Source organism: Cyclopterus lumpus, chromosome 5 (assembly GCF_009769545.1).
Source record: "Cyclopterus lumpus isolate fCycLum1 chromosome 5, fCycLum1.pri, whole genome shotgun sequence".
NCBI classification, from domain to species: domain Eukaryota; kingdom Metazoa; phylum Chordata; class Actinopteri; order Perciformes; family Cyclopteridae; genus Cyclopterus; species Cyclopterus lumpus.
The window spans coordinates 15,937,780-16,055,590 of NC_046970.1; the positions used below are offsets into that span (position 1 = coordinate 15,937,780).

General features: G+C 39.5%; 8 protein-coding genes across 14 annotated transcripts; 3 read left to right on the top strand and 5 right to left on the bottom strand.

Moving 5' to 3' along the window:
- Positions 1–2,888: 2,888 nt before the first annotated feature.
- On the bottom strand, positions 2,889–9,682 carry ptgis (prostaglandin I2 (prostacyclin) synthase). The gene is made up of 9 exons (XM_034532269.1): positions 8,988–9,682; positions 8,238–8,361; positions 7,593–7,768; positions 7,337–7,483; positions 7,126–7,238; positions 6,832–7,013; positions 4,802–4,964; positions 4,346–4,527; positions 2,889–3,844 (listed from the first exon to the last, which is right to left on the bottom strand). The coding sequence occupies exons 1-9, from the start codon at positions 9,056–9,058 to the stop codon at positions 3,668–3,670; spliced, it is 1,335 nt and encodes a 444-aa protein (XP_034388160.1). The 5' UTR covers positions 9,059–9,682; the 3' UTR covers positions 2,889–3,667.
- Positions 9,683–13,690: 4,008 nt separating this feature from the next.
- LOC117730512 (SLIT-ROBO Rho GTPase-activating protein 3-like) lies at positions 13,691–44,414 on the top strand. 3 transcript variants are annotated; one of them, XM_034532250.1, is made up of 22 exons: positions 13,691–14,254; positions 21,178–21,373; positions 25,748–25,910; positions 27,801–27,863; positions 30,410–30,601; positions 30,902–31,030; positions 31,150–31,371; positions 31,499–31,600; positions 32,850–33,047; positions 33,153–33,237; positions 34,491–34,518; positions 36,487–36,517; positions 36,842–36,902; positions 38,001–38,078; positions 38,410–38,544; positions 38,645–38,750; positions 38,823–39,050; positions 39,945–40,018; positions 40,123–40,303; positions 40,469–40,609; positions 40,768–41,083; positions 41,685–44,414. In XM_034532250.1, the coding sequence occupies exons 1-22, from the start codon at positions 14,188–14,190 to the stop codon at positions 42,144–42,146; spliced, it is 3,258 nt and encodes a 1,085-aa protein (XP_034388141.1). In that variant the 5' UTR covers positions 13,691–14,187; the 3' UTR covers positions 42,147–44,414. The 3 variants fall into 3 exon arrangements, 2 of the variants coding, with proteins under 2 accessions (XP_034388141.1, XP_034388140.1); XM_034532249.1 differs by lacking the exon at positions 36,487–36,517 and adding an exon at positions 35,391–35,493 and having other exon boundaries at positions 13,747–14,254; XR_004609467.1 differs by lacking the exons at positions 36,487–36,517; positions 39,945–40,018; positions 40,123–40,303; ... (1 more) ...; positions 40,768–41,083; positions 41,685–44,414 and having other exon boundaries at positions 13,745–14,254; positions 38,823–38,940.
- A 21,527-nt stretch (positions 44,415–65,941) lies between these two features.
- On the top strand, positions 65,942–70,955 carry oxtrl (oxytocin receptor like). Its single transcript, XM_034532224.1, has 2 exons — positions 65,942–66,863; positions 70,663–70,955. The coding sequence occupies exons 1-2, from the start codon at positions 65,942–65,944 to the stop codon at positions 70,953–70,955; spliced, it is 1,215 nt and encodes a 404-aa protein (XP_034388115.1).
- Positions 70,956–73,455: 2,500 nt separating this feature from the next.
- On the bottom strand, positions 73,456–74,852 carry zgc:172270 (uncharacterized protein LOC100136849 homolog). The gene is made up of 3 exons (XM_034532291.1): positions 74,625–74,852; positions 74,207–74,394; positions 73,456–73,606 (listed from the first exon to the last, which is right to left on the bottom strand). Exons 1-3 carry the CDS (start codon positions 74,850–74,852, stop codon positions 73,456–73,458), a joined length of 567 nt encoding a protein of 188 aa, XP_034388182.1.
- Positions 74,853–80,337: 5,485 nt separating this feature from the next.
- si:ch211-213o11.11 (probable G-protein coupled receptor) lies at positions 80,338–81,621 on the bottom strand. Its single transcript, XM_034532271.1, has one exon. It carries the CDS (start codon positions 81,619–81,621, stop codon positions 80,338–80,340), a length of 1,284 nt encoding a protein of 427 aa, XP_034388162.1.
- Positions 81,622–84,731: 3,110 nt separating this feature from the next.
- On the bottom strand, positions 84,732–87,845 carry LOC117730530. Of its 4 annotated transcripts, none has more exons than XM_034532276.1 (6): positions 87,494–87,845; positions 87,030–87,200; positions 86,774–86,930; positions 86,037–86,212; positions 85,622–85,850; positions 84,732–85,517 (listed from the first exon to the last, which is right to left on the bottom strand). In XM_034532276.1, exons 2-6 carry the CDS (start codon positions 87,183–87,185, stop codon positions 85,315–85,317), a joined length of 921 nt encoding a protein of 306 aa, XP_034388167.1. In that variant the 5' UTR covers positions 87,186–87,200; positions 87,494–87,845; the 3' UTR covers positions 84,732–85,314. The 4 variants fall into 4 exon arrangements, with proteins under 4 accessions (XP_034388167.1, XP_034388171.1, XP_034388169.1 ...); XM_034532280.1 differs by having other exon boundaries at positions 85,622–85,697; positions 87,494–87,815; XM_034532278.1 differs by lacking the exon at positions 87,494–87,845 and adding an exon at positions 87,282–87,418.
- A 109-nt stretch (positions 87,846–87,954) lies between these two features.
- On the top strand, positions 87,955–93,483 carry rrp9 (ribosomal RNA processing 9, U3 small nucleolar RNA binding protein). 2 transcript variants are annotated; one of them, XM_034532265.1, is made up of 16 exons: positions 87,955–88,147; positions 88,305–88,399; positions 88,509–88,621; positions 88,818–88,885; positions 89,972–90,013; positions 90,106–90,232; positions 90,338–90,462; positions 90,559–90,651; positions 90,765–90,865; positions 90,960–91,094; positions 91,940–92,002; positions 92,114–92,259; positions 92,495–92,574; positions 92,728–92,801; positions 93,093–93,201; positions 93,309–93,483. In XM_034532265.1, the coding sequence occupies exons 1-15, from the start codon at positions 88,067–88,069 to the stop codon at positions 93,193–93,195; spliced, it is 1,446 nt and encodes a 481-aa protein (XP_034388156.1). In that variant the 5' UTR covers positions 87,955–88,066; the 3' UTR covers positions 93,196–93,201; positions 93,309–93,483. The 2 variants fall into 2 exon arrangements, with proteins under 2 accessions (XP_034388156.1, XP_034388155.1); XM_034532264.1 differs by lacking the exon at positions 93,309–93,483 and having other exon boundaries at positions 93,093–93,246.
- A 738-nt stretch (positions 93,484–94,221) lies between these two features.
- On the bottom strand, positions 94,222–114,633 carry grm2b (glutamate receptor, metabotropic 2b). Its single transcript, XM_034532253.1, has 6 exons — positions 114,585–114,633; positions 110,277–110,904; positions 100,479–101,316; positions 98,921–99,984; positions 96,160–96,352; positions 94,222–95,140 (listed from the first exon to the last, which is right to left on the bottom strand). Exons 2-6 carry the CDS (start codon positions 110,784–110,786, stop codon positions 95,067–95,069), a joined length of 2,679 nt encoding a protein of 892 aa, XP_034388144.1. The 5' UTR covers positions 110,787–110,904; positions 114,585–114,633; the 3' UTR covers positions 94,222–95,066.
- Positions 114,634–117,811: the final 3,178 nt, after the last annotated feature.

Genomic DNA, 117,811 nt, shown 5'->3' on the forward strand with positions numbered 1-117,811 from the left:
AGTTTATGATAGATAGAGTTCAAAGTGTGTTCTACTTCTATTCTATTTATATGATCGTATTCCATATAATTTTTATTCTTTCCAGAGTAAAGTTGAGTCTGGAAAAAAATTATTTCTATTGACTTAGTCAACAATAAATATACCCTCAAATTATGATTCTTCAGATGGCTCACATCTGTTAGGAGCTAAGAAATTTAAACATATTTAATTAATATTTTTTTGTCATTAGCAAAATAGTTATAGATACAAGGTTAATTGAATGTTAGAACCAGTAGGGAATTTAAGACAATAATTCATAATCGTTGTTTTAAAAGGGCCATGGGGAGAGAAACAGATCAATTATATTGGGCATTATTATCTGTCTAAGTTATAAAGTAATTGTTTAGTTAAAAATAAATATACCATCAGACTCAGATTCGTGTCCTGAATCAACAATAAACATACCCTAAGATGTGGGTTCTTGAGATGACTCACGCCAATAGTTTGCAGATTCACACATGTATATTTATGGCAAACAAGAACAATATTCACATGAATAACACCTTGTTGAATATACTTCCCACTAGAACTTTAGAACAAACTTGCACTGAACTATTTGTATGGTATAGGTCTCTATGGTGACCGATACGATATTATTATCATTAATAAAATATTAATAGTATTTGGTTGATCACTGCTCATGGGACGCCCATGCAGCCCTGTGGGTGGGGACGCAGAACACCACCGCGATGAGTCTGGTACAAAGTGAGCGCTGTCCACTCTAATGGTGCTAAAGCACCAGGAAGCGCTGTTCACTCCCTACATCACGGCGAGCTCCCTTAGGGAAGGCAGGCTGACACTGAGAAGAAACATATACAGACTACATCATCTCCTGACAAAAGATGTCCAACGTGTTATCTTTCATCTCTGACTGTAGACGTGGCATGAAGTGCGCAATTGTACAAGCTTTTAATTAATTGTGTATATGCCTGTGTGATGAGAGCGTGGAAACTCACACCACCTCGGGGCCTGCAGATGTGATCATTGATAGCTGTCACACAAAGTTTCTAACACTTCGCAAACACAATTAGCACCGAGCATTACGTCAACATACATTACAAAGCAAATAAATAAAAAAACATGAACACGGGAGGTATACTGGAGGATGGAGCCATTGTTATGTTGGTTTTTGCACAAGCACTAACAGGCTGCGGGGAAGCAGTACAAATAAATGTTAATTTGAAGAAGCCTCCACCCTGCGGGTTTCTCCTGAAGTCAATGCTTATATAAAATAATTTAGCATTAAGCCACTAGACATTATTCATCCCTGTCTTCACACTGTACTGTTGTGCGCAGCTACATTGAGACTGAGAATAAGCTCATTGTGATGTTTAATCATCTACAATGGCAATGTTGTGAATACAAATCCTCCGTCGTTAAGCATGTCCGTTTGTCAAAGGCTGCCTGCTCCATATTGGTACAGTTTCAATGCAGAGTATTCCTGTATGCCACTCATTACAATTTGACAGGTCGCATATGAGTCAAAATCAAATAAGAATTTAAATACCGTAGTGAGTTGTTGTCATCCTGCACGGAGTCAAACCAGCACGTACCGCTGTGTGAACAATCAATCCGCTGGCACAAACGAAGATGAAGCAGTAGCATTTAAAAAAAGGAGGCGACGTTATTGGTTTATTATTGCCATGGTCTAACCCAATCCATTTCCCCCTCCTTTGCCTCCGACATGGCCGAGAGATCCTCAGCACGATTTACTGCCTCCCCGCCGGTTTCCTGCTCAGCATATCACACCCGTTCGCCTCGGAGATCAACAAGTATGCTTAGAGTCCATTCGGACAGACTACCTGTGTTTCCCAGTCAGCTGTGTGAGGAGGCGCCGCATCTCTCTGAAAGTGGATCCATGGCAGCTCAGCGCACATCGGATTAACTCTTTCAGCACCGCGTCTGCGTGTATCAATAAAAACACTAATGGGCACAGGCCGGGGTGTCCTGTGAGATGCGAGCATCATGTGACGAGCGTGCACATAAAAGATGAATGAGTAAATGTATGATCGTACGGTCTGAAGGCACAGAGCCGACAACGAGAACCGATGGGATACGTTTAGAGAAAAAGATTTAATGCCTGCTTACTATGATGAGGATAGCTGGGTTTACCCTGCTCTTATTTCACATATATGCAGTGGGAGAAGTGAACATACTCCAGTACAAGTCCTGCATTCAAAGTAATACAAAGTGAAAGTATGTACCTAATGTACCAATAATACATTTACTCATGTTGCTGAAAATGGCCTTTTGAGTGATGTAAATATATATACACACACACATATATATATATATATATATATATATATATATATATATATATATATATATATATTATATTATATTACTAGACTATTGTAGCAAGAGCTTTAGTTGTTCCCATCCAAGGAGTCGAGCCCCATGCTACTCATTCTTCAAATCAATTTTCAGCAGATTTGTAATTATCAAATCCTCCTTCTATCACCTTTGCAATATTGCTACGATCTGGCCTTCTCTCGCACCTCCAGCCTCTGAAACATTGATCCAGGTTGTCATTTTCATCCGTCTTGATTATTGCGACATACTCCTCATATGGCATCAACGCTAGCTCCATCAACAGACTCCAACTGGTCCAGAAAGCATCCGCCAGACTTGTAACCCACACCAAATCCTGGCACCATATTACATATCACTCATCAAAAATCTCCCCTAGCTTCCTGTTTCCCAGCTGATCAACTACCAACATCCTGGTCTTCACTTCAAAGCCCTTCACCACATTTTAAAGTGAGTTTTCTAAGTGAAGGGGGTATTAAAAGCCTACGAATGTTCACATGTTCAATGATGTGAAAATCACAAGTAAATTGTCCAATCTGAAATAAATAGCAAAAAGACTAAAAAATGCCTGCTCTTTTGTGTGTGTTGTGCATTACAAGGATTGACCTTTAACCTTTGCTACTGGATCTGATATCTGAAAAACACATGCTATCCCAAATGACTGTCTATTATTCTTATCATTTTTACTACAGGTTAGCCCTATGTCAATGTACACTTGCCCCTATAGATACAAGTTGTTCTATTTTATTAGCAGTTATCAAATAACAAAGTCCAAAGATAATTACCATGTTCAATTTTTATTTAAGAATCTGGAGTTTTGTCCATATCTAACGCTACTCAACTCAGGTTTCCAGGATACTTGAAATGCTTGCTTACACTTCAGTTCATAAAATGTTTTAACTGGCCGCCATTTTTTCACCAGAGAGGAAAAGGGGGCGTGGTGGCTCTCTTCTTAGCTACATCCATCACCAGCTCTGTGTTTAATTATTTTTCACCACTTGCTCGATCAGGCAATTGACTTGCAAGATTTACTAGCCTGATGTGGCATTTTACTTGCCCATGGCAAGCGGGCCATCCTTATTGTTGAACCCTGCAGTTCATTACAGAGTATAACTGATTATTATATTACAGATTGTTGGTAATAATGAAGCAAGACTGATGAAAAAATGGAGGAAATGTTATTCGGAGATATACTTTGCTGCTCCCGTAATTGGGGTGAAATTGCAGGAAATGCTTTGATTATTATTGTATAATTTTAAAACCATCAATGCATCATTGAAAGATAAAGACATTGAAAAACACTGGATTGTTATACTCACTGTTTAATGGCTGTAACAGCAAAGTCTTTCCCGATACAGATGCTACTCCCCGCACCCCAGGGCATGGTGCAGTACTTCACTGCATTTCCATCTTTGTAGAATTTATCCTTTACTGTTCTATTTTCCCCGGGTGAAGACCCAACCTCATTTAAGAAGCGGTCATACTTGAAAATCTGTTAAGAGGAGACAAGAAAATGTGTACATTATAAGATATAGCAAATAGGTTTGATCCTATGTCTCTTGTTCTATTTCTTGCTAAAAATAATATGAAAGTATCACCTGTTAAGAATACAAAAAACTTGCAAACATACTTACCTAATATGTAATTATCACCTCTAACCACAAATAAACCAAATGAACATTGGGAATTGATCTCGCCCTCTTGCTCATCAACTCCTACGTGTTTCATTTGTAGGCATTTAGCAGCTCATCCAAAAGGATGTATTCCGTGAGTAATTTAAATCACACTGCTTAATCCTGGCTCCTTGAGATTGCTTTTTGCTCTACAATATGGTTTTGAAATTTCACAATGGAGGTACACAACTATGTGTACTATGACGGTGGAGGCTTCTAATACCACTACATGTCAAGTGATAACAGCATCCGATGCACATCACACACGGTTTTTCATGTTTATGACATTAATGCTCTTAGTACATATCAAAGTAAAGTACCTGTGGTTCTTGGTGTATCTGTGGGTCCATTTGAGGGCTGAGGAAGGGGAACAGACAAACTCTGTCCCCCTTTCTGAGGTAGTAGTTCTTTCCACTGGCCGTGAGCAGGATCTTGTCCTGCACCACCTCTCTGCTGATCATTACTGCAGCGGTGAGCCGAAGGGTCTCGCTCAGAACACCATCTGCCGAATGAAAAGGGCAGCAGAGTGGATGGTGTCAGTGTGAGATAAATCAACCCTCGGGCGTAATTAGGACAAACATTTGCACGGAAATTGAATATATGAAAGAGACAATCAAAATTTAATTGAATCAAAGGTCAAACAGTTATAGTCACTGTTTCAGTGCGCTGCACTAATCTTGTTAATATCAACAAGTCAAATGACCCTTTGATTTCATTTGACTGGATTGGCTAAACCTCTAGTTATAAGTGAAAAGGGGCTGCCAGCTGTTGCGTACCGAGCACCGGTGTGCTGTGTGCTTCCAGCAGGGTGATGGCAGAGGACTGCAGGGCGGCGTCGGGGCGAGCAAGGCCTCTGATCTCTGATTTAACAGCCTCCATGGCCTCAGGATGAGTGAGCAGGAAGCCAAGGAGCCAAAAGGCAGCAGGTCCAGCATTACACTAAAAGGAAAACAGTCAACTTAGCACAAACTGAGTTCTTAATATAAGCTTTTATGAAAAAATTACATTTTGTATCTGTGGACATGCAATGCATTTAATATGGAGATACTCGACATGGAAGCTCTCTGTAATGCTCCTGTCTGAACAAGACTGATGAGGAGGAGGAGATGTTGAATCAGTGCACACACTTTGTAGACGCAGCTGTCAGCCTCTCGAGAAGAGACACCTGAGCCTTTCAGACAGTAATTGTTATGGGTTAAGGGTGCTGTGTAACCTCTGCACATCTCAGGTCAGCTCTCCATTGACAGCCAGGGCAAAGGCCCAAAAGCGACTTACGGGGCAGCGCGGGGACTTTTTGCCCTCTTACATCTTCAGGTCAACTATTTAATACCTCAGATAATGATATGAGCCTGGTAACATTAACCCATGGTGGGGATTTTTAAAGGAATAGTTCATCATTTTGTAATATTTGCTTTGAGAGTTAGAGGAAATACTACTTGCATTTCTGTACATCTAATATGTAATTACTGTAGTTGCAGTTTTTACACATTTTGTACAGATTTTAGTGCTTAAAAGTGCTGGAAGGCAGTTTTTGTTATTTTGTACAGAACCAGGCTAGCTGTTTCCCCCTGTTTTTAGTGTAAATGCTAAACTCAGCGAACCAGCTGCTGGCTCCAGTTTCATATTTAGCACATAGACATGAGAGAGGGTTCAAATAAATAGCTACCGCCAGCCTGTGTGGGACTGTAGGTGACTGGTGAAATCCCAGCATTGCCTGTAGCACATGTATAAGCCACATTCACTCTGGCATGTCCCACTGGACTTGTATCTAATGCCTTTATTCTCTGCAGTGGTGCTCCAGTTTCCTTCCCAGACTTAGAGTGTGTGCTTGAATATCCCAGCAGACATGATGAAGTACAAATACACATGCTGGGGGAATAGTGGTCTTTCCCTCACCGGCAGAGCATCTTTAAGAGCCTGTAGTGGGTGGAGTGGCAACGGTTTTTCTTTGTTACTGGGTGAACAAGTATTGATCCAGTGAGACTGGCAGGTAAATAGAGGGATGTAGCTATTACAGCTCAAATGAAGCATAGATGAACAGCAGACACAAGGACAATCAAACAGCTTGCTATCTCCCCCATCTGGCAGCACAGAGCAATTACACCATGTTGCTGGACTGGTGAGGTTGAGGAAGCAACAATGCTGTATTCACACCTGTTGTTAATAGAGTTAAATCATATTTGACAAGATGAGTTATGACTGGATGAGGTGTGAAGATACATGAGTAAAGCTAAGTAGAAAACCCGGCTTGACGGCACAAATGCTGCCTATGGCCCGAAACTCTGTTTTCCAAAAAAGAGGAAGTAACTTCAGCTGACTAAAGCAGTTCTCTTACTCACTGTCCTCCTGTGTAATTACAAAACTTCAAACAAGAAAAGATGTCATGGAAACTGATTCACATAACCATATCTATCAAAACTCTGAGTTGCAGGTTGAGGCAGGTCGCTCTGAGTAACAGCTCGAGAGGATGTGTTGGCAGGCTGAGCACGCAGAGGAGATCCGAACCATGAAGTATGGGCGTGGAAAGTGTGTATGTTTTGGCTTCGTGTTTGAGATATGTGTGTGTGTGTGTGTGTGTGTGTGTGTGTGTGTGTGTGTGTGTGTGTGTGTGTGTGTGTGTGTGTGTGTGTGTGTGTGTGTGTGTGTGTGTGTGTGTGTGTCTGTGTGTGCGTGTGTGTGTGTGTGCGTGCGTGCGTGTCTGTGTCTGTGTGTGTGTGTGTGTGTGTGTGTGTGTGTGTGTGTGTGTGTGTGTGTGTGTGTGTGTGTGTGTGCGTGTTTGTGTGTGGACGAGAGAACCAGCTCTCACCTGTGTGGTCCACAACTGCAAAAGCAAAGCTCTTTGCTGCATTTCAGCATCTACTCCCTCCTCCTGCAGGAAGCCGTGGTAGCTCTGCTGCCAAGAGTTTGACCCTGACCCTCCGTTCAGACAGTTTGGGGACAGCAGCTCCCACAGTCGAACCCGGCATGAGTTGGCTGTTTTGGTTTCCCCTGGTGAAGACCAAACATCATGTCATACTTACTGTGCTGTACACACACATGAAGTCAGAAGGGAAAGCAAAAGTCAAACAACTTGGCTTCCATACGCTATTGTGCAGCTTACCTCGCTTGAGTGAGCCTCGAGCGAGTTTGGCGAGAAGATCGTCAAACTTGCGAAACTCTTTGTAGACTGCAGATGCATTGTCTCTCCTCTCAAACAAAGTCAGATATCCGGCCCTGAAGTACAATAATAACGTTGAAGATATTCCTTGTCTTTTCTCTCCTGATAATAAAAAACGATGATATCATTTCAGTCACAGAATGCTGTGTGGTACCTGAAGAGTAGGCTGTAACAAAGGCTAAAGAGTCCATCCTGTCTCCACCCTGAAGGGCTGCAGTCGTGCTGGTCACTCAGCAGCAGGCTCTGAATGTGAGTGTTCATGGAGCTGCTGAGCTTGGAGAGACTGACATCTTGAAAATGCCTGAGGAAATAATAAAAACATATTGAGATTTTAAATCTGGATTTAAAGCAGAGTTCCTCTTGTCATGTTGTGAACCATAACGTGTATGTTTGAAGGGTGCATTCATTACCGTTCCATCCAGTGCCTCTCTGCTCTGGGTGTGATACTCGGCAGCTGCAGACTGAAGATCTTTTTCATGAGCTGGTTTCTGTTGCGCGTGAAGTCAAAAAAGACCGTGTCGTTTATTACGGCGTCAAAAGAGTTTGGATCCAACAGCACCGTCACGTAACGACCAGCAACACAGACCTGGGAAGACATCATTTTAGTTGGTCCGATATCTATTATTTTAAATTACAATCTTTTTACACAATTCTTAATATGTTTTTTTTTTCTATGCAAACATGTTTTTTTTTGTCTTTAATTTGAGGTTATGTGGAATGGTCAGTGTTTTGCTCAAAGATATTCAGTGAAACATTATGTTCTACATTGGAATAACAACAAGTTGAACAGCCTCTCCAGAACTAATTTCCATTATATTCAGATTAAAAGTATAAATGGAGACTACTGAACTCTCTTTCACCACACATGCATAATGAAGTCTTGTTAAAATGAATAGTTTGTTGCTGTCATGTGAAAACCGGATTTGCATTTCAGATCATGAATCTGATTAGCTGCCAGACTTCCTGCTCCTGTATGAAAAAACAGCTTTGAACATTTTCTCTCAAACCATGACATGTTAATGTGTTGTTCCTACACAGTCTTTATCCAAACTTACTGTGAAAATATCCCCATGTCTCTCTTTCATCCGGGCCAAAAACTTTGCAGCATCTTTCCCAAACTCAAGAGCGTGCCCCAACCATGGAAAGAAGCCTTTGTCCAGAGGAGGCTCATTATCCTGTCTGTAAAATTATAAGGAAACTCGTTAAAATGACAACTGTATGAAGTTTCAAAAGTTTTTTCTTAGGAACGCCTTGATCCACTGGAGCGGTTATGGTTCGGGGGTCTTGCTTGAGGCAGAGCGAGCGATGCTTTTCACTTTCCTCTCGCAGGTCATTTCTGACCTTTAGGCCACCACTGTCAGTGTGAGTAGTTTATGTAGCTCTCAATCATTCATTCATGAATCTTAACTAACAGGTTTGGAGGCAACATGAAGTTATGTCATGAGAAAGTCCTATCATTAGGTTGAAACAAAGGCCACAGTGTAAACGATAAGAATATTTTTTGCGGGGGGGTTTCTAACTAATTGCAGAGAATCAGCATTTGATAGTCAGCAATGATCAAACATAGTCAGATAATATTATCAAATAAGAGGTATTCTAATACAATTACTATTTATTAATGTCTTTAATTAATAATAAATATACTTTACTTTAGAAATAGCTAAAGTAAAGTTTTTCTAAAGTACAGTAAACTGTCTGTTCTTGCAGTATTATGCAGACCTTTAGAATCTATCACAATCTCTGAAATGCACCTTTGTTAACAATCTAATATCTGCAAATATCAACGTATTAATACATGTCTTTACCTTGTGCGAGTGGAGTACCGGAGCACTAGTATAAGCAGTCCATTAAGTAGTAAGAATATTGTCCACAACATATTTCAATAGAGTCTTATACTTGTCCTGTCCCGTCCTGGTTTTATGCTGGAGCCCGGATCAACTGCACCTATGTATGAGGAGGTGTGGAAAGGTGTGGCTTGCAACCCAAAGTGTTACACAACACTCGACAGTCCCATGTCACACACAAAAAACACCACATTCTGAGTGACACAAAATGACACTTAACTATTTCTACTATCTAGAGTTTAACACTTTCCAGAAGATGGTTAAACACCCTGCCCAAAATCCACACAGAAAAGCCAACCTGGCAGAACATTTCCCAGCAGTGACATCAGCAAAGTAAAGAGACTCATGTTACACTTTGTAACGGATGATGTCAGGACACACATATTTCATGGAGGTTGTCATTAAGTCAAGTTCTTATGGTTTGTTGAAATACTCCTATGACCACACTCTATTCCCTTTAACATTGTGAAATGTATATTTGTACCTCCCTTAAGAAGACTTCCAGACAGTCACAGGGACAAGTATCTATTGATGACGCTGTCTGCGAATGAAACCAATGATTCATTTCCATAATTCTGAGTACAAGCATTCACCAGATTGGTTTATGTGATACTGTGAGGCTATTTATATTTGTACTGGTAAATTAAGCAACGACCAATGAGTCATACCTGACTAGATGTAATAAAAGCATTCTTGTTATATAGAGAGACAGCAAAAAGAGGAACGGTACAAGTACTCTATCTTGCCAGCAGAGGGCAGTCATGCACTTATAGTCGCAGCTTGAGAAAAGTCAAGTAGTGGACACTGAAGTGAGGTCAGGCCACCATTTGTTATTTCAGGTGAAAATCGTACCCGGAAGTTACAAGTAACGTTATCGTCAATGTGTTCGACTTTTAGTGCTAACCTTTTTTTTTTAATAATTAAATACGCATGATTTTAGAACTCAAATAATATAGTATCCCGTATAATATGTCAGGAAAGTCCATGCTATTGCAGCAAACCCGTAGTAACTGCAAACACCAAAGAACACGAACAAATTAAGAGAAAACGAAGACTTCAAGATATTATGTTGGAGGCATTCAATCTCTGATTTGACAGTTTTTCAACACTGTAATAACCACCTGCCGCTAGTTTGATAACATCGAGTGTGCTCTCCGCTAACCGACCGTACCAGCAACAACAATCTGACACTTCCGTTCCTTCAGCAAACATTACACGGACAATGTGCACAAATTGTCAACAAATGTATATAAATGAAAACATTCCTGTCTCTAACTATAGTCTGTATTACATATATTGCAAATTCTGACCCCAGCTGAATGCTATATTTTACAAAATATTTACATTATTATTATTATGAGCATTAATACTATATAGAAGACAACGAAATATGTTAAATGCAATAAAGAAAAATCCATGCAAATGAGAGGTGCCTTTAGCTTGTGAACACAACATATACACAAAAAACAACTGTAACCTAAAAATTAATCATTAAAGGTCAAATAAAACTCATGTAATCATGGTTGAGATATATATTCTATGTATAATATTAGTACAGCACATTTAAATCACACATAAGGAAGCCACATTGATCACATATGATCTCATAAAGCATTACTCAAACACCTTCCCGACACACACAGCCCCTCATGAAAAACTATTTTAAAATCAACATATAATAATCTCAGAATGTATTAATGAATTAATGTGTTTAAAGTGTGTTTAAAGTGTGTTTAAAGTGAAACAAATGCATACATATACACTGTCTAAAGCTTTATATTTAAGTCTAAATCAGACGTATATAGTCGTCAGACATCTCCTATGGGAAGGGAAGGGACCAGGAATACTGCCAGCCAATAAAGCCAGCGTCTCAGGAATAATGGTGTTATTATGTTAATGACCCTCAGCTGCCCGTTTCATAAAAGAGGGGTGTGGTGCACTAGAATCCAATCAACTTTAAACAGACAGCCTCTGGTCACACAATTTAACATACAACAAAATGTTCCACGTATAGCTTCCTCAAAACATGTACACCCATCTTTAAATGTCTGGTGATTTGAACCCAGACATACACTCATTCTCTTTTAAAACCAATAGTTAAAACGGTAGGGTTGCACTTTTAAGCCAGTTATTAATATTTCTATATGTCAGTTCTTTCAAAAAAAGAAGCGCCACTGAGCAACTTTTTTATGGCTGAATGGGCCGGCGCACTCGTGGCACCAGCGCATAGAAGGTTTTGTAGGGCATTTCTCACACTGTAATTGCACCCTATAGATGGTACTTTATCACGTTGTCTTGCACATTGCACCGATAATCACTGTAAAGAGAAAAGGAAAAGTATTAACTACAGCTGTCAGACAAATGCAGTGGAGTAAAAAAATAAATACAACTCTTCAGTCTCTTGAGTTTTAGAAGGATAAAGTTGCATAGAATGGAAATACTCAAGTATAGCACAAGTTCCTAGCATTGGTAGACCCAACTTGAGGATATTGACTTTAGTGTTCGATCGCTGATTAAAATTGTTTAGGTTTGTGATGAGTTAATCACATTTAAAAATGTACAGTATTCTATGATAATATTTTAATTACATAATATATATTTACAGTTAATTACCGGATACTACGTTTCAGTGGCATACATTATTTTAAACATATATAATATAATATTTTATAATTTACAATTTGTCAAAGTTTTTGAAATGTGCACTTGAAGTTATTTTAGGACAGCTGTATAAATTGCTATCCAGTACAAAAACCCTGAAGTGTCAATGAGGTTATACAAAACATGAGCCTTAACTCAATTAATAATAATTAATAAATCATCATTCCTTAAAATTATAGAATTGACATAGTGGACATTAGGTATATTCCTGAATACCTCCACAAAGACTGCTGTAATTTCTACATTTACACAGCGAGGAATCTTTATTAGCCTCCTGAAGGAAACTAAACTTTTCGAGGTGGATCACGTAATAATCATTCCTCCCGTAAAGGCCTAAAAGTGGATGGTGTTAAAGTTTCCACGACCTAGTTAGACACAGCTTTTTCACATTATTTTCAAACTGACTTTCATCAGGCTTACCCTGAGATTGAATTGTGACAACTGAAGGGTTTTCCTGCAGACTTCTCCTGGGCTCTCTCCCAGCTATAACAGTTGTCACAGGGTGACTGTAGCCCACACATTTACTGAGAAATTGGGTGTAAAAGCAGGTTTTCTTGACACAATTCAAATTGCAGTCTCAAAATGAGAGCACTCAATTCTTCCTGCCCTATAACCAGTTTACGTTGCTTTGAGACAGAAACACATTTGGTGTAGTGGTAAGAGGGAGGACTTAGCACACAGTTGCACTTGGGAAGCCACAGGAAGTTATTTGACACCATTTGTCCGAAAACTGTGCAACAGTGAAGTGTACTGAGAGGGAGAAAGAGTGACACATTGAGCCATCAGGACTTTCTCTGTGGAGACTATCTGTCATCTTTATCAAAGTGTTGGAGTTGAGAATGGCTTCTTAGTTTTCTCGTTCACATCCAAGAAGAATAAGCAATTCCAGTTTTGCTGATTTTAAAGACTGGGGTTTGGGATTATTATTTCCTCTGTCATTTTGTGATTCTGTGATGGTAATAGGACACTGATCTACACAGCAGGCTACACAGTAACATGAAAGATACTGTGATGAGTTTACAGCTCAACATTGATAGAAGCGCAGATCTTTAGTGGTCCTGAAAAAATGTTTTATCCAGAGATGCAATGAGGAGTCGACTAATCAATCTGTCAATCGGCAGCCCGCAACTATCTTAATAATCAATATAGTCATTCCTTAAGCGACAATGCCAGCGATTCCAGATTCTCAAATGTGAGGATTTGATGATTTTCTTTGACAGTAAAGTGAATATCTTTGGGATTAAACAAGACGTATGAAGATGTCTCCATTCTGCAGTCGGAAACCATAACATCAGTTTTTTTTTCACTATTTTTTGACATTTTATCTCCAAAACAAATTAATTATCTGAGAAAAATAATTCTCAGATTACCTGACAATTTCACAAATAATTAATAATAATAATCCTGCAGCAGTGTTATGATGGCTGATACTGTTTGGTCAGTTGTAACACATTTTGAAACAGAACTGCTCCTGCAGTCTTCAAGCCCTATATGGTACTCATCAATACTTATAATATATACATCATTATATAAATATATTCATAATTATACAGTATCATAATTTTGTAGACATGGTGGTTACTTCCAGTAACAAATGAGGACATCTGTCTTCAAAAATATTTTCCTGTATCTTTGCTTTGCAGTATGACAACGCCAGTATTTCATCCATTTTCTAAGTCATTATGTCTCAAAACTATGTTATGAATGACCTGACCTATTATAAATATATAACATATGCCAAATATTTGAATTTGAATAAAAAAAGTGGCTGAATTTATTGGAGTAACTATAACCTGAGTTCTGCAGTTAGCTTCATGTAGGCTATAACAACTGATGCGTTCCTTCAGCTGTGGAGTAACAGCCATTGGAAAGGTTTGCATATCAGTGCACTCAAACAAATCTGAAATCATCCATAAGGGGAAACGTGGTTAAGGAGTGAGGGGGTTGGGGGAGGAGTCTCAGATTGACTTGCACATCTATTCAGCCTTTTTTGCAGCAGCAGCATTGAACTTGCAGATAGATAGAGAGAGAGAAAGAGAGAGAGATATAGAGAGAGAGAAAGAGAGAGAGAGAGCGAGAGAGAGAGAGAGAGAGAGAGAGAGAGAAGAAAAAGGGCAGACTGAACAGTCTGCAGAAGGAGCTCGGTGCCCTTACCACCGAGGCTGCCACAGCTCTTTCTTTCAGAGCTTCCTGCAGGCTTTATGAAATGTACATCAAACGTGAACTGGTCTCCCGGTTTACTGAAGAGTCCTGGTGAAAAGGAGTGGTCAGAGACGCGGATCATTATGCACTTTTAGGTTCGACGTCGCCTTGTCCGCAGCGCAGCAACATCGCAGAGCCTCTCGTGCGATTGATTCCCGAAGTTTGTGTCCAGCGGGCGATGATTCGCATCTGATCGTTGCTCAACTACCCGGAGAGGACTGCAGACGGGCGGAGGCTGCATTGTGGCAACCGAGACCCCGATTCCTGCCCGAGGATTGCGCAATCCGCTCTGCCCAAAATGTCATCTCATGCGAAAGTCAAGAAGGACAAAGAGATTATTGCCGAGTATGAAACACAAGTGAAAGGTTGGTAACGTGCGGGCCCGGTGGTATTGTTATTCTGTGTGTCGAGGCGCTATTGCGTAACTTTACCACACGCTTTATATGGCTTTGAGTGTGCAGTGCTGTGGGGCGGGACAGATTGCATAGTTATAGATGACAGCCATTTTTTTTTTACATATCTCTTTCAAATGTCTCTAAATCTCTCTATCTGTCATTTTGGGATAAGGATATTACTTGAATCCAGAGAGATATTGATTTAGATGCAACTTGTGTGAACTGGTTTCTCTGTGCTGAAGATGTGTGCTGCTCATTAACATGCCAAGCCCTACATGTGTGTGGCCATGTAGCTTACATGGATGATTCGTTTCAAAGTGCAGCTGATATTTCAGTGAGACTGTTCTGATGCTGCACACCCGACAAGGGAATGTTCCAATTCACCTTGTCCAATCTTCCCAGTGCATTGGAGGTCATGCACCTCAGGTACTCAGACAGCATATTTTGAGACATCAGAGTACATTCTACAACTTCTTCCTAGAAATGAAGGTTGAACAATACAATAAATGGTATTATGGCAACCTTGCCTATGTCATTTAAAAAGACAATACGAGTATTTTACTGACATTCCAGGACAATGTTAATAGTATCAGAGGGGAAAGGGAATGCTTTAGAAGATCACACAGCAAACAGTTCAGAAAGTCTATAAATAATGTATGCTGTCTGTATGAATTATGAACCATAAAAGGATTTTACTGTCTGCTGCTAAATATGTGACTAGATGAACCACCCAGAGAGAGAAGAGAGTCCAGAACAGTGACACTGTATTGGAACAGACAGTGCAGGATGTGTAGAGGTGGGTTGTCCTCTCAGCCTCTTCGAGACAACTTCAGCCTGTGTGAACTTTAACACGTTTGTGCATCACCCTCTCACAGTTGTGGTTTTGCTCAGTGTTATGTATCAGGTTTTATTCACAAGACACAGACAGGCTTTCTTCTAACATTTCAAACCAGGATAACTGCTATACATTCTAGTGTTGATTGGGGTAATTATTGTTTAAAATTAAGCTAATTGTTTCAGTTTAAAACAGGCCATCATACAGTAGGCTGTATAGTCACAGGGTGAAATAACAGCCTCTGCTCACACTTTGGTTCAAAATCACCCAACAGCACTGCAGTACTCTAAAACACCCAAACACAAAGGTTAACTTTGGCGTCGAAAACACCAATTAAAACGTCCACTGGGAACTCATGGTGTGTGTTTGTTTGGGCCTAATAGTTCACTCTATACTTTGGTGCCTTCTCAAGGTGTCAATCACTGTGGTCCAAATTCCTGCTGCGGTCCAACGACTGTATCAGAGTTGACATATTTTGTATTGACTGCATGCCATGTGGACATGTAGCTCATGTGCTGCATCTGCATTTCAAATTGAAGTGTAATTAAAGGAATAGCTTAACTTTTTTTAGGCCTATTTGCTTTCTTGTAGACAGTTCAAGGCAGATCATATGTATCTATGTAACACATTTCATACAGTGAAACTAAATTAACTTTTTTTCTTTTCCATGTTTTTAAAAGTAAGTTGAATGCGAAGATCAACTCCACTCTCATATCTGTCAGCTAAATATAAAGCTACAGTTATTGCAGTTAGCTTTGCATAACAAAATACAGAAAGCAGGGCAACATGGCTCGTATTTTCTTTGGTAGGCCAAGACGCTATAGTTCAGTACACAGTAAACTTGTTGTTTTTACACTTCATTTTTTGTACAGACTAATATCTAATGTGTTGATTAGTGAGTTGTAGAGGTGCTTGTAGGCATATATTTTAGTTATCTTTGGACAGAGCCATGCTAGCTGTAGCCAGTCTTTATGCTAAGCTACGCTAACTGGCAGATGGCTGTCTCTTCCTATTGGACATCCAGACACGAGAGTGGTATCAATCATCTCATCTCAGTCAGGGGAGCTTATTTTACATGATAGCATATCATATTTTACTTAACCGACTCACAACAATTCCTTTTTTACCAAAGCACACTATGTGCACAATCAAGTCATATGAAGGCAAGTGGAAAAATACTGCATACAAAGACAGAAAAGGACAAAATATGTTCTGAATCTAACTTTGTAGCAAATTGTGCTGCTACAATTATTATTTTCTTAAAACTAAAATTAAATGTTCATAGAAATTGGATATTACATCAAAATACACAAAAAACACTACATGTTTGTACAGCTCTCATTTGACATAAAATGACAGTGTCTCAATCCAGCAAAAACAGTTTCAAGGTATTTCAAATCTATGAAAGCATGTAGAAATTGGGGAAACGGTCATACCACTGAATGAAATATTGTTATAATGAAGTCAATAGAGTATTGGTGCAAATATATGTAAAAGTTGTATCATAGTCCAACTCTCCTTTTACAGACTTGATTTAGACTTTATTGAGCAGAAATGACCAAACATTGTCAGCATTTGTCTGGAATGAAGAGTATGATTAGCATTTTGTAGACAGAGGTGTGGTCTATGTTCTCCCTGTCTTCTCTTTGTCTGTTTATTTGTTTGACTTCTTCACTCTCTGTCTCTGTCTCTCTGTCTCTCTGTCTCTCTCTCTCTCTCTCTCTCTCTCTCTCTCTCTCTCTCTCTCTCTCTCTCTCTCTCTCTCGTCTCCACACCAGCATTGTGGCTGTGAGAAAGCCATCATAGTCTCTCGTCTCAGTTTCAGGAAAAGCTTTTAAGCTGACATCTTAAGGTCATTTGCAAACTGGGCTTAGATCAGTTTGGAGCTGCGGGGGCTTTACTCTAACACTGACACGAGTCTCCAATAAGGTGCTGACTGCACAGCAGTTCAATCAGGCACACCAACCCAATGCACTTTGCAGTATTTTTCAACTTGCCACATTTTAGAAAACAGTGGGGTCGCAGTCGCATTGATGATTGAATAGTCAGTTTGCTCTGTATCACAACATTGATCATCAATGTCATTATTTAGTCATTACCTGAAGCTGAAATTGTTTTTCTTGTTTGTTACAAACACATGATTTTCACTACTGAATTGCACTAAATACAGGTTTGCTTTTACAGTGTTTGAGTTAATATTTCTCCTCTAAGGAGTTGACCAGCCTGAGACATCTCTTACTATCCTGCTGACCCTGAAAACCAAAACACAAGGAAATGAGAGATATCATTCCTCATACTGTACTTCTAGCTGTAGGCCACGTTATCTGTAATGCCATTTGATCTTTTTGGAGCCGAGCCGTTTAAGTATCATGCACAAATTGCTCTAATAGGCTCATATGGAAACCTTTTATTGTAAGATTTGCTGTTGCTATGGGAACATGTGGAAATGTGGAAGTTATGTAACATTGACTTTACATGGACATCTGTCTTTAAAACATTATTGAAAAAACAAAAAAAGGATTGAAATAAGGAAGCATGATATACTTGTTTCATTTGTAATGTTTTGTTTAGCTTGTCTGATTGTGAGATTTCGTACTGCCATGGTGACAGTCCGACATCTCACTCCTACTGCCACCATATTCACTATAGAGATGCATTCCACAAGCAGGATGTAGACACAGCCCTCTGTGTGTGTTCATCATAATGAAAGAAGGCCTGGACTGATACTGTCTTGAAATGTCAGGGTTGTGACCGCGAAACAATATCTTTTGTCTCCATGTCTTGGTATCACTCTTGTTGTAATGACAGGTACATACCAAGAGTTGAGCGACATGAGATTTAAAGAGGGAGCCGCTTTGAATTCTGCTCACTGCATCCTGGATATTCCTGTCCTGTGGTTGCACAAAGAGCGATGCCTTTTCTTGTTTGAGATATTTGTATGCAGAGCGAGAGACGGGAAGAAATGTGAACTCCAGCACCAAAGGCATACCATAGCCATTACTGCATTCAGAAGACAAGTGTTCACAGAACACAGACTTGATTTGTACCAAATTATGTCAACGTGTCAGTCTGGGTTAGGTCACATGTGACTAGCCACGCATGGCTAACTGCAGACACAGCCGCAGAGACTGCTGCTGGCCTTTGCAATGGCTGTGCTATAGGCTAATTTGAACTAGCGTGGTGACAAGGACTCCTCACTATGTGATATTTGGTGCACTCTGTTGCCTTGCAGGGGCCTTTCTGGCAACCCTGCAAGGCAACAGTGACCAATAGTTTCCCCCTATTTCATTATATCAGAGCTTCAGGCATGTAGCCTCCACAGACAGGCTGTGTTTGAACTTGGCGGGCGGATGTAGTTTGTCATTTTGAATGTGCAGGGTAAAAGAGGAGCAGTTGAGCTCAGGCAGGTACTTTCAACCTTCAGCTTTTTCAACCTTCAGACATGACTAAACAATGTGGGGGATGTGAACCATGTTTAGGTTGAGGGACATCCTGTACAGTATTTGGGTGGCTTGAGTTTAGTTTTATGTATTCAAAAAACTAAAATATCTCAATGCTCAATTACTACCAGATTAAGCATCTTGAGAAGTGTTTTTCATTTGCTTCAGGGTTACCCTCAGGTCTCAGGTAAATAAGTTATGCTTAAAAGGCTTGCTAAAGTCACCAGAACATAACAGGATGTTAACCATATGGGTTATGAGAATAATACACATTACAAATGGCTAAAGTCCTAGTTAGTGAAATTTCCAGAAGCCTTTGGGGGTTGAGCATTTGATTAATTTTGGCTGCACTGTTCCAAGGCAGAGAACCTGATGTAGCATACAACTGTATTTCATTTAGATTTTGAGGCTTACTTCTCTGCATACTATCACTTGAACTCCTCGCCAGCCTCCTCGTAATTATGCATTACTCTGCAAAGCCTTGAATCATTCATCGAATGAAGCACAGTGTTGCACAGTCCTTAGTAACAGTTTAAGTTCTAGAAATAACATGCTCACCGGAGAGCAAATGCAAAGATCATGAGTTTATTTGATGTCTCATTGATAAAATGATGCAGTTAAATCCATTTAGATTTGCTTGTTATATTCACTGTATGATTACGAAAGATTAAAGTCACACAGGCCAGCAAATTGTGTTGTCCAGTGGTCTATTTTAGCACAGGAGTACATTGCAGTGACATATCTTTCTATTTTAAACTTGATTGCTGCCTCGTTCATCAGCACAGGCAGTTTATTGAGTATTTCAAAGCAGAGAAAGTTGCCCTTGTCCTTGGCCATTATGCTAAACAGACTGACTGCTGTGACTGTCAGAACAGGGAACTGGCCAGCTCTCATTGAGATGCCTCCAGAGGCGTAACCAAGCAACTGGGCAACTATGGGGACCATGAGGGGTACATCTCCAAACAGCAAGGGACTACATATTTACTCTGCCTTTCTCGCTCTCGCTCTTTCATTCACATTTTCGCTCACACACTTGCAGACGATGGGGGAGACACACAGAAACTGCATTTAACAGTGAACAAGGGGACTTTTCTTCTGCTAGACCATCTTTTCCATTGATACATTTCAACAGAGTTTCTTTCAGTGTGCAGCAATCATGTGCTTGGTTGAAACAGTCTGTCATAATGGAATCTTTAGCCATCTCAATGTTGCTTAACTGCTTGTCATTGTCTTGAGGAGAGTAAAGCTGTGTTTCCGCCCCTGTGTGTGTGTTTGTGTGTATATTCCACAGATGTGAGCTCCAAATTATGTTGTGACAATTTGATCTAAATGTGTTATTGACCTACACATTTCTGTTCACCAAATTATTAATTTTGTATTTAGAAACAAACAAATTAAATTATTTAAGTTATATATAAAGAGTTTGTAATGCATTGACAATTGCATATGCTGGAGAAAAAAAGATGACCAATAAAAAGAATGAAGCCAAGATCCAGATGTGGACCTGAGCCTGCTTTGGCAATGTACAGGTATGACTGGAGTCAACTGCGTGACCATATCCTCATCAATATCCTGATAGTGAGGTCAACCATATAGCTCAGCTCCAAGCTCCGATCTGATTTATGGTTTGTCTGCAGCAACACATTCAGCAGCCACTTAGCCACTGGATTTATGACAGCCTTGCAATAAACAGTATATGGAGGAAATAAAAATGTTATTTGTATTCCTTCTCAGTGTTAATGTAAAACCGTAAAAGAGCTGTTATTACCTCAGTGGATGTTTTTATTACCTAATATCCCAGAGGGCAATGGGAACAGCCAGCTACCAGTACCAGCTGCCCAGTGGGGAGTCTGTGGATAATTATTCCCGTTATTTTGAAAAACCTAGATAAATTGAATATATTCTAAATACACAAACATAGTTTCAAGGTAATTCATTAAGCCTATATTTGAACTTGAATAATACAAATATGTGTGCTTACAGTACATAATATATATACAATATAATACAAATATAAAAGGGAACAACTCAAAGTGAAATATTCTTCAAGTAATACAAAACATTCTATTTGTAAATGCCATATCAACCAAAATGTAGACCAAAACATAATCTTTCCTCATTCTCAGACTATGAATAGGAGCAGTGAGTTTCCAAACCTCATAAGCAGAAAACCACAGCAATCTTATAATCGAAAGAATACCCGCAATTAGTTTTTTCAACACAAACTTCTCCAAAGGCTTATTTGGCACAATGCATTTTGAGAAGCTGACCTATTTTATATTTTCCGTGCTGTCTGCTGCAATCATCAGACATGCATCTCATATGCACGTGCTACCCCAGCATTTAGACATCCCCACACTTCCTCCCACCACACGCACATTCACTCACACATACACGCAGCAGACAAATGCCCTTTGACATCCAGTTGCATCCAATTATGATGACTTTGTTTTTTATTAGTGTTTATGCGTTGCATCTTTGTCTTTACTTCATCCACTTCTAAAGGACTGTGGGTTAAATGCTGAATGCAGAAGTGAGACCCAGCATGTACTGTAAGCACACTCCCATAGAGAGCTCTATTTATTCTGAAGGTGGTCTCTTCCTTTGTTGATATTCAGAGATCCGTAACCAGCTGGTGGAGCAGTTCCGTTGTCTGGAGCAGCAGTCTGAGTCCCGGCTGCAGCTGCTGCAGGACCTGCAGGAGTTCTTCCGTCGAAAGGCCGAGCTCCAGCTAGAGTACTCCAGAGGCCTGGACAAACTGGCCGAGCGCTACTCTGCTAAGATCCGTACCTCAAGAGAGCACCATCACTTCAAGTGAGTCCTAAGCACTAGAACTTCTGTATCGCATGGGTTCAACCGATAAACAGCTGTTACCTATTTCATACTGATCACTGGCACGCACAGAGAGATGGAAAAAGAGAATGAGGAAGGCAGAGGAGTGATACACAACAAAGAGGAAACGAGGGATAAAGCAGGAGAAATGACCTGAATTGAAGCCAGGGCCAAGGAAGCTCGTGGCCTCAGGCTGCTGTGTTCCTCCCAACTAGGTCAGACACCCCCCCTCGTCTTTTCTTCGTGGCTGTCATTTCATTTCCATTCTCACACTACACTTCACGCTGGACGGCTACCCAAATACTCATATTTTCTCAATGGACACAGAAAAAACAAATTAGAGCTTCAGTGAGGAGTCTGAAAGCAACAATATGGGTTCTTTTACATGTTGTTTTAAATGTTTGTGTTCATGAAACAAACGTACCCTACAGCATGTTGAGCAATTGCTGCTCTGACCAGCCTGAAGCTCACTGTGACTTTCAGATCATTTTCTAACTGTATACACTGCCCATGGCCATGTGGTTAATTTTAATCAGTGGTCATAAATAAGAGGAAATACATGATGAAAATTAAATTACATGACATTGTTTGCCTTGGAAATGGACCAATTAAGGCTGCTAAATGTGGTTGAAACATCCTGAAAAAGCTAATAGTTGGACATTGAGTTAAGATTAATAAGTCTAAATAATATCTATTTAAAGAATATGCAATTCTGTCATACCCAATGTAGTAGTATTGAATGAACAGTGCAGGAAATCAGTAGTAAAGATGGTATAATTGATACTTAAGCGTCTGCACAGCCTTTCATGTGACATGGCTGTGACACTCATGGCTGTCACACTCATGCTTAAAAAAACACGTTGGTTTATGTAGGTCTTTCCGTTCCTCTTTAAGTCATTCTGGCCAATTGGACGTAAAGAGTAATCATGGTGATAAATGACATTGACAAATGGAGAGTTCCCTCAAAGGGAGACCCCTGGAAGAGACTCGCATTGCATGACTTCTCTCTACACCCTGCTGTCCCAGATTCTCCCCCGTCACATTAAATGGTCATCATTATATCTGTCAAAGGCCAGACTACAATGGACAATTAATAATCCCACGTGGTTTTCTGGCTCTCTTAATTCCATTTATTTTGTTCATCTGCAAAGCCTCAGTGCCCTTCTTTCTCATCCAGGGTACGTTCAGATTTTCATTTCTGATGTCAGATCTAATAAAATGACTGGCAGGAGATTGTCAAGAAACATTTTAAAAACTGTCTGTAATAGAACATCTGCATCAAAAATGGATTATAAGAGAACACAACTGTTTTGAAAAGACAATTCATATCTAATATGTTATACAATAGTTAATTGATGCAGAATGTGTTTGTCTTGTCAGTTCACTGTAGTTCAGCTGGCTTGTGCTACTTTAAGATGCAGAGACCTTGTCGTGAAACTGTTATTGTTGTACTTTCTGTAGGATGTCATGTAGAAAAGCTTCTTCTGTCATTTTTCATGAGCAGTCCTGACTCCTTTGTGTCCTGAATAATACAGTCGACTCCTTATTCAAGAGCAGCCAACGAGTTACAGTCAGGTTCCTGGTACCACATGTCCAGGATGAAACATCTGTTCTACTTTTTTTATTAAAGGATGAAAGGATAAGATAATTAATTAATTAATTACAAATTATATAGATTACAAATGTTGCATTCAAGCCTGGAACAAATCACAGCAGTACATGTAAAAATGATTGTTCGTATCTGAGTGTGGTTTTAACTTCGAAAATAGAATATCAATGACAATATTTTACTGGTATTTAGGCCAATTTTAGATTATTTTTTTAGTGTTGTTTTGGATACATGAAGGGAGCTACAATGTGGACTTTTGTAATCATTTGGAAGCTTGCATAGCTGAAGATCAGAGTGAACTTCACCAAGAGAGGAAAGAGAAGGATAATTCACTTCAAAAAGAAAATGAAAGCATGAATAACCTCTCCAAGGATAGAATGATTGAAGTGTTGAAGCAGTTAACAGAAAACAGGACTACTTTTTCAATATGAGTCAAAAATAACTGCTGCGTTTCTGACTCAAGCTACAGTCATAGATGCTCGGGTTCTCAACAATGATTTGCAGAGAGTCTAACAAATTTATATGAATAATTTATGAGACATTGCTTTCGAGACAACATTTGATACTGTAGCATCTAGTTTTTAAGAGCATTCATATTCTCAATGGTATATGATTATTCTTCCACATAAAGTTGCTTGTTACTATATTGATAGAAACAAATGAAGTGATAATGTATTATTTGACCAGCAGATGCATATACATAATTAAATAAGGACCCAGAATATAACTGGTTCTCTGCGCCTGAAAATAGAAATGGAGAATGCACAATTATTTGATTAATGGAAATATAAATATGCAAAATAAGCCTTTTTGGAGCAACAAAAGGTTCCTCAAATTAAGTTGTGAAAGGTACCAGCCATGTGAAAAGCAGAATAAATATACTAAATGTTTACTGGGTAGGAACCAGAAAGAATCCATTGATTTCATTATTATTACTCATTCCAGAATTCCTCGGTCAGTCATTGGTTTTTTTGCCAAAATAAGAAGTCGGCAGCTTTAAGCAATTTATAATTACAAATCGCAAGCAATGTAATGGTATTCAGTATGACATGTCAGAGAATATTAGTTTTTTCCATCCATCCATTATCAGCCGCTTATCCAGGGTCGGGTCACGGGGAAGCAGGCCCAGCAGGCCGGCCCAGGCTTCCAGTGGGAGGCGCCCAGGAGGCATCCTGATTAGATGACCGAACCACCTCAGCTGACTCCTTTCGACATAAAGGAGTAGCGGCTCAACTCAAAGTTCCCCCCTCTCGCTCCAGGAGACATGTTGGTTTAGGAGTTCCTCAAAGTGCTCTTTCCACCGCCCAACGATGTCCTCCCTCCGGGTCAGCAGTCTTCAGCTTGACGACTTCCCTCACCCCCAGTGTCCACCACCGGGTCCTCGGGTTGCCGCAACGACAGGCACCGATGACCTTTCCGACCACAGCTCCTAGCGGCCAGGTCCACAATAGAGGCTTTGAACATGGTCCACTCAGATTCTATGTCCCCATCCTCGGGATGTGTAAGAAGTTCCTCCGGAGGTGGGAGTTGAAGACCTCCGGGAAAGGATCCTCCGCCAAACATTCTCAGTTCACCTTCACTACACGTTTGGGTTTGCCAGGTCTTTCCAGCCGGCTCCCCCGACATCTGATCCAACTCACCACCAGGTGGTGATCAGTTGACAGCTCTGCTCGTTTCTTCACCCGAGTGTCCAAAACATACGGCCGCAGATCAGATACGTTGATCTCCGGCCTAAGGTGTTCTGGTACCAGGCACACTTATGAGCCACCCTATGTTCGAACATGGTGTTCGTTATGGACAAACCGTGGCTAGCACAGAAGTCCAAGAGCGAGACACCACTCGGGTTCAGATCGGGCAAGCCGTTCCTCCCAATCACCCCCGCCAGGTTTCTCTGTCATTGCCCACGTGAGCATTGAAGTGAGTTGAACAAATATTTGTTATTTATTTTGTTAAATCAACTTCTCATAAAGAGATTACCTTGGCAGCTTTGTGATACAAACTTCAGCGGTTCATCCCTCTTTCCATAGCTACTGTGATCAAATCAAAGCTAATCAGGAGAGATGGCTATCAGTGTGTGAACTGCCCTTTGAATGTCCTCATACCTATGATAAAAAAAATCCTCATTTCAACTTTCCTCTTTTCCTCTCACCAGTCATTAAGGGAGAAATTAAGTTGGATTTGGATTGGATCCCAGCATAGGTCAACTATCGGCCAAGAGCAAAAGTTTTTTTTTACACACAGCTTTTAAGCAGGCAGTTTGCAAAAGGTATGATGCTGCATTTTTATATTGCCAACAAAAAACTGTTAAAAGCTCTCTAAAGACCAAAGAGGAAGAAAACCTCTTTGGTGTGAGGATAATTGAACTCACATGCTCCCTCGAGCAAGGAGCCGAGTGCAGTCAGCATGTGTGTGTGTGTATGTGTGTGTACAGCGTTCCCCTTTATTGCTGATTCCTGGTCACATGTGTTGTGACCCTTTGATCTCTAATACGTGGAGCCCCAGTACCAAAGGGTCAAATGTAAGAGCTGTGCGGTCTGTTAGACAGTCTTCATCATATGTTATGTTACACAGTTAAACTAATTGCCCAACAATTGGCATGTTTATTTGTGTTTGAGATGTCAACCAAATGTTCGTACTTCTGGGCGCCATAGGGTGTGGTTCTTAATATTCTAGTATTAGTCTACGTCAGGCAGCTTTATAGAAATTGGTTACTGAAATGGACCAATGTCTTTCCTTGTCTGTTTCAGAAAGGACCAGAATCTCCTATCCACTGTTAACTGCTGGTATTTGGTCTTGGACCAGACTAGGCGGGAGAGCAGAGACCATGCCACTCTCAGCGACATCTACAACAACAACGTCATTGTCCGTCTGGCACACGTGGGCGAGGATGTCATCAGACTCTTCAAAAAGGTCAGAATCTGAATGAAATGGATGAGGGCATGTAACCCTGAAAACTATGTACAAATATGTTGAAAATTATCAGTAAGTACAGTATATTTCATGCTGTATGGTTCTCATACAGCATATTCCCTCTGAGGGCAATTCTGACTAATGACGTGCTTTGCTGTGTCATTGTCTATTTTCGTGAATAATAATGTTTAATCAGTTTGCATTTAAGGTTCTCTCGGCTACTTTACAGCCTGGTTTCAAGTAATGGCCATTAGGTTGTCTATTCCCACCAAATACTCAAGTTTCATCACAATACAATAGTATATTGATTCTTTAGACAACGATACATATTTGCTAATATCACAAAGTCTGCCACAATACGATTTTGATTAAATTGAAGGAACTGCGATCATTATGAGACAATATTATACATTACACATTTACACTCACAAAAACAAGTAAAATATGATTTAAAAATGTTATTACTGGGCTCTAGAGGAGCACTTGGATGATAATTAGTGGCACAGACATACAATGTGAATTCCAAAATAAAAGCATATCTTAAAGACAATATGTATCAAAGTTTTCACTTTGTATCGATGATATTGGGTCAATGAATCTACCCATCACTGAGGTTTTTCTTATCTTAATTTGCACCATGCACTTCAGCCTTACAGTAGACTCTGGTTACTGTGAGAGTATCATGTGTCCACAGTACGCTTCACACGGTTGGCAAGATATTTTCTTTCTCTTTTTAACCTCCCCCATTCATCATGTGTATTGTCATTCTCCATAGCATGCTCTGTTTGCTCCCTATTTAGATCACTAACCTTTTGTTGATGCTCTTTGCTCATCCCTCTTGTCGCCCATACTCCCACTCATTCCATTTCACACCAAATACACATTAACTAGGACTCAGTCAGCAATCTGCAGAGAGAAAGAGAATTATGCAACGTTTGTCTTTTATTTCAAATGTCAGAATGCATTTGTCTGACTTCGCATCAGGCCGATGTAAAGTGTATAATGTATGGTGCGTGTGTGAGAGTAGCAGAGTATTTGGGATTCAGGTGCGGGGATGAACCAATCTGCCTCTGTGATTCTAGATCAGTATCATGTGACAGCGGCAGGAGTCTACAGTAATTTATGCCCTCTAGGGGGCTGTGCACTGTCACGATGGGAGCCTTTATGAGACTGGGATAGCTTGCGACCAGCATAAAGAGGAGGACCAATAGGTATCTGCAGAAAAACTGTTTCCTTCTGTAAGAACTTAACTCCCATTGTGACAAAGTTCTCCAAAACAATAGCATCACTGTAGCATTTGGTTCAGCTCCAATGCAGTCTCACTGCTGACGATTTACACATGTGGGAACGGGAATGAATGAACGTTGCCATTTTGCTAAGTCAAAGTTGGACTAAATGTGCTGGAATATAATTCTTGTCACATGTGAAAATGCAAGGTTGCTGTTTTGACAAGTGGTCCTTGAGAGGCGGCAAAAAACGGCATTGATTGGGCTCAGCGTCGCTCCATATCCCCTCAACAGGATTTCCAGAGTCACTCTCCGGTGGCCTCATTCCTCCTCTTGGGCTATAAGCCCTGTTTTGGGACATGGCCAATTCATCATAGGCTCTTAGCCTCTGTAACTGAGCTGAAACTGTGACACAACTCCTTGGGAAATGTTCTGCAGCTACTGCACTGTTCTATTTTTATCTGCATGTGCACTTTGGGCATTGTATTAGATCTTTTCTGGTGCAGAGTAATGACAGCATTTCAATGCCTGCTGACATCCCTCACACACAAAATATAACTGGCACACAGCGCTTTAGTTTTCCCAGTTCTCGGTCTTAGATGTTTGAATACCTGCCTTCATTTGTGCTTAAAATTAAACTATCAACTGTTTTTCTCTTTTCCAGAGCAAAGACATCGGGGTGCAGATGCACGAGGAGTTAGTGAAAGTCACCAATGAGCTCTACACTGTGAGTTGAACAGTTGTCATCGTCGCTTCGTGCCTAAACTTTCTTTGCCTACAGCAACCTGCCTGTTTTGCCTTTCCCCTCTGTTGGCCTGTGTATCGTCAATCCTAAGTCAGAGCTTTTTTCAAACCTGTAGCCTGTGAAACAGCTGGCCTGACACTGCACATGGCAGATATGCCTTATCAGCAATGCAGCCTCTAACAGGTTTCATCTCCTGAGGTCGTGAAAGGAGAACATTTGCATTCTTCCTCCCACTGTGAATTTCTACATCAGTTGAAGGGGAGATCGTTCTTGTTCCTGGAAGTGCTTTAAGCCGACTCAGCAGTCTGTGCTGCAGAAGTGCACTGTGCTCACAGCAAACACGAGCTGCTGGAGTAGTTTCAGCTCAAGTTACATGTGATCACACACAGCTGCTTGTGTCTATTGTTAATGTCTAACTGTACATACAGTATAGACACCCCATGTGGAGACAGTGTACACACATGAAATCTAACACACAATGGTGAAGATGGACAACCGCTGTGTTCAGTGCTGATGCCTCCACATTAAAGAAGAAAATCAACCGATGTAGTGATATCATCTGCTGTGTTTGGGACAAAGAGCAACATGGGTCTTATTTCTCAGTGATATCATCATTGTTAGTTACTGATATCATGATTGTTAGTTCCTGAGTCACATCTAGTAGTTCCAGGGTCTTGGTCTTGTCTTGTAGTTTTCATTTTCAGATGTATTGTAATCTGATTCTTTTGATATAATTAAATTATATACAAGTAGAAAAGACCATACCCTTATTTTAAGATGATGTTGATGTTGGCTCTTTCTGCCTAATTCATTATTTCCCTACACAGCTAATTATCTGCATTACATCTAGCATGTTATTGAGTAAATACTGAAAGTCATTATTCAAGAAAAGGTTAAGTCTTTTACTTAAAGTTGATTTTGACCGATACTATAACTGCACCAAAGTTAACCGTGCTTATATTATCTTTTGCAGAATGAAGCAAATTACTTTACAGTGGGTTTTGTAACATGGTTTGTGTTTATTTGCATTAACAGTTTTTAAAAGATATAATATACATAATATTACTGGAAACAGTTTAATTGCAGTGCAATTTCAGTGATTATTGACGAGTAGTTCCACTCATTTTAAAAGGATGTTTGGTACAAGTGAATATGCTCCAATATTCTAACATGTAACGTGATACAGCACTTCACTGCTTTGCTGATATTGATTTTTCCTCTCTCAGATTCATGCATTATTAAATGTCTTTCTGCAGCTACGGAGCATAGGAAATTGCAGTAGTCTGTTAAGATTTGGGCTAGATAAAGTTATACAGTTTAAATGAACTTGTATAATTAGTTTGTATTATCAGTTATGAGTTAAATGTCAAATTACCTATAAGGTGGATTCATTTTGTTCCGCCTGCTGCACTCCACTATTGACCTGCTGCTGGATTTTTGTAGAAATCAAGTAGTTTCTTGTTTCACGGGCAGCAGGGAAGGTTGCTCTCTGTCTCCTTGTAACCTCCTTCATCCCCTGCTGATAAATCTTGCTGTCCTTTGCACGTCCGCTTCAGTCAGGGTTGCTAGGAAACCAGAACTTGAGAGTGAGCAATGGAGGAGCAGATGTTGTTTAATTGTACTGTTTTTTCAGGGTATCTAGCCAAACATGTATATGGGATCTCTATAATAATGTGGTTAAACATGAATATGTTCATGACACTTTATGAGAAATTCCTCTAAAGCAATCTGACCAGTGGGAGTGTAGATTATATTTGGAACAGTGATGAACCTAGATGTAGTACAAATCACAGTGCTTTACAGTGCAATGACTTTTTTAAACCAACTACCATTCTTTGAGGAAGACAAACATGCACAATGATGTAGCACAACACCTCCAGCTCAGTAGGGAAATGTCAATCAAAATGTGACGCTTCCGTGGGCAGAATGTGTAAGAGACACTCCCTAATGTCTTAATGTTCAAAACATATATATTCTAGGGTTACATTAGGTCATTTGCAATATACACTTAGGCCTGGAAAACATTAGTTAACCATATCATGAATATGTGGCCAGAAACTATTTAATACCGCTGAATAATTTAAACTCCTTTGGAGGAGATGAGAGAATACATGGTAACGTTTTATATATTTATACTTTATATATCTATACATGTTCCTCTGTTTCACACCCCTTTGAGAAAAGACATTTGGTTTTATTACAGTTAGCTGTATGACTGAAGTAAAAGTGATGAATACACTTGCCTTTTTTGACACAATGTGCCTTCATGCTGTTGGACACATTTAGCCAGTTATGGTTTGGCCACTGCCAATAATACATGAATATTTTACATTTTTACCGGTCAGAGTTTCCCGTAATGTCACTTAAAAATCTGCCTCTTTATCGGCAGTTAAATGTGGCTGATATCTACATAACATTACATTTAAAATTCTGCATATTTTTTATATTGCTCCTCAAAGTCACATCCCTTTTAAGTTTGAATATGATGCCCTTGGTACTGAGTACAGTTTGACTGTTGTTGTTGACAGGTGATGAAGACGTACCACATGTACCATACTGAGAGTCTCAGTGCTGAGAGCAAGCTAAAGGAGGCAGAGAAACTGGAAGAGAAGCACATCGGCAAGGCCAATGACACTGGTTCCAGCCTGCTGCGGTACGGTCATGATGAACGGCCACAGCGACGGAGCTCCGTCAAGAAGATGGAGAAAATGAAGGAGAAGGTCTGTTTTAGTCGACTGGTGTAATGTGACATGATGTAATGTGTTGTGCATTATAGGCATAATAGCCACACTTGAGTACAAATGCATTTGTTATGAACCTTATGAACCATTTGTACAAATGACAGAAAAAGCAGTTGATGCTACAAGAAGCCCATCTCTACATTGTGCAAAGTATTACATATATTGACAGATTATATAAAAATAAAATCTGATTGATGTTTTATTGCATTCATGGAGTGCATTAGAAATCCATTTTACATCCTGGCATTGATGGGACTCTCTCTTCCTCTTTCTCCCTAGAGACAAGCCAAGTACTCTGAAAACAAGCTGAAATGCACAAAAGCCCGGAACGACTATCTTCTCAATCTGGCAGCGACCAATGCGCTGGTTGCCAAATACTACATCCATGATGTCTCAGACTTTATAGATGTAAGTAACTACTGCCTGAGCCAAAAATGTTGAAAGAACCACCTTTTAATCTCTTCTTGCATACGTTCTCTGCCTTTTATTGGTTTGTGGTTACTAAATGTGTTACTTCTTGTCCTCAGTGTTGCGACTTAGGTTTCCATGCTAGTCTGGCACGCACTTTGAGAACCTACCTGTCGGCAGAGTATAGTCTGGAGACTTCTCGCCACGAAGGTTTGGACTTGCTGGAGGGAGCGGTAGATGCCATGGACGTCAGAGGAGACAAGCTGAAGTTTATGGACGCACACAGCCAGATCTTCTGTCCTCCAGCACGCTTTGACTGTCAGCCACACATGGGGGATGAGGTGAGTCACTTTGGACAAAGAGCTGTAAGATGAGTTTGTTTATATAGGTCTTAGTTCTTCATACAAAATGCATCTCATCATGTTTGGCGTTCTCAATATTAACCCTCCCTTTCTTTCTTAATCCCAGGTGTGTCAGGTGAGTGCACAGCAGCCTGTCCAGACAGAGCTCCTGATGCGCTACCACCAGCTGCAGTCTCGTCTGGCCACGCTGAGGATAGAAAATGAAGAGGTGAGAGTGCACACAAGGCTCACAGGGCTGAAGGCAGCTTGTGTCAGTATTTCATTTCAAAATCTAGCAAGCTCACATTAAGTGTGCGGTACACAGTAACGTTCTTTTCTACTGACTCTGAAGAGGATATATGTCCAAATGTACTGAGTTGTATGTACTCATATACAGTAAATGCAGGATTTACTCAAAGAAACTGTACTGAGTTGGTCAGCAACCCAAATCTTCATACGTCATCTTGTGATTTATTTAGTTAGTAGATAATGACCTAAACAAAAACCACACTCTTTAGCTTTTGCTGTTTGAAATGACACCTTTTTTTATCTCAGTAAAATATATTAAGTGTGTGTGTGTTGTTGCAATATACTGTGGCAGGAAATTAATATCTTATCATTTAAACTATCAATAAAGTGAGATCCAAGGGAACAGAACAGGGTTTTTCTGAAAGAAATCTGCTGCTCTAACGTAGGACAGTCTATATACCGCAATGTTTACAGGCTTTGGTGCATTTGCCAAAACTTCAAACTACTGAAATTTGAAATTTGAAAAGCTTCAGTTAGAGGGTCTTAAAAGATCTGGCAGAAAATGTCTGCCATGTTAAGAATTACCACTGTGACAGCTTATCACTCATCGAAGAGCCGTTTGTCTTACTTGAAGCAACTGGAGCATTTCAATACCTTTTTGGATTTGCTACAGTCATTTTTAAACTTGGATTGGCAGCCAACACCCATACCTCTGTCACACCCTGCATTTATGTTCATCTTTGATCATTAATCATCTCTCATCCAGTCTCCTGCCTCTAACTGGGGGGTCACCCAGCATGCTGCTCCCTGGCCTGCTGGCCTGAAGCCACTGTTACTCGCATAGACATGTTTAAAGGTTACCTGGGCGTGTATGTGTGTCACACCGGTCTGTTATGAATATGGAAATGCACACTGCCATCCTGTCTGACTCACATGGAAGGAACATAGTTTATCTTTCATGTCATGATGATTCATGGTAGCTAATTACTCTGTTGTTTACGGCACATCAGTAACTAGCTGCTGTGAAAATGTCCGGCTGGCTTTGTTTACACCATACAGCTCGTTTGTGACACTGAGAAGTTGTATTGGAAGAAATGACATTGAGTGTAGTTTATATTATTTGTTGTTCTTGTGTGTGAGTAATTCCATACTGATTGAAGATAAAACAAAACAGATGAATTGTAGATACTGAATTAAAGTCACAGGCTTGTATGCTGTGTGTGTGTCAGGTGAGGAAGACCCTTGACGCCACCATGCAGACCCTTCAGGACATGCTCACTCTGGAGGACTTCGATGTTTCGGAGGCCTTCCAGCACAGCCAATCCACAGAGTCGGTCAAATCGGCTTCCTCTGACTCCTACATGAGCAAGGCAAACATTGTGAAGAGACGAGCCAATCAGCATGAGACTGAGGGCTTCTACTTTACTGTGAGTTCTCAGACAGCAGTACTGCGGTACAGCAGTATGGAGCACATACATTACAACTAGAAATAACCTTGTCGCTAATTGTCTCTTTATGTATTTCATCTGCAGAAATACAAGGAGTACTTGAATGGCAGCAATCTCATTATCAAACTGCAAGCCAAGCATGACCTTCTGAAGCAGACGCTCGGAGAAGGTGAGACTTATTGTGCTCTACATTAGTGGAGTGGGAAGTGATGGTAATAGTTGGGGGGGTGTCCTTTACATCAAGTTTTTTATTAAGTGGGTAAAGTACCATACATAACATAGATCCGAAATGATGTATTCTATTCAGTTCATCTCCCTCCTTTCTTTTTGAAAATGTATTCCAATTATGTTGAATTAGTTTGTCATCTACTTGAGATCTTGACAGTTGTTTAACCTAAATTGGTCACTGGCTTAAAAAAAGCCACCACATTTCATGATGAGATGCACTTTGACTGCACTTTGACTGAAGGCTATGGCATGGCATAGCTTGTTTATGTATTTAATGCACAATTACCTGAGACAAAAGTTTGAATAAGGATGTGTGCAGTTTAGTCTCATGTCAATGAGTTGCAACTTCAGAAATTTGCACACATCTGCTTTTGGCTATAATTTAGTCGGTGGGTCAGGGTATTGAAATTTAATCCAGAAATGTGTTATTACTAAACATATTCAATATATCAATTGACAGCTTGACAATTGTTGGACATAAAGGGTTGTAGGTAAAAAAGACTGAAGGGTATTCCTTTGTTTATATATTCCTCATATCAAATAAGTATTAACCTAAAAAGATATATATATATATATATATATATATATATATATATATATATATATATATATATATATATATATATATATATCAATATGTTCTGTGTTATTTAGTTTCTACTTCAGACTCAAACATCTGCTTTGGGATGGAATTATGTGTGTTTGCCATGAAGTAGGATTGTGCTGGAAGCTGCTTTACACATGACGTGATCCTTAAACAAACATTTCTGATTGACTGATCAAAGTGAGGCCTTAATTAGTTTGCGTACAGTGAGACGTGTGCGTGAATGTGGTGCTGATATCATAAAATCATCACACTGTACAAATCAGCTCCCACAAACCTCCCACTCGTGTTGCCCCTGGATACATTTTCACTTTGCAGAGCGAGTAGACAAGTTCTCCCCTTCTGGGGCTCTTGTGCCGTTTCTATGGCAACCACTGAATGACTGCTGCCTGGCGGTGAGTCAAATGCAGCCGTGGCGCTCACCCCATTGAGCCTGCCTGAATAGATGCCCGTTTTCTCATAACACCCCTTTCCATCTCCATCTGCCAGCCTTGTATAGTCGGCCAGCACTCAACCGTACAGCAAACTTCTGTGATTGTAAAACTAGTGTATACTAATTTTGGCTCTTTCTCTGTTGTTTTTCCTTCCAGGGGAGAGGGCTGGATATGGAACAACAAGGTAAGATGTCCAGTGACAAGAGGATGAATAACATAGGCAATGGCGTGTAAAAGCCTTCCTGTGTCTCTGGATGTGGCAGGAATGAATATGAGAGTTGTGTCAAGTTCTCTCTCTTGTTTGTTGAACAAAGAGTTTGATCCCAATCAGAGAAGGCTGTGAGTTGTTCTTCACAGTTTTAATCTATAAAATATAGAATTAATAAATTAATTGCTAGGGAGAAAATAAAGAAATATTGACAAGCCAAGCTCATGACTAATTGTCAAATAGTATTTGGCCTTTACCTATTTTGAACTTTACCACGTTTTATTAAATGCAATGAAAACTGTTATTGAATTTTATGTCTGATGTTTCCCTTTAGTCATTATCATTGACTTTGACTAAGTTTGCTACAGCAGCTTCATTAAAGGTCCCTTCAAAGAAATAGTTTGACATTTGGGGAAATGTGCTTTTTGCCAAGAAAACATTTGAAGATCTAGACCGTTGTCATGATGTTCGCCAAATATGAAGCTGCAGACTGTAAGCTTAACTGAGCCTAAAGATCAGAGGCAGGGGAAAACAGCTGGCCTGAAATACCTCGTAAAACATGTCATGTTCTCACCTTTTGTACGGATACAAAACGAGCCAAGCCAACCGGCTGGTGTCTTCACATTGACTGTGTAGATACTGCATGAGAGTGATATCTGCTCATTTCTTTTAAATATTGTGTTTTTGGAGGTGCAAATTATGTTGGCAAAGACATGACAACAAACACATTTTAGAGAAAAAAATTCTGTTTTTTAAATATATATATATATATTCTTATGTGTATACCAATTGTATTAGCATTCATATATTTACCCTGTACCAACCGTACACCCCCACCATCTCCCCAGGCCCCCCACTCTTCCCCCTAAACCCCAGAGAATGCGGAAGTCTAGACCTCGCTCGGTTTTTAACCGTAAGCTGTTTAACGGCAATATGGAGGCCTTCATTCAGGTATTAGCCCATCTGTGCTCTTTGTCTCTCCATGAGCTCAGCTGTCTCGCTAGCGGTCCTTGGGGGTTCTCTTGCCTTTGACCACTCTTTTACCCAAATGTTGGCTCACTCATGCACGGATTTTCCTCTTGCTCATTGCCTTGTGTTCGCAATCTTGTACTTTTAGTAAAGACAGGGTGAAGTACAAAAACAACTCTAATTTTGGAGATGGTTTGCTTTCTTAAAGCACTGCACTGGGGTCTGCTTTTAACATCCTCTCTCCTATGATCCCCAGCCTTCAGACACTGAAAATAGTTGGCCTCATGTCAGTTGGCCATGGACCAGCAATGTCAGGCTATGCAATAAACAAATGGCCACATCCACTTTAAGGCTTTAACAAACAGGGGCATGCAAGACAGAGTGCATCAACAGCAGTGGAGCACTACAGCTAAAACGATCAGTCGATTTGGCAGACGTAAAAAAGCAATTAATCATTGAAGTGATTTTTTTTCAAGCTCAAATTCCAAATGTTCTCTTGTTCCAGGTTATAGCTTTTAAAATATGTTGTACTTATATTTGTCTTGGATGATAATAAACTGAATATCTTTAGCTTATAGAGCATTGGCTGGACAAAACGTGATGACACGTTTGGCTTCAGGAGGTTGTTTGTCACTATATTCTGACATCTTACAAAACAAAGGATTCAACCACCCATTACAGAAATGAATAGTTATATTAATGGATAATGAACATAATTGGTTAGTTGCAGCCTGAGAAGTATGCCTTAGTTTATGTAGCCCTTACCCCCATCCTCTCAGGTAGCACCCTCTGTCCCACACACTCCTCCTGTTGAGCCACGTTTCAAACCCCACAAGGCACTGATGCTTTGGCTATTCTTTCAGGACAGGCCTCCTCTTTTTCTCTGCCTCTGTACGGTCTGTCTCTCTCACTAACCTGTTGTGGTTCTTGTTGCCTCTCTTCCTCTGTCTACGGGCCTTTCTGCTCTCTGCCCAGGGGAAGACGGAATGTCCGTGCCAGGAGTCAGGTACTCTGTCTAATAGCAGGGCGGGATAATCACACTGTGTTCAGGATGCTAACCAACATGTCTGTGCCTCTGTCCTGTTGGCATTCCTGTGAAAATACTGTAGCGATAGTAACATATGTTGTTGTGTGTATTTTCTTTCTATACACTTTAACATCAGTTATTTTCAAAAAAACATCACATGATTAACAATGTACTTTAAGTAAATTAATTTTAAGGGGCCGCCTCTATAAGTCTCTGATGATAACACCCTTCAGGCATGACAATTCTTTTCTATAATTTTCTGTTTATGTGCTTACAATAATATCATTTTAATCTGTCATGTAGGACTCAGGGCAGCCTATACCAGTGGTGGTTGAGAGCTGTGTTCGATACATCAACCTATATGGTAGGTTCCTATGTAATGTCCATGTTTCTTTCCACAAAAAAATGATAAAAACCTGTGCTTTCACATATTCTGTCTGTATCCCTCATTTTATAAAAAGAAAAATTGTCATGAAAATGATCAACATCAGTCACACAGTATATGTCTTAAATTTGTATTAAACAAAGCAATACAATGAAATATGTTTTCAATAGGAATGTCCGAGACTGAAAAATATTTTTACCACTAAACTTTTCTCACCCACGGGTCTAAATTATTACCTCCGTCATAGTTCCTGATGCCAAAAAAAGTCCAGACCCTGAGGGTCGTCATTTCTAATAGCCCAGGAACTATTGGGGCAGAGTTTGAAGTGCTGGGCACTCCTTCACTCAATCAGAAAGCACTGGAAGCCACTCGTATCAATATTAAGACGAAGAGTGGACACAATTAATCTGTATTGTTTTTTCTTTTAAAAGCTACCATCATTGTTTTAGCTGAATTATTTGCTTAATCTTCATGGTTCTTAAAATGCGGTAGAAACACACGAACAACAGGAAAAACGCCAATTGGACATTTAGTTCATGTTTTAGTTCCTGTGGCTACATAGTTCTGGGAACTATTGGGTTGAAATTAGCCTAAATAATAGATTTTGTGACTCTGTCAAATCAAATTCTGTGTTATTGTCCCTTGCTTAGGAATTTCATAAAATCAACCAATTTAGAAATGACGAAAGTGTGTTTGTTAATATTATAGTGATGATAGAGATGTGATTATTATTTTTATATTCACCAATGAAAAGGACAAAAACATAATAATAATTTGATAATACTGTTGACCAGAACTCAATGACCGATTGAAATTGAAATGAACTAGAAGTCTTCTGGTGGGGGTAAACCTTGCCTCCATGACATCTTATTTCATTTTCTTTCAAATCCAGTCTCACACCATTTTGCACCCTTTTTGTCACATACAGTACATACTAGTTTGTTTTTGTGCTTTAATCTTTAGGCTTTATGTGCTGTGCATATTCTGTGAGGATTGGTTCATATTCTTAAACGTTAAATGTGCAGAGAAATTCATAGACAGGAAACATTTTACAATAACTGGTCCATCTGCCCACAGGTCTTCAGCAGCAAGGTATATTTCGAGTTCCAGGCTCCCATGTCGAAGTCAACGATATTAAAAATGCATTTGAAAGAGGTTAGTCCCAGTGCGCTTGGCCATCTTCTCTTGATTGGTTTTAAATTGTGTTTTGTCCACCTCAAAAGCCACAGTCTGTTCCACAGGCCTCTAAAGTGCAAATAAAGAGCCCATGTGTCACTTGTAACTTCATAATGGACATGTAAAGCATTTAAGATGCATAATACATATGATCAGCATCTTGGAGTAATAATAACTGCACTCTCAATGTTTATATTAACCTCCCAACTTGAAATACGCATTTAAAAAAAACTGCATCAGTGCTGTGATATATTACCATTGATATAAATGAATGATTAATGAGGGGATTAAATGTATGCTACATCTATAGGAGAAGATCCACTGGTGGATGATCAGTCCGATCATGACATCAACTCTGTGGCAGGCGTTCTTAAGCTCTACTTCAGGGGGCTGGAAAACGCACTCTTCCCTAAAGAGCGTTACCTCGACCTCATATCCACAACCAGTGAGTCACATTCCAGGAAAGCATCTGATACATGTCAGCTTTTTATTTAGTGTAGCTTTCTGTAATTTTCCACTGTTTCTTTGTTTCCCTTATTTTTCAGAGCTTGATTCAGGCGCAGAAAGGGCTCATCACCTTCAGCAGATAATTGTGACTCTCCAGCGGTCCGTGATCATCGTCATGAGATACCTATTTGCATTTCTAAATCAGTAAGTCCTTCCACAACAAATACAACTTGTTTGACCCTCAGAGAGTGATGCTAATTGCTTCTGGCTTTCCAGTGTATCTCAGTACAGTGATGAGAACATGATGGACCCCTACAACCTGGCTATTTGCTTTGGACCCACGTTGATGCCAATACCAGATGACCAAGACCCCGTGGCTTGCCAGGCGCATGTGAACGAGATCATTAAGACCGTTATCATCCACCACGAGCTCATCTTCCCGGCCCAGCGTGAGTTGGACGGACCTGTGTATGAAAAGTGCATGGCGGGTGGGGAAGAGTACTGGTAAGTGTAAGAAAAGGTGTCCATTCTGTGTCACTACATAGATTATGGGTCGGCTGTTGCTTAGGAGTGTGTGTTTGAATGAGAAAATGAGGGGGTCCAAATTGTGGAACACTTTGGATAAAAGCTGCTATTCATATGCAGCCTCAATTCATAACAGTTTGACATAATTACTTTTTCTACTTTTTCCATTCCATTATCCGAACCGCTTATCCTTGTTCCCCTTAATTTATGTTTGTATTGGGTTTTTTTATTGCTCTTTTGTGATGATTTTAAACAATATTAAAGTGTCTTTGAGTAATATGAAAAGCGCTATATAAATAAAATGTATTATTATTTATTTATTTATTAGGCAGCATGTTTGATTCTATACAATTTGCACAGTCCTCAATGGTGAAATGTATATTGATTATGTGGAAAGTGCTTCTGGTCAGAGAGTAAAACTGAGCTGCTACTTTAATCACTGCTGACATAAACCCAAGACAGGATGTAGGTGTATTGTCTAATACATAGTCCTGTTTACTATAGTTTATTCTATTGCGTGTCTTGTTTGTTGGACACAATTAAGCAGCATGTTATTATATGTTTGTTAGCTATATGTTTGAGGAAACAATAACCATTTTATAACCATAACCATATTCATAACTTTTAGGTATTTAGTTTGGGTCTTACAAAGATGTATGCTACCGTGCATGTATTATTTGGATGCATAATATAGTTGTGAAGCTCACATTTCGTTTTTTTTGTTTTAACATTTGAGAAAATAAATGAATGGATCAACAACTGAAAAACACCCAACACCATAGTGCATCAGAATTGTTATTTGCCTTTCTCTTAAATAAACATAAATATAAAATATGGTTTTGGGAACGTCTCTCTCCCTATTTCTCCATTCAGTGAAAGCCCCCACAGTGAGCCAGGAACTCTTGATGAGGTAGACAATGGCACCGGACCCAACACTAGCGATGAAGGTGAGGCTCCAAACACAGTCCGTCCACTGCAAAGACTGCAGCCGCACCTGTCAGAGTTGTAAAAACGCCATCCCATTTATTTGTGTGTATTCTCTGTATTGCAGAGTTGGAGCAGATCGAGGCCATTGCAAAGTTTGACTATGTGGGCCGAAGTCCGAGAGAGCTTTCCTTCAAGAAGGGAGCATCTCTGCTTCTCTACCTGCGAGCTTCTGAGGACTGGTGGGAGGGCCGACATAACGGTGTGGATGGGCTGATTCCACATCAGTACATTGTGGTACAAGACATGTGAGTCTTGTTTTTGTGGCACAAATATAATTGTTATGGATTCTTATGTGCTGTTTGAGTGATTACACGTCCATGTGCAATCTCTCAAATTAAAAGCCAATATTAACATTTCCCGAGGGCAGAAGCCATTAATCAAGATCAATCTCTTCTGTCTACCCGTATCAGGGATGATGCATTCTCGGATAGCAGGACTGATAGTGTGGCCAGCAGTGGACCCCATCACGATGAAAGAGCGTCGTCCAGAAACGACCGCCGATCTCCATGTGAACACACACCTGAACGCCAATTTGGAGCAGCACTGGGAAGGTAGAGATACACGTCTGTGAATACATAATGTAGATAGAAGTAGTATTTGCTTTTTTTTTATGAACCAAAAGAAAAATTCAGCATTTTAATTTCCTGTGCAAAGTATTCTGAGTCAAGAGATTCACACTGATAAAGTATCAAATTGTGATTTTTCTTAGGGTGAGGGTGCGATCAGATGGAGCTGTAGGTCCGCGCCACAGGAACGGCGCCGACAGTCACAGCCCCACCAGAGCTGCAGACCAGCCCCCTCGGGTTATGCCTCGGCCCTGCAGCCCACACAAAGTAGCAGTTAGCAGGGGCCCAGCAGACAGTCCGGAGAAACGGCGTCTCGCTGCATTTGGCAGTGCTGGCTGCATCAACCACTCCGACAGAAGGGCCTTCGTGGAAAGCCACTCTCAGCGATCTTCACCCAGCACAACTCGGCACGCAAGTTTAGGAGATCACAAAACTCTTGAGGCTGAAGCACTTGCTGAGGTGAGTGTTTAAACTGGAATATACTCTCAATAGTATTTGTCATCATATTTATACACTAACCCTACCCTAATTGTGATTGATAGACACCTTATACTTTCCTAGATCAGTATTGTATGCAGATCTTCAATTGAAAAGAACACTGTCCTTTACTGCCTTATTTAGCCTATTTCATATTTGATTCATATCGAATTCTAGCAACTTTTTAAGAGGATATTGATTGTAAATATAATAGAGATTAGATGATTTCTGAAAACCTGCAGAGGAGGCGACGTGCAGTGTTTTTTGTTTTGTTTTGCCTCACACCCATCAGAGGGTTGGACAGTCAGACTGTATGTAGCTTAAGAGGCAAAGCCTTGGGCAGAGCCAGGATGCTCATCACTTTCCGCTGCTCCCTAACATTACTGCTCTTTGTCTATCTAAATCGGTCTAAAGCGCTTTACAGTTTGGATTCTGGGGGTGGGACAGTAATAGGAAACTATTTAGAAAAGTTACAGTGCGTACATCAAACTGGAACTTTAAAAATGCGGGGACATGTCTCCCTCATCATGGTTTTAGTTACTTGTTGCCTGATTGTTTAATTTATTATTTTCCTTCTTCTCAGGACATAGAGAAAACAATGAATACAGCTCTCCATGAGTTGCGTGAGCTGGAGCGACAGAATGTAGCGAAACATACCCCTGATGTTGTGTTGGACACATTGGAACCCCTCAAACACCCCAGTGGAGCCCAGGATCCACCTGGCAGCCCTCTCCACACCATGGTGATCAGGGATCCAGATGCAGCCCAGCGACGTAGCAGCAGCAGCTCCTCCGAGACTATGAGCACTTTTAAACCTGCTATATCAGCACGTAGACCGAATGCACCGCTAAGGCCCCCGCCTGTCAGACCTGTCCGGCCTGCTCCTGTGATTGGACAGGGCCAGGGACCACACCGCTCCAGCAGCTCTAGCTCCTCTGGTCTTGGCAGCCCAGGCATCACACCCACCGACAGGGTCTTTCCCAAACCACCTTCCCCATCACCATCCACCTCCTCCTCATCCTCAGACAAACAAGGTAACATGTAGCTCCAGTCAGTTACAAGTCAAGAGGTTGAAGAACACTGTGGATGTTGATTGTCTGATTGTGATTACCATCATGCCCCTGCACCTCTTTTTGACCACAAAACAAACATTGACACCTGGTCTGTATAATCTTCTGAGGTGTAGGATGGCTACTTCTGGTTTCTGACAACTTTGCTCCCGCACATTAACTTGTTGGTGAACAAGTATATGTACTGCATTACAATATTACACAGAAATAGCATATACATCTACTAGAATAATTTTATAGAATGTTAACGTGCTAAACAGCCATGCTGTATAAAAAAGGGATGCACTGGAAGATGCTTCTGTTTACTGAAATATGAAAATCTAATTTTATGAGGTAATAAAAATACTGTGAGCTTGGATTATGTCTGGTTTTATGTTCCATTATAAGGGGACACTTATGGTGATATTACACCACTAATTATCTAGACATTCAGTCTGTGCTGCTGGTTGATGTTGTCTATTAAAACTACTAAACTCCACTTTCCTTAGAGAGCCTGTCACAGTGCCAATATATACCAACCAGCAAGAATAAGGTTTTTAGTAACTGGCAGATACGGTGGCTGTGTCTAAGATCACTGTCCATTTACTATGATAAGCACTATATTAACTGACCCACATTATATTTCAGCATCTAAATTCTGCGTGGTAAATTTACATTAAAATATTGAATAATGGAATGAAAGAAATGTGTGTGCTGTGCATGGCATGTTAAGTCTTTTCTTCCAACAATCCCACAATGCAATGCATCACTTTTTATCAATGAAAGGATGAAAATTAGAGTTTTACACTACACCTGTTAGTGATAACGCAAACTGATGCTGATTCATAAATCTGGGACATATTTATTGTTAATTACAGAGTAAACTGTTCTGTTTCATGGGGAGATGTGAGCGAGCATGATTTTAGACACAGCCATGAATGATTAGTAAAACCGGGGTAGTTAAAGTTCTTCTAATGACCAGTAAATGCTGGCTGCGAGGAAATTCCGTCCTTATTAGAGCCATTATTTTTTATTAAATGGGAATCGAAGTATACAAAAACAAACTGTGTCAGGCGGCAGTGCTTGCTACACCCCAACACCAATCCAACCTCTGGATACTGGGTACAAAAGTCTAAATGCAACTATGACTGGGATTTAATTTTTCTCCAAAATAATTTTTATAGTTTCATAATTTAGTACTACATTATACAAAAGAATGACACATACAATAACGGCTTTAAACTAAATTAAAATATCTTCCAACTTTTCTCTTGAAATGCTTAATTATTCTTTTATTCCACAAGACCGTTCCGAAGAAACCGTTCCAGTAAAACTTACTAAGCAGCAACTTACTTTGTCATCAGAACAAGTGGTGCTGCAGCAGTCTGGTCACGTTGGGACCAGACTGCAGCATGGGCAGTGGTGTCATCACGAGCCAATAGCCTGGCGGACCAGGTTAACTGGTAGCAGTCCAGCAGCACAATCATAAACAACCTGAGACTCGGCAGTGGACCAGGACTGATACAAGCTCTTTCTGACTGATATTTGATAACAAATGATGCATGCAAAGTGTTCCAAAATGTACTTTTTAGAAGAAAAATATTTAACTTATTTCAGCCCAAACTATATTTTTGATTTATCTCAGAAGAGGTCAGTGGGCGACAGAAGTAGACCAGGCTGCAGGGCTCCACAGTTACACATAAAACATTGACAACTTTTGTGGACTTTATAGACATGCCGTCCTTATAACTAATACACAGAAATACAGAATACAATCAGAAACATGTTCTTATGAAAATAGTAATTTCTACATAAAAAGATTAGATGTGTTACCTCAATGAACAAGGGTCATGTTCCCCTACAAGTCAAGTGAATAATGCACTTAGAATCACTGCAGGGAACTGTGCTGCATTTGTAGGTTATGTGTGTTCATTTGGATGACGCTGTACTAGAAACATGATATAGCACATCAATATCATTGAAGCTTACATAATGTCTAAATTGCATTTGGTCAGTTCAGGCTGTGTGGGTGTTTAGATGAATTTGTTTACTGTTGATGTTTTTTGTCTGTCTTAAAAGGATAATCAATATATCTTAAACTGTAAAAGGTACATTGGATTGAATATATACATACTGTTAAAGGATACGTGTATAAATAACATTGTATGATAGGAACAGGATATATTATCATGTCTAGTCTGTAGATTTTTGTTACTCTTATCCTTGCACAAACATTAACAAAACAATAAATCAGTGAAACCTTACAGAAACTTCTTGTTTTATTGTCTTGTGACGGTCAATAAAAAGGGTTTAATGGAGATGGCTGAAGAAGAACATTGACCAGTGATAGTTATGGTGCATCATATCCATAGTCCTTGTTATACTGAACAGCACAACTCATTCATACATGCACTGACTAGAGTGGTTTTGCATTGCCATCTACTGGTCAGTGAAGCACAATTTTTAAAAAAGGGCACATTTTTGTCAAGAAACTACGCACAATTCACACAACCAAACATAACAGGAAAACACCTCAGATATTGTGCAAAATGAACTGATCTATTAACTAATTTATAAAACCCAATTACACATGGTTCATACAATCTGGATCTTTTGGAACCAATTACACTGCTGTGCTCAATCTAAAACACCTTTAACATTTCTACTTTTCTAATATCTTATTCTCGGTTATATATTTTGCAGATACATTGTTCGAGTAAAGTACTTGAATATATTGACAAGTATATTGACTGATAAAAATATGTATTTCTCTCCACAGCTTAAAATCTATCAATACAACCATGCATTTCCAATTGATGCATTTTGCACTGAAAATCCGAACAAAACATATTATATATAAAAGATAGTGCATAAACACAGCAACAGCATTTGTGTATCTAAAAAGAAGGATGAATTGCATTTTTAATTTCTTTACTAATGCTAATGCACTTTTCTGAACAGGCCTCTCGCTGCCATGTTGACTTAAATGTTGTTGTACTCACATTTTGTCTTTTTATAGTGTGCACATCCTGATTGATGAGTTGACAATTAAGCAATCAATTGTTTGGCCAGGTTTTGCTATTGCTGATTGATCCATGGATGTGACATTTTAAATGTTGCTTTCTGACAGAATACTCTGAATACACTCTTGTGTCAGTCTCAATTAATGAGCTTTATGTTAATTTTAGTTTGTTAGCAATTGAAAAAGAAACTATAAAAGTCAACGAAATACCAACATAAAATGCATCATGACCTGGCACAGCTGACTGAAAAAAGCATACATTTACATTAAGTAACATATTCAATTATGGGTTTAATGTACTTTGACTTTATTAGTAGTATTAAGCATCATATGTGTCAGTGGGAAATCTTGTAATTTGCTAGTTATTTTGCAAACACAAATTTTACATGCAAATAAATTTGAACACAAAAATGCAATGCATTTTGAAGTAGTTAAAAGGGACTAATGTTGCATCATGTTAGTGCTTAATAACAATATTTGTATGTGTTAAGTGGAACAATATTGCTCTGAAAGAGGCTGATCTGCATAAAAAGTACTTTCAGTATTGACACTTTAAATATATTTATCTCAGAATACAAATACTTTTACTTCAGTGAAACATTTGAACGCTTAATCGTTACTTGTGATGGAATATGTTTAGACTTTTACTAGAGTAAAATATTGTAGTACTTTTTATATCACCAATCGCAGTGTACCGTATCTTTTACATGTTACATGCAGTTACCACTTGTACCCTGTGGGTGGAGTCATTGTCACCCTCAAACAATGAGCATAAGACACATTTTTTACCATGAAATGAAAGTGCCGACTCAAAATTGCACTGGACTTTTGTCTAAGAAGTTAAGATAAAAAAAATCTTTGGTTAAAGGAACTCATTCACGACAGGGGTTCCCTCTGCTCTTTTGTAAGTAGTTTAAAACCACTTTGATCTTTAAATCGTTCAATGCAGTGTTGCTGTTTAAAAAAAAAAAAAAGCTTATCATATCTTTTAATGTAAAATCTTAATCTTAAAAGTAAGTAGTAAACGCAGAGGAGCAAGTCCCGCAGCGGGGAAATGTACAGGATTACAGCAGCATGAAAAGTACAAACAAGAGACATAGTAAGAGAAATCAAAACACTTATTATAAATAAGTAATAAACACTAAAGAATATTAAGTAAACAAGGTTTTAAAAAATCTACAATAACTAAAATATAACTACAAATATTATATATACAGACAAAATAAATTTTCTATTGCACCGATTATTCTTATTATTTGTTGGTGCTTTGTTGGGTGGTCTACTGGAGCAGAGCTGGTGGGTGAAGCAGCCGGTGTGTGAAGGAGCTGTACAGAGCTGCCAGAGTTAGACAAAACAAGGGGCGAGTCCACAGCAAGTCTGAGCCAGCTCTCACTTTGGGTGTTCTCGAAGACTAGAGTCGTAAACCACCTGGACTTGGTTCTGTGGAACCAACTGAAAGCTGGTTCCACTAAACAGGAGCTTGATAGTGGAAGGCTTTGGTTCCAATTCTACTTTTGGAGACTCTTAGAACCACAAGTCTTTGATATAGTGCCTGTCCATCAGGGCTTTTAGGAGAAGAGAAGGATTTTAAAATTCTATTCTATATTTTTACAGCGGGCCATGCAGAGAAGCTCATACAGGATTAATAGGATCTCTGCAGCATTCTGGAATAACTGTTTTAAGAGACTCATGAAAGCATCCTGAAAATAAAGTATTGAAAAATCCAGTCTAGAAATAAGAAATGCATGAACTAGTGTTCATTGCATTGTTTTTTAGACAGGGTGGGCTCAATCTTTTGCAATGTAACTTTGATGAAAAAAAGCAGTCCTTGAAGTTTGTTTTTTTAATAATAAATGCAAGATTATTTACTGTGGTGCTGAATGCCAGGGCAATGCCATCTAGGTTGTTCGGAACGTGGTCAGGGCGTTGTCATTCAGGGTGTGCTCGTTCGGAGCGTGGTCATTTAGGGCGTGGTCATTCAGGACGTGGTCATTTAAGACATGGTCATTCAGGACGTGGTCATTTAGGGCGTGGTCATTCAGGACGTGGTCATTTAAGACATGGTCATTCAGGACGTGGTCATTTAGGACGTGGTCATTCAGGACGTGGGCATTTAGGACATGGTCATTCAGGACGTGGGCATTTAGGACGTGGTCATTCAGGACGTGGGCATTTAGGACGTGGTCATTCAGGACGTGGGCATTTAGGACGTGGTCATCCACGGCGTGGTTATTCAGGGCGTGGTGGGTCAGCGAGTGATCATCCATAGAGTTGTTATTCAGGGTGTACTCGTTCGGAGCGTGGTCATTTAGGGCGTGGTTGTTCAAGTCGTTGTAGGTCGTTCAGAGCATGGTCGTGGAGGGTGTGGTTGTGGACGGTGTGGTCGTCCACTTTGTGGTCTCCCAGTGTGTAGTCATTCAGGGTGTGGTTGTCCAGTGTGTGGTCGTCCATAGTGTGGTCATCCAGGGAGCGGTCGTCTATTGTGTGGTTTTCCAGTGTGTGGTCATCCAGGGAGCGGTCATCCATTGTGTGGTTTTCCAGGGTGTGGTTTTCCAGGGTGTGGTCGTCCATTGTGTGGTCGTCCAGGGAGCGGTTGTCCAGTGTGTGGTTGTCCAGTGTGTGGTTGTCCAGCGTGTGGTCATCCATTGTGTGGTCGTCCAGGGAGCGGTCGTCCATTGTGTGGTTTTCCAGTGTGTAGTTGTCCAGTGTGTGGTTTTCCAGTGTATGGTCTTTCAGTGTGTGGTCTTCCAGTGTGTGGTCTTCCAGTGATTGATATGAACTAATTAGTGCAGTTTGACACACACACACCTACACACACACATAGACACTGACAGAGTGTTGCAAATGCCCTGTGTGTGTGTGTGTGTGTGTGTGTGTGTGTGTGTGTGTTTGTGTGTCACTGAAATAATTATCTGAAGACCTCCTAACTTGGGTTAAGCTCTAGTTCTTCAACACCGTTTACTGGCAGTTTTACAGCCCATAGTGCAGCCGAATGTATTGACTAAAGGAAATTTCCTTTTTGAAGTCATTACAGAAGTCTGACTTGATTTCATTCAAAGAGGTTATGTTTGTCAGCTTATAGCCCCTCCCAGGTATTTATACATACTATAAAAAAATGTATTATGAAAAGTTTTCAACAGGTGCAAACGTTAACAAACTTATTAACATTGTTTACTGAACACTCTATTCAAAAAGACCATTCAATAATGAACATGCTGTTCATTCAGTATTTTTCAGACACATCTTTTAATTATTACACTGCTATAATAATATTCTTATTTATTCAGAGTAACATTGCTTAAACATTTCAGTCGCACGGTAGGGGCTGTAATCACATTGTCAATTAAAAGGCCTTCGGGCTCTAGTTTTATATTGAAAACATATGTTGATATTCATGCCCCATTGGTTTTACTTTCCAATATATTGATCTATTCCATCACTTTTTGTTGTATTATGCATAATATATTTTCGTTACGACCATCATCATCACAATTATGAAAAATGCATGTTTATGTTTTGTTCAACCTCGGGACTCGGTATCTGAAAAACTAAAGCTCTTTTGAGCAATCGTGCCTGTACTAATATATTTGTCCTTTCCCACCTTCGAAAGTACTTTCAACAAGTCCATGCTTGTATGCATTTTTTAAATCTGTAAATCTTGTGAGAAATACCTACAGCCATCCTCACCCCGACCCCAAGCTCAGACACACATGTTTTGATCATTTCAACTGGATGACTTGGAGGCCAATGCCCTGAGAGAAAATCCTGAGCTGAAAGAAATGATTACTGGTTGATTATTACAGATAATCTACAGATAAAATACATGGTGCAGATAAAAGAAAAACAAATAAATAAATAATTGATAAATGTGAATATATAAAAGAGACACAAATGTTCTTCACTACTTTTGTTTTGTTTTCCCTTTCATGTCCAAAGGTAATTCTGGTTTTATTTCTTCCACGGTCAGCATTCAGAAAGCCAGATTTAATTCATTTAGGTGTGTTTATTGAGATTAAAGTGGGAGTATAATCAGATTATAAACTTTCCCAAGGCCTGAATGGCTGCCAAAAGGAAAGCTTTCCGGCTGTGGCTTACTAGTTCAAAAAGCCTTTTGGTTGATGCTGTGATATAATTAGTATGGCCACCAGAGTTGCAGCTAACACAAGATTTAATTGTTGAGTCGATGAAGAGGACTGGCTGGTTTATTGTGGCACCTCTTGATATGTTATGTTGCATGTTTTGTAAAGCAGTAAACAGTCCTTCAGAAGGCTTCCTGATACTGTAATGCAGAACTCAATAGAAAACACTGGAGACAAGGTTTGAATTTGTCTATGCTCACAGTTTCCAGTATACTGTATTTTAATGGTTCTCTATATGGATTTCAGAGAATATCTATCGCCTCCCCACAGCTCTCAACATGGCAACAGCTGAGTTGACTGCTTGCAGCTATCAGTATTAACAACACGGAGAGCGCTGACAGAGCTTCAAGTCGCTTTTCTGCTGAAACAAGAGATTTAGATTGCAAACCAAAAAGGTTAAAACAATGACCTCAAGGACGCTAAAAGAAGTGAAGGAGACCGCAGTTTCTGATTATTATCTGTGGGTTCTTCACAATGAGCAATTCAGTTCACATACAAGTATTTAACTGATACATTGTGAATATAAAATATAGATAATATTTGCTTTATTGAAAAGCATGGTTTACTTGGGGCCCCCTCATCACAATGTCCATGTACTCTCTTCTTCAAGTTCTGATATTTAATTTATCTTTAGCATGAGATCAAAATAAATAACCCTCATTATTTAGCCATGCCATTTGGTAACACTGCTAAGGCATTTCCTCCATTTACAACAAATCTGTCTGTGGTTGAATCAGGTCTGTTTGTGTGTTAGTCAAAGATTGATGTGTTTGTTGTCGCATTTGTCAGTAGCTGCTTGCTCGATCGATTGGACTGTGTTAAATCAAATTAATTGTTGATTAAACCCATGCAAATAACTGATAAGATGCACATTCATATTGACAGATTTACAATTACTTTTTGGTTGTAATATTCAATAATATGTTTTTCAGTAGAAAACATCTGAGGGTAAATGGGTTTATTCATCATGTATAGCATTATGAAGTGTACATAATGCTCTAAAATAAAAAAACGTCACTATGAAAATGCATAGGCGATACCTCATACAATAAGTTTTTCATTATTTAAAACATCTGACTGAAACATGATTTGTTGCATCTAATGTTTTGGAAGAAAATATAACTATTCATATTACATGGCTCCAGTTGTAATTCCTTCTTAGCGTCCAAGTTGGTTCACTCACTGGTGCAAATAACCCAAAGTCATCACAGTGTCATAAATGGGATTAACTCCATCTTTCTTTTTGATCAGTGCATTTTTAATAAGTTTGACCTGACAGGAAAAGCGATTCACACACAAGTTAACAGTAATCAAAATTATTAAGTTCCCTCCAAACTATACGCAATTAAACTATATTTTAAACAATGTGAACCAATGAAACAAACAACTATTCAGTCACTTGCTGCAATTTGTTTTTGTTTTTTTTATGAAATATGCATGACATTCTTTAATTATTGTACCAATCCTATTCTCAAACTCCTCCACATACCACCTTCCACACCATTAGGTTTCCATAGAGCGTGTAGTTTCAACTGAGCTGAACTAATTGCTGACCACAGACCAACCATGCAATGTGACTCATAACAAACTTTTATATTTCCTGTTTTCCCACTGTTACACTTCTTCTGCCTTACACTCAAACATCAAAACATCAGCAGTGTGTATCTTTGTGGCACTGTTTATATTAAGATATTAATAACATAATATTTAGCTACAAAACGGTCCCTTGTTTCTTGTTTATTCTTCACGCTGACTCTGGTCTGAGTTAGAAAGATTAGGTAACTTTACCTATACTTTAGAAAATAATTCATACTTCAGATGAAGTGTTGTGATAGCTTCTGGAATTCATTAGACTCCATGACCTGTTTAATTTACGGCTAGTAACATAACTATATGTTGTTCTGAGTTTGGACTCACGGTTTAATGCACTTATTGTAAGTCGCTTTGGATAAAAGCGTCAGCTAAATGACATGTAATGTAATGTAATATGTTATTTATTTTTTTGCTGTAAAAAAGCCCTGTGAGTATTACAATGTGTGTTTCTTTTTCCTGGAAAAGTTGCAAAAAGGAGAATGAGTAAGAATGACCTGAAAGTGGAATGCATACTTTAAAGAGAGAATACCTTCCTATCTCACTTTGACAGGAGCGATGGAGCAGAAAAACACAAGCAGAAGAAAGAATTCTTTTTTATTTACATTGATGATTGAAAAAAGTCAAAAGGACTCCGAGAGGTAGTGGTTTAATAAACAAATATCTGAGATATTTTCAGAAAGTGAGAAAACTGTCAGACATAAAAGTTAAATGTGAATTATTGGGATGCAGATGCGTCGTATTGAAAAATACATTCTAGGTTAATCTTATCACCTTTAGGTTTGGTGAGTATTACAAATAGGTCCTTCTTAGTTGTGGTAATATTTAGCTTTTTTCATTAAATTAACACAAGTATCTTTGGGCCAGTATAAATGTCTAAAACATTATTTTCATATTAAGCTACATATAAGGAATGTGGAAAAGTCCAGTACAGCAGCATTAATATCCCCTTGTTAGTGCCAACTTACCATCAATGGTGCTGTCATAGAGAGAGTGAGCAGCACCAAATTCCTGGGGGTGGACATCAGTGAAGACCTCTCCTGGACAGCCAACACAACATCCCTGGCAAAGAAAGCACAGAGGCGCCTCTACTTCCTCCGGAAGCTGAGGAAGGCAAGAACCCCCCCACCCATCATGTGCACCTTTTACCGTGGCACCATTGAGAGCATCCTGACCAACTGCATCACTGTGTGGGGCGGAAGCTGCACTGACTACAACAGGAAAGCCCTGCAGCGCATAGTGAACGCAGCTGGACGCATCATCGGTGCCTCACTCCCCCCCCTCCCCTCCCTGCAGGACATATATAACACCCGCCTCACCCGCAAAGTGACCATGATTGTGAGCGACTCCTGCCACCCCGGTCTCTTCAGCCTCCTGCCCTCTGGGAGGAGATACCGGAGCCTCCGGGCTCGCACCACCAGACTGTCAAACAGCTTCATCCACCAGGCTGTCAGGAAGCTGAACTCTCTCCCCACTCTCCCACTCCTAAAGTAGACTCATATGTCAAATGCTGCTTTATATATTGTTTACATGTTCTTTGTTGTTGTTGTTGTTAGCTGTTTGCACTTTATTACTTTTATTTATTATTATTATTATTACTACAATCACTTTATGTTGGACAAGAGAGAAACGTACTTTCAGATCTTCTGTATGTTTGCACAAATGGAAGAAGTGACAATAAAGCTAACTTTGAACTTTGAACTTTGAACTTGTAACGTGTCCAGTTTAAGGGAAAATTTAGTTTGTGAAATATACGTATTCACTTTCTTTCCGAGAGTTATATAATAAGATCAAAATAATATCATCTTGTATGGAGAGCCCGAGAGCCCAAAAACAGTTATCCTAGCATAGCATAATGACTAAAAGAAGAGTGAAACAGCCTGCCTCCACCTACCAACACTTCTAAAGCTCACTAATCAACGTGCTGTATATCATTTGTTTCTGTGGAGTTATGTACTTGAACTATTTCTTGACAAACAACATTGTATCCCACTATCCAGTAGGCTATGTCTTGACCAACAGCCTCACAGTGAAGGCAACACTCTGGGACTTCGCTATGCCCTGCTTTTCTGCATAAGGAAATAGTTCCAACACATACAGTAACTCCCCATAAATCCACAAATTGTGGTTTTTACATATGCATGAATTAATGAGCTTTAAAATGTGTTGATATTGTAGTTTTTTTAGATAGACAGGTGAGCTGTTTCCACCTGTTTCAAGGCTTCCCGCTAGCTAGGCTAACAGCTAAAATGTTCTCAAAAAGAAGAATGGTGTATTACACAAAATGTTTAAAAGAAAATGTAAATAAATATGTTTCTGTCATTAACTGTAAATCATTTGAGAATAAAATAAAAATATGTTTACCAATATCAGATGCAGGATGGTAAAATGGTAAAGAATAAGTGTTTTTTTCTGGTTTCATACTGGCCTTTAATTGGTGCTTTGACTGCAGCAGAGGCATACACTTTGTGAAAGTAAAATGTACCGTTCAGACTAATTATAGAGAACACACACTGTCTTCTGAACATTGAGACTTGTGCAAACAGTTTGGGAGATGAAAGCACTTGGCTTACTTGCCAAATGTTAATTTGATAGGGAAATACAGGGTCAGTGGTGGTAAAATCCTTCCTTTCTTATAATTCAATACAATAATAATCACTATGAGGACAGCTGGAAGCTCACGTAGCTAAGACAGAAAGATTGTTGTATTTGCTCTCATGAGTGCTACTTCAGAACCACCTGCAACCAAGAAGAGCATGTGATAACATATTTCCAGAGCATAGAACTACTAGAAGTTTTTGAGTTAAATATGTTGAGCTTGTTTGTGTGTGTGAATATTGTGCCAATAACAAAATGGAAATTAAATGTGAATGAAATGAGCCCTGCCATGCAATCTCTGGTCCTGCAGCCTCTGTGCTGCGAGTAGTGGAAACATCCAGGTGTCTGTTTCCAATCAGAGGGACATGGTGTGGTGATTCATCCCCTTCCCATTTGCTCTCTGCCTAATAATACCAGCAACAACTATAAGGTGCTGAGGTAACTGCCAGGAAATGTAAAACAAATGTAGAACAAAAGCTCTCAGAAAACAGAAATTTTGACCCAAGAGGAAGAAGGAGAGAAATAATAATGAATTCATAAATGGTGGAACTAATGTGCTTATGAAAAAAATGCAGGACATCTGTATCCTAGAGGTGAGAGGGATAGATATATAAAAACAAAATTCTTCGCTCTGTGTCAAATTTAAAAAATGTTCAAGCTGATTTTGAACTGAATATTATTGCCTCGTGCTTGAGAAAGAGATTATGTATGTATGCACTCTTGCAGAGGGCACAGCAAGCAGTTATATGGAGCAAAACATATAAGTACTGCACTAATCAATATTTACATATACTAAACCTGCAACAACAGATTTCTTGGCGGCAGTGGAAGTTGTAAACACAACATTTACATTATCAAAGTTGATACTGTGAACTTGTGAGCAAACAGTTGCTTATATACACATCCAGCAGTTACAGAGTAAGATTCATTCCTTTAGAGTTGTGTTTCTGGCCACCTGGCAAATGTAAGTGTGCTATTCACTCTCTGTTGTTTGTCTCTATACCAACAGCAGGCTGTTTTTACTAGAAAAGCCCTGATGAATCTATTGTGTGCAATCACATACTGTGAGGCAAATGTCATGTGTCTAAAAGGACTTAATGTGATACTTCCTTTCTGATTGTTCAGGGATGTGCTGTTATCTCAGAAGGCAACACGTTGCCAGGGGTAGGAATCAGTCTCCATTTTAACATGCATGCAAACATATTCACTGTGAGCATAGACAGCGTTTTTACACATTTTGAAACTTTGTATAAACTGTTATTATTTCAGTGCACTCCCTTGACTTTCATCTCATCTGTTGACCATCTAAGGGGAATGGCTGTCAAGTATAATGTCCAGTGGGTCTGTTATGTAAATGACCAGGAGCAGCACATTGAGATTTTGATATTGATAATTTATTAAATAAATAGCTTGAAGTCTTTTTCCCCTACATTACGCTGAGAGCTTCTCCAGTGTCAATTTCATGGATATCCTCTGTCACTGTTTAATATGAGATACAGATGTGGGATCTCTTTCCCACATTTGATATGTCTTATACATGAAATACTGCGGCAGGGGATTGTTTATTTGCTTAGCCGCTTCTCTTCCTGTGGGCAAGAAGTGGGCAGTCACAGTGGACAGTTAAAAACGTTGAAAGTAAAAAAGCACTAAGGGATGATGGAATGTTCTTAAACATCCACAAACGCTACCACTGTTTACTCTGTTTTCCTGACCTTGTTTGAGGATACTTAAGGAAGATAACATTCTCAGATGTTGATTCCATGTTGCTCTTTCATGTGTAAAGTTTGAATAATAGCTTCTTAAATCAACTTCAATTTGCTGTGCACACTATTTGCTGGGCATTGTCAGTCTGTCAGTTGATTACTCATTCCATCATTTGGTCTCGACTGAATTATCTCAACAACTATTAAAGTAATTGCCATGGCATTTGGTATACGTCTCTACAGGTGCTCTTGTGCGCTGACAAGTTGTGGGTGTTTTCACTGTTTATGTTCTGTTATTACAGTTCTTTTCACTAATTGCAGAATTGTAATTCTCCCCCAAGGCTACTATGACACTGTCCCTGCAGACGCCTCAGTGAAACAAATCAATCATCCTAATGTTGTATAATTGTGCTCCAGCTAGTGAGCCTTTCGGCATGTGCAGACCAGATTATATTGCGCAAGTGTTGTACCCCAAGGATACGACTTGTGACCACTCCTCTTTTAACTCTCCTTGGTGCTAATTAGTAAATGCTAGCATGCTAACAACTAAACTAAGATGATGAACATGTTAAACACTATACCTGCTAGGCATCAGCATTGTGAGCATGTTAGCAAGCTGTCGTTAGCGAGCATGACTGTAAACTCATGTATGTCCTTGAGTCTACAGTCCTTGTATTGGAAAAGTCGACCGTCCATACAGTAAATACGTGGATAATTCAAAAAGGTGCAGTGGTCAAGCAAAAAAGTAGGGTGTCTTTATCATGAAACTAGTCACAATAACCCATAGATAGTTTCCTTTAGGCTTCTGTGGCCATGATGACCATTACAGATCATGTCCAACCTCATTTAGTTGTTAAAAGGGAAGTGTAGAGCCATTCACTTGACGTGGGATCAGAAATAAACATCAAATTACAGCATAGAACACGTTGTCCTACCCAGCACTTAAATATTTAGAATCTGTTACCAGGAATTGAAGGTTAAGTTTTCCTTAATTATATCTACAGTATATTAAATGTACAGTATATTAGTCATGATTGGCTCACCTGAACAGTCACGTGACAACAACTTTGACTAAACTACAGCTAGGCTGCTGAACACAGTGCATTGAGGAGAGGACAGGAGAGGTTGTAGGTAGAGATTGTAAAAATGTAAATAGTTCAACTTTGAAACAATGTTGTATGGATTCCATTGTTTTCCCATTTTTGCTAAAAAAATGATTTACTTTTTTTTTTAATGTCTTTTTTTGTTGTATTTATAAAATTGTAACTGTGTGTTGTGGAGTACAACCCAACAATTAATGAGCAAACGGAGTCCGGTGAAGTAAAGTTAGTTCTCAATATTTATTCAATAATAAAAGCAGAGTTAATGCTCCCGTACAGTTAAACGTGCACGGTCCTAAGTTGAACATCCAACAGGGTTGAGTGTCCAAGGAAAAAGGCGCTTAAACAGAGCGTGCGGAAGCTTCATATAGGATTCCTCTTATGAGGTCCCATTGGGTTAAAAGTAAAAAATGATGCAGACGGGGCATGGTTTATTCCAAGTCGTCCGGCAGGAGCACTAGGTATTTTCCACCCACACTGGCTTCACGTCCCGGCTTCTTCTTATCAGTGTGTGTGCATGTTGTCGGGGTGCGAAGGTGGGGGCATGATCGGAGCTGGTATAATTCAGTTTCGCAGGATGGGGTGCCCTTGACTAAGGGCTGGGATGCTCCTGTGTATTTCTTTTCTCCTTTGCCCCAGTTTAGATAAGGGCAGTGTGTGCGCTGGGACCGGACGCTCCCTTCTGAGTTCGGCCTTGGGCTCTCGTAACTCGGCGCGAACTTACGTGACCTTAACGCTAGGGTCAATGCTGTGTGTGTTGTTTAGGCTGAAGCAAGCTAGTGTGCAGATTTACCTTAATGCTGTATTCAAATGCTCTATAAATGTGTTGTCTAGGCTGAAGCAAGCTGATGTGCAGATTTACCTTAATGCTGTATTAAAATGCTCTATATGTGTTATACTGCACAAAAGACATTTTTGAGTTCTCACTACTTCTCACCAGGATTGTGCTGTTTCCATACAAGTGTAGGGCTTAAAATGTTACAGGATGTCCCGAAACTGCTTTGGGGTTCCGAGGGTAATGCTTTTAATGGGGGAGTAATGGTCTTTTTCTCTTTCGGCTGTCTTCAATCAAGAGCAGATCAAATTTGGAATATTTATCTTAACTCTTGTGGTTGTGATACGCCTGAGAGCTTTGGGAGGCTGTTTTGTGTCTACATTTGTTTGCACAAATCTAAATAGGCAGAACTGGAGAAACTGATTATATTTGTTTATTTATCGAGATGACCACCAGTCGACAGCAATCTGCTGGGAAGAGACTAAGTGAAAAATACGACGCCAGGAACTAAAAATATCTAGCGATGTTCTTTTTGGTAAAAGGAGTGCATGCTAACTGAAGAATGTTGTGTAAATCACAAAACGATGTTGCTTTGATATGCTTAACTCTTCAATGCAGTATTGTTAACCTCAGGCAAATCTTGAGTTAATAACTGGGTGCCTTAAAAAAGACAACATCTTAAGTCATATGTTCACTTTAAATATTGATATCTAATATCTATTGTTTCTATTGAATGTCTGTGACGACCCTCCTCCTCCCATACCCTAGGTGTCCCTGTGGTTTTGATTGTCTGTTGCAGGTGCTGATTGGAGTGTCATCAGCTGGATGAGCCACACCTGAGCCGGTGTGGCCTGGCCTTAAAGACCTTCTTCATTTGGCAGCCTGGATCTCTGAAGGAGGAGATCCTTTGTGTCACTGGCATGACACAGTTGCTGTCGCTTATGTTTTAGTTATTTTTCTGTGTTCAATTCAGTTTATTTTTTATAGCCCAAAATCACAAATTACAAATTTGCCTCAGAGGGCTTTACAATCTGTACACATACGACATCCCTGTCCCAGGTGTTGCGTCTTTATAGCAGCCTCCAGGCTCAGTTGTGACTCATCAGCTGATGAACAGCCTGAAAGACAAAACACAAAGCAAACAGGACCCAGGCCCCTAGTGGAAGGGAGGGGTAATTACACTATACTTCTAAAAGTACATTTTGCAAATAAAGAGTTGTGACTCTCACTGAATTCAGCATAGTAACGGGTCTAATTCTCCAGCAGCTTTGACATTGTCGGTGATGTGCGTGGTCGCTTAACATCTTTTTAGTGTGGGCTACATGTATTCTAATGTATGAAATTGTAAAGACTGATTGGTAAATAGTTCCAGAATAATTCAGATTTAAGAAGTTATTTAGGAAAAGGCCGTGAATATAATTATTCGCTGCTCCTCTATGGTTTCCACAGTGAATCAGGTGCTACATGTTAAAAAAAAAAACTTTTATGGATGAAGATTATTTTGCAGACCATGGTCTCTCACTCAAATTTCTGGTCAGCTCAGTCAATAGCGCATAGATCTCCATTGCAAAAGGAAAATCCTCCTCTAACACGTATTGCCTGGGGATTTCTTTCAGAATTCAAATGTAGTCTCCATCTTGTTTCCATTTTACATGCTCCCAGTGTGATCTGTATACACAATATCCTCTTTCCTTAGTACAATACACAGATGTGACTGAAACAAGTGAGCAGCCAAGAAATGTCTCAATGATGTGCACTGCTGAATGTGACAGTAGTAAAGTATGCCCCCGCTAAACTGAATAAATCAGGTTTGAATTATTTTATAATGAAATGCACTAAATATGAAAACAGATTCCAGAAGTTTTGTTGTAATACAAAATCTGATAAATCAATCTTGCTCTTGTGTTATGAAGGACATCAAATGAAATCCTAATACATTTTTTGCTTATATTTTGCAACAAAATCCATTATTTCATTGGAGAATTTATTAACAATTAAAACTTGTTTTATCATTTATCACTACATAACCTTACTCTTGCAGTTCTTGCCATTGGCTGCCCAAGGCTATTCTTCATGCACTGTACTTAGCACATGTCATGGAAGAGGTACAGTACCCCATTCCTCTCTGCACCTCCAACACATCTTATCCTGGCTCAGCCCCATCTGGTATAATGTAATGGGTGTAAATTAGACTCTGTTTGACTTCATACTGGATATTGTTTCCCTCTGCCCTTCTCTTATGCTGATCTCATTGTTTTATACAATCTGCAATCATCAATATTTAACTCAAATAGAGTTTTATCAAGTACTGTAAGGGAAAGAAATAGTGAGAAGTTGCTGGGATATATTACTTTCCTAAGCAAGTAACAAGTTAACCCTGCCTTAGAACAACACAGGGGGCTATATTGCTTTAGCCCTCTGCACTGGCGTCATTCAAATAAATGAGAGGGCTGCATTCATTCAAGCAGGACTGAAGTTGGTATGAAGGGAGGGATCTGAGAACAGGTTGTAGAATTAAATTGACAGGTTTTATGTTTCAAATTTGTTTTTCATTTATTGAAATGGGATCATCAAAGTCTAAATTGAAAATAATAATGTATTTCACCATAGGTGACATGAGGTCGTCCAATCGAGCAGTGGCTAATTAATTCTTCTTCCAAACTCTTTGCATGCATGTCAATGCTTTTTCATTACTTGAGCTCAGCTGCAGAGAGTGCTATCCTCTAAGAATAAAGCCCAAGGCTAGTGGCTTACACTGCTGTATTATACATTATCTTTACATTATGTCCATATGATGGAGCAGTTGTTTAAACAAATGAAACAATTACAAAAATAACTATTTTTAGCCCTTAAATTAGTAATAGTAATAGTAATACAATGTTATTAGTGTAAAGAACTTTCAGTACTCTTGTCCTTACTTTGGTTCTCATAAGTCACAATGTCATAAATTTCATAGAAACATATGGTGTATACATGTTGAAAATTATCCCAAATGACTGTAACAGACAAAACACACCACAAACACAACCTCTGCTCCTTAACGGGATTGTGTACAAGATGAAAGTGGCCCTTTCTTATGAATAGTCATTTGATTACAGTGTATTAAAACAAACAACACTGGAATGTTTAATGGGCTTGAAAACATTGACATTTCATAGCATGAATAACATTAACATTTAGATGTCAGTTCCTTGGCCTTAGTAGCCTTCTGCACATGATGCCTCAGGGCTCACTGGGACACTCTGGAGCAGCGTCATTACTGATATTAACTATCAAGGATGATGTATTCCTTAATAGGTTATTGCTATTATTATTATTGTCTGTTGTAACAATAAAAAGGTCATCATGATTTATGTTGATGTTGATGACTTTGGCTACTTTATTGCTACTCAGCAAAAACAATTACATATTCTACTCAGTCATTGCCTTTCTATATAGTGATTATGATTGCTACTGACCATTTACAAGAAACAATGCCTATGAAGAATATCATGCAATATTTAAATAACATTTGATATGAGTGCCGTATTACTGTGTCGGATAAACTTCTTTTTGTGTGCTTCTTTACATTTTTTAAAGAAAGGGATGTAATTAATCCTCTTTGCGCACAGTTTGCTTTTACTCTTCTTCCGTTGGATATCTGACAGAGTAGCTGCTCAACGTTTGCGGCCTCTAGTGGGCAATGCAGGGGTCATTTCAAATAGAATTCAGCATCCCATGTTATCAATAAGTCTTACCAGGTGTAGCCAAATCACCAAGGACTTAAATCCCAAGAATTATAAGTTGAAAGAGTGTAAGTATACGACTTTTTAAGTGAACTAGAAACTCGTGTGAGTTGTCTATGACAACAAAAGTGGATTTTTTTCTTATTAGCATTTACAGGTATATTCTTTCAGAAAAAGAAAAAAAACATACACCAGAGAGAAATAAGTTACCAACTGTATAACCATCCTTGAATATGTCATAAACAACAGGCACATTTAAGTGAAAAAGGATTGTCTTTCAGAGACAACGTTTGTTTTGGTTTGCAGCGTTCAGACAAACCTTGTCTTAGTCATGCGAACATGATTTAGTTCTGCATGATTTCTGACCCTCACACATATGCTTTAGATTATTAATATGAGAGTGACTGCTGGTTTATACCTGTGTGTGAGTGCACAGAAACCACAGGGCAGCTGTACCAACACAGCGCTCTGTTATCCTTGTACTGCAGTGGCCCTCATGTGCTCAGGCATTCCCACAGCAGTAGGCATCTATGCTTACATCATCAAGTCAAACGACTGTCACAACACGCCAACTTGGTCTTAAAATGTACTGATGAACAGTTCAAGTGTATAGATGCCGAGTGCACTTGAATAGACGTCAGGCAGAGTGTATGCGTGGTCGGGGTCCTGTCTTTGTCTATTTACATGCCAGTCTCAATGCTGAAGAGACTTCATAGTGTCACTCATCTGATTCATGTCAAGGTATTTGTATGAAACCAGATATTATGGACCATATATTTTCCAGTTCTATGTCATAGAGTATATGTCTTCTGCTAGTGTAATGTAGCAGTGCTGAGTGTATGACCAAATAACAAAAAGATGCTACACACACTGTAGGATCTACACAGTATATAGTGAATGTGGTGTTCGCTGTCAATTATATTGAAACAACATAACTGGTTATGTATTGATATATATTCAGAGATTAGGTTATACACCATTTGTTTGCAATGCAGCTCTGCAAGGTTTCTTACAAAACAAGTAAAGAATGTGTATGTTTTATTGTGCTGAAGCAAACAAAGCATTTATTGTGTTCAGGTCTGGTTATTTTCAAATGTGTCAGTGTGTATCATGTGTTGCAAATAGGACAGACCCAGGAAAAAAACAAAAAAACAATTAAATAAATATTTGTAGGAATGTTAAGACGTTAAGAGTTTTCCTGCCACTTTCATTTGGTCAATATTTTTGGAAAAGTCAGCATGATATTGTCTAACAGATAAGGCAGATAGTTACTTACTATGATTACTATAAAAAGTGCCATATGCTGATAGCGGGCCGCAGTGTTATAGCCACGAGGGCTTCGAACTCTATTGTGAGAGGATCCAGGAACTGAAACAGAGACGGTATTAGAAGTATTCCCTGTTTTCAACTTCACTTAATGAAATGTCCCATTGAATTTAATCTCATGAGGGTATTCATTATTATCTAATAAAAATCTAAATGTTTCTCATAAGCTGACGTCATAGTTTCATAACCGATACCTTCTTTGCAAAGAGTTTACATAACATGCCATAGTTTGTTTGTTATGACCACATCTTACAAATTAGCTGTTGCCCTTCAGTACACAACAGCAGGGGCCAATGCCTGGGGGGGGAGGGGGGGGGATTTGCTGCCACACAGTATGCAACTTTATGTACAACGTGTGTGTTGTTCATTAAAGCAGACATTAGAGGGGCTGTGGTGTGAGGTACTAATCATTAATGCATTAGATAATGTCTGACACCTAATATTGTACATGTTTAAAGGTTAATACGAGATTGGTCCAACTGTCATAACAGTGCAAACAATGGCAACAATGCTGACTGAGCTAACAATGTTTGCCTGAGATGGAACCGGAAGGCAGGCGCTTTTTTCTGCTCATAGCTATTCAATCTGTGTTTTTGGTTTTGGGTTATTTCAAATGAGGGATTGTAGTTTTATCTAAGCTCAGTTGGGAAAAGTACACCAATCAGAATCAGAAGCAGAATCAGAACCTTTTATTGTATAGTATATTTTATAAGTATATTTTCACATAAATAATGTGTCATGGCGGGTGGTGCGACATTGAACAATAACATTAAACAATCAACAACAATCAACACAGTGTCAGAATAGAATTATATTAAATGTACAGAAGAATATAAAATATAAAATAAAGTGCACTGACTAACAGATAACAGTACTTTAAACAATGTATAGTAAGTGTAAGTTTAAAGTGATAAGTGTATTTAACGTGAATAATTAATTGATGTGCAGGTGAGTGACCGGTAGGATGTGTCCTGGGATGAAAGAGTCAGTCAGTGGGCTCGACTGCCGACGGGAAGAAACTGTTTGTGTGGCGTGAGGTCTTGGTCCTGATGGACCGCAGCCTCCTGCCAGATGGAAGGGACTCAAACTGGTTTTGTCCAGGGTGAGAGCGGTCGGCCACAATCTTTCTTGCTCGCTTCAGGGTCCTTGAAGCGAACAAGTCCTGAAGGGACTGTAGATTGCAGCCGATCACTCTCTCAGCAGAGTTGATGATGCGCTGCAGCCGGCCCTTGTCCTTGGCAGTGGCTGCAGAGTACCAGACGGTGATGGAGGAGCAGAGGATGGACTCGTTGATGAGGGCAGTGTAGAAGTGCACCATCATTGTCTTTGGCAGGTTGAATTTCTTCAAAATCGAAATTGAGATAGAGCAACAATGAATCAAAATGTGATGAGTTGCTTATTTGAGTTGCCAAGCCAAGGTCAATGACATCTAATCAAACCACACCTAGACGGTCTTGTGTGTAAAACAAACAATATCTAAAGATGTTTATTTACTTAATTTAAACTTGTTGATGTTTTGCTTCTTTAATAATGCTATAAATTAAAGTGTCCAGTACTTGAACATGTTAAACCTCCATCAAAGATATATTGACCAAATGTCTATTTTATCAACCAGAACTTGAAGCCGTTCACAACCCCTTGAAATTGATTCAGGAAAATAATGCATGTCAACGACCTAGTATATGTCTTAGAATACTACAATATCAATATAAATGATATATTTACTTTTCTATTTACTGAAAAATGGGGCCTGCAAAGTCAGTACATGATTACCCTTCATCCTGCTCTTAGTACGTTTCTGTAGCCGACTCGCTGCTACTCAAGGGTTCTCACATTCTTTGCAGTTGATGTTGCACAAACACATTTTATTACACTCTTAAACAATTCCCCCTGTTGTGCGTCCTCTCACGCAGGGCAGTGTCCACCATTAAATCAGACTCTCACGGGCTGGTGTTCCTCTCTCTGTGTGTCACCGGCCACCAGAGCTCCAGCCTGCTACTGCTTAACAACAGTGCTAATTAACCCTGGCACTGTTCCCCTGAACCCCTCCCGCAGATCTCTTCCCTGCAGATGAGCACAGACCACTCCCACTACCACAGTTTCACTGGTATCTTTTCCAAAATATCTCTGTATCAGTAAAAGACGGTCCCCTTATCTGCAGTAGTCCTTTATTCACTCTTTGATTACTTATTGAATCTTTAGTTACACATGTCCTGGGCATGTCCCACAGGTATACTCTACTGAGAATCACTTGAAAGCCTTCCTCATCGGTGCACAAGACATCTCAACTCTATTCAAATGCTTTCACTGGGATGAGTGTTGCATAAGTAAAGTCAAACTATTTAAATTGAGCAAATAGTTTCATTTGAGAACCAGGACTGAGAATACAGTCCATCACTTTAAGGGTCATGTGGTATGAATTAGAAGGTGTTACTAGTTATATATTATCTAAGCCACAGATGGATAGCTGATGGAAACATTCCAGGATATCAGCAGGTTATGCACTCAATTATTCACTGTGGACATCAAGATGTTTTATATCTGGTCATATTGTATCTAGCAAATTCAACAAGGGCTATTCAGCTGAACAAATGGCCGACAATACAGCAGTACCTGCAAGTGTTCAACCAAGTGGGAATAAACCAAAAGGAACAAACATGTTCATACTGCACATGTGATGTTCACATGTTCATGTTATGATTGAGAACAATAATCCATCTTACTCAAGCAAAGGTCACCATACCTATGTTGCTGAGCATAATAAGAAATATGTTTGCACTTAATGAGGAGATATTATGATACATATTTATTTACATTATCTCAGTTTTAGAACCTATGCATGGAAGGCAAGTATGATTAGGTTATTGTGAAAATATTATGAAAAACAATTAAAATATTACTTTAGATGTGGAGTGAATAAATAAAGACTTTCATTAAAAAAAAACTGATATCTGACATTTAAACAAAAATGAATCATTTTGAATGATCTTGTGTATGGGACATAAATAGGGATTGCTATTTTCTAATTAGTATTCAATGTAATGGGATTCTTTCCTTTTTGACTCAACTGTAATGATCCCCTGATTAAGCCAATGCATATAAAGCACCTGTTTACAGCACCGCATCCCAGTATTATAACCAAAGCACACTGTTCCAGATAACATCATTTCCATTGGGGGGTTTCTTTGGAAAACAAGTGACCCTTTTATACTCAGAATGGAATGTTCTTTTTTTTTAATCAAATAATGTAGATGCTAAACATATTGACTCACTCCGCAATACAAGATAGCATCACCCAAATGCTGTTAAGGGACATTTGATTTTACAAACCTAAACTCAATGTGCAGGAAGCGAGATTCAGGGAGGGGGAGGGAGAGAGAAAGAAAGAGTTGCGGAGTGCTCAAACTCAAGCCAGGACAGTTTCCTTTAGAAGGAAATAAGATGAGGGGAGGGGGTTGCTGACATGAGCTTCTGCAAACCAGATATCAATACGCGGCGAGTGGTGAGGACCGCGGTGCTGCAGGATCCCCAAATCACCGTGCAAAGGATCTTTAGAAAGCTATAGGCTTCGTTTTCAAGAGCATCACTTGTGTGTGGTTATGAGGTCATATTATTTTCTAAGTTGCAATAGTTAAGAGGCTTTTCAATTAAAGTGTTCCAATATGTTCCTCTGCAGAGAGAACTCACAAAACCCACCTTAACAGAGTGAGCCGGCAGCAGACTGCGAAGGGAAACCACTCCACCAGCAGATAGCGGTCCTGTCTGTTGTGTGATGTGATCGCTCGTTGCGCTAAAGTGGCGCATTTGCGCACGATGGAGGCCTTTTTACGCGAGCAGAGTAGTTGGGAGCTGAATGTTTCCTGGAGCAACGCAATGCCAAACGACAGCCGTTTAGGAAACACCACAGTGAATCCTTTGAAACGAAATGAAGAAGTGGCCAAAGTTGAAGTTGCCGTCCTCGTCCTGGTGCTGCTGCTCGCTCTGACCGGCAACCTGTGCGTCCTGTGGGCCATCCCCACCTCCAAGCACAGCCAATCTCGGATGTATTACTTCATGAAGCACCTAAGCATCGCAGACCTCGTCGTTGCAATCTTTCAGATCTTGCCGCAACTCATTTGGGATATCACATTTCGCTTCTACGGGCCGGATTTGCTGTGCAGGCTGGTCAAATACCTCCAGGTCGTGGGTATGTTTGCGTCTACCTACATGCTTGTATTGATGTCCATCGACAGGTGCTTAGCAATCTGCCAGCCACTTCGGTCCGTGCACAAGAGAAAGGACCGCTTCTATGTGGTCGCCTCGTGGACGCTCAGTCTGATATTCAGCACACCTCAAGCGTACATATTTTCTTTGAGGGATGTCGGTAACGGTGTGTATGACTGCTGGGGGGACTTCATACAGCCATGGGGAGCCAAAGCATACATCACATGGATGAGTCTCAGCATTTACATTTTCCCAGTGGCAATTTTAAGCATCTGCTATGGTTTGATTTGTTTTAAAATATGGCAGAACTTCAATTTAAAAACCAGAAAGGACCAATTCCTGGCTCTGACTCAAAGGCCCTCCAACGGCGCGCAGCATCTCTGTCGTGTGAGCAGCGTGAGGCTCATTTCAAGAGCAAAGATTCGCACTGTGAAAATGACATTCGTAGTGGTCCTTGCCTACATTGTGTGCTGGACTCCCTTCTTCTTTGTCCAGATGTGGTCTGCATGGGATCCTGCTGCACCGAGAGAAGGTAAAGGCATATTTTTATTTTCTTTCCCAATACTCAACAGATGCCGTTCTGGATTTAATGATGAGATAGTACCCACATATATCAGTGTGCCCTGTACTCAGTGACACAATGAGTTATCTTTATCCAACATTTATATTGGTAAATGTATTGTCCATGCACCATGTGATGAATAATAATAGTTCAGTGCCTCATGCATGCAAAGATTATTCTTCCACTTCACAAAATATCTCTGGGAATTTAGAAGCAAACTTCCAAGGCAGCACAATGGTTAGACTTCTCTAAAGTGAGCACAGATGAATGGGAGTGTCATTTTTTTCCAGTGGTTATCAGTTCGGGGACAGTCCTCCGAGACATTGGGAGGTACCAGAACATCAAAGAGTTGCTCCCCCTGTTCCTAGTGGTGGTTTATATGATTTCCATGTAACTGCATAGTTTGTTCTGATTTACCCCTCATATCTTTTGAGTTTGCCATTAAAGGGGACAAGAGCAGGATATGCTCCATAACCTTTCAAGTGGTGTTATCTGAGCAAAAAAGCACATGTGTTCATTTAGAGCCGACAGAGATTTACATATTTCTCAAATAGGACAGACTTCAAAACAGTTTTGTACAAAATAAAAACATAAACACATCAGAGTCAATAATGCCAGTATACGTTGTCATAGGGGCCCTCATTATGTCAGGATATGTAGTTATGTGTCGTGTTTCCTGTTTTAGTTTGAAGTCCCCGTCTCTCGTGTCCTCTGTTTCCCTGCACTTCCTGTCCCTGTGATTGTCTGCCATGTCGCTGATTGTTTCCTCCTGTGTCTAATCACCTGCACCAGCCCTGTGTATTTAACCCTGTTCGTGTCATTCCCCTTTGTCGGTTCGTCTTGTTATGATCGCTACAGATCACGCGTGTGAGTCCGTCTGGTGTGTTTCGTCTGCGTGGAGTTAGTAATCAAGTGAGCAATAAAGTTGCCTTTTGTCAAATTGTCGGCGTTTGGGTCCAGTTCCTGCGGCTACACCCATGACACATATTGTTTTGATGGATGGACTCAACCAATGCTATTTCGTATCACCATTTACTATTACATGTGTGACTGTTAAACATGTTATTTTGCAAAGCCTTCAAAAGTCATTGAAATAAAAACGTCTGTTAATTTCCCATTCATACTGAAATAGATATATTTATCTTTGAAATAGTGAACTCCTTGAGCTGTTTTGTAAAAACCTTGTATTTCCCAAATGTCAGCAGCAAGTAAAACTGTTCTTTATCAGCATTCTTTGCAATGCATATCTAAACATTTATATAACCCACTGTTTGTTTATTCAGCTTAGGAAGAAGAAGGATCCTCTGATCAAATGATAAAAGAAATTCTTTTAGTTTAAAACTTAGAAATCACCAAATTTGGAGATAAGTCATTTATAATAAATTGGTTTCTGTATCATTGTTTAATGTACGCTTTAGTACTGTCATTACAATGTTGCTACATTTTATAGCATAGAACAATTTCACACTAAACGTAAATGCTAAGAACAAATAATTTAAGTAAAAAAGAAGCAACACATGTGAGAAAGAAGAAGAGAGGAGAAGGAAAGACGGTATCAATTTCAAATATATGATTTACGATTTTGGAACAGTTGCATGTAAAGTGAACTGATTAAAACTGTCAAAGATGGTTTCAAGAAGAAGAAAAGTGCGTGTCCCTACCGAGTAAAGTTAATTCAAATGTTGCTGGCTTTCTGCTTGTCTTTACTTTATTGCATTCTCTTTGGAGTAATGTCCTCAGGTTAAGACTCCATGTTGGTGATCTATCCTATTGCTGAGGGCGGCTCAAAAAGAAGCTACATTTTTGCACGCATGGAATGTTTGTTTAATTTTTTATACTATGAGTTATCTTAGTGCGTATTATTCATCAAACAAATGATGGCAATATCTCCACAGTCTTCCTTGTGAAATCAATATAACCTTGTTTCCATTTTTCCAAAATCAATCTCGGAAATGCTGTATATCATGATATTACAGAAAAGCAGCCGAGATTAATGTTTTTGTTTAATTTCTGGCAGCACAAGAAAGTGTTGAATGTTCTTTAAGTCAAAGGGATTATACCAGAGCAAAAAGTAATGTCTCAATATAAAGCAAAGGACTGTCAGGGCACCATGAAACAGAAGAGGTCAGCAGTTTCACTTGAGGAGAGGACAACACACACTAAATCTCTCACCCCATTAAGGATTAGAGAAAAAAGAAAGACATGGAAGTCTTGAATTTTCCACAGTTCAAATAAGCTTCATCAATGTGCTCTGTGCCTCTAAAGATAGGAAATGTAATCACATGAATGAATGAGAAACATATTGTTCCATCCAAGACAGGCCTCTTCTAATTGAAGCCATTCATCATTTTCGTGGCACGTAGCTCTAAATCCTTTTAGTGGGGGATCCCTCAACCTTCCATATTTCTTCAGGGAAAATCCCAAATGTTTTTGGTGTTGTCTGTCAGTTCATATTTGTCTCTGTAAATTATGTGCAATACAAGTGCAGCTGCCGTGAACAAGGAATGATATTTAGAAAAAAATGAAATCCAGAGTCCAAAGCTGTCCAGTGGAGATGTTTGGCTTGTTACATATCATTGGGCTGTAATGCAGTTATGTTAATACAAGAACTTACAGCCATGCTAGTGGCTTAGCCTGTTAGCATGCAAACAAATGCTAATTGATGCTAATGACATTAAATGCAGCCATGGCTGAGGGTGTAAACCAAAATATTGGACAAAATTAAAATATTGACCCGATGATGGTGCTAGATGAAAAGTTAGGGGGTCAAAGTTATTGTTATTCATCCTCAGGTGGGACCATGAAGGTCCAAACACATCCAATATTTGATAAGACCATTCCTACAGCCAGGATGCTAAAACTCTTATACACGTGCACATGCACACACACACACACACACACACACAGACAGACAGACAGACAGACAGACAGACAGACACACACTGAATTTGGTAGGTCCACAACCAGGTGACTACATCTTACTTTAGAGGCTCTTTCCACTTATATGTTTCTTTTCTAAATGGCTTATCCTATTCAGTGTAGCAGGGGATTGAAGCCTATCCCAGCATGCACTGGTTGAAAGACAGAGTACACCCTGGCCATGTTGTCATAGATAAGGTGTATTTAAAGGATAAGGTTAGAAATATGTAATATTCTTCTCCTTGTCAACAGTTTCCATGAACACAAAAACAAAGTTTTAGTCTATCTCTTAAGGTTTTCTGACTGTTCTACCCTGCCTGTGCCACCACAGCCCGAACCCCATGTCTTCCTACCGAGAATGAAAATCTTCAGGAGGAAATCTGGCTTTTTTTTCTGGGCCAATTTTCAGTCTCTGATTTGGTGTGTTAGTGAAAAAATGGAGCGTATGGAATTGATTAAAAATAAACTATACACTCGTTGAATTACACTGTAATAGTATGTATATTCGCCTCACAGCAAGAGCGGTCCAATCCCGGGCGGTCCTTCTGTGGGGAGTTTGAACGTTCTCCCTGTGGCAGCATGGGTTCCCTCTGGGTTCTCCAGCTTCCTCCCAAAGTTCAAAGACATGCAGCTCAGGTTAATTGGAGACTCTAAAATTCTCCGTAGCTGTAAATGTGAATGGTTGTCTGTCTCTATACGAGCCCTGAGATCAACTTCGTCCAATGTCAGCTGGGATCGGCCCCCACACCCCCCGCAACCCTAAATAGAATAAGTGGTTTGTATAATGTAATGGAATGGAATATGTATATATTCACCAAAAATATAATTTCTTCTCTGTCTCTCTCCTTAGATGTGGCATTCATCATCGCCATGTTGCTGGCCAGTCTCAACAGCTGCTGTAACCCCTGGATCTACATGTTCTTTGCTGGTCACCTGTTTCGTGACCTGATGCAGTGCTTCTTCTGCTGCTGTAGACAGTACCTGCCAGCCTCCCCCTGCAGCTGTGATCAACAGTGCAGGCACAAGATCAAGTCTTCTACTTGTGTCTTCAAAAACATCAGCAGCCAGAGGAGCCTCACACACACATCTAGCACAGTTGGACTGGGACAAGAGGCAGCTGAGAGCCATCCACGTTTCCTCTAGTCGTGCAATCCGGCAATCATGCAGGTCCCCCATTTCAGGCGTGTCATCATCTGCAGTGGCACTGCGGTGACTCATAGCTACTATTCTTTTCTTTTTTTATTGCGGGAGATAGATAATACAAAACCTCTGTGGATTTCCTAAATACCAGTTCCATTTTTGACTCCCTGCACCTGCAAATAATTTCTCTTACACTTTATCATTTCCAGATGAATCCTGTAAGTGAGCATTTTAAAAGTTGTTTGTTAGTCTTCCAATAGTTGTTTTCCTAATTTGATCTCAATGAGACAAGTAATTATCACAATAAGTATATTAATGTTGCACAATGACATTCGTTTGACAAATCAGTCAATCCCTTACTGCCTTTTAAGAGTGGTAGGGGTCTGGCAGATTACAAAAATAAATCTGCTCTGTGGAAATGGCTTCCAATTTAGTTACTATTATGCTTGTTTACCCCTTTAAAGCAGAATTACTCTGTGGATGTTTTTAGCAGTTTTTAGCATCCTGTTATGTGCAGATCAAACAGTGTTTGTCCTTAATGATGTAATATAAAAATCACGTTGTCAATTGTTTCCACTGCTGCTCTGTGTCTCTGTTTAACAACTCTTCTAGGTGATTGGTGTTGTGGGGTAAACAAAAAGCTCAGTTAATCTTGGTGGAATCAACCTTGAATAATAGTTCCCCCTTGTGGTTACTTTGAGTTAGTCCACCAAATGATGTTTTTTCTCTGCTCAGTTTCCTTTGCTGTACATTTGAAGCATTGTGTCAACTGTTTATAGTCACCATATGGAGAAAATCAGTGTCTGGATGTGTGTTTAAATTGTTCTTTAACTGTATATAGCCTGGAAGGTTGTCTACAAAACATTGTGGTTCTGGGCAACATCCAGAGGGAGCAGCTTAAAGGTGAAAGAGGGGAACTCACTTTCACATACAGTTTCAATAAGTGTCATTAGAGTCTAACATTTGGCACAATCACAAAATATACTGATGTTGAAATCTGTCTGTAACTATTATTAAGTACAAGGAAACATTCATATTGTACTTAAAATTGTATTTATTTAAAGTTTGGCTTGAATGAATGGTTATATATATATATATATATATATATATATATATATATATATATATATATATATATATATGTGTGTGTGTGTGTGTGTGTGTGCTTCATTAATCTGAAATATTACATCACCAATTTCTACTTCAATTAATGCACTTCTATGATTACAAAGTAAACAGATGATTTGCACCTCAAACCACATCGTCGTTCATTTGCTTGGGCTCCCTGTTGGTGAGGTCGACCTCCCTGTAGCTGTTGTTCATTTCAGTCATAGTCCTGCTCTCTGACTGAAGGAGCAGGCTTACGTTGCAGCTGAGGTATTGAAGCAAGACAGGCCACGATGACAGGTCGGTTGTGCGGCTGCAGTCAGAGCCACAGAGGGCAGGGGAGGGGAGGGGAGTGGCAGTTTATAAACTGAAACGCCACTCAGGGGTTTTCAGATCCAGGAATGCCAGCAGGCAGCTGCCAGCAATGATACCTCGAACTGTCAAAGATATAGAAGGCACTGCTGATATACCACATCAAGTATAGGACCCACTCACACACACTATAGCATTGTATATTATATATAAGTGTGACAACTCACACTGTGACTTAAAGCTTACTTCTCAAAAAGGGAAGCAGCTTCCTTTTGCAATTCTCACATGCCCTAAGAAAGTGCCAAACCCCACAGTGCATGATTTATAGTGTCATCATACAGGATGATTAATTTCCAACAACAAAGGGACAAAAAGTCCCAAATACTCAAATGTTACCATATAAAGTCATAAACTTAGCAAGAGTGTTCGCTTTTAAGCTTAAATACGTAACTTCTATGATTAAAATGTGATTCTAGTAGTTTTGAACTATACTGTAGCTTAAACTAAACTTTTTAAACATTTTACAAAATATAAATCCAGCCCCAAGTAGGACATAAAGATGATACAACAATCAAATTGTATGACAAACTATGCTCAAATTATTTCAAATTCAAGACATATCACAAAGTCATAACCCCACTATCAGGTATCAGTGTGAGAAAAGAAACTATCTAAAAAATGGTCACTGTGATCATTTTCGTTTTCTTTAAGTCACACTGTGACAGCAGTTATTTAAGAGACTCAATTTTCTTATGCTGATATCAGATAGTAAAAACTCTGATCCTTTTTTTGTTTTGTATCTCAGACCTGATTTCACACTATAAGGATAAAACATTGAATAACATCACCTTCTTTCACTGTGACCAAACTATTGTTTAAACATGTCACAGGCTGTCTATTATCATGCAAACGGTCCATCAGATGCTGTTGGACTTTGACCAAAGGCACCTTAACTGTGGAAAACATGTAACTATAAAAATATTGTTTTGCAGTACATAAGAATAAAATATCAATGCCCACTTTGGCTCTGTCCACTAGAACACAAGTGCACATCATGAACAATCCCAGTCTGGATGTGCAGGTCTCATTCTCTGGCCAGGTGAACACTGAAGCCTCCACAGCATCTCCCAGCACTCGTGAGGAAGGGGCGCACAACGATGCCCAGCACAATGCTCCATAGGCTCTGCAGCCAGTGTGCCCCGATGAGGACACAGTGGCTACAAGGACCGACAATCCTGTCATAGAAAGAAATACAACAATTACTAAGAATGAAGAATTTTACTTTCCCAAAAACCTCAGGGGATTTTATACTTATAACTTGATTATTTCTTAACTTCGAGGTTGAATCAGGATATGAAACCTTCTTCGTTATTTCCAGCCAATTCACAGTTCCTCTTTTTCCACAGCAGAGCATACTACCATTATGTCCTTTAATATACTTTGTTGTCAACATATTTCATCTTTAGAATAGAATCAGATTTTCATTACCAATCGTTAAATGAACATTACACTTTATTTATTATATTCTTATGTATTCCAAAACTACTCATTCACTCAACTTTGCATTGTTTCATTGTAATTTTGTTTATATCTAACCAGCTAGTATAGCTGAGGTTAAAACACACTTTTTGAAGGAACACTACTTTATCACAGTTTTTTCCAAATCATTCTTCCTAGATCAAAAAGTATTTTTACATTCCTTGCATACTAATGTATTCCCCTGTTATTAATGTCTTTCCTTGTTGTATCCTCTCTCTCTCTCCTCTTTATCAATCACATACTTGAGACCAATCAAAAGTATTTTTATCCCACAACCAGGCTATGGCTAAACCTACCAGATGTGGAGGCAGCTGAGGATGGCAAAGAGAAGACCAGAGATAATTGAAATGGGAATGGCCAGAAGCACTGTCACTACCCTGTAGATCCAAACCCTAGACACCTCAAACAGGGCATGACTCCAGATCCACACTCTGTCCCCACTGCGCAGTGACACCGGCTCAGCAATCACATCCTCAAACGTCACCTGGAGACACAAAGAAAAAGTGGTGCTGATGCTACAGAGGTGAACTAACACGTTTGGACTCGATTCACCATCCAGAATGAATTTCCTCCACTGGAGGGCAGCGCAATCAGCCAAACAGTCTCTTGGTTCTACATGACAGTGATTTAGTCAGCTAATTCACTGCATGTGACGAATACACAAAGGATCCATAAAACAAAGTTGATGAGAACTCCTGCATGAGAATGCAATACCTTGAGACAGTCATTGATACCGCGGGGGTCCCGGACATTTATCAGAGGCTTGGTATCACTGATTTCGACCATTGTGGACGTATGAATGTCTTCCTTTTCTTCAAGAGAAGGATGGGCCCTCCAGAGAGTTTCAGGTTCCTCACCATTATCAAATTCATCAGAGTCACTAGAGTCCTCCAAGTCAATCTCTACTTCCTCTGAATCTTCACCTTTCATCATGGTGTTCATCCAAACACGTGAAGAAAACACAGTCCGGAGAGCAGAGTGCCTGTCACCAGCGTACAGCTCAGACTGAGGCCGGTGACCAGACCCCTCAGCTAGCTTGGATGTGTGGTTATATTGGGAACATTACGGAGCCCTGGATGGTATTTGCAGATGGTCTTTCAAGTGAAGATCATTTTCCTGTGCTGTGGGAGGGATAGGAAGCATAGGGTGGGATATAAATACAGTAAGCATGGAAATGGCTCTGTATACACCCTACTGGGAATGCCATCACACAGACACATGCACGGACAGCATGAGACAAATGTGCTTGCATGAGAACAAAGATAGGGTAACAATTTAGATATTTAGTGATATAGGTATACTTGCATTACTAATTCTAGTCCAATACTTACCGGGAAGTCAAGGCAAAGAGGAAATGAATTATCTTCTTCAGAGCAACTGCAAGTGAAACAGAAAGCACTAAATGTGATGGTTTGCTTTTTGAAAAATGACACAACCAAACATCATGGAAATCATTTAAAAATGATATGTCCTGATTACTAAATATTACAGTCATTCTAAATGTTTAAGCCAATATTTGTGACTATCATTTATATATTGTATATCTAACTATCTCCATTTTTGTTTTGACATATGAGCCACTGAAGGCTTGTGAAAAATAACATGCTCTCTGTAGATATACAGTATATAAAGCGTTGAATCACTAACAACTAAAATCCATGAATGAACTGTTTCTCAAAACTGACTTATTATGCTATTAGCTTCTAGTTGATTTTGAAAAGAAAAAGAAAAATTTGTATTGCTAGAATCCATGTTTTGGAGAAAGTTCATCCTGTCCTCTACATAAAACAGTGTTCAACATCGAGGATCATTTACTGCCTTGGTTTGACCATTCAAGTGACCATTAGCATTATGTTTCGCAACATGCTTTTAAGAAGAAAAAATAACTTTCACCTCTAACAACCTTTGGACCCATTAACCAGTCATCCTCTCTGCTATTAATAGGTCAGCTATGAATCCTCAGAGTTAGACCTTATCGCTCCACCAGACCTTCACCAGAAGGCCATCTTACACTGCTCGCATCATCATCTTTCCCACATAGTGACCCAGTAGCTGGCAATGGGATAATCTGATAAAACAATGTACATATACAAAGTAACTCCTATCCATCTGCAAAACTCAAGTATCCTTCAAAACTTACATTCTGTTGATTGATTATGCTACATTAATTTGAAAAGATATGGATCCAAGAGTTTTACCTATATACTACTATGAGAAGCAAAAACAAGGAACAATTTCCCAGTTAAAGATAGAACAATTACTGTACATCACACAAAACAAACTACCAGATACGTAACTTACTGTACATCTGTTCAGAGTTAAGCATACATGAGCTACTACGCTCCTAGATCTACTAGCTACGATGAGCACAGTCTCCATGGTAATGACCATTTCTGCCTGCTGGATGAAGACAGAGAGAGAACACAGTGTATTGATGACAGAGAGTTTCCTGTGTCTGTGCCGGAGACCAAGGTATGCTAATGGACCGCACACCTCACCAGATGGGGTTTGTTTGTGACCGTGGCTGCACAGGTGAGGTCAGCGGAGAGTGTGATTGTTTGTGTGTGTGTGTGTGTGTGTGTGTGTGTGTATATGTGTGTGTGTGTGTGTGTGTGTGTGTGTGTGTGTGTGTGAGTCTCTGAGTAGAGAGAGAGGGAGAGAGAGAAGAATCCTTTTCTAGCTCATTGTACCCTGTGATTCAGGATTACTCCAAGATGTCCCATTTATCGGGGATTACGATATATATCCAGATAAATTAGACTGAAAAAATCTTCAGATGAACTATCCATATGAAGATAGCAAGTATTACAATCAAATTTGTTGTGACATACTTTTTGTCTGGCATAATAATAATAATAATAATAATAATAATAATAATAATAATAATAATAATAATAATGGTGTGTTACAGCCCCGGAAAAAGCCTTTAAATAGTCAAAATAAGCAATAATTAAAGAGCTAAATGGTAAAAAAAAAAAAAAAAACCTATTGAACATTTGGAAGAACACGTTCTTTATACAGGAAACTATTTCTCAAATTATGAAGATGATTTAGAAGACAGGGTTTTCTCCAACATGTGTGGCCTGTGACCCTCCCATGACCTCAACACATAATGGGACAATGAATCAAAATTACTATGAGGGCACTTCCTTTAAGACACAATATACATGCAATGTTTGATCATTTTATTTTTAATATAGCATATTTTGTATCTTATTTGTATAATATGTGACAGGTATAGGCATCACCCAAAGATGTACAGACACATGTTAATTATATTCATATGATTACACATTATATATGATGACATGAATTTAACTCCAACCACAGTTTAAACCCTCTGTTCAGACAGAAGCAGCTTATTTGGGGCATGAAGGAGGTCAGACCGTGTTCCTGCTCAGCACCTGTCAGTCCAGCTGCTTTCAGTACAATAGGTCAGACTGATTATTTGTTATGTGTATTTAACAACGCAATCGCCTATTCAGGGCTTCCCATCTAACACCACAAAAGAGAAAAACAACTGGGAAAACATATGAATTTTTTTAACACTGGATTAAATAATGCACAAAATACCCCTCAAATGCGTGAGCTTCTTATCTAACTAAGAAGCGTATTTCCCAACATGTCGAACTATTCCTTTAAGGAGTGTTTTTCAGAGGGCCTGTAATATGCACACATGTGTCATCAAGACTGTGGGCCCTTAATTACTTTGTACTTACTGAGTACACTGAACACGAGGTTGTACTGCATGGAGCTCTCTGTAGATTGCTGTCAGCTGTTGTGTGATATGTGTATATGCAGTTCTGAGGGAAGTCGTGCTGTGACTGTTTGAAGGAAGGTCTGATGAAATAATGTGGTTCTCTCCGTTGGACAGCACCATCAATCACACCTCATCCCTTTGATTCTTCAGGAGTGGTTCTCTCTTAATTACTGTCAAACAGACAGAGTACAGCACACTGAGGAACATTGGGTCTTTTCAGATTTACCATTAAGGACAGCCAACTCACAAACTACACTTGGCTGAGCCCAAGCCATGAATTCTCATTTTCTATAGAGAGTGGGCTCGTGTTTGATCTACAATGAATATGCTTTGCAAAAGAGGTGTACAGCTGATTTGATTGTCTTGATTTAATAAAAGCCTCCAGTAAGATGGGAGGTCCTTCACTTTAATTTGCAACTTATGAAGACTACTCAGGCTCAAATATTCATGAGACAGAATCCTTGATTGTGCTTTTGTATGTAATTTCTTCTATTTAATGTCCTGTCTTATCTGGACCCTACATCTGTAATAAAGGTTTTTTTTGTTTGATTGATTGACTGATTGATTGATTGGCTGACTGAGTGATTGATTGATTGATTGGTTGATTGATTGTTATACACATTACCCCAATAAATCTGCCAGACATATTTGCAAAGTTTTGGAACTTTAAAACAATTCAAAATGAAGCTCCACAGGTTTCAACAAATGTTTTGGTGTGTGTGTGTGTGTGTGTGTGTGTGTGTGTGTGTGTGTGTGTGTGTGTTGGAGATATTTGTATATGTGCACAGCATCTGTTTGCGTATAAAAAAGCTCCATGTGAGTGTCGTATTATATTTGCACAATTGATGTTTGTACATCACTGCTGGTTTCTTGTTTTATTATGTTAGCTTTGATGACAATATTTGGCTGTACTTGTTATAAAAGTTGCATTGTTACAGTAAACTCTGCAGCATATACGTGAATGTGTTTACAGTCAGGAAACATTCAATAAAATGTGTTATCTTGCTTGTATTAACGTATCCGGATGTCTATAAAATGTGTGTGTTTCTAGATTTTAGTTTGTGTGTATGTGTGTATGTGTGTTTGTGGGCTTGTGTGTGTGTGTGTGTGTGCGTGTGTGTGTGTATGTGGGATGTCTTTTCGGCTGTCTTTAAGTTGTAGATAGTTGTCATTGTTATTTCCCTCTTCCCTGACGTCAAAGCAGGGTTATTTTTACGTGTTTACTGATTTATGTTTATATCTCTTGATGGTGTTTACAGGGTTGATTAAAATTTAGCTCAGCATGTTCTCTTCCGTTGTCGACTTTTATCCCTGTGTCTATCCGATGATATCCCTTAAGTCTAATCTGTGAAGAGCTGCAAAATATTCACCACAAATACATGAACATTTTATCATCTGACTGCCTTGAAGAATATGAATGATAAAATATAGCTTACCAAGAAAAAACATACCATTATTTAATGTTTACAGTGTTTGACAAGTCGTCGTCAAAGATAAATGATTAGAAATATAAATAGTTGTTGATCTGCCAGTGTACACATATTAAGAGGGTATTAGAGCCATTGCATTATCTCCTTCTATAATCACGTGTTAAGTGAGTTCAGACTTAGTCACAGGCTTTTCATAAAGGGACACACGGAGAGAATTATTGTATTGCTAATGCAGATGGCTTCTTGTAGTGTGTGATATGAATGTATCTTTTACATTTGAAAGCATTTAGCTGGCACACTTTTCCAAAGCGACTTACAGAAAGTGAGGTTGAGGATACTTTGACAAATTGACAGGACACGTGACTTTTAATGGACTGTGGATCTCATGGTTACGAGACAGTTGGATCACAAGGCTGCCCAAGCAAGCTTAATGATTATAAATGAACAACGTGTAGTGAATCATTTTCTGCTGTCAGATAATACAAAGTTATTGATAAAAATAACTCCATTTATAAGACGGGCTGGCCAGTCAACTTTCTTGCCCACATGTAATGTAACCAGTGTTTATTTGCACATTTAAAGCAAAAAGAAACAATACATGTTTGAACAAAACGTGATTTGTCTCTTCTTAGAGTACAATAAATAAAGTTCACACAAATTCCTGCAACATAAATATAACATTGAATAAGTTGTACAAAGAATATTGCTGCTATGTTGACAACTCATATAAAAACAGGTAGTCTTAAGAACTTATGCAAAATTAATGACAGTTAACTCTCATCCTCATTATAAATCCTTAATTTCTGAGAAAGTATTTACTTGTAGATCATTGTCATGAATTACTTTTCAAGTATAATCTGATATTTGTGTTATAAAATAAATGTGATGAATGATGGTGATTTAAAAAAAAGTTACTTTGTTTTAGTAGCTAGTAATAACAAAATGTTCCTTATACAATTAGTAACTTACCTCTCCTAGTTTAACCACAAATACAGTAACAATTATTCAAGAAACGGTGTCCATAGCTTTCTATTTTCGTATTGTTTCTCAGTGTAATCTTTATAAAAAGAAAAACGCGTGTCAAGTTTCATAAACAATTCATTTCCTAATGCTGTATCTTAACTTTCACTGTATGCCAATACAGTTAACATACATATTGCAGACCGTCATTAAGTACTGGGTCACTTGTTATTTTGTAGCTGATAGTCCTGCAGGCTACTAATGCTGTGAGGTATATCTAACTGAACTCTTCAGGGATCTGTCCTGGTATCCTGAAACCAGTCTGCCCAGTTTGATCCAGAGTGCTTCTAGGACTGGATGTGGCAAAGCTTGCACGTGTCTCAACTGTGCAGCTGGTCCTATGGAGGAACTGCAGGAAGTTCTCATGGCCTGAGCCCTCATGGCTGGAGACGGCCAGCTCCACTGGCCGAGCTGAGTAGCAGCGCCTCAGCTTACAAAGTTCCTCCCTGATCTGCCGGTTTAGAAGCCCATAAAAAAATGGGTTGATAGCAAAGGAGGAGTATGCTAGCCAAGTGACTGTTTCCTGCAGGTCATCAGGAACTTTGGATGCTGCGTCCAGCATCAGATACAGGTGAAAGGCAAAGTAAGGCAGCCAGCAGATCAGAAACTGGCCAACAATAACCACCAGAGTGAGAGCAGCTTTCCCTCCCCCAAAAGGCCGGTCACGCATAATCCTACGTGGGGCATTGCGGGTTGTGATGATGGTAGTCTGGCTGTTTATTGAGTCAGAGCGATGCTTCACTTGACTGTTTGTCCACAAGGGCAGGGGTCCATGCTGGCGGGCAGCCACACGGGCCACCTTGTACACATTACAGTACACGGCAAAAATCACAACTGCAGGTAGGCAGAAACAAGTAACACTAAAGAACACAGAGAAGACTCGTCTGTGGTCACTATGGCTCCAGTACAGCGAGCAGTGTGCGGCACTGATAGAGCTCAGGCTGCCATAGAACTGCCACCCAAACATGGTGGACAACCCCAGCACGCCAGAGGCCACCCACACCATCACTATCACGGCTGCAGTCAGTTTCAGTGTCATCTTGACCTCATAGCGCATTGGGTGGACGATGTAGTAGTAGCGCTCCACGCTGATGGCTGTGATGGTGAAGATAGAGGCAGCCATGAGGATTACATTAAGGAAGACGTAGACCTGGCACTCCAGTACCGTGAACACCACCCCAGCAAAGTACCGAGAGCTGGACACAATCCCAAGAGGCATGAGCAAGATGGCACACAGCAGGTCCACTGCACACAAGTGGCACACAAAGGCAAATTTCCTGAGATGAGGGGCTTTTATGACAACTACCAGAACAGCAGTGTTGGCAAGAAGTGCCAGAATATTCAGGGTCACCATGAAAAATATCCCTGCCAGGTCCTTGAAGCGTGTCTGCGGGTTGGACAGGGAGTCCAGCTGTCTGCTGGGAGCTGAAGGCATCGGTGCCCAAACAGCGGTGCTGTCATTGTTATACTGAGGGTTCAGAAATGAACTGGTTTCCTCCATGATTCATAGTAAAGGTTTCAAAGTAAAAGTACACATCTGTATTCCAGACTCCCTCATTGTTCAGTAATGAGGCAGAAGAATCCTTTCGACATCAAATTAAATACTCTTCACTCCTGTGTTGGAGAAATCAAAGTCCATTAAAACATTAACATTTATGGCAAATCATGTTCAATAAAGACTACATGTAATCTTTAAACCTGCAGTAATTAGTGGAAACCAGCAGTTAACACAACATTGACATATTACCTTTTGAGTTTATGTGGTTGTGTAAACAGATATCTAACAAACAGCAGATTACTCAAGCAATCTAGTATTGCACTTCTAATACGTGCGGGGACCATTGATATTAAAATAATTGTAAAAAAATCAAAGCAGTTAAGATATCTTGATTTTAAACTCCAAAGATGTTGAATCTTACATTTCCCATAATGTCCACATCTTTCAAACTCTGTAACCCCAGTTTAAATGCAGGCTTTAATTAACCCTGCTGACATCACCATTGTGTCATTATGATTGACTCCTTCAGAGCCACAGAAGACAGTATACCGTTTGTTTATTTGTTTGTTTGTTTGTTTTCAGGCTGAGTAGTACAAACCATGAGTCAACTGATCTGTTTGTGTATAACTAGGAGCTCACCTTTTAAGCCTGTCCATTTCCTTAGTAAAGCTAGGACCCAACAGATGTTAATAATTGAATACAGTGAAGACATATTACAGGCAGTACTGAATCCCCATTTTATTCCTTAAAATGTATCCCATAAAAGGCGCTTGACATAATTGGTGAATATAAACTTCCAGAAATTCTCACTACAACCTCACACCCTTAAAGATATTGTAAAGTGAATCAATAACTATTTGGGACAATATTTACGAAGGGATGCTCTCTAGTGATGGTACAACATAATCAATAGGAATAATTCATGGAGGACACCCTGTCTCTCCTTCTTCCGTCCCCCTCCTTTTGAAATGAAGATAATGAGTGTGCTTGTTTTATCCCAGCTGTGGGGAAGTGGCTGCATTAATTAGTATGTGTTCAGTGTCACCCTGCACCGCTCCATCAAAGAGGAAACCTCTTACCAAGGCAGGTCACTGCAGTTTATAAAAAACAACCGGAAAGCATTGACTGAATATTTAGTATGTGTTTACTGTACATTTTAATCAAACAAAATGCAGAAATTTCAAACATTATCTCCAAAGTGTTGCTTTTGCAGCTTCTCTTCCCTCTGTAGTATCTTTAATATACCTCTCCATACATGTATCTACCATCCTGTGCTAATGATCATAATCAGGTTTCAAACATATGACTGTGGAGGATGCGGTGTCCTAAATACATGTTCTCACTCCCTGCCAGTGATCCACTGATGCTGTAATCTTCTATGGTGGAAAGCTATTGGCATGCAATGTTTGCAGTGAGATTCATCCCCAGGAAGCACTACATGTACAATTATCATGCATATTATGTAAGGGTGCCCTCATTTTTCATCATGTTGCACCAGTTGCACAACTGCATGCTTTAAACCCACATTTTACTCCTGAAGAGGATGATCACTTAGCCAGCCACTAGTCATTTTCTGTTTATTTAGTTCTCTAAAACCTTTTCTAATCATTAATTCAATAAAGAAACATACATTGGATTTAGTCTAGGCTGTAGTACTATACATTATAATGAGGATGAGGGAATTATGCAATCCCTGGTAAATCCATGTTACAGAGTATTTTACCATGCAGAGAAATCCAATAGTCCCACCCTTTGTTAATTTAAATAACCAATTGCAAACATATTATGCATTAAATATCTAAAGATATTGAAATGTGTATTGTATTGCTCTGACATAATTGGCCTCATTGAGGAATCAATTATACAAAGTTCATATTCATGAATTGCAGTAGAATTCCAATACTGTATTCAGCACAATGTTGATGTAATTGTGATATAATAGTAGAGCCCATCAAATTCCACTAAAGACCTCAAAGTAAAACAATATTTAGCAATAGATCACAGACATGTGAGAAATTGTTTACGGCTTGTCTGCAAAATCATCCATATCCACCCATTTTTTGTTAGAAATTAGAATTAATTTATTATATTTTTAGGACAAATCAATAATTTGTAACATTGAACTTCAATTTGGTTGACTCAGCCTCAAACTTATATAATAGAGAACTTATGGAAGTATTCATAAGAAATGGTACAGAACTACACCTCTCAGAAATTTGGAGTGATAACATTACAGGAAAAACATCAATGAGCCCATTGTATGTTTTATTTAATTATCAAATGCACTTACTATCAGCATGTACATTCCTTGCAACACCAAAACTACTTAATGACAAAAGAACAACTCTTACATTTTGATAACCGGCTGTAGTTCCTCCAACAAGTTTGCGCTGAGTTTTGTAACGTTAAGTACTTCCAAATCATGGCGATGATTCTTCCCTGAATCCTTTGAAAGCATCAAACTCAGCATTCAGGTGTTGTCTTCAGGTGTATAAAAGAGCTGGTCCCCCTTACACAAATATATTGGGAGCTATTAAAAAACTGGGGGAAAAAAATGGGAGATTTCCCCAAAGAAACAGACATGTAAGCCCTGGTATTGGACCCGAGGGAGTTTCACACTGGTAGAGAGAGGTGATGTGTCCACTGAGACAGCACAGCTGGTTGAGCAAAGGGAGGGGGGGAGGGGGAGGAGCCAGCAAAAGGTGATTGTTCAAATCACATCTTTCAAGACAACATGACTATCAAACTGCCACCCGCTGACACTAACACACACACACAGTGGCAGTGACTGTCACACACTGTGCCTCGGTCTTCACAGATGTTCCTCTATTCTCCCCTCCAGAGCAAGTATTGGACGGATTTGTTTAGTCTATTCACCAATTTACAACTATTGTATTTTCTTCTTAAAAAATGAGTTTCTCATTTCTTGATTCTTTTTCTCTTTTCAAGAAACAGAAACCTTTCATACTTAACAGCTGTAGTCTTTTGAGAGTTGATTGTTGCTTGCAGATAAGCATTAAACGGGGCTCAGCGCTGACCTCTGTTGGTTGCTGGGAAAACAAAACTCCAAATGAGAACATACCTAACTGAGCTGATGTAAGAAAGGGTCCAAGTTAAACTAATGGAAGAAAAATCGGTTCCAAAAGTTTATTGTCCTTTACATAGTTAATACAAACAGACAAGTGACAGCTTTTTTGGAAACAAGATAAAATATCACTAATGGCATATATTGCGACTGCAAAAAAACTATTCTAGAAGCACATGATAACTTGGTGTATAGTTTGTTATGAACAAGGTACAAATAGCACACTTATCATTTTAAATTTGTAAATGTCCTACTTTCAAAAACACACAAAGGCAAGCCGATTGAAAAGTTAAACCTGTACAAATGTTTGACAAAGGCCAACTTCACAGAAGATTTAGACACAGCCACTTACTACCTGAAATGAAATAAGAACACTTGGTAGTTTTTACCACTGACGATTACACGCAACATGTGTAATGTACTGTTTGGGTTACCAGATTAAACTTTCACAAGACAACAGCTGTAGAAAAAAAAGAAAGAAGAATTCTAAAAAGGGTTGTTAAAATAGCTACCTTCAAGCACTAGATTTCAAGACTGAATAAACTACAGGTAGATTAAAAAGTCAGATAATGAAAAACTGGTGACCAACAGATGAAGGCCGACTCAAAAGATTATAACTGAGAATCACTTTCCATTGCTCCATTTTCATTCAGGAGTGAAGCATCTTGGCAAAGGCTTTGTTCAAGCATAGCTTTGTTTTCAGCTTTAGCAATACCCAGTCTCTTCTTTAATAGCTTGTCCTCGTTATTCAACTTTGTACGGATTGCAATTTTTATTAGGCTGCTTTCAACGCCGAACTTGACTGTCACGTGACCTGGAAGAAGAAGCATAATAAAAAATATGATTTCCCATATTCAATTTCATGAAAAACCCAAATCTACTAAGAAGGTCTGTGATACTAATTGTTCTTTATCTTACCAATTAAACTTCTCAAGATCTCAGGTGGAAGTTGAGGCTTGTGGCAATCTTCTCCAGTAAAAGTGCTCCTACGGCCCTGCAGAGAGTGTGTGGCCAACGTTTCTCTGTCAAAAAGTATCATCAGCAGAGCTGCCGTGTACTTTTTGTAGTCTGCAATCTCCGAGATGCGCACATAAAGATTTTTTGGTACTCGAAGATGCTCCATGAGATACAAGAAGTTGTGATCGTCCTGAGAGAAAAATCCCCAAATCGAAATGTTAGCTTTTGTGAAATTGTCAAATTTGATTAAAAAAAGAAGACCAGGAGCTATGAAATATTGTATTCAGGGAAGCTCTCCAACGATAACAGCATTTAAATGACTTGAGCAATCTTCCCGAAAGGGTTTTGTCAGAAGACATGGAATAAGAGCACTGACCTCTGGGTTATTAAGTTCTTCTCTCATCTCTTCCCCAGCCTCCCCAAGGAAAGAGACGGATCCATCGTGGGAGGTCTGCGGCACTGCTGCTGCCTCGCCTCCTTGGAGAACGTGATCCAGAGTGACTCGCAGTTCATGTGCTGTGTGCCTCATCTGCATCATGAGAGTGTTCATCTCTGTAAAAAGTGTAAACCCGCTTAAGAAATGCTGAAATAGAGCAAGTTTATTCATAGAGTAATAAACAGCATGTTTATAGCTAGGATGTTAGCAAAAGCCATGAGTCCCACCTAAGAAACCTCTAAAGTTTTCTGAAAATAATTATGCAATTTGCTACAAATTTTAAATTGAAAATCTAAATGGCTTTGGAAGAAACCCTCAATTTAAAACATAGATAGACATATTTTTATTACAGTAATTACTGGAGATGTACATTTTGCATGATTTGCTTTGCACAAACTAAAAAAAACATCTGACGGCAATTATATTAAGTTAACTATTTCAAATATTTATTTTAGTACCAAAGTAAATTGTTTTTATTCTTGCAAAATATTCAGAAATTACAAGTACGACACATAAAACATTACCTGCAATATATTATTATCTTGAATTCTTTTTCATCTAAAACAAATCAGCATCAGATTTAAAAGAGTCCAACATGTGCGATATGTCCTTGTTGTCTTGGGAGGCATTTCTTTTTAGCATATGAATTAATAAGTTGGTCATCTTTTTCCACCCACCTTTCAACTCCCTCAGTTCTCTCTCGGCCAGAATCCTACATCTGCGTTCATATTTGAGTTGTGCCTGCAGTTGCTCAATTTTCATGAGGAGACTGATGGTGTCTGTTCTGATGTCTGGGCTTGCAATATTTTCTTCATCAAAGTCAATGGTTTCATGCTGCCAAATGAGACGAAATCACAGAAACAACTATAATGTGTAGTAAGGTAAACAACAGTTGTGTTATGCCCAATTGCGTATCAAATAAGCATATATCACCTCATTGTTGGGAAAGGGGGAGTAGCTGGACTCCTCAGCCAACCTGTACTTATCCTCCACTGGATCACAGCCAAACTCCTGTGCGTCAGTGCCGATTTTTATCATCTTGACTGGTGTTTCTGTTGGAGTCGTCCCTGCGTCTCTCTTGGGTGGCATGGGGGTGAAACGATTCTGTGGAGAGTAGATATTTTAACCGTTGACAAGCCAAGCATAGCTTTTCGGCACAAGATGGAGTCAAACTTTGAGACAAACTTTTTCATTCGATCGACGTGGTTTGTCCGTCCATTTTGGAGACAAAAATGAAAAGTTAGTTCACATCGTATCCCCCTCCCCCTTCCTCCTCAACCCCTCCTACTAGCTTCTAGATTGCCTCCAGCTGGAGACACTGAGTGTTACCAACTGTCTTTCAATACATTATCAAATACATGTGACATTTAATGTGAGACGGTTGAGATGAGGCTCACCTGGCCGTTCAGCTCTACTTCACGGATGAACTGTAACCACACTCACTGAGGACAGCGAGAGCCCAGTAAATGCAAATACTGCGTAGTAGAGGAAGTAGTAGTACTACTGCAGTACTACAGTACATAGATCCCGATACAATTACGGCTAATTTTCCACAGCCGCGCTAAAGTGTCCCGGTTAAATATGTGTGAAATGCACCTCCTGTATTTATGTTTTACTGTGTATGGTAGACAAGCGTGCAATATTATTGCGTTGTGAAATTTATATTTTTACAATTATGTGCGGAACAAAGGTGCAAAAACGCTCTCCCCGAGGGAAGTATTTTACCCCTGTACAGTTTCCTGCTCATCTAAATTCGTGCTTTAACCAATGGGAATCGAGAGTTTTAACATAAGGCGGGACATTTGGAAGGAACTGTGACGATCGGCCAATCGGCGTCTGTCTTCAATAGTGACTCCAGCTGCCTAGTTAGGTTGCAGTGAATCCATGTGGGTCCAATGTTGACTTGCTTTCTGAGAAAGTTGAGGAGTTAACTCCATCTACAGTTAGCGTTCACTTGTGTTATTTCAAAAATGTCTGCTCCTTTCTTTATTAAGAAAAAAGAAAACCCCAAATTAGCCAAAAAGGGAAATACAGCGGTGCTCAAACGAAAGGTAAGTGAACTGACTGTTAGCAAGTAAGCTAAATCGAGTTAGCTAACCAGCAGGTTAACACATGTGACGCGACCTGATCTTACTTGCTGTTTTAACTAAGCCACTAATGCAAAATCAGATACATTGTAACTTTTCCATTTGATTTCTCTGGCTGCAGGTCGATGGGGACTCGGGCGGTAAAAGTAAGCTACGAGCCAAGAAAGCCATCTCCAGACACAACGAAGAGATTTCCAGCGACTCCGAAACTGAGAGGTTAATTTCTCATGTGCCCACTCTGTTATGCGTTGATGATCACGTTATAGTCACAATTTGAATAACTAACACAGCTGTTGTAAATTTGTCTTTGTTTGTTGTTGCTCAGTCCTGTCGTGTCCAGGAAAAGACAGTCCAAAGAAGAGACTGATTATGACGAAACGCCACAGGAGAAGAAGCTCAGATTAGCCAAACTCTACCTCGAACAGCTAAAGGAAGAAGGTACACTTGTATTATCCAAATAGCATAACTAAGAAATCTAACATACCGTCTATGCCTGTGTGTGTGTGTGTGTGTGTGTGTGTGTGTGTGTGTGTATATATATATATATATATATATATATATATATATATATATATATATATATATATATATATATATATATATATATATTTATTGTGTGATCTGATTTCATCAGAGGACGATAAAGCAGAAGATGACTCTTTTGAGACCGATCTGATTGCTGGAAGACTTCAAGAAGAAGTGGTGAGAGCGTCTTCATATTAAAGCACATGGTAGACAAGAGTGTAATTACCACTAGGGAAATGACAAGGGTGATCCCAACCAAATGTAGAACAAATGGTGTGTTTCTGTGGCATAATGTGGGACAAGTTTACAGTCTCATGTTGCCATTTAAAAATATAATAAAAACTGTCTGAGAATCACTTATTATGTTAACTGGTGTCACCAGTTAACATAATTTCCCCAGTCTTTGTTGTAGCTGTATGTACTTGTCTGTCTGTTAGTTTCCATCATATTCTGCTGAAATCTGCATGACTTGTAACTCAAAACTTTCTCCGTTAGTCGCTGCGTATCACACACGTGTGTGCAGTTTGACATCAAGCACGACCCCGAGATGATGGCCTTCCCTGCTTTCTTCACAGCCCTTGAATAAAAGCCAGCTTTTAGAGAAGCGTTTGACTTTTTGATAACTAGAGCCAATCAAAATACATGACATTGTCTCAATATGTAGTACATGGGACACAAGATAATATGATGTGCAGTCCTGCATAAAACTGGACATGACTCCCTCACTTGTATCATCATTTTCTGTCCACCACCCCTTTGCTTTAACAGTTAGTGACCATGTAGTTTCAGTTTGATCATAAATCACTCAACGCTATTCTCTTATTGAACAGTTACCATTATCCAGATGAGTGGATCCCTGAGCAGATGCATATGTTGTATGCGGCAGCAATAAGTTTACTGTGGAATTTATTTCCCCTGATTTGCACTTCTCGGGCTAAATGTAGGCTGTTTTTCTCTGTTTGCTGGTGCTTTATGCAGCGTGAGAGAATGATCTGCAAACGCTTATCATGGTAAAAACACTACCACTGGTGTTGGGGATGTGAAGCTGCCTGTATCACTGAATAAATATAAAGCAATTGTGTTGAACATGGTCCACTGTTTTGAAGTTAATACTTTTTAATCTGTCTTTTTTTTTTAAATTATTTTTTTTACTACTTCCTTAACTGAATTCCAAACTGAACCTGTGTCCTTGATCTGAGACAAAATTGAGTTTAATACGATCAAATATTACACTTGATCTTGATGTGTTTTGTTTTTTCTCAGCTTGAACAAAAAGGAAAGCTTCAGCGGCTTATTGCCAAAGATGTAAGTATGGACCATTACATTCCTTTTAATCCCTACAGCATTACTTTTGATGTGAACATGACTGCTATTTCCTTTTGTTTTCTGTGTTTTAGCTCATGCCACCAGATGCTTCAGAGATCAGGGTGTTAAGAGGACACAAACTTCCAATTACCTGTCTCGTTATTAGCTCTGATGACAAGTACATCTATTCTGCTGCCAAAGATTGCTCCATCATTAAATGTTAGTATACATTACGATTCTTTGTTTTGATACTTCGGTGTCTTTGAAAACTGAATGAGGATAAATGAGGTTGTCTTGTTTCTGAGGCTACATTTTCTTATTTAGGGGATGTTGAGAGTGGCAAGAAACTGCACACAATACCTGGTGGAAGAAAAGGTACAGAGGATCGACATGTTGGACACACTACCCATATCCTGTGTATGGCCATTTCATCAGATGGAAAATACTTGGTGAGTAGTACTCTCTCGGCATATCCTGCTTTTCTCAGCAGTTTGCCAAAGATTTTACTTGATGTTTTAAGAATCCTCTTTCTCAACATCTTTTAGGCCACTGGAGACGTGAACAAACTGATCATGATCTGGGAGGCAGAAACATGTAAACATCTATATAAGTTCACAGGACACAAAGGCCCTGTGTCGGTACGCTCTCCCTCTTTCATGAAATACAAACTGTTATTTTCATCTCACCAGTTGTGTAGATACTGTCGCTCCGAGGTCCTCCTATGAAACATTAAATGTCTTTTCCTTCTCAGGGTCTTTCATTCAGGAGGGGAACTCATGATCTGTACAGCGCCTCGCATGATCGCTCAGTAAAAGTGTGGAATGTGGACGAGAACGCATACGTTGAAACTCTGTGAGTAACTAATCATAAAATAGCTTATCTCGCTGCCTAACACTGGAATTTGTCTTGAAAGTTTGAACTTAACTGTAATTGTGATTCACTGTAGCTTTGGGCATCAGGATGCTATAACAGGACTGGACAGCCTGAGCCGCGAGCTCTGTGTGACGGCAGGAGGAAGGGACCGCTCGGTTAGGGTGTGGAAGATAGCCGAGGAATCTCAGCTGGTGTTCCACGGCCACGAGTGAGTCCGTCTATCTTTCTTTTGTGTACCTTTTTGATTTCACATGTGGTTGTCTATGATCAGAACCATATAACAAAATGTTACTTTTCCAAGGTTAAAACTACCCAGACATTTCCTCAGTTAGCAGTGACAGGTTTACAGTTTTTATTTAACCAGGAAATCTCTTAATTGAAAGTAGCAGCACACGCGGCTCCAACTCAGATACATAATAGTGGCAAGGATTAAATAAGGACTGAATGAAACATTTAATGGCCCGAGGGGAATTTGCTTTGCGCATAGAGCATAAACAAATAAAGATGTGTATCAAGAGAACATCAACAACCATATATGACGGCACATAATAAAGCATGAGCAGCGTTAAAAAAAGCATAGCTTGGGAAATCGAAATTGGGGCAAGTTAAATAAAAGTGCAGAGTTCAGAGGATAACATTTCAAATCAGACAAATATAGCTTGGGAAATCGAAATAGACTAGACTTGCAAAGCACAAACTAGACTTGGAACAATAGTATTATAATATTAGTTTGCTATAAGTATAAGAGAACATGTTTGAATAAGGAGTACAAAAGAGTAATTAACATCCACAAGAGTGACGTAAGGGTAGAATCCATATTTACGTAATCAACAGTTAGTATAGTGGCTCCCTTCATTAGCAGTAAACTGAGCACAGAAAAATTACAGCAACAGTCACAAAGCGGCTATAATTAGAAGTACTTGCAGATAAACTCAGTCTGTTTATATAGAGAGTAGTGAATGAGTTGACCGTTTCGGACAACTAGTTTGACAACTCCACTGAGCTCACAGAAAGAAGAGTACCATCATCTGTCACTATTCTGTCGTCCTACAGGGGTTCAATTGATTGCATCCAGCTCATAAATGAGGAGCACATGATAACAGGAGCTGATGACGGGTAAGACGGATGCAGCTCCTACAGTCAAGTTGTCTGAGCTTTACAGCGTTGTTCCAGATTCATTCATGGTTCTCTTCCGTGTTCCCCTCTCAATTTTCTGTACGCCTTCAGCTCTGTGTCTCTGTGGAGTGTCAACAAGAAGAGGCCTCTCAGCACGGTGAAAAAGGCTCACGGTTGCCATGGTGACGCAGGACTGGAGCAGCCTCATTGGGTCGCTTCAGTAGCGGCGCTTCAGAACTCGGATACCGTCGCCTCAGGTGCTTTTGGCTGTCCACCGTACCAGCTTTTTATTACCACACATGCATGTCTTTTATGTATTAAAAAACCTTTTTCACAGTTTGAATGCAAATGTAATCTATAACATGACCATGTTCTTCAGTAAGTGCCCAACACACTTATGAGTAGTACAGTTGCATTTGTGTTCCCCTCAGCTGCACTTAAGATGTTCTGTTGTCTGCAGTGATGTAAAGTTACGACTGTTCTCCTCTACAGGTTCACACAACTCTCATGTGAGGCTGTGGAAATGTGGCCAGAATTACCGCGGGCTGGAGCCTCTATTCAGTGTACCAGTGGTAAGCTCTTTCTTCGTCTTCTCCTTTGGAAATGGTCAGGTTTACATCCGATGTGTTTTAGAAAAGTACACATTATTTACATTGCATTCTTGTCAACTACAATGGCCGTCTCAAAATACGTAATTGTGTCTCGTCCTCTGCTTTCCCTCTCAGACTGGTTTTGTCAACAGTCTCAAGTTTTCGAGCTCTGGCCAGTTCTTGGTGGCAGGAGTTGGACAGGAACACAGGTAACGAAGAATGGTTCAGGTTCAGTGCATGAAATGTCCACTAGATGGGAGTGTTCATCCATCTCATCTGTCCCAGTGATGGTACCAAACTTGACAGTTCAAATCAATGTCTGTGAGCAAACCAGAGTTTAAAATGATCCCACACAAATATGTTAAACATTACGGGGCATTTGTTCTGATATCAATGTCTGACACTGATTGATTAACTTATTTCACAAAGGTTTGAGGCACTGCTATCTGGATAGTGTTTGTATCTGTAACCTCTGATTCTAAGTTGTTGTTTTTCTGCAGGTTGGGGCGATGGTGGAGACTAAAAGAGGCCAAGAATGCGATCTATATTATTCCTCTGAAAAGGAAACTTCCAAATCCAGAGGAAGCCAGGATACCTGAATAGTGGACTGTTAAGTGTCTTTTTATTTTGTAAATTAAAGGTTTATAAACAGCCTGTGTATCATCATGTTCTTCTTTTTTTTTTTTCTTTTTTTTTTATGTGATTTTTTCTTTTAGGTTGTGTAAAGGCTTTAGTCGGCAGCGTGGGCAAGGTGAGCTGAGTCTGTAGGCGTCATCCTGTCCGTGCTGACCCAAGACTTATCTCTTCCCAGCTTTATTTTTTATTTAAAGAATTCTGCTGAAGTTTGTCAAATTTTCTGCTGGGCAAAGTGAAATAAAACAAATCGTACAACAATGGGTTAAGTTTGGCTTCACCATAGCTTACATCGTCATGGTAACTGCTTCTGTGTAGGATATGTTGGCTTGTCTCAAACGGCGCCAAACATTAAATTACAAAGAACTACAAGAGATTATTGTATCTCTGTTGGTGAAGGACCTGCAGAACAATTTAAATCTTGCAAAAATGTTGACAAATGTATATTAACATTTGCATTAGAAGGAATGTGACGAGCAGTCTCTTACATTTGTCGACTAAATATAAACTGAAATCCTCTAATTGGAAATGTTGAATCATTAGCATGACCCAGCTGTTTTATTAGAGGCCATGATTAACATCACGAAGCCTGTTTAATTTTGCACTTCTACATTCCAGCAGGTGTCCCTTCGGTTTTGGGAGAAGTGTTTCAGTCTTTTTGAACGATACATACTTTTACTGTTACTGTACATGTATACATAATTCAATTGTTTGGAGGGAATGACACTTCTACCATATCCACTTTTACGGTTAAACATTTTGAAATGACCTTTCACTTAAAGTCCCTCCTGGATGGGCTTCAGGTTTACTTAAGCTACATTTAACCCATAAAAACAGACCAGGCAGACAGTCGGCAGGTTGTTTACAGATTGTTATTTCAATTTAATATCAGGAAACTCCAATATATATATAAAAAAAATGAAACCGTGGGTGAATACATATCATAGACACTTCACATGTAGAATTGCACTACTCAACTAGTGGTTACAGCAATAGTTATAGCTTTGAGATCTGAGCACCGAATACGAGTCTCTGTAATCAAGCAGACGTAAACGTCATGCTGCACCAGTTGAAGAAAAAACAACTCAAACTTAACATCTTCAGCTGTTTTGTTTCTATATTTTATTTTCCTCGATTTTACTCATTGGAAGCAATATCAGTGGATTCAACTGAAGACATTTTAAAGGAAGTTGATTTTGTTTTCAAGGGGAGAAAAAAAATAGTCTCTGAAAAACTGCATTTAGTTCAATGAGTGAGCGAACCCAAACAAAACATTTAAATTTAATCTTTTAATATATAAAAAAAAACATTTTATTTCCATAAACGACACATTGTTATACAGTCTACAATAACACACCTGCCTTATACTGTCAATTTGCCTACTTTTCATCACGTTCACAAAGGTTAGTCACATATTTTGTAGAACAGAAGGACTACATTTATTTCATAGCTTCTTTTTATCAATGTCTACAACATTTGGATATATTCACAGCACTTTAAGGACAAGATAAGAACAGCCTTTTGTTTTGTATAACACTACTGCTTCACAACCACCCATTTGACAACAAGACTCCTTAGGACAAGGCACAGTGCATTTAATCACATCTACATCTGTAAACCAAGGAGATCACAGAATAATAAATCTATACAATTGATACATACTGCTCGCTGTAGGAACATCATTTAGCTTTCACAGTTAAGAATGACCCGTGCCGCTGTCAGTCAGTCTACCCAGACAGAGTAATCTCTCTGTAGCATGTTGGATGGCATGGGGGCTCTGTTTGATGGACGGGTGAGTAATGATGGGATGGTCTCTTGTGCTTGGAGACAAAGCTTTTTTTTCACAAAGAGGACGTTGTAGAGTCCACCACCTCGCGGCCGTTACATACTGCTGGCACGTAGTTAGAGGCTGATCCTGGGAGAAGAAACACAGTGATGTTTGCCAGGAAGGATTGTTGGCAAAAGTACAGCAATGGACAGACTCTACGAGTGTGTCTTGTTAGGGTAGAAAAATGTCAGTTTACATGCTCTCGGTAAACGTAATTACATTTATTTATAGTATTGTACTCTATTTTATGTTACTTTATACTTCTAGTCCTCTTATCACGCAACTTATTACACATTTACTGTATTTGACAGCTGCTTTACAAAACATCCGATCAGCTGGTAAGATATGACACATTGTTCCAGATCAATCTACTCACCAGTATATTATGCAGTTACAGTAAAATTATACATACACATTAATGCATCAGTGACAATAATCCAGTATATTATATGACAATGCAACAATCACGCACTTTTGTACTTTTACTTAAGATTTTAAATGCAGGATTTTTACTTGTAATTGAATATGTTTACATTGTTGTATTTCTACTTTTACTGAAGTAAAATGCCTAAATACTAAATACTCCATGTCATGGCTCTAAATCATTACATCAAAACATATTTTTCAGATGAATAAGATGTCTTTATCCCAGGTGAAGCAACAACATTTAAACTAGAATTAACCCTTTAATTGCAAAGTTGTAGTTTGGACTAAAGGCAATTTGAGCCCTCATAGATGTCATAGATGTCTTTGCTTATTTATTAAAATGTGCACTGTGAATTAGTCATTAGTTTAATAATGAGCTTTAGATAAGAATTACTTATCCAACATTAAAATAAACATAATCACTGGATTTGAATTGCTTAGCCACACTGACGGATACAAAAACATTCAATATTGTCTGGTTACAAATGTTTAAGTTTAAAGTACAAAATATTACACGTGTATTTCAAGTTGTAATTACTTCTATCCTATTTTAGAAAGTTAAACTGTTGCAAGTAATTAGAATGAAATTGCCCAAAGAAATGCTATCATATAGTCAACATTTGTGATGGAGTACAGTACTAAATAAAGTGAGGAGTGCTACATATACTGGATACTAGTACCTTTAGAATAGCTGGAGCTCGGAGCGGTGGCAGAAGCAGACACAGTGGCACTGAAGCGGTTGGCTGTGACTCTCAGTGAGGCCACGTTTTTCTGTGGCTGAAACAGGATGATATGAACTTTGGGGGCGAAGAGGCAGCCGAGAACCACCGAACCACTCAGACTGACGGAGATGCACATGGTGGTGGTCTGCACCTGTGAGGAGATGGGGAGTGGGTGACGAAGAATTCATCAGTCTGCACTTGGATTTCAACCTATTGTCTTCAAAAGGACTAATGAAGTTGGTTCAAAGGCCACCTGGCCCAGGCACACACACACACAGACACACACCTGTTACTTCAAGACAGCCTTTGATCCACTCGCAGTTTGATTATTTTATGGGGATCCTCAAATATTGAATCCAATAAGTAGAATTCCCTCTTGTGGCTATGCCGAAATCATACAACCAATCACTACTAAACTAATCATGACCTCCCTGTCAGATATACACTGTTCACCTAACAAGCTCTACATTGTCCTTATATATCAGATCATGTGCTTTAACGGTATTTGGTCGCTTTTAAATTAGCTAAATTTAGAGAAGCTGTCGCATCATGCATCATAAACAAAAACATACTGTGTGTGTGTGTGTGTGTGTGTGTGTAGTTTTCAATTATGAATGTTAGCTATTCCAATTGTGTATCTGCATATGCATAAATATGAGGGCAAGAAGAAGAATGTGGAATAAGCACAGCTGGCTGTCCTGGAAAGTCAGGGCCTTGTTAGTCATATTTCAGCTGCTAATGTGAGCTGACTGCTGGGGTCATCTTCTAGAGCAGCCTCTCTTCCCACCCCACTGGTTACCCCTGCAGTCCAGGAACTTCTATTTGCAGAACCACAGCATGAAGTGAAATCCCTTCTAAACATACCGCCCAACAACAACACTGCAGAAATAAGAAGAAGTCCTCATCAATTTAAACTCTAGCCTAAAAAAATAACTGGTGTAAACACCGCCAAGACTGTGGGTACTATTACTACACTTGTCTTTTGCCTGCAGCTTCTTATCTCTTTCAGCCATAAAGTGGTTTTCATTTAACAGTTCTGTGTTTCTTACTTTAAAACTGACAGCAAAGAGAATGAGGTTACACTGTTAACTATTCAATGCTCACTGCCTTTTAAAATATGTTATTGTATTCATATTATTTGTTTTATGTCTTTCTTTAATATATATCTTCATTGTTTTTCAACAGATATTTGCATTTTAATTTGGGTATAACTGCATATAATCAATTAATTTCACACTTTTCCTTGTCTTTTATGATAAATTATTTTTTTAATTTGAAAAATCTATTTAAAAATAAAGAATTAATGAATTAATGAAGAACTAAACAGAATATAGTGCACATACATCAGGAATTGACTATTTATCCAGCGATAATGTTCACCGTTGATCAAATAAGAAAATTAAATGGTTTTAGGTGAAGGAAAGGTAAAATACACATTTCTGAACATACGGTAATATCTGTATCCATCTGTTAAACCTTGAGTTCATCATAATTCACTGGGCAACAAGGCTAGTTGCTCATTAGAATATTGATGTGCTATCCAAACCTAATTTGAAATGTGGCGACTGAACTAACAGCCATTATTATCGTTGTCACACAGAACCAAAGCATCAAGGAGCAAACCTCTCCTTCTTTCAATTACTGCCGTGTATTCTGCAATGCTCGGCCGATCTCATAAATCCCACTGAGGATCAGGAACAGTAAAGTTTTTCGGTTCATGGTGTTCGTGGCGGGAAAGCTGATCACTACAGACATGGAAAGCCTGAGGTATCCCATGATGATACACAGCTTGTGTGATCTAGACCTCCCCCCATCTGTTTGCAAAACAAAGGCCGTGTTGCACACCATGACCAAATGCTGTGGCAATATCCTTGAGTCTGCCGAAGGCACCGGTGCTCATAACTTACATGGTCTATCAGCTTTGTGGCCGTCGTTTTGTCTTATTTGTCTTTACACAGCGTGGATAAATGCATTCATTTGTCCTTGCAGCTATACATTTTATACTCGGGGAAAATCAAATGTATATTCAAATTTTTTGGCCTGCCGCAGCATTTCGAACATGTCCAGTAATAGTTATGCATATTCAGCACGTTTATTTAAATAAATGAGCTGCAGGGTAAATGCAGCCTTTAGCATTTGTGTAAAGGCTGCACAACTTTATTTTCTTGTGACATCTCTGCAGCAAATATGTCATATTTTCTTAGACTGTTACAGGAGGCAGTGCCACTACATGAGCCAGCACTTCACGTTCCTGCTTATAATTATTTTTACTTCATGCCAGAACACTACTTAGTGAGTTCAGTTGTGATTTTAGCATGTAATAACAAAAACTGTAATCAATTTCTTGTTTACACTTGAAATGTGTCATTAAGCATTTAGTAATGCCATGATTCTATGACTCAGTTTGACTGTCATCAAATATTTCTATCTGTATATTCTAGCCTGATCCGTCTCCAGTGTCTTTGTTCTTGTCTTGAAGGATCCTTCAGCACACATGAAATGAAAGCTCTCTCTTTCATGAGTCTGGGTGACGGTGATCAAATGGAATGTGAAAGTGACACCTTCTTCTTTAGGAATGATAAACACACTGGGGATAGTCATTTATAGACATTGTGTACATTATTCCACAACAGTGGCCTTAAGAAGTTTCTAGAAATATAAACTATAATGATACTCATACTCGGATGACATCATATAAACCATTATCAGAGATAGTTACCCTGTAGTCGCTGGCAGTGACATAGAAGATGGGCTGAAAAGCGAGCCAGATGATGCAGGTGGTGTACATGGTGAACCCGATGAACTTGGCCTCGTTGAAATTTTCAGGGCACTTTCGCGTCTTGAATGCGTAGACGGTGCAGAGGATGATGAGGATGCAGTTGTAGGTGAGCGACATGAGCATGCTGGAGTCCCTGCTGCTGCACTTGAGGGTAACCACATCTCTCCTCTCTGGGCCAACCTCTTTCCGAACCCCTGGCACCTCCACCAGCAGCCATATAACAGCCACCAGCAGCTGGCAGGAGATAAGAGCGCCGCAGATCGCTACCTGGGAGGCGGGGCTGATGAAGCGCGGCCGCTGGGCTCCATCCTTCACCCCGCTGAAGATTCGAGCAATACGGTTGGTCTTGGTGAGAAGAGCTGAGTAACACACTGCGAATGAGGTGCCCAGGCCCAGTCGACGTAGGGTGCAAACAGCGGTGGATGGTTTGGCGATGTAGATGAAAGTCATGAGGTAGCACATCAGCACTCCCAACAAGAGGATGTAGGAGAGTTCACGTCCACTTGCTTTAACAACAGGCGTCTCATTGTGCTTGAAGAACAGGCCCACTACCGACAGAGTACACAGTATACCAAGGCAGGAGATGGTGACTGGCCCAATGGCCCACGCATCCTCCCACCGGATATATTCTTCAGGCAGATCATAGCAGCCAGTTAAGTTCGCTAGCGGCCACTGGCCGAAGCTACAGTCAGCACAGGTGAATGCGTCCTGCAGGTACTGGTAGGGCTGACAGGGGATGCAGATCCAGCAGCACACATCTCCAGGCTGCATGCTCTTCACCTCGTTCTTCCTGCAGGGGTCACTACACTGGGAGGTGGGTGGTACGAGGCCAGGCCACGGTACCAGGCTGTTGTTCAGGGTCAGGTGTTGGTCCCAGTAGCCAACCTTTCTGTACACAAACTTTCCCTCTTCTTTGTGGTAATGAAAGATGTTGTAGCGGCTGATGCTGTCACCAAAAGAGTCAAAGCGCACCATGTTCTGTGTGTCTACAGGTCTGAATGGAGCTGGTAGGAAAAAATACATGAAAAAAGGATAATAGAAAACAAAAGCGGATACAATTATTAAGATTGTTCTGCAATTAATCAGAGTTTTGAGTTGTCTAACTGAGTTGTGTATATATACAGAGCTATATATATATATATCTATATATATATATTGTTTGTGAAGTTGGTATAGTTAAGACTAATGGTAGCCTAAATCATACAAACGTCACTGTTCTGGCATGTAATGAACTGCATGGCTGGAAATACTCAACATACTGGCCAGCTAAATGTGAGTATTCTTCTAAATAGGTTCCCCTCACACAGATTCATCCAAGCTAAGTCACTAATTATATTTGCTCATTGATTAATTACAAGGCCCTTTTCAGTGCTGCAGGGGAAATCATTTGATGTCTTAATCCAGTGACATGAACATTTGCCACCCCCCCTCAGCCATTTACAAACTATTTCACAAGAAAACATTTTTTGCATACGTTTTCTTTCAATTCTGTGCTTACCTTCAAACTTGGTCTTCAAGATGAACTCCTTGTAGAACCTTTTGCCGTTACCTGGTTTCATGGCATCACAGACCTTGGATATGTTGGAGCATACAGCTTGTCTCATGTTGTGCAAAGCATAGGCCATGGCATAGACTGCATTGACCACAAACATGATCTTGGACTCCTGCTCAAAAGTTCCATCTCGGAGGCTGTGTTCACTGCAGCCTGGTTCCTGGAGGCTACAGCCAAAGCGGTGCTCCCAGAACTCTTTGAACCACGGGTTCCTTGTGTTGGTATACGGGTTCAGCTTGGTGAAGTAGTCTTCAAACTCTCTAATTGGGTAGGAGGCCAGCTCGATGGTGAAAGCCCTGTCTGCTGCCGTTTCGCTGCCCCTCACCACACTCTCCTGCGCTCCCCATCCATCGCTGGCCACCCAGATGAAGCTGGCGTTCATGCGAGCAGCGGACACCAGAAGCTCACGGGCGTCTTCACTGCGAGTAAACAGGATGACCACCTTGGCGTTGGACTTCTGCTGCAGAGCGCGGATCACATTATCATAGCCCTGGCGGTTCATGGTGCGGCTTACCTTGGCTGAAGTGGCGATGCAGACTTGGCGAGTGCGGGCCTCCTGCTGGAAGGCGTCAATGCCAGTCTCACCATAGTCGCCCTCTGATGCTACTGTCGACACGTAGGTCCAGTTGAAGTAACGCAGGATCTCTGCCATGGCCTTGGCCTGGTAGAAGTCAGGGGGCACAGTGCGGGCAAAGTAATCATAGCGGGTCTTGTCACTGAGCTTTGAACTGGTGGAGGCATAGCTGATCTGAGGGATCTGGAACAATCGCAGGAGGTTAGCCACCTGGTGAAAGAGAGGAAACATATATCACAAGGTCACTTTTATTGGATATAGTGTGGTAGTAGGGAGTAACATGAACCATGGCCGAAGCATGGTATGCATAAAGATCAAGAATTAATTTAAGGATTTTGTTGCTACATGGCAATCATCTTAGTCACATACCACACGTTTTTATAAATATATATATACAGTATATATAAATAATATTATTATTAAAAACATTGATTCTTAACCACTTTAACAGAGTGATACAATCGCATATTCCTGTGCAGCTGGCAAGTATAATAATTGATAGTTGAATGTTACAAAATTCATGTGGTTTAAATGGCATGACAATAGCCAGCAATTATGAGTGCAGTAAAGTCATATTTTGCCTCGAGATGAAATTCATAATCTCAGAATGCACCGTTATTGTGATAAACGTCTTTAAAATGGACTTCTTCAACAAAATGCTGCAATGCTACATCTTAAATCCCTCAAGTCTTGTTAAACCTGTTTGCTTCTCATCTTGTAGATATCCATCTGCTTGTAGGTGAAGTGGAGCCATGAAAGGACAGAGCTGCTGTCTGATGTGCTTCAGCTCTGTGGCGGGGACTGGCGGTGGGAACAGCGACCATTCAATGTTTCTCTATCTCAAACTGTTTACTCTGTCAGGGATCCACATCACAAGCAGCTCATGCCACAAATCCCCTCCCAAAGACTGTCAGATGAAAATAGCAACAATGGTACAGAGATAAGAATTGTATCAGTGTGTTCCTTCTGTTTCTTCCGAGTTAAATCTATTTTGTCAAGTCATTAAAGTCTCATGACAGATTCTACCAGAGGTTATGATGCCCACCTACAGCAAACCCAGACATCCATATCGATTTCATTCTGGAGATGATACTTGGTGATGCTGAGTTCAACAGGGTTGGATGATAATGACTGAAAACCATGTTGGACACAAGCCTGCAGAAAGGATAGTGTTAGAGTAATATAAAATCATGGCAATTATTTTCCCACACTGCATTGCAGAGCTGACTATAACAGAGAGCTGGTGAAAACCTGTCATTTCTCAGGATTCCTCATGAGACGTGAATACCCATGAGCTTTACTATGACTACCTCCTCCCTTAGGGATCATTGTTTGCCAGGAGGCTTCCCAAATGATGGCATAACCGTGGGTGTAATTGGAACCTTCCACAGGCACTATAAGTTGCATTAAAAGTATCATTCTTGGTTACAGCTTTTTAGAGAAATACATATTTTCTGTGATATCATTGGAGCTACATTTTCTGCATGTTGTGCATGCCCTGAACATGTTGCTCAACAATCTTTTTTAAGTCACACTAGTGGAAAGGCTCTCGCAATGACAATGTCTCTGTCAGTCGATTGGACCTTAACTATGGTCAAGACTTCAACTTCCAAAATACCTGTTGGACAGATGTGGTACATCCATACCACCCCACCCTCCAAAAAAGGAGTAATTGTAATAACTTGGTTGATTCGATGACTTTCCAGTAATTCATCAGGTAATTAATTTCTTTTGTCCAATATTTTGTTTAATGACCAAACCAATGATTCCTTTCAGCTTCATATGTATTCGATAAATTACTTCTGTTAGCTAGTTGAGATGCTAAACCTTTAATATTTATCTTATCAAAGTTCAATCTATAATATAATAAATAAGATATGGTATGGTATAAACCTAACAAGAAAAAGGATTAGAATATTAACACGAATCTCATTCAAGAACAGATGTTCAAAATAATTAGGAAATAAACAAAAGGTACAATATCTTATTCAACTAAAGAACCGCTGTGCTACAGTTTACGTCCAACCTCACAACGCTGTATTTACTTTCTACCTCCTTCCTTTTCTTGCCTTGCTCTCCTCTGACGCGCTCACCTTGTCATTGCAATGGCCAGCCTTGATATAAAGTGAAGCATCTGTAAACATGTATATCTGGAATGAGACAAACAGAGGAGACTACTTGGCATTGAATATGCAATGCAAGCACACTCTGTTTTGCCCCAGAAGTTACTGACATTAACCCTGATCTGCGAGATCTTAAACTCCTTAAGCTAAAACACCATACAGACAAGAGCAAGCAGGAAACACAGGCGCACTACAACTTCTTGAGGGGATGAATGAAGTAAATATGATGTATTTAGACAAGCACTCAGCACCCAGCAGTTTTCCTATCCACTGTTTATAGCAGAATATAGGGCAGAGGTCTCATCAAATTACCCACTGAGAGACGCGATTTCCCTTGTTCATGTATGGGGAACAGCACGAGAGCCCTGCCTTTACTGGTTCATTTATGATGCCTGGGAAATATACAGTTTTCTGTATCCAGCAGAGTACGAGGAGCCACAGAAAGTCAGTCAGTCACACTTGCATAGTAATTCCTCTAGCAGGTTTTTTTTCCGACAGGCTTTTGGCCTTCATCAGTAGATTGTTGCAGAAGCTTGACAGCGCACCTTTCAAGACGTTACTGGAGTGTGTGACAGTAACCGTCTGCTCGTTGTCATGTGGTATTTCCTTCTCGCTCTCTCCATCGACGAGTGAGATAAGTACACAACCACAGGATCGGCTCAGGCGTATCATACTGAAAATTATCTCTCATTGCATGAAATGCCAAAAACTCCAAACTTGCATTTTATTTCTTAATTAAGTCCCACCACTGCAGATGGTACAGTGTGCAAGCTTTGCAGACACTTTGACTGACACTAATTCATTCAAGAGAGTATAGTGATATTCAGTCAATATTGCTATAATATAATCAATAGACTACATGTAAATACAATTTTGAAGTTCCTTGTCTTTAGATCTGAAAACTTCTGAATCCATAAGCGGTAGCTGATGAAGATATAATGAGTACAAGATGCATCACAAGGAACAATATTATAGGATGTCAGGCATTAAGGAAAGATATGAGAAAGCTGCAACATGGGCAATCTCTTACTCATGTGTCTGTCGGGATTTTTTCAACATGGAAAGTCCATCTGTATGTCCCCGAGGCCGCTGTCAAGCTGAGCCCTACAGTAGATACAGTAGATGGCATGCCGAGTGACAGTTCAGGATGTATAGAGCACCAGCCCTGCCACTTACCAAAGGTTTAGAAATACAAGTTATGCATAATGGATATGATGCACATCACTACTAAGTTTGGTATACTGTATTTGAATTGTATGAGGGAAAATTGATTGCTGAAAATGAACGGCAGAAAAATGAATTACAAAAATAAATGTCCTGTGTGAATCCTAGGGGTGTTTGCAAAAATACTCCTATACGCTGCATATGTAACGACAATGCAAACAAATGGTATATGGACTGTACTTGTAGAACACTTTTCTAGTCTCCCGACCACTTAAAGCGCTTTAACACTGCATGACATCATTCACCCAGCCACACCCATTCATCCACTGATGGGAGGAGCTACCATGCAAGGTGATACCTGATTATCAGGACTAACATTCACACAATGTAGGCACAGCTACGGGAGCAATTTGGGGTTAAGTGTCTTGCCCAAGGACACATCAGCATGGACTAGCGGAGCTCGGGATCGAACTGCCGATCCTCTGATGTATGTATGTATATATATAAACACATACATATAATATATATATATATATATATATATATATACATATATACACATGTATATACTGTGTATATATACACATATATATATACATACATATACACATATACATACATATACACATATATACATATATACACATACATATACACATATACATTCTTGAACATATATAATATGAAAATCAATCTTGATCTTGAAAAGGAGAGAAAAACATTTTAAAGTAACTTTTGGCTTGATTTCAGAATTGTAATCTCATCTGAGGTATTGTTGTATAAGGCGAGGGATAGCACATTTCTTTATTTAAGTGAACTCGACATGTGCTGCATTCGCAGACACACACCTACACACACACAGACACACACACAAAAATAATATAAACTTAAATCAGAAAATGCACATGTATAAACAGATATGTTTCATACATAAGCTCATACTGCATATATTCATGTCTGTGTGTCAGAGCTGGGACTTATTAAATATTACACCTGCTGCTGGAATTGCAGCAGCAGAAATAAATGTGTGTTGAGAAGACAATTCTTCGCATTAAACTTACATCTATTATTTCCTCCCACCAGTAAAACAATGCTCAGCACAAGAGCGACCTTTCGAACCACTCTCAAGTACAAGGATATATCTGAGAAAAATGTTCCACTTTATCATCTGCTTAGCTTGAAACATTGAAATATCCCTTCTAGCCTCTAGCTAGCTAAGAAATAAATTTGATACGTTCAATCATTTTTCACCGTTATTGAGACCGTGCAGTGCAGTGCTTCTGACGCACAACGCTCTAAATGGCAGCCACAGGTTCAGAGAAACTGATAATTTATTCCAGTGATACGGTATTAAAATAACAACAGCTCTTAGTCAAGTCTCAGTCAAGATGAAGGGAAGTAATAAATAATAATAAATAGCCTGAATTAAAAGTGCTTCTGGAAATCGATAGGCGAGCAATATCATTGACCATGTGGGTCCTGACTAACCAACCTTTTGTCATTACAAAGTTTCCCTTCACGTTGAATGACGTTCTGGTGTGCTAATTAGGGAGCTGTGTGCACTGAATGTGCTAACGTTTTCTGTTAAAAAACAAGTCTCTAGGAGTGAAGAAGAAGAAGGAAGGGAGGCGGGGGGGAGGGGGGGTTGGGATTCAGCTATAATATCACATGATAAACAAGACCCTTTTGAAGTTAACACCAAAGCAGAGTTTTTTTCAGCCGACGCAATCTGTGAAGACGGAAACACAATAAAGATAGAGAGAGCCCTCCCCAGTTCATATAAACAGACTTAATAAACCACTGCAAACCAAAAATATTAAACATCAATATATTGCAGGACAGATATGAACTCTTATAACCTCAAATTGTTGAGGGCCTTTCCAGCAGCCTCAGCAGTCATTTGACAGTTTGTCTAATGGTCCTAAAGGATTTAGTGATTTTGGAATGTATGTTTTAGAATATTAGATTTTGTGAATACAAGAACCTCAATAACTATCATCTGAAGGGAGCATGGCCCATACAGTATGTATTAGAGATTTCAGTGATTATAAGCACAAATATACTTGATTTGTCCTCTTTGTGTGCATGTGTGTTGCATTATTTAAGCATGTGTGCAACAATTTCAGTGTTGCTTTGAGCTTAAAGTTATTTGCATAAAGTCAACGTTGAATACAAAGTTGTAATTATGCTTCTAAGCCGATTTCAGCTTTTTTACCATGTGAGTGTGAAAGTATAGTGGTTTGTGAATTTTAAGATAATGTTATTTTTGCAGAAGTGTGGGTATAGTTCAGGATGGTTTTATTGTTCTTTTTTTCTTCATGGCTCTACGTGTCTGGGTTTAAATTCATAACTGTAGAACGTGTAGGCTGATAGGACTCAGTCATCTTTCATTATGGTCCATTCTATATTACATAGCTAACATCCCATATGGCAATAAAGACTGTTTAAAAAACTTAATAATTAGACAGTCAGAAGACCTCAGGGACGACAATATACACCAGAATGAGTAAGAAGATGATGAAAGCCTCCAAATATTGCTAGGCTAATTATAAAAGAATCCTTTTGAGGCTAAGGAGAAACTGGCTCGTCTCCCACCATCTTTCCCACATCTTGTCCTTGGCCCCCGTCGCAGGCAGCGTCAGCCTCCTCTCCACACGCAGGTGGACACGTCCTCGCCAGCCAATGGAGATGCACCCCACAGATGGGAAAAGCAGCTACTCTCAAAGTCACATCCCTGGCACTTGTCTTGCTCAGTTTTAAAACGCTCCTCATCCCCACAAAGTGCTTCTCTGGGATAAATAGGGACTGTGTAAATCAGTGACCTCTCAAAAAAAGTCCCACCACGGGCTTCTTAACGCTCTCACGGCTCGATTCATTAAAGCGCCCAGGAAGTGAAGGGCGCTAACAAAGAGGCTGTTGAGCGAAGTGACAGTAGAGGTATGTATTCAAATTCATACAAAAACACTCAAAAGCAGTGACTGTGTGAGACTCATTCAGAGTGAGACACACAAACACACACACACACTCACTCACACACACAGTCCTTTTCATGCCTCTTAAAAACATGCTGTTCTTTTATCAAAGCCTTGTAACTAACGTTACAGGAGGAGAAGATCTATATGATCCACTTCTTTCTAAGTGCCCGCTTTCTAAGAAGCTCTTTTTGTCTATGAATGTGATCTCCATTCAGCTTCAGCATGCAGACATGAAGCACTCATTACTGTCATATACCTGGCAAACTTCTCAAAGGTTGGATCACATTCTGACGTTAACAAGGGAACCACTGTCAAAGAGGCTGCATAATTTACATTATTTAAACAATCATATAACTTACTGTGCGGTATTAAATACAAATACTATTTTCATACTTCAAAAGGAGAATGATACAATTGTTGTGTTATGACAGTTCTACATATACCGAAAAACAGTACACCTGAAAAGATTCAGAGGTAATTCAAGTAGTTTTAGAAAAAAAAGCCCAATTGCTTTTTTTCCCAAGGGTTAGTTGGGGAGAATATACTATTATATCTGTATGTTAATGTCTATTAACTTAGATATATAGCTAGCAATAGCTAGGTCAGTACATAACACCCTATAACAACAATAAGTAGTTTTTCCCTGAAGCTTTTGTATGAATTAAACATGTATGAATTATTCCCCAATTATATTGGATTAATTGGGATCAACTGCTCATTATTGCTCTTTTATCATATGTTATTTTTTAACTAAAATACATTATTTCGTCAACCAGAACTCAACCCCCCCCCCCCCTTAGTTCGTCAATAAATACTTCATTTCCACCTCTCTGTTGGGAAACACTGGAATACATATATCAGCATCATTATATCTTTACAATCCCAAAATCTAAAACCGAGTGATTTGATATGTAGTCTTTCACTGAGCATTTTTAACATCTCTTACAATGCCATCTTCATAATGTGGCATGTAAACTGAATAGGCTGCATAAACACTGCTACATATTAGTAAGCAGTGACTTAGTCATCAGGAGTTCCAGGTTTAATATAAAATATTTATGTAATGCTTAATTTATGTCATGTGTGAAAATGTCCAACATTAGTAATGCTGTGTGTGTACCGCAGCACATATTTTAATCAGCTCTGACCTTTTCAATAGAATGCATTTCAGGGAAGTGTTGCCCATCACGTCTTTTGCCAAAACGAACATGATATCCTCCGTATTTTAAAAAGGGTTATTGTGGAAGAGAAGGATTGTCTAGATCTGTTGTGTATTTTACCTTTTGGACATTATTTAAGTGTGGTTTAAACATGCAGCTGTAAACTTCACTCTTTAACAAACCTTTTAAAGTGATGAAATGATAACATTGAACAAGCCACTCTGAATTGTCCCTGATACCAGTCAACCCCAGTAGTATATTTTTAGAGATGGGTGTGGAGCACTGGAAACCAAATGCACCATTGTACGTTATAGACATAACAATTTAAACCAAATCATGGTGGTCATGAACTTTGAGTAGTGACCAAAAACCTGAGATTGCAATGAGCTTCCCCCGTGAGGTCTCTGTGCTCATCTTATAGGGTGAGGATCCTAGACATTTGGCGAGAGCTCACAGTAGAGGGGCCAGTTGAGGTAGTTGGGGCATCAACAGGATGCCGTCTGGACGCCTAGCTTTAAAGGTTTTCAGAGCACGTCAAACTGCCCTGTGGTAGACCCAGAAGGGGGATTGTACATCTAATCTGGCCGGTGAGGTGGAAAATGTTGCTGGGGAGAGCGACGTCTGGAATATCCAACTCCATATAAGCAGAGGTTAATGGATGGATCGATGGAACATCTGTGTTTTTGCAAGATCTAGTAAATCAGCATTAACCTAACATCTTTTGAGTTTAGATGTAATAATGTTTTGTATACAGTAAATTCCCATTTGCTATAATAAGAAACAACTAGTCAACCAATTGCTTAAAGCATGAACATCATGGTAGGCCACCACTGTAATGTGAACTGCCACTATGTGAAGTCTGCGTTAAAGCATTAAGTATGGCCAGATACACTGCTAATACAAATTATCTCTAAATGTGTATAGGTTATTGTTCCAAAAATGTTGCTACAAATTAAAAGATAGAGCTCAATCTGTGTGTGTCTGTTTATAATGAATATGTTGTGAAACTGAATAATACCTACACACTGTGTCTCACCAACAGTCAGTGCATCATGTTAATTATGGCGTGTGAGGGCAATCAGAATAAATTAATTATGCTCAGATGCATCGCCTTTGGCAACCTTTCATACATGTGTGTGTGTGTGTGTGTGTGTGTGTGTGTGTTAAAGGTCAGATTCCTTTGCCATGCGTAAATGAAGTCGCTGACAAAGTGACGGGAAGTCTCATGTGAATATTGATGCTTCAAACAGAATAATCTCAGGTAAAATCAGAGATGCATGGCAATAAGGCAGTAATAATCTATATTAGTGGAAGTGTGAGGTGTGAGTAAGTGAGATTGCAATTTAAGTATGATGGATTTGTATATCCATCCCAAAGTGTCAGAATGAAACTATGCATGAATTAAGAGTTAAAAGTTCTTCAAGTTGCAAAATATTAGCAAAATACCTAAAATGTAAAATACCGGTATATTGAAATATGTGCGTGATTACACAAAACATTATATTCACAAAAAAGCAATTTAAGAGTGGAAGTATATATCCAGATGAACCACTGTGACTTATAAATAAAACAGCAATGTGACATCTACCTATTAAGCTTAATAACAAAACAAAGAAAGTCAACCCTACTGACCAGCCTGGTCTCAGCAAATGGTGTAATTACAGACAATGTGTAAGTCATTTAGCATGCCCAATCTGCAAATGTCAGATGCCAAGGTTTTTTAAAGTCTTTCTTTTTTTATAATTTACCTGAATGGAAACGTCACTGTATGATCCTCCAATGACCCCAGAGATGGCAAGTGGAACCTCATTTTGAACGGGTCTGGAGCCATCAGGGCAGATGAAGCCTGGATCGTGTACCTTGGTGAGGGAGGCCCTGACAAAATCTAGGGACTGCTCCAGTGCATATGTGTCCTTCGAGCAAGTGTCCAGAATGTGGGCCCCCAACTGGAGTCCAGGAAGGATGCGGTCGCTAGAGTTAATCTCATCAAGTGCCAGCAGCATGGCTTCCAGTCTCTGGATCCCTCTCTCCTTGTTGATTTTACCACAGTCCTCCATCCCCTCACCTTTATGGTGTACCGGGAACAAGCCTCCAATCACCAAGTCCCCGTCCATGATGATCTCACGTTTGGTCGCGGGTGGCAATCTGGAGATGTTGGGCAGGACTCCCGGTATCAGCAGCTGCAGCAGGAGCATGAGTAAAGGCCAATAATGGGCATAATTAGCCAACAACCTGGGGCAGAGCACTACACCCAGCATGGCAGGATCAGGTAGCAGGGTTCAGCTGGCGAACGTTGAGAGGAGCAGAGGTTCACAGAGTCTGGAGGTCGATTGCTGTCAAGTCTTCTCTCAGTAGGTGCAGCATGTTTGATATTTCCTGAGTGAATGAAAGGAAAAACTAATTACCCAGTTAATCAAGCATGAAGTGCATTTGACCAATCTATCCATCCATCTCTCTTTTCCAGCTTAACAGCATCAATGGACACAAAATAAACACATTTAAATGAATGAAGAATGAAACAGAGCTACAAAACACATTAATAACATGACTGTATATCTCCAAATGTCCATTACTGACGCCCACAGACAGCAACCTTTTAAAATCTTTTTGTCTCAAATTTTTATTAGTGCCATTACCATCACCCCAAGGGATAAAACAGTATAAAAGCAGCCAGTTCATATTGAAACTTTCTTTGTAAGTGGTTCATTACTGTTTTCTTATGGATTTTTGCCTTTTTTTCTCAGCCTAATTCGATCTATAGAAATGTTAGACGCGGATAATGCTATAACAATATAGGATAGTATATACCCGGGACTCTGTGTTGTCAGGAGGCTGAAATTGGGCTTATGAATTTCTTTTTGAAGTGAAACCGTTCTATTCAGACAGTCCAGTGTGAAATATAATCACTGCAGTTTTATCCGAAAGACAAAGTCTGCCTAGTGACCACATCAACCATTTATAAATATGTAAGGCACTTCTCAAGTGAAGCGTAATTTCCAAGCTCACAACCGAGATATTACATAGATGGTGGTTCTCCTCAATGGCTGGGGTTGCCATGGAAACATGGTGGGTAAAAAAATAAGGGTTGGACTGGAGGGAAGTGGGCAGCGAGACATGTATGCTAATAAAGATTCCTATCATGAGGAGGTTACAGGTGTAGGCCTCACCAGGAGCTGGTATGATGTCTGATTAGGGAGGTGGGCAGCTTCAATCACAGCGCTCTCTGAGAGAGAAAACCAATCCTGTTTCTTTCAAACACAATCATTTATCACATTCATCAAACACACAAGTTCAGCAAACATATTGATTCAAACTGTCTTTTGAGACAATAGACTTTAATGACTTTGTCGCTTCCTCGTATATATGCGTTATACTATTTGAAAGTCATAAGAATGCAAAAATAACAAATTGTCTGTTTGTGTGTTTTCAACTTTTTAACATCCAAGTTCAGATTTTAGAGAAGTCACGCTGGTAACAGAGCGTGGCTGTAGTTGGGACTATGTGATCCCCCATTAATCAACAAACAGCGGCTAGGTTATTAGTGACTTCTTATATTGTGTGTGTATTAAGTGTTGCCACTGACATTGCAGCATTACATAAAAATGTGTCACTTGTAGACCCCCCCCCCAACCCTTCCTTATAAATATTACATCAGGTTGTGGGTGGGAAACCTTATGGTGCAATGATGAATCCACTACGCTCCATCCAGCGAAGAGGATTACATGTCATAATGTGTGAACTCATAATGTAAAATTTGTCTCAGACCTGATGTCTTTCTTGGACAGCAGGTGCAGGGGTCTAATAGTGCTACCCCACTTAGTTGCCCTATTATTAGAACCAAGGTGAGAAAGTAACTTGAAGAGTTCAAAATTAAGAGCCTAATTGTTCCTCTGTGCTGTCTGCTGGAGCAGATGGGAGCTTTCTCGTCGCAAAGACTAGGTCACAGTTTGAATTAATGGTGCAATAAGGAACAGCCAATTAGAGAAGGCTGTGCAAAGTGAAGCTGGAGGTCCAGGAGAATCTCTCAAGACCTTTAAGTATTTATATTATTTCCTACCAATATTTGAAACACTTATTAAACGGGAGCAGTGATATTAGCTCTGCTTAGTTGCAAAGTAGCTCCTATCAGGTCTCGATCACATCATTAAAACCATCTTGATGTAGAAACGGCTGTCACGCTCACACTCAGCAACTGAGAGAGCCACTCGCTCCCCAGATGTCTGAGCACGATATTCCCAATGAAAAGCAAGTTCAAAAAGAAAAAGCAGTCAGCTTTGAACCATCAGCTAATGGGACTGAGAGGATTTCGCCAACAAGATGGTTTGAGAACCCCATTCCTTATTGTCTTATCCAAATATAACGTGTAATGTATGACTCCCTGCAGAGTGGCTTTCAATGACGGTGATTGCACGTACAACTGTATTATGTTTACAATGCTTTTCATGTGTAGGAAATGAGTTGAATAGATAATTGTAATAATTGTATGGGGGGAGGGGGGGGAGACACACTAATCGCCTGGTTGTTATCGTTAATAAAATCCACTATGATAATGCAGAAATCAATCTATTCGGTGTATTATTTATATAATGTACGATAACATTATTAATTATCATTTCAGTAACATCACCTCAAGCATTTAGGCTTTTCCCTCAGGTTTGTTTGGCACAGCCTTTTGTTGAATACTTGATTGTACAGGGCATTTCATTTAGTGTCCAATTTACTGCACGTGAATCATGAAGCCTGTCGCGTAATAACAGCTTAACACAGCACGTGTCCCATGAGATGTATCTAAAATGTTGCTTACACTAATGATAATTTATGGCTGTCATATTTTTGGTGCTCATTATAGCAAACTCCACTCGATGGATTATAGACAAAGTCTCATCCTTTTCCCCATGATTTTCATTTTGTGTAATATGACAGAACATATTTACACATTATCCAGCTATGCAGTCAGAAGACCCAGGACAAATCACCTGTGCCATTTAACATAGTGAATATGATTGATCCTCTGAAGGAGTGGAACTAGCTATTCAAAGCAAAAGACCTATATCACTGGTGATTAAATACAAAAATAAGAAACAGCAGACACCATAATCTCACTAATGATTTTCATCACTTCATCATCTTCAGTGGGGACACAGTTTATCCCTCCACCTGGACTTGTCAGCTGAAGGATTTAGGATGCCTCTGCGGTGGCCAGGGAAATCAGTCAGCCTGTTTAGCTCTCTGAAATTAGAGAGGATTTTATTGTGATAATATCTCACCTGAATGTTTATGAGGACACGTAATGTGTCTAAATCACATACTGAGACAAAGTGCAGATGTGAGAGTGAGACTGGCCACAACAGGTTGCCTCAGTATATTGACTGTTGGTGGCACCATCTGATATTAACATGATAATCACATTCATGCGGACATGGTGGTGTTAGAGTAACCTATAACCAATCTATCACTGTTCTCTTGCATGTAAGAGAAATCCTGTCTGATTCATTGACAACTATTTGATTCCTGCGATCAAATGTGTCAAATGCCTAATCAGTCTTTACGAAATACTTTTTATGACTCTTGCAAACTGAAATCAAACCATTTTCTCTCACAGCAGGGCACAAATTACATTGTTTAGGAAGCAAAACAAAAATCTCTTGATTAGTTCGAGAACAGCAAGTGCGATATTAGACTATAAATGCAATTTTTAGTGGAGATAATTGTGACTGTGCTGAATAGTCTCTCCTGTCGAGAGGGAGACAACTTTACATATGTATCCCAACATATACACAGACACACTCAGGTTTTAGATGGTCTAATCATAAAGTGTTAGGCTCCACACTAAGAGGGCAAGTTATAGCAAGTGATATTGAGCCATAGAGAAAATGTCATCAACAGATCTGAATGTAATGGCAGTTAAGATGGGGTTGTGGTCCAATCAAATATTCAGGAGAAAAAAAACAGCACCTCGGAGAGTAAAATGAGTTATTTCTATGACAGACTATAGGACAGGTGGGGAAAACACACCACTGTGTTCAAATCAAAGATATCAGGGGCTCCTTCCTTACCTGGTTGTAGAACTGGATGTCTTTCGGCAGATCTATCTGCAGGTCTCTTTTCCACAAGCCGTGCGACAGCGTGCAGAGCTTCATGTGACGAGCGCAGTCCAGATGTGGTTCACTTTGAGCATGTTTGCCAGGCGGCGGGTTGGACCTGTCCTTGGTTCTGAAGTGTTGTTACCATCGGCAAGTCTGACAAACTCCGCTCGGTGCTCTCCAACTTGTGTCTGCCGGTCACCGCGCGTCCAGCAAGCCTACACAGCCCCACCGCCCATGTGCTCGTGCGTCCACTCGCATCGACGGTTATGATGCGCGACGGATTCCTCTCAATGTGTGCGAGTCGAGCGAATCTAAACGACTCTGTGGTGACCCTTACGGTTGCTATGTGTGGTCGTTTCTCTTCGGTAAGTGAATTCAATCAACTTCCAAACAATAAGTGTTGAGGAATCCTCGCGGTCGTGCAGCGCCTCTCTGCAGCGCCACAGCGATGAATGACGTCTCGGTATGCTTCAGAGCGTTTGTTTGCAAGGCAGCGAGCTACAGCAGTGACAGTGGGACAGCAGCAAAATAAATAAAGAAATGCATGCGTGCTGTTAGGTAGGCCTATATGCAGGGGCGAAGAATAAATAAAAAAACAATGATGAAAGGGAAATGATCTAAGTCACAAATCCTGTTTCCAGCTTCTCACGTGGTCTTCTTCTAAATAACGTATCAATTGCATTGTGGGACAACGTACGTATCTAACTTTTAATGATATATCCCCCTAACAAAAAGGTAAACATCTTTCCAAATAGACAAAGCAAGGCGATGCAGCTCTCCAGCTAAATTAAAAAAGATGAGAAAAGAGAAATAAGCAACTTATCCCCCCATGTGAAGGCTGGCCAGCTCCCCATTCACCTCCATCTCATTCAAACAGAATATCACTCCAGATGAGTGGCACAGCACTTCACAAACTAAAGGGGGGCCTTGCACAGATTCTTTTCACAGAAAAGGCTTAAAGCGTCCCACACAAACTCCCAAAAGCAAACGAGTTCACGTTTTATCTGCTGTTCTATGATGAAGGCATACTTGAGCTCAAGGTCGAATCAAATACAGAAAAGACATCCGTAATAACATGTCGTTGCAAACAACCCTGACCTAATACAAAAACAATACACATTACGTTTTTCAGCTTGCGGCAGAAAACTTCAATGTCTCAGTGGAAATTAAGATCGACGATGATACATGCTGCTCTGTCGCAAAGCATTCTGCAAAGACACCCTTTCATGCAACAAACTGTGCATTTTTTCCCCCTGATCCCCAAAACAATATTACATCAGCGACATTCCTGTTGCATAATTAGTGAGGAGTGCAGAAAAGGTCTGCGGCACCAGTTTGGGTTGTTGAGTCCAACTCAGCACACTGTGCTCAACCAGTTACAATTAAATCTGGAAATATTCAGGAAGAAACATGGTAATTAATTTAGTATGTATTCAGCTTCATTGCTCACGCGTTTCTGTCATCTTCACAGCCTTTCCCCACCTCACCACCACAACATCCTCTCACCTACACATACATAACACATCTCATCATTGTCAAATGTTTTATTTCTGCACTAACAGTAGATACTTTGCAGTTAGGGGTTGGGGAAAGAAGAACTTTTTCTGTGTACAGTGGCAATTAAAATGACAAGTGGGTCCTGCTTGTTGCATAATTCCCACAATTCACACAAAGGGACCAATTTCCTCCTAAAATAGAATTGCAGTTTATATTACAATAGTTGAGGGCATGTGGGTGGAATGTAGTTTAGATAGCAACATGCCAATTAATGTCGAGTGAAATTATAGAGGACAGAAGCAAAGCGTTTTCAGCCAGTGGTCAGTGCACATCAGTCTGACTGCTGCTCTCTTTGTGGGTTTCTAAAGATTCAATGTTAATGAACGATGTTAAACAAATCAGTTTAAAATCATCAAATCAGTTTCTCTTTGAGTTGTTTCTGTTTTTCGTTGATATTCACAAGTATGGAAACATACAGAAAACTAACTTTGTTTATATAAAAATACTGCTTTCTACCAAGTAAATAGTCTCTGCTTAGCTTGAACTTCCCAACCCGAGGGTTCATCCTTCAAGGATAAATTGTTTTTTAACATACTTTGGTCCTTATTTTCATACATTGTTGTGAAAACACTGTACTCATTAAAGTAATTGCTGGGAACGCGACAAAATGGCAAAAACAAAGTGCCAAGAAACTCGCCAAGCCCTGTAAACAAGCCAAACGTTTGGTCAGATCACTGAAACTACTCTACTTGGAGGTGAAACACAGAGTGTCTGTGTCCACAAATAGAACATGTACAGTAAGTCAAAGTTAAACCCTTCAATGTCACTGCAACCCCAGATTTCAGCTACTACTCGTGTGAGTACAGAGTGTATATTGTCAACAGGTACAGCGATCCTAAACTATGACAAGTTGCAATAAAGCGGAATTACTTTTTAATAATATAAAACAGTCTCTCCACCAGCTACTGTCACACCAATGATATTTAAGTCTAGCTATGTTTAGATTTCCTGTAGCCAACCAATAATTCACAGATCAACATGGCTGCAGCAAGTTACATACATAAAGATAAGAGTACACCCACTGCTCAGAAAGGTGCTTTAATGATACAAACAGGCAGCATCTCAGAGCCCCACTCTACTATTTAAGCACATTAATCCTGTTTAACTTTATTCTCTGGTAATTTAACCCTCTTTAGAGCTATCAGCATTTAGATTACAAATGTAAACACCCACTATAGATCATCTTATTTGTAGAACAATAGTCGGGTAACAGCTCAGCATTCTGACAATTAAGTATCTGCTGCAAGTCCAATCAGAATAAAGTAATGAATGAATGATGCAATAACAGACTTTTTTTCCTCATTTCCATGTGGAATAAGAACATACAGTAGTTTACCAAGGGATTGTCAAAAAAAATTACTCAAATGAGCAGTCAGGCAGCAAAATATCTCCATTATTGGAATATCATTTTCCTCAGAGACTCAATCTGACTGTATTATATATTTAATGTCAATCATTACTTAAAACTGAATAGCTTTAGTTGAGATAAAAACCCTTTTCTGCAGGTTTTCTCTCGGCTTAAACAGTCCGATTGTGAAGCCGTTGCAGGATGAGTTTATCAGACAATAAATGCAGTTATTGTAAAGGAAAGGCTTATTGGTGTGGTTAGTTATATCAAGCACACAAAAGTAAAGTGACGG

Bases quoted from the DNA above. Each gene is read 5' to 3' on its own strand.
- ptgis (XM_034532269.1), bottom strand. From the start codon at position 9,058: ATGTTGTGGACAATATTCTTACTACTTAATGGACTGCTTATACTAGTG. The intron at 8,362-8,987 runs GTAAAGACATGT...ATAATTTTACAG, and splicing joins CGGTACTCCACTCGCACAAG to ACAGGATAATGAGCCTCCTC. The intron at 7,769-8,237 runs GTAAGTTTGGAT...ATGTCTTCCCAG, and splicing joins GACATGGGGATATTTTCACA to GTCTGTGTTGCTGGTCGTTA.
- LOC117730512 (XM_034532249.1), top strand. From the start codon at position 14,188: ATGTCATCTCATGCGAAAGTCAAGAAGGACAAAGAGATTATTGCCGAG. The intron at 35,494-36,841 runs GTATTAGCCCAT...TCTGTCATGTAG, and splicing joins ATATGGAGGCCTTCATTCAG to GACTCAGGGCAGCCTATACC. The intron at 41,084-41,684 runs GTGAGTGTTTAA...CCTTCTTCTCAG, and splicing joins AGGCTGAAGCACTTGCTGAG to GACATAGAGAAAACAATGAA.
- zgc:172270 (XM_034532291.1), bottom strand. From the start codon at position 74,852: ATGAACACCATGATGAAAGGTGAAGATTCAGAGGAAGTAGAGATTGAC. The intron at 74,395-74,624 runs GTATTGCATTCT...TTGTGTCTCCAG, and splicing joins GTATCAATGACTGTCTCAAG to GTGACGTTTGAGGATGTGAT. The intron at 73,607-74,206 runs GTAGGTTTAGCC...TTTCTATGACAG, and splicing joins CTCAGCTGCCTCCACATCTG to GATTGTCGGTCCTTGTAGCC.
- si:ch211-213o11.11 (XM_034532271.1), bottom strand. From the start codon at position 81,621: ATGGAGGAAACCAGTTCATTTCTGAACCCTCAGTATAACAATGACAGC.
- oxtrl (XM_034532224.1), top strand. From the start codon at position 65,942: ATGGAGGCCTTTTTACGCGAGCAGAGTAGTTGGGAGCTGAATGTTTCC. The intron at 66,864-70,662 runs GTAAAGGCATAT...CTCTCTCCTTAG, and splicing joins TCCTGCTGCACCGAGAGAAG to ATGTGGCATTCATCATCGCC.
- grm2b (XM_034532253.1), bottom strand. From the start codon at position 110,786: ATGCTGGGTGTAGTGCTCTGCCCCAGGTTGTTGGCTAATTATGCCCAT. The intron at 99,985-100,478 runs GTAAGCACAGAA...TTTTCCTACCAG, and splicing joins CTTGAAGACCAAGTTTGAAG to CTCCATTCAGACCTGTAGAC. The intron at 96,353-98,920 runs GTAACTATCTCT...ATCTCCTCACAG, and splicing joins TCACTGCCAGCGACTACAGG to GTGCAGACCACCACCATGTG.
- rrp9 (XM_034532265.1), top strand. From the start codon at position 88,067: ATGTCTGCTCCTTTCTTTATTAAGAAAAAAGAAAACCCCAAATTAGCC. The intron at 88,400-88,508 runs GTTAATTTCTCA...GTTGTTGCTCAG, and splicing joins AGCGACTCCGAAACTGAGAG to TCCTGTCGTGTCCAGGAAAA. The intron at 91,095-91,939 runs GTGAGTCCGTCT...GTCGTCCTACAG, and splicing joins CTGGTGTTCCACGGCCACGA to GGGTTCAATTGATTGCATCC.
- LOC117730530 (XM_034532276.1), bottom strand. From the start codon at position 87,185: ATGCCACCCAAGAGAGACGCAGGGACGACTCCAACAGAAACACCAGTC. The intron at 86,213-86,773 runs GTGGGTGGAAAA...CACTTTTTACAG, and splicing joins AGAACTGAGGGAGTTGAAAG to AGATGAACACTCTCATGATG. The intron at 85,851-86,036 runs GTCAGTGCTCTT...TTTTTCTCTCAG, and splicing joins AAGAACTTAATAACCCAGAG to GACGATCACAACTTCTTGTA.